Source organism: Marmota flaviventris, chromosome 2 (genome assembly GCF_047511675.1).
Source record: "Marmota flaviventris isolate mMarFla1 chromosome 2, mMarFla1.hap1, whole genome shotgun sequence".
NCBI lineage: Eukaryota > Metazoa > Chordata > Mammalia > Rodentia > Sciuridae > Marmota > Marmota flaviventris.
Window position 1 is genome coordinate 196,965,654 of NC_092499.1, and position 128,852 is coordinate 197,094,505.

The 128,852-nt window shown below is 47.4% G+C and overlaps 2 protein-coding genes, 1 long non-coding RNA gene, 3 other non-coding genes and 1 pseudogene across 7 annotated transcripts; 2 read left to right on the forward strand and 5 right to left on the reverse strand.

The window, feature by feature from the left end:
• Positions 1-50,125: 50,125 nt before the first annotated feature.
• LOC114101463 (uncharacterized) lies at positions 50,126-58,713 on the reverse strand. The gene is made up of 6 exons (XR_003584324.2): positions 58,313-58,713; positions 57,882-57,973; positions 56,912-56,974; positions 56,565-56,633; positions 53,752-54,745; positions 50,126-50,140 (listed from the first exon to the last, which is right to left on the reverse strand). It is a non-coding gene; the product is annotated as an uncharacterized lncRNA (long non-coding RNA).
• Positions 56,717-56,809, reverse strand: LOC114101475 (small nucleolar SNORD12/SNORD106). The gene has a single exon (XR_003584328.1). It is a non-coding gene; the product is annotated as a small nucleolar SNORD12/SNORD106 (small nucleolar RNA).
• On the reverse strand, positions 57,048-57,138 carry LOC114101480 (small nucleolar SNORD12/SNORD106). The gene has a single exon (XR_003584332.1). It is a non-coding gene; the product is annotated as a small nucleolar SNORD12/SNORD106 (small nucleolar RNA).
• On the reverse strand, positions 58,047-58,140 carry LOC114101476 (small nucleolar SNORD12/SNORD106). Its single transcript, XR_003584329.2, has one exon. It is a non-coding gene; the product is annotated as a small nucleolar SNORD12/SNORD106 (small nucleolar RNA).
• A 243-nt stretch (positions 58,714-58,956) lies between the features above and the next one.
• On the forward strand, positions 58,957-85,623 carry Znfx1 (zinc finger NFX1-type containing 1). Of its 2 annotated transcripts, none has more exons than XM_027946427.2 (14): positions 58,957-59,045; positions 61,272-61,384; positions 65,861-67,669; positions 69,655-69,786; positions 71,292-71,440; positions 72,600-72,749; positions 74,061-74,175; positions 76,063-76,310; positions 77,851-77,990; positions 79,051-79,205; positions 79,573-79,718; positions 80,760-80,870; positions 81,395-81,490; positions 82,132-85,623. In XM_027946427.2, the coding sequence occupies exons 2-14, from the start codon at positions 61,303-61,305 to the stop codon at positions 84,571-84,573; spliced, it is 5,775 nt and encodes a 1,924-aa protein (XP_027802228.2). In that variant the 5' UTR covers positions 58,957-59,045; positions 61,272-61,302; the 3' UTR covers positions 84,574-85,623. The 2 variants fall into 2 exon arrangements, with proteins under 2 accessions (XP_027802228.2, XP_071465104.1); XM_071609003.1 differs by lacking the exon at positions 58,957-59,045 and adding an exon at positions 59,960-60,049.
• Positions 85,624-86,572: 949 nt separating this feature from the next.
• On the reverse strand, positions 86,573-105,309 carry Ddx27 (DEAD-box helicase 27). Its single transcript, XM_027946429.3, has 21 exons — positions 105,167-105,309; positions 104,007-104,153; positions 103,329-103,388; positions 102,927-103,107; positions 102,400-102,443; positions 102,225-102,311; positions 101,326-101,431; positions 97,511-97,684; positions 96,224-96,374; positions 94,799-94,898; positions 94,509-94,650; positions 93,086-93,239; positions 92,282-92,363; positions 92,011-92,188; positions 90,702-90,808; positions 90,479-90,581; positions 88,917-89,011; positions 88,702-88,825; positions 88,242-88,329; positions 87,297-87,371; positions 86,573-87,160 (listed from the first exon to the last, which is right to left on the reverse strand). Exons 1-21 carry the CDS (start codon positions 105,257-105,259, stop codon positions 87,142-87,144), a joined length of 2,310 nt encoding a protein of 769 aa, XP_027802230.2. The 5' UTR covers positions 105,260-105,309; the 3' UTR covers positions 86,573-87,141.
• LOC114101402 (Y-box-binding protein 1 pseudogene) lies at positions 105,258-117,978 on the forward strand (annotated as a pseudogene).
• Positions 117,979-128,852: the final 10,874 nt, after the last annotated feature.

The window sequence follows — 128,852 nt, forward strand, 5'->3', positions numbered from 1 at the left end:
CCTGAAGAGGCTTTGCACTGTCCTGATAACTAGTTCCACGAGGCAGTTTTTACCGTGGGTGGGCAGAGGACAGCTCACTGAGCAGGACCTTCAGCAGAAGGTGATTCTCTGCCCACGGGCTCATGCAGGACCATGAAGAAGGCCCTCTGATCATTCAGGCTTTAGTGTCCCACCTGCCTTCCTGTCTCTGGGCTCTGCCCAGAATAGAGATCTGAGCCAAACCAAGACCCTCAGACAGCAGTGACCCAGCCCCTAGCATGGATCCCCAGAGGAAGCCAACACAAATAGGAATTTGTGCCTCTGGACTATGCTCCTATTTGGAATCCCCCCCGCCCCGCAGAATCCCTGGCAATCTGGAATAAATACAAATAAGATAAAATAAAACTGACAAGATTTTTTTAACTTTTGCATCAGAACAACAAAATTACCTCTCAGTCGTTTCCTGGGTTCGGTACCCAGATAGGCAAACCCCCTGGCCCTGGCCGTCTTCACTGGGAAAGAGGGTGCTGTCTGTGTTTCTGTCCACCATCCCCAATGTGCTCTGAGCTTGGAATTTCTCCTGAACTTTCCAAAATGGCATCTTGGAGAACTGAAATGGAAAAGGGCTCTGTTAATTGAGAGAACCCTCCTCTTCACCCGGGAGCCTAAGTCTCTTCTTGCCTGCCACGTTCCTGAAAAGATCCCCAAAGGCTGGCCGGGGGGTTGGAGGTGGGACATTGACCGGAAGAAGAGACCACCCAGCTGCCAGATGGCTGCATGCGGGACTCCGCGACGGGTTCTCTTGCATGAGAGGGACAGGGCAGTCAGTTCCAGCTCAAATTAAGGAAGCCCTTCTGCTAGGCCAGTTGTCTGCTCAGACCCCAAGGCCACCCCGGCCATGAGCCCCCTGCCCTGCAGGTGTTTATAGGGAGGCAAGATGGGACGTGAACTGGGTGACACACAGGGGCCCTGGCATTGCGTGGGAATCAGACTGAGCGATCAAGGCTATTTTGTTTCTCGGTGTGTGTGTGTGTGTGTGTGTGTGTGTGTGCGCACGCAGGTGACTTGGATATTCTGGGCACAGGCTTTCCGTGGAGGCGCAGGGCGTGGAACACAGGGAGGACGAACTCAGTTTCTAGAACTTGGAGCCATCATAGAGGGTGCCCAAGAAGGAAGGGGACTCTGTTCCCTGCCTGTTCCCGGTCTCTGGCAATTTTAATGACCATGTCAGTCACCCGTCCAGCCCATCCCCAGTGGCCTAACAGGAGCCACCCTGGGACGGGATTCACACGACCCTCTCTGATGCCAGCCGCAGAGCCGTCTGTGAAGTCCTCCTCTCAGGCTGGCTGTCTCATGGTGCTTCTGCCCTGTGCCCAGACCCTTGGCCCTCAAAGACACGCAGTGATCTCTCTCCCACCCACCAACCAGCCACCCACTGCCCAGGCAATAACAACGGCACCGTCCCTAAAGGGCTTTTATTTTCTGGCAAGTACAATAGGAGATCCCTCCCTTTCCAGACCTGGGAAATCTCTCCCCGTGAAGTAAACCCAGCAAGGCAAACGGAGACAGGCGACCCAGATCCCGTTTTAACAGCAAAAGGATGTCAGCTGCCGCCAAGCAGAGGGCCTCTCCCACATCCCTTCCCAAATGGGCCTTCCCCAAACAGAACATAGGAGGGCAGTCCAGAAAGACCCGCCCTCCGTTGTGTGGGGTGGGCTAGGGGAGGTGGGACTTCATCTGCAGGTAAGCCCGGCTCCAGGTGGCACTGGGGTTTTTATAAGGTGAGGCCGGCGCTGGGGGTCCAGCTCTGTGGGAGAGCACTTGCCTAGCACACAGGAGGCCCGGGTTCCCTCCCCTGCACTCGCATTTAAAGAAAAAGAAAAGAAAGAAAGAAAAGATAATAAGGAGAAGTGGCTGATGTGTGTGGCTGGGCCCACTGCAGCTGCCTTCTCCCAAACTAAATCAAACAAAAGCCAGCCTCCAGGATCTTACCCTGGAGGATAAGGTGAGAGCCTCTGCCCTGCAGAAGCCTCTGCCCTGCAGAAACTGCTCGAGGCTGCAGTACCTGACCAGTTCAGGAAATGCAGGAAACCCCCTGCTCTGTTCCTCTTGGACTCCCAGGGCTTGGCAGGGACCACCCCACACTGGCTGCCTCCTGGGCGAAGCTGGATTAGAGAGAAGCAGCACAGGAGAAGGGGTCCGGGTCCCCTACAGCGTGGCTCTTGGCCCCTAGGTTTAGGGCCTTCTGAGACCCTGAATGAGCTTGGTATCCAAGAGCAGGGTGAGCCTGGGTGCGTGTGCAGGTAGCTGGCCCCTTGGCTCTCCAGACCTTTCTTGACCTCAGTCCAAGGTCAAGGGCGGGGATCCCCATTTTCTGTTGCAGGATCTCAGGGTTGTGTGCCAGCATGTGCCCTTGGCATACAGTGGCCATCCAGCCTGTTTTTGGAGAGTGAATGTGTGAAGGATGGGCCTGGGTGGATGACTGGCAGGTGGGCGTGGGCAGGGGGAGGGTGTTACCTGGCTGGATGCTGCCAACCGAGGGAAGGAGACTCAGGAGCCCCCCTTGCTGAAGCCCGTAACACCCCACCAATGCCACCTGTTCTTCGCCTCCATCTGGGCTCACAATGACATCCAAATTTGACAGTTGTAGTCCCCAAGCCGATTAGGGCCACAGTCCTTTAGAGCCTCCCTCCCCCAAGGGCCCAGGAGGTGGCTCAACCTCCTTCCTGTCTTCCGGCCCTGCAGTTTCCAGCCTCTGGTTTAGTGGAGCTGTCGCTCGTCTCTGGGGAGACCATGGTTTTCCCGCTAAACCAAGGGTCCAGAGTGGGCTTTCCCTTGGTCCGGGGCTTGCGGGTAGGAACAGAGGGGCCACCACCTGGAACTGTATTGCACTGCTGAGCCGCGGAGGCTGCCTGTCCTCCAGCTTCAGAGCCCATGGTCTCCTCTTTCCTGAGCCTCAAAGCCCCCCATGACAGCATGTGCCCCCAATCCAACAGCTGAGACCCTGTGTCCCTCCAGAAACCCTGGTGTGAGGTTGGGGTTTTCCTTCCTGCAAAGCCATCTGATTGCCCCGCCCTTGATGGGGCCAAGCCAGTCACACAGCCATAAACAACCAACGTCCTCAGCCCCTCTCTCTGGGGTCGAGCCTGTGGGTCTGTTCATCTCTCATCAGTTTATGTCTAGTCCTTCCTGTCACGGGGACGGTGAGCACGGGCCCCCGTGCCTGTGTGCTCCCTCCCCCTCCTCCCTCCCTCTCTCTCTCTCTCTCTCTCTCTCTCTCTCTCTCTCTCACACACACACAGAAACCAAACAACGGAAATCCCAGTGTCTTTTTATGCATGTGGTGAGATGAAATTGTGATCCTTGTGTGACCTCCAGCTGCTGCCCTGTCTTGTAAAATATGTCCAGATGTTTAAGAATTTCCAAGCAAATGGTCCCTTAACCAAGTCTGCCGAGTTCAATAAAAGGTATGGAGAAAACAAACTCAGTGGTGCTGGTTTGTCTTTGTGGAGGGTGCGGGGTGGGGGGGGGCAGGGTGGGAAAGGCCATAAGAAGGCTGGGGACCTAAAGGGGCACATGGATGTTTTCTCTTTCCCCCGAAGAGGGAGGGTGTGAAAATGCAGAGCAGTGGCAACCCCCACCCTGGGGGACTGTGTCCAGGCCTTGAAGCCCCACTATGGTCACACGGCCCTCGGCAACTGTGGCTCTCAGAAAAATGTCTCACGACAGAAGGCAGAGGCTCAAATGCTGACAGGAGACGGGCAGGTGACATAGTGAGTAAAGTAGCCTCCTGTGAGACACTGGGGCGGCAGCGAGTGAGCAGCCTGGACAGGCGCACCCCGAGGGAGCAGGACCCCTCCCTCTGGCCGTGAGCGCGCAGGGCGGCGCTGGATCTTTTGAAGAGAAGCCAGAGATCTGGATTTTCATGGGAAATATCCCAACTTATAAATGTCACCTAGGAATCCCGGGCTTTTAGCCGTACACTGACCAGATGAGCACAAGGCTCGAGGACTTCAGTCTTCGTCTCTTGGTGCTGTGTAACAAGTCACCCCAACGCCCAGCAGGCAGAAGGGGTTGTCACCTCATTCGTGGTGTGTGTAGGACAGGGGCTCAGGATCACCTGCAGCGGGTGGTCCTGGTCGGGGTCTGCCCAGAGGTCTCAGTCCTCTGCTCATCTGGGCCCTGGCGCCTCTGCACTTGGGCCCAGGAGCCTCGCTGCTCTCTGGCTGAGGGCAGGAGGCCTGTGCTGCTCACCCCGCGGATCTCAGTGCAGGGCTCCTGCGTGTCCTGATGGCCCGGCAGCTGGCTTCCTTGAGAGAGTGGCCCAAGGAGACCTCAAGCAGGAAGCCACAGAGCCTTTTGTGACGGTCTCAGAAATCAGACACCCTCACTTCCTCCAAACTCTCCTCCTCAACAGGGAGATACTGAGTCCAGGTCACACTCAGGCGGGTAGAAACCCACCTCTGCAGGGAAAAGTGCCAAAGATTGGGGGGAGGGGCATTTTTAAAAAATTAATTAAGGACTTAATTGTGCAGTGTTGGAGATCTAACCCAGGGCCTCACGAAGCCAGGTGAGAGCTTGCCAGGCCTGGGGACATGTTTGTAAACTACTCATCCTGAAGCCCTGTTTAGCAGAGGGTAGTTTTCCAACCGCAGAATGTCACAGCCCAGGAAAATTTCCCATTGGGTTTGGGCAAGTGTTACTAGCATTTTATTTTTCTACGTAAAGATGGTAATAATAATAATAATAATAACCTGCTATCGTCACCTTGTGAAACAAAGAACATCTCAAATCCCCAAAGTGGATTATCTCAGAATAAGAGACAATCCTTTAACAGCAAAATTACATTATCAGGAGCTGTGATCCCAGTGACTCAGGAGGCTCAGGCAGGAGGATCACGAATTAGAGGCCAACCTCAGCAATTTAGTGAGGCTCTGAGCAATTCAGCAAGACTCTGTCTCAAAATAAAAACATGAAAGGGCTGAGATGTGGCTCAGTGGTGACCCTGAGAATGCCCAGTGCCCAAAAACAAAACAAAAAAATTTTTTTGTTGAAGTTTTTAATAGATCAGAGTTTCTCAGCTCAGCCCAATCAACGTTTATGGCAGCACATTCTCTGGGGGGTGTCCCATGCACTGTGCACTGCTCCACAGCATACGACGGGGACTCTACCGGAGGGAGATGGCACCTCCCTGAAGCTGCAACAATCAAAAATGTTTCTGGACATCGCCAGCTGTCCCTTGAGGGATAAAATCACCTCCAGTTGAAAAATACTGGAGGAGGTACACAGTGCAAGGTCTAAAAGGTTCAGTGAGGAGCAGAATATCCCTCAGACCTCTGGACCCCAGTCTCCCCTCCTGGAGGCAGTGACCAAGCCAGTTTCTCCTGTGCCCCCGAGATGGTTTATGCAAACACACATTCACACACACACATTCACACACTCTCTCACACTCTCTAACACACACTCACACACACACACAGTCACACACACACTCTCTCACTCTCTAACACACACTCACACACACACAGTCACACACACACTCTCTCACACACACACACACTCTGTCACACACACTCACACACACACACACACTCTCTCACACTCTCTCACACACACTCACACACACACTCACACACCTATGCAGGTTGTTTGGTTTGGGTCTGCTCCACACAAATAGTCACACATAGACAGTCCCCGCACCCTGCTGCTTTCCCTTATCTACCCTGGAAATCTTCCTATTGAAGGCCGAGCCTCCTCTTTCTTCCCTAAGCCACCCCAGCTGCTCTCCGGCACAAGGTCAGTGCTAATCTCCGGCTGCTGTTCAGGCCGCTTCTGAACTTTGCTCCAACCAACAGCGCAGAAGTGGGTGGCCAGCAGCAGTTCCGGGGCCCTGCTTCCAACACTCTGGATCCTGCACCTCTCACGACCCAGCCCACCCTCGGCCGCGCGGCCGCCCTGGTCTGTTGCCTGATTAATGCAGCAGCCTCCGGAAGAGGCTCCCGGTTTCTGCCCTGGATCCCTTCCAAGCTCTTCTCAACACAGTGGCCAGAGGGGTCCCTTCAAACTGTCATTCTGATCATGTCACTTCACCACCAAAACCTTCCCATCACGTGCTGAATGAGATCCAAAGTCCTTGGCGCAGGGCACAAGGTGACACACCCACTGGCCGGGGTGGCCTCTTCACCTCACCTCCCTGATCTCACCCGGAGGCTCTGCTTGGCCATCGCCCACCTCCTCAAACAGCCCAGCCTGGACCCACCAATGAGGCCGCCCCCTCAGCTCCTGCCTTACAATGCTCCTCCCCCTGGCCCGGCTGCCTGTCCATTTCCCATCACCGGGCAGGGCGCTCACTGCGCCCCAGGGCCTTTCCCTGCCTGGTCCTTCTACTTGGCCTGGAAGTGCTTCCCAGGCCACCCACACAACGCACAGCTGCACCGACCTCAGGGGCCCCCTGATTACAGCCTTTCACCTGGCAGTCCTACTTATCGTAGCAACCACACACTCAACACTCCGCTCCTGTCTTTGCTTTTTCTTTCTCCATGACACTTATCACCTCCTGACACACTGTATTTAATGATTTTGTTTATTATTTATCTCCCTCCAATGAGACGAAAATTCCACAAGATCAAGGATTTTTATTGGTTCTCTTCACTGTTATCTTTCTAGTTCCTGGAAGGACACCAGCATAGAGTAGATGCTCAATAAATAATTTGTTGAGTCTAAAACAGATGCCTGCCTAATAGAGTTATTTCATACTGTGTGTGTATTTCTTTTAAGAAAGATCCTTGGAAGTCAAATTGCTGGGTAAAGGGTTTATATGCCATCTGCAATCTTGAGAGCTATGGTACCAGGGCCACCCGCTGTAGAGGCAGCGCTGTGCATACCCCCAGCAGCTTGCAATGAGGCCTGTGGGCCAAGCTCATGGCTTCTCTGAAACCCTCCTCACCTTGTGCTTCATGTCTCTCATTCCTGCGTGGACTGGAGACGTCTTCACCAGGGGACCACAGCGTGCCTTCCGATGGTATTTCAGAGCTTCCAACCACAGGCCGGGTGCCCACAGCCACCTCCGACACACAGGCGGGTGCTCTTGGATGAGCACACTCGGGTCCAGACCCCTACCACTGGCCACAGGCTCCCCTGAGGTTGGCAGCTGAAGAGGAGCCAGGGCCACGTCCTGGGCCCCTCATCAAGCACCAGCTCCACCAGGAGCAGGAGGCTTTCCCAGGACTTCCAGGCCTGCACAGGAGGGCGCAGAAGAACCTCGTGGTCCCCAGCAACACCCTCCCTAGGCCTTAACACATCCTGTACCTTCTGTGCGTCACAGAGCTCAGGCGCGTGATTCTGACACGGCCGAGACACCTTCCCTCCCTCCCTCCTTCCTTTTCCTCCCCTTCTTCACCCCTCCCTGCCCCCCACCCCGCCCACAGACATTTACTGGGCACTTACTGGGTAAAAGGCCCTTTGCTGGGTGCAGGGAGACCGAGCTGAACTGGGAAAGCCCCTGCCCAGTTATTAGGTGATAATTAAGAAGGAGGTCACACTCATTGGCTCCAGATCCAGGCCAGGGGCTTCAGAGAACCCCTGACACACGCACAATCAGGGGCACCAGGGCACCCAGGATCTCCTGTGCCCCGGTGTCGCCAAGCCCCTCCTGTGTCCCCTCCTGCAGGCTTCACAAAACCTCCAGGAGGACGTGAGGACCACACCGCACAGCCGGGGAACTGAGGCGGAGGACAGGACTCGCATCCACAGTTCTCCAGCCGGGAAGCCATAGAACGAGGATCCTAACCCAAATCTGTATGATTTTACCCAAGGACAGCTCTGCCTCACCAGTGTGACACTCATGAGGCCGAAGGGTGGCAGTTCAAGGCACCTGGTCAGCCACTACGCTCCTGAAGCCACAGTCCTGACTCCCCCAGGTCTCTGCCTCTGAACCTCAGTGACCCGTCTGCAGAATGGGACAGGGGACTCTGGTCAGCTATGGGAGGGCCAGGAAGAGGGCGAGGAGCCGGTCAGGCGGGTGCCCAAGTCCAGGGCCAGCTCCTGGCTTTGTTTGGAAAAGTGTTCATCATGATTGCTGGCGTTAGTTTTCATTTTTAAATATTGCAGTCAGATCCTCTTCACTGTGATGACTGAGGTTTGGCCCCCTGAATCCTGCTTATTTCAATATCTGGGGGATGAGCACGGAGCAGAGCCAGCCCCCTCTTCCTCGAGAGGCCCACCTCCTCGCGGGGGACACTGCCAACAAACAGCCTCAAAGACGGGAGAGTTCTGAGCAGAAAAATAAAATCAGTAAAGAGACCAAGAGAGACATGGGCTAAAAATAGGGCCATCTCACAAGAGCTGGTGCAAAGATCTAAAGAGACACTGTGTGCCCAGGGTCCAGTGGGCGCTGGCACAGTAAGGGCTGCAGAAACACTCGACATGGCTGTGACTCCCAAGCCAGGCTAAAAGGGCACACACAGGCCGCAAGCTCCAGAGCTGTCCCCTTGAAGTTTTCAGCTTGGGGCCAAATTTCCAAAATTGTGTGGGGCTCATAGGGACAGAGGCGCTCCTTTTATTATTTTTTTTTTTTGTACCAGGGATTGAACCCAGGGGTGCTTGACCACTGAGTCACATCCCCAGTTTGTTTCATTTTTTTATTTTGAGACAGGGTCCCACTAGGTTGATGAGGCTGGTCTCCGATTTGTGATCCTCTTCCTCAGCTTCCCAAGCCACTGGGATTACAGCTATGTGCCACCACACCCGGCTGAGACAGGGGTTCTTAAACTTTGTGTGCAGTGGACCCCTTGGAAGTCTGGTGAGACATACACACAACCCCAGACCTTTTCTCAAGATAATATTTTTAGGTGCATAAAATACATAGGTTTACAGAGGAAACCTATTCTCTTGAAAGGCTGTTATTAGAGTATTTGTAAACGTGTAGATGAGTAATAATACACGTACCTCTTCATTAATAAACTCAGTAGTAAGACCTAGCAGGGGGTCTAGGGACTACCTCCACTGGGAGGCGTCAGGGAGCATCAGTGCTGTGTGCAGCTGTCCGCAGGACCACAGGGAAATGCAGACCAGCTGGATGTCTTTGTGCTGATGTTACTGCGACTGCTCTTGCCACTATGATTCACTCATAGCACTCATACCTGAAGGAAGTCCTGCATTTCAGCAAGAGGCCGGTGACAGTGAAGATCAGAGTTTTGTCCTATCCAAGTTCATAGAACCAGATTATGAACTTGTGCATTAGAGGGCTTTGAAATCAATTTCATGGGTTGCAACTCGCACTTTTTAAATGACTGAATGAAAAAATAGAGTGGAATGGAAGAGAAGAAAACCAGCATGCATTGCTCAATTAAAAAAAAGGTCAGCACAGATTCTTGATACTTTCATTACAATCGTGTGTGTGCGCACGCGCAAGCTGGTGTTACACCTTCCTGCCACTCATGGCCAAACTACTGGAGAAACGACAGCCCCACTCCCAGCTCCTTGGCCCCCGTCTGCCCTCCTGTGCATGCAGGCACATGAGACCCAAGTTCAAAAAAGGCCATGTCGTCAGCGGCTGCACAGCCGCCCTCCTCGTCAGGGAGAGGAGCAGGTGTGGCGATGCCCGTGGCCTGAGCTCATGGTCTGTTTGGGGACCAGCTCCTCTTGTCCACCACATGGCCCCACAGCAAATATTGGGAGAGCTGTTTGTGCAGAGCCAGCTGGCGGTGTGTCTGGAGGGCCAGCCTGCAAAGGTGGGGGCTGGTGACCGCCCCTGAGAGGGCATTGCAGGAACCGGCCAGCACACCATCTGGGCTTTTTCTTTTCTTTCTTTCTTTTTTATTTTCTTGTGTTTCTTTTTTTTTTTTTTTTTTTTTTTTTGGTTTGTTTTTTGTTGTTGTTTTGTTTTGTTTTTGGTCCTGGGGATTGAACTCAGGGGCACTCAGCCGCTGAGCCACACCCCCAGCCCTATTTTATATTTTATTTAGAAACAGGTTCTCACTGAGTTGCTTAGGGCCTTACTTTTGCTGAGGCTGGCTTTGAACTCTCGATCCTCCTGCCTCAGCCTCCTGAGTCACTGGGATCACAGGCATGCGCCACTGCGCCCGGCTGGGCTTTTTCTATAAACACATGCAATCGGCTTATTCCCATCCCTGGCCTTTGCAGCGGGGACCCAGGGGGAGGAGTCTGCAATGACAAAAACAAAACTCCTGAAGAACTCTGCTCCCCAGTCTCCCAAGTGGAAAAGGGCACCGCACTGCAGACAAGAGGAGAAGGCTCCAGTGATACCGTAGTCAGATGCGGGGGCTATGAGCCCCGAGCTGATCAGCAGGATGTTGCTAAAGAGGAAAGAGTCCTAAGGAAGGATTTCAAGTTGCTCTCAGCCCAGGGGTTCAGACAGAATCTTTGGGATCCCAAGCACCTGAGTTCAAATTCTGTCCACACCGTTTCCTTGCTGTGTGGCCTGGGGCAGTCATTTCCCTTCTCTGAATCTTGGTGAGCAATAAGGCAGCCGTTGTTTGTTTCCACGGCAGACCAGGGTGTCATTCTGTTCCTTCAGGAGGAACTGCTCCCAGGCTGAGTGCCTTGCAGGCCAGTGGTCACAGAGAACACAAAGCCACACTGGTGGACACTCATCGAGCACTCACTGTGCGCCGGGCACTGCTCCCAGCCCTTCACCTCATGGGCTAACTCTGCAGACACAACCTAGGCAAGCACCATCAGAAGTGTCACAATGAAATGACCATCCTCAGCCCTGTGAACTCACCATCACCCTTAGCTTACTGACAAGAACCTGTATAGTTTACCTGCCGCTGTGTATCACATTACTCTGACACTAAGCAGCTTGAAACAATAAACATTTATTATCTCACACAGTTTCTGTGACTCAGGAATTTGGGAGTGTCTTACCTGGACGGTTCTGGGACAGACTTCCATGAAGCTGCAGTCAAGGTGTTGGCCAGGGCTGAGGTTCCCTGAGGCTGACTGGCGAACTCAAGGTGGCCCCCTGGTATGCTTGGACGGTTGGTGTGGAGGGCGGGCTGGAGGCCTCCATTCACCACCTGACTCTCCACAGAGCTTCTTTTTATTTATTTATTAGTTGTAATTGGACATAATGCCTTTATTTATTTATTTTTGTGGTGCTGAGGCTCAAACCCAGGGCCTCTCACTCACCAGGTGAGCACTGAGGCACCACCCCAGCCCTCCACAGAGCTTCTTGAGTGTCCTTACAATATGGCTGCCGGCTTCCCCCAGAGTGAGTGATCCCAGAGGCTAACAGAAGCCACAATATCTTCCCCCTCCCAGTATTTTTTTGGGGGAGAGGGGGTAACCAAGAATTGAACTCAGGGACACTCAACCACTGAGCCACATCCCCAGCCCTATTTTGTATTTTGTATTTAGAGACAGGGTCTCACTGAGTTGTTTAGCACCTCACTGTTTCTGAGTCTGGCTCTGAACCCATGATCCTCCTGCCTCAGCCTCCCAAGCTGCTGGGATTACAGGCGTGTGCCATGATGCCCAGCCCAATATTTTTGTTATGGTCAAATACATATAAAATTTTCCATCAGAAACATTTTTGTTTGTTTTTTGTTTTGTTTTCGTTTGTGGGTTTTTTTCTTTTAATTTGTTCTAATTAGTTATACGTGACAGTAAAAAGCATTTGGACACATTGTTCAGAACATTTTTATCAGCCTCAACATAAACTCTGCACCATTAAACAGCAGCTCTTGGCTCCCTCTCCCCCTCCCCCTCCTCACTCCTCCCCCTCCCCCTCCCCCTTTCCCCCCTCCCTCCCCCACCCCCCAACCCTGGCAACCACCACTTGCTTTCTGTCCCCACCAGCTGGACTGTTCCAGGCGCCCTCCTGAGTGGGCCGTGGGCCTCTGTCCCTGTGTGACTGACCCACCTCACCAACAGCAGGTCCTCTGGAGTCCTCCCGGCTGTGCCATGTGTCCCAACAGTCTTCCTTCTAAAGGCTGAATAACAATCCATTGTCGCAATGTCTTTTTTATTAGTCAGCCTTGGGAGTCACACCAACTGTCCCTTCTAAAATAGCCCATGGGTCTCACAGGTCGGGGATCACATAGAGGGGTGAGGACTGGGGGACGAGCCTCACCGGGCTGTCTTTGGAGCCAGTAACCACAGGACTGAGCCCGAGAGGTTGAGTAACTCACCTAAGGTCCCACAGCAGGCAAAGGACACACCAGAACTTGAGCTGGTCCACATGGCACCGGCGCTATGCGCCATTCCTGGGCGTGGCTTCCACAGCGAAGGGAGAAGCCCCTGGTTGGGGGACCCTGTCCGCCTGGAGTCTGGGGTCTGACACTAAAGCACCACGTGACCTCGAGCAGGCACCACCCCCTCCAGCCTCAGCCCCCCGTGGGCAGACAAGGAGAGATAACTACCTACTTGAATAAAGACAAAAGAACATCACAGAAAGTTCAGTCCACAAACACAAAGAATTTGCCTTCTTCTAAGTGCTGAAAATGCTTATTTACAAGATGATAATTTCACATGGTGCCCAACCGAAGAGGACCTACGAGGCGCGTCCCCTCTCCACTGCCCTTGGCCACCAGTTCTGTCCGAGGCAGCCACTGTTTCTGAGGTCTGGTTGAGACATCTTCTTCCTTTATTTCCTTAAGACAACCTAACTCCCAAGAACCTGCTGTCACCGCGTCTGTTGGATTAAACGGCTCACGGAGAGCCCCTGTCCCAGCTGCCCGGCCTGCCCGTCCCCTGGCAGCCCGGCACAGCTGGTGTTGGGAGGCACGGTCCAGCTGTCTGGTTGTCCACCATCCAGCCACATTGGTGACCTGGGGAAAGGTCTTTGTCCCGGGCTGGGAGAAGGCTTGGAGCCGAGTCAGGGAAAGTGCTAGAACTTCAACCCAGGCCCAGAGCCTGAGCACTGCATTACTCCAGTGGGCTCTTGCAACACCAAGAGAGCCTCAAATGACAGTGACGCAACAGCCCAGCGATGACGGATAGCACTGTCTCTCGCGGGAATAATGCGTATTACTGAAAACTTTAACTCTGGGCGGGTGGAGATACTAAAAATTATTAAGCTATATGTAAAGTTAAAATAAATGACTTCTAAGCACATCCAAGGCACCATGTCCTCCAGGGGGCCTTTCTCATCCCTTCCCCCATATAATGCTGAATCCATGCTTCCTGCTGGCTCCTAAGCCTTCAGAGCCCACCCACCCCCCACCATATCACAGCCTTCCTGGCACCAGGCTCTAACTTCCTGTGGCTTCTGTGAGCCATTTAACCCAACAGACATGGGTGACAGATGGCCCAAGCTCAAATCCTGGCCCTTCTATTCTCTAGCTGTGGGACCCCAGGCAAGTTACTTCACCTCTCTGTGCTTCATGAACTGAAACAAGTAACAGTTGCAAGGTTTGCACTTAGGATTAAATGGGCTGTCTTCTATAAAACCCTGTCACATTTGGTAAGTGTTAGTAACTGCAGCTTGTCCCTCTGCACCAGTGTGAGCTCCACACAGACAACAATCTCGCTTGTCCTGACCTGTGTTCCAGGCGCCCAGCTCCAGCCTCAGGAGCCTCCCAGGGGCTGCACTCCAGAAGGCTTTGCCGAGTGGACCCAGGTGCTCACTCCACGAACACTTGTCGAGCACATTCTCTGGGCCAGATCCTAGGGTTTTATATTCTCAGCAGGAAGTTGGCCAACAGATAAACGGGCAAATAAGTAAAAGGAGAACAGGCTACCTCTCAGCACCAAGAAGAACATGAAACCAGTGGTGTGGCAGAGAATAACTCCAGAGGGACAATCAGGGAAGGCCTGCCTGAGAAGGCAACTGTGAGACAAGACCTGATTGACAGGAAGGAGCTTGCTATAGGAAAGTATGAAGAACAGCCTTTCAGACAGTGGGCATAGCAAGTGCAAAGGCCCGGTGGCAGGAGGCTCACGGGAGGCTGGCTTGGCTGAGGAGTGAGAAGAGAGGTGGGCAGGAGGTGGGCGAAGCCAGCAGGGGCCCTTACATAGCACCTCCTCAGGCAGGGTGAACACCCAGGGCAGCAGGCAGCCAGCAGAGGATTTGAGCCAGGGAGCCACACTGTCCTCACATCCAGAGTCCCAGCCTGGAGAGAGGGAATCTGCTCCTCCCGAAGCTCAGCCTGAGCGGCTCAGCCCAGGAGCCATCCGTCCCTGTCTCAGCCTCCTCTGCAGTCAGACTCCAGACCCCATTAATATAAATGAGGCTCTTCGCTGACTCGATTTCCAAATGAGCCCAGACGTTCAAGATCTCGATTCCAGGAAATGTGAAATTTATGTAACAAACGTTAAAACAGAAACTGGGCAGGCAGCTCCTTAAGTGCCAGCTTCCTGGGTGAGTGAGTCAGGCCCTGCTTGAGTCTGGCAGAAGACAGATGAAGTGCCACCAAGGTCCATGGGAGCCTGGTGGCAGCAGAGACCCAGGCCACCGTCCTTCTCCAAAGGAAGCGCAATGGTGGCAAGAGTGGGGAGAGCCGCCGGCCTGGCCCCTCCGAGAGCCTCACCTGCACACGTGACCCTCGGCGGGGCAGACACTGCCGTGTTCCTCGGGTTACAGGAGGGGACACTGACCAAGGCACACAGCAGAACAGGGGACACGATGGGCTCAGGAGGACTCTGCAGAGCTGCCTGCCCAGAGCCCGGCCACGTGGAGTGCAGGAAGTCCTCTCAGTCAGAGGGACCTGGTTTCACGTTCAAGCTCCAAGGACATCAAGGAAACCTCTGTGTGATCTTGGACAAATCCACAGCCCCCTCCTCACAGGATTCATCCCTGAAGGAAAGGAGGTGACGTGCGAAGAGGCCAAACACGGCGTCCCTGCCCGCTCAAGCTGGTTAAAACGTAATGATTATAAATATCATGGAACTGGAAAGTCTTAAAGATTTCAGGTACAGCTGGATCCAGGGGACACTAAAGATGGCAGAAGGGCTCAGTTTCCTTTTTCCCAGTTGCAATGGACCTTAACAAGGGCAACGTCATTCCTACAGCGAGAAATATTCTGGAGTAAATGTTATGGAAAGAGGGAAGCTTCCAACACGGAAGCCAAGTCCCAGGGTTCACTCTGATTGGACCAATGTGGGTCACGTGGTGCATCCCTTGCCTCTGCTGATTGGGCTAGCTGGGCCACGCCCCCGGGGGGCCTGGAGACCGCTGGGAAGGCCCAGGCTGAGCCCTCTGACTGCGGCGAGGGAGGCTCCCCGCAGGGAAATCGGTGCTGCCACCCGAACAGCAGGGCTGTGCCAGGCCGGCGTGAGCGCCAGACGGTGCTGCTGGCACACAGTAGGCCCTCCTCAGACATACGCGCATTTGAATGAGCAAACGTCTACGCAGAGAAGGTTGTTAGGAGGGAACGGAGTAATGTATGCCGAGTCCCTGGCACATAGTCAGCGCGGAATAAATCTGGTCTGAAAGGAGCGAAGTGTCCCCCGCTCGGGTTTGCCCGGTGGTCAGGGAAGGCCCCGGCTCAGCCAGGCCCCGCACCTGCGCTCCTCCCCTCCCTGGCAGGGCCAGGGCAAAGGGAGCCGGACACCCGCCTGGGACGCACGATCACCAAAGGCACCAAAAAGCTGAGAAATCAAGGTCGATCACATTTTAATGCAATATTTTGAGAAATCGATATTAATGCAAAATCCAAGGTGAACAACACATCCACATTTTAAATAAAGACGTGCGCACGGCCCCATCTGCAGACCGCTGACGTGCTCACGCCCAGGAGCGCGGTTCACAGACACGCTGATGTGGGTGGACTTACATGCAGGTCGCACACTCCACAGGGTCCCCTGCACCGCAAGCTCCTGAATGGCTCCCTCTAACTGGCACAGGTCCAGGCTCTGTGAAGGGAGCAGCCACGTGCGTGCACAAACACACACGCATCACCACCCGAGCACCACGAACAGTGCACACGCAGACACCCAGAGAGAACCGGGTGATCGAGTCACATACTTGCTCATGTTCCTGCCTCAGGGCCTTGGAACTTGCTGTTCCCCTCTGCCTGGAGGGACCTTTCACCTCAGCCATGTAGCTCAGAGGTCACTTTCTCAGTATGTCTTTCCCTGCACACTCGCATCCCCCATCGCCTTCTAAAACCGCAACACACTCCCCCCACACAGCCGTTACCCCTGCCCTGCCCTGTGTTTCTCCACATCTGATCTCAAGTGGTCCTTTTTATCGTATTTAATGTGTGCTTACCCCACTAGAAAATCAGCTCCACAGGGACAGGGAGGTCTGTCCACTTCATTTACTGCTGTATCCCCAGCCTCTAGAACAGTGCCCAGCACATAGTGGGTGCTCAATAAATATTCGTTGCATGGATGAAAGAAGCCAGGTGAGTAGAGATCCCTGAGAATGTAATTCACCAGACCCAGCAGGAAGGCACCGGGAGCCCAATGTAAGTCCATATCAAGACTCAAGGAACAATACAAGGGGCGTCCTCAGTGCTGCTGAGGTAGTGCCTCCTTCAGCCCCATGAGGTGCTATCACTGCTCTGCAACTGACATGGGAGGAAACTAAGGCACTGAGAGGTTAATTCACTTGCTCAAGATGTCACAGCACAGAAGTGGCAAAGCGGAGATTCAAACCCAGCCCTACTCACCCCCCCCACCCCACCCCCCACCCCACCCCCCCCCCACACACAGCCTGGACCACACACACACACACACACACACACACAAATAGCACCACCGGCCCTCCCAGTCCTGAGCAACCCTAAGAAATAACTCCCTTCCCCCAGTTGAGTGTGCGGGGTCCCCTCCCTTCTGCTACTGCCCCCCACAGTGTCCTTGCTGCATCCCAGCCAAAGTGCAACCTGCTTCCCTGGTGACGCAGGAATCTGTGGGCTGTCCAGTTGTCATGGTGACGGCCGCCAGCCCCAGCAAACAGTCTCACCTCCCGGCTGCCAGGCTGCCTGGCTCTCCACCCTCAGAAGCTGTTCCCGGCCTCACGGCACAATGGACCCCTCTGGGTGGCCGATGAGCTAATGTCCTCATGTCCACCCTGCTCCCTCCTGCAGGGGTGGGGCGAGGACAGCATGCTGGGAAGCAGAGAACCAGAGTCCCTGGGTCCCTCCTGTCCCTCCCTGCCATGTGCCCTTCCTTCTCCATGTCTCAGGTCTCTGGTCCCTCTCTGCAGGGTGGGGCTGAGCAGGTAGTGAGTTCAAGTTCCTCCTTCCTTTCTTCAGTCATTCAACAAATAATTCTGGAGCAGCTACCATGAGCCAGGCAACGGTGCAGGTGCTGGACATAGAGCAGTGACCAAGAGAGACGAGGCTCCTGGCAGACAGAGAAGCTCTGGGAAGAAAATAAAGTAGGCGAATGCCCACTGACAGGTGACAGGCTACTCTTCTTAGGGTGGCAGGGCAGGCTTCTCCGAGGAAGGAACATTTGAGCTGGACAGAGTGAAAAGACAGCTAAGCAAAGAGGAAGGAAAGAGGAGTTCTGAGAAGCAAGGGTGAGCCTAGCCCACACCTGTCATCCCAGCCATTTGGGAGGCTGAGGCAGGAGGATCGCAAGCTTAAGAACAACTTGGGAAACTCAGCAAGACCCTATCTCAAAAGAAAACGAAAATGGGACACCGTTGTAGCTCAATGGTAGAGCATTTGCCTAGCATGTGTGAGGCCCTGGGTTCCAACCCCAGCACAGAAAGAAGAAGAAAGAGGAGGAGGTAAAGAAGAAGTGTAGCCTTTGCAAAGGCCCTGAGGTGGGTTGACTTGGCCTATTTAAGGGGTAGAAGACCTTCTCCCTAAAAATGATGCTTTGCACTGTGCGCTGCAGGGGTAGGAAGAGAAAGTGAGCATTGCCAGGGGATGTTACACAAGGCGGCAGGAGGAGGAGGCTACAGTCAGCTACTACAGGTCCAGCCTCCAGCTCCTGGAGGGGCCAGCCTTGGACTTCACCCTCACCAGGAGACAGTGAAAGAATAGCAAAGACAACACAGTGTGTTCTAGATACCTGACGTGTATTCCTAGTTTAACCCTCAAAGCCCTCCGGCTGGTATCATCGCCACATTTGACAGGTAGAAAACCAGGGAGCCGCTGTCCAAGTCTAGTGCCTGCCGAGTGACAGAGCCCAACAGCTCCCCGGCTGCAAAGCCCACGGCCCAGCCACCGTGCTCTGTAGATGAACAGAGGGACTTGGTCCAAGTCTCTAGGGATGGTGGGAACAGCAGAAGATTCCCTGTGAAGGGCACCAGCCCTGACCCATTGCGGCAGCATTGGAGGACGCAGACTCTCCATGGCAAAATGAGCTCATTGTCACACACACACACACACACACACACACACACAGAGCTAGATGTTACATGCACTCCCCTGATTTGAAATGTTGGCTTGATGGTTATTTTCAATATCTGACAATCAAATAAGACGGGCTCTGAGCAGATGAAAACGTGGGGTCTCTTGTTCAGAAACCAAGAGTTTCAGGCTGTGGCAGCTGAACACGTCCAACGCAGGGCCCTTCTGGGCATGGGCCCTGCATAAGTGCTCAGGTTGCGTGTGCACGAAGCCAGCTCTGCCTCCAACGCGGGCGCGTCCTAAATGCTCGTCGAATCACATGGACGGGAGGGGAGAAGGGTGGAAAGTGACGGGGGGCCTGGCTGGGTATCGGCAGAGCTTTGTAAACTAGCTGACACTGGTAAAGCACGTTCCCCGGGCAGGCGCCCCGCGGATGGCCCGACGCACTTGAACTTCGTGCCAGCCCTGTAAGACATTGCCGTTAGGATGGTCGCTTCTGAGAAGCTGGATGGGCCCTCAGAGATCATCACTGTCACATGGGGAAACTGAGGCTCCATCTCCCTGGCTCATCCATGGAGCATGGAGCATGGTGGGTGGGGGCGTGGGCTTTGGAGCTGGGGGAGGTGAGGTCGTCAGGTCATGGCTGAGGGAAGTGGCCTGGGGTGGCAGGGCTGAGGCAGGGAGGGAGCGGGAGAGCCAGGAGAAGCTCCCGGGCCTGTTTCCCACGCGGGGCTGTGCTCAGGTGTCTGCCAAGACCATGTGGAATCTGGGGAGGCCCCCGCACCCCGGAGAGGGGCCTGTGGCATTTCTGAATCACAGTACCATCCGCCCCAGCTTGGCTGCTCTCCGGCGATCCAATTACTAAATGTAGCCGCATTCTTTAAAAATGTCTTTCCTCTTATGTAATGCAACAGTGACAAACGCCAAGCAGATGGTGCTTTGACAAGCTTGATACAAGTTGATTAGGAGCTCATCTTTCAAAATTAATGTATGGGCATTTAAACCGCTCAGTCGGCCGCAGACTCCACCCAGAATCCAGATGGGACAAACCGCTCCAGGGACTGGCCGGCTCCCCTCCCCCCCCCCCCCCCCCCCCGCCAGGCTTTGAAGTGAGCATTGGGGGACGTTGATAGGCAGGTCAGGGGAACCCTGAGCATAGTCCCCTGAGCAGGAGAAGAAGTACAGGGCCTCCCCAAGGCTGGACGGTGCAGCCTCCTGTCCGTTTACCAGGACCTTTTCCTCCCCCCTAACTTTTACCCTATCTTCAAGAGAGCGACGTCCCTCCCTGCCCTCGTCCCTCCCTGCCTTCTGTAGGGAAGCAAGTTAGTCACCAACCATGTCAGCTGCGCCAGAGAGCTGCTCCCCCCACCCCTCCCAGGGCTCTGATGAGATCATTGCATTTGGAGCCAACTCTAGACGAGGATCTCGGATGTGAAGGAAACCTCCCAGGCCCTTCCCTCCACCCCCACAGGCTGCACCCTCAGGATGGGCAGGAACAGGGGCCAGGCGGGGCCGGTCAGCTCCCGGGTTTGTGAAGACCACATGTGCCCGAGCCCAGCTGGGAGCGGTCATGCCCGGAGGCTGGGCTGCAGGCTGGAGGAAGTGTGTGGGCCTCCAAGGGTCAGGCCTGGAACAGCCCTCAGACATCGTCACTGCCCATGGGGGAAAGGGCTCAGGGCGGGAAGGTGGCCCACTCACGATCATACAGCAAGCTGGTGCAAAGCCGGGTGGGTGGACGGCAGCCCCTCCACCTGGCATGACGAGGAAGCCCAGGGTCTGGAAGTGCCCAGTCCCCGTCCTGCAGCTTCTGACGCCATCCTCCAGTTTTCCCCAGGGTGTCATCCCTCCTCACTCTTGGCGCTTGTGGTTCAAGGGGACCACCCTCCCCCACTTTCCTGAAAGCCCACCTGACCCCAGGGCCAGCCAATCAGAGCTCACTCACCCCACTCCTCACCCCACCACTGGTTCAGGAATATGAACCAGGGATATGGGAAGAGGTAAGCCAGGTCCATAAGCAGCAACCCCAGGACCTTAGCTAAGGCTGAGGCCATTGGAAGATGCCTTCTTCCCCTTAGTGGAGACAGACTGGGAGGAAGACGGCCTGGCAGCCACTCAATGCCACCACAAGGTACCTACCTAAGAACAAAGCTGATACAGGAGAGCATGACCAAAAGAAAGTGACTCCCAGCTTCAACTTTTAAATCCCTGGATCCAGCTGTACCTGACTGCAGCCTTACCCTGAATATTTCGACTGCATGAATCAATTAATCTTGCCCCACACACGGTTTTCTTGAGATGGGGTCTCGCTCTGTTGCCCAGGCTGGGCTCTAACTCTTGATCTCCACCCTTCAGCCTCCAGAGAAACTGGGATTATAGACTCTTGCCACCACCCCTGGCTATAAATTCCCCCTTTGCCTAAAATAAGTGAGTTCCATCACTCACCTCCCCCCAAGAGCCTCGACTAATGTAAAGACTTGAGATCCTTCGTGTGGGGCGAGCCTCCAAAACAGCCCCTCGAATGCTCCCAACTGCAGCCCCAACCTGCTGATCTTTTAGTTTAAGTACCAGGTGGATGAAGACACCGTCCTCTCCCCGACAGATTCCCTGCGCGAGCGCCAGCTGCACATCCCAGAGCCCTGCGCCCGAGAGCTGGCCCCCAGTGAGCTGCTGCCCATCACAGCGTCCGCCTTCCCGTTGGGCCCACAGCTCCCACCCAGCCCCCACGCTGCCTATCACGAGAGTCCATGTGTCTTTCTGGGCCTCCGTCTCCTTATCTGTAAATGGGACAGATCACTGCGCAAGGTCCTTGAGGGCATTAAAACAGGGACCACGATTTAGGGGCTGCAAAAGTGACAGCTACCAGATCCTCCAAACTGTCTGCACAGAGCCCGGCAGTCTCCCAGCCCTTCAGCCTGCCAGGGACAAAGGCCCAGGCCAGGGAAAGGGCTTGGGGGGTTGTCCTGAAGGCTGCTCCCACAGCCCCTTGCTGGCCCCCAGGTTTGCCCGCTCCTCCATCCCCTCCATCGCCCCAGCTCCCCAACTCGGAACAGGACACACGGGTGCTGCCAAAATGCCACTCGGTGACTCACCCCACAGCCAGACAGTGGGAACAGTGTGATTGTCCCAGGAGAGCCCTAGAGGCCTGATTTAGGAAAGAGGATCGAGTGGCAGCCTTTGGGCCAGTTTCTGCCCAGGCCCAAGGACAGCTGGTCATGCACCCCGCCCAGCCCCGGGCAGGGAAGTCTGGGTCAGTGTGCCCAGGGCCAAAGCGGGCACTGAACCTCTGCTCGTGGCAGGGTGCTCAGGAAGCAGGAGTCCTGAGGGAGGCTGGTCTGGGAGGCCCAGGGCCCAGCACAGACCCGCTCCAGGGCGGAGGCACCCCGCAAGCCTTCTCCACCTGAAAGACGCCCGTCCTGGAGAATCTCGAATCCTGTGGCCCCATTTATATAAAGTGCCCAGAAGCAGCAAATCCATACAAACAGAAAAAAAATTAGTCATCATTTAGGGCTGGAGGGGTCAGAGGAACAAAGAGTAACAGCTAATGGGGACAGGGGTTTTTTTGTTTTTTTTTTTTTTTGGAGAGGGACTAAAAATGCTCTAAAATTAGACTCTGGTGATGGTTGTACAAGCCTTCGGATATCCTAAAATGACTGACTGGTATACTTACAGTAGGTGAATGGGGTGGCAAGTGAATCCTAGCTCAAAAAAGCTGTCAAAAAAATACAGCTGTCCAGGCGCAGTGGCCCACACCTGTAATCCCAGCAGCTCGGGAGGCTGAGGCAGGAGGATCACAAGTTCAAAGCCAGCCTCAGCTACAGCAAGGCACTATCAGTGAGACCCTGTCTCTAAGTAAAATACAAAGTAGGGCTGGAGATGCGGCTCAGTGGCCAAGTGCCCCGAGTTCGGTACCAAAAAAAAAAAAAAAATACATTTGACACTCAAGGGGAGAAAATTAACTGCCTTTGACTCTTGTAACTCTTCTGGGTTGTCCGTAAGCACCCCTTCCCTTGGCCCCTCTCCAGCACTGGCGGTTTGTGTAAGTGGGAAGAGAACAGGCGTCATGCTGGGCAACACCAACTAACCCAGGTCTGCTGGGCTTCTCGTGTTCATCTTTCTGATTGTTCTCTTCTCATGGCAACCGATCGTTCACGTACTCATTTGACATATTCCTTGAGCATGCTTGTGTGCCAGGCACCGTCTTAGGCCCAGGGACGCACAAATCAACGAACACCTCTTGTCCCTGGGGATCTGACATGTTGGTACAGGGAACCCGAGCAGTTGGTGTAGCTCGTGGTTCAAATCCTGGCCCAGCCATTCACTAGCTGTTAACCCCAGGCAAGTGGCTCAACCTCTCAGGCCTCAGTTTCCTCAGAATTGCAGCCAACTCGGTAACCCATCAGGTGATACGTCAAGAGAAGTGCTTGCCACACCAACAGGCTTAATAAATGTTGACTGCTGTTGTTCATTGTCATTTATAACTGTCATCAAATATTTCCTTCTTAAACATGTGTATTCAAGTTTCCTTTTAAAATAGATTTATTTAAGAATAAAAAGGAGGTGGAAAGTCAATTCTAAAAACTAAGCCTACAGTAAGGAGCATAGAGCACAGATCACAAGAGCAGGCTGAGGAGGTGCCATCTGGAAGCCTGGGCTGAGGGAGACGTTCTCAGGGACGGGTCCACCAGCTCTGACTCTGGCCCAGCCGCCCTGCAGGATCCCAGGCCTGGGGTTCCCACCATCCCATCCAGAATGGGACACTGCGGGGCAGACACAGCCCTGGAGCTGCCCGGCCTCTCCCAGGTCCCTTGGCACCCAGGGTGGCCGGCCCCTTGCCACAGCACTGGCTGGTTCTGCAAAATATGGGCTGGCTCACAAGTCAAGATGGCGCCTGGCAGCTCAGTGTCACCAACTCCCTGGGCACCAGCGACCTTCACTCTCAGGGCCCTCCCCAGTGGTTATGGAGAGCGCAACCCAGGCTGGACTCGCTATTAGAGACGCATGATTGCATTAGCTCTTTCTTCTTGTTTGAAAAGAAATTAAAATTAAAACATCTTTGAGCGTCCTGCAGGTGTGGGCCCTGGGCTGCTGGAGAGGTTGGCCTTGGAATGGCCACAAGCTGCTCAGCCCTGAGGACACACAGGGTGATCCCAGGCAAGTTCCTCAGCCTCTCGGTGCCTCCTTTTCCTCCTCTGCTGGGGGACAACACAGCATAATGGCCAAGAGCACAGGCTCCGTGATCACGTAAGGACATGGCGCAGTTCCTAGGAGCTTCCATCTCCTCCATGGAAAATGAATCTAAAGCGGAGTCCAGAGCCAGGGCGCTCGCCTGTAATCCCAGCTGCTCGGGAGGCTGAGGCAGGAAGATGGTAAGTTCAAAGCCAGCCTCAGCAATGGCGATGCGGTGAGATCCTTTCTCTAAATAAAACACAAAAAAGGGTGGGGATGTGGCTCAGTGGCCGAGTAGCCCTGCGTTCAATCCCTGGTACCAAAAACAAAAAAGAATCTAAAGCGGCAAATGTGAATGCGGGGTGACCTGCAGACTCCACAGGGAGCTCAGCCGGGTCCCCAAGGGCGCATCCTGCAGGGTCTCATTTACAGGAATTTCAAAGTGAAATTCCACTCGGAGGCAAGTAAAGCTACCAGGGAAACAGGACCCTAAGAGCAAGACTGTGAGTCCCTCTGCAGAGGAGGAGGTTAAGGGGGACCTGGGGTACGGGGGCTCAGCTGCTGTCCCTGGCTGGTGGCGACCTGGCTGCATCTCCTCCCCAAGCATCCACTGACCTGTTCCTAGACACTTCAGCCAATTTTCTGTAGAAATAATTTAAATCTTTTTTTTTTTTTTAAAAAAAGGCAAAATAAGGCCAAGGCATAGCTCAGAGGTAGAGTGCTCAAAAAAATTCATAATAATGAGGCAAAATAATAACAATAATAAAAAAAAAAAACCTCCAACTGAGCACCTATCATGCGCCAGGCACTGTGGTCAGCTTCTAAGCACGGCATCCACACGGAAGAGGCGCTTCACAGAGGGTAGCATTTAGGTACTATTATTGCCATCATCATTACATACACTCAAGTTCATGACCCTTGTCCCAGAAGGGTGTGGGGGCCTTCATGAGAAGATTCTCAAAGAACCTGGCACACAGTAGGCGAGCAGCTCACAGGCCATGTTTCTTCTGCTTGGCCCCAAACTCAGAGACTCTTCTTGGGCTCCAAAACCCTTCTGCAATGCGCGGCTGGCGGGCTGAGCCCTCTGGGGACCGTGCCCTTGGTGCCCACTCTCACCAGCTGCCCGCTCAACCCATTCTGATCTGCCCCCTTGCCCGGCCTCCTGGTGAGCTCAGGCTCCTCAGAGCTCCCAGCGCCTGTTGCTGCACCTGGCCCAGCCCGGCTGGCTCTCCCTTCTGCTCCTTCCCATCCCTGGTGGAGACGGGTCCCTGTGACCGTCCTCGAAGCCTCACCAAGAACCCAGTCCCATGTCACAGAAGTGCATCCAAAAACAGAAATTTGGGATTAATCAGAGTCTTAGAGCTGAAAAGGCTTATCCAAAGATGGACGGACAAACTGAGGCTCTAAGAAGGGGCCACCCTCCCAAAGAATGAACTGGTAGTTGTAGAATCTCAGGCCTGCAACAGGTAGTGGGGGAGAGGCTGGAGGGAGGCTGGAGGGAGGCCGGCAGGAGGACTTCTGCGGTGTGACAATGCTCTCTGACAGTTATTCACTGAGCACCTACTATACGCCAGGTCCATCACACCTAGTACATCTCATTTCCACAAGTATCATTATCCCTTTTCTATGGATCAGACATAGAAGCTCCCACTACTGAGCACCTGCAAGGGGTCCTGCTGGGCACAGGGCTCAGGAGCCCGCCCACAATCCTATGTGAAGGACTTGCCTGAAGTCACACAGCTGGGTGACATGTGCAGCCAGACCCAATTTTCCCCTGTCCAGAAGCCTTTTAGGTAATTCGATTCACATCAAAAGGTTGCAAACAACAAAAAACTCCACTCTAGTTTTATGAACATTGTAGAGGGCTTAGCGCGGGTCAGACAGGCCCTGTTCTAAGCACTTTCTACAAAAGCCTACACAGCCCATGTCTCATTTCTCTCCTTATTAGATTGCCCACTCCACAAAGGCAGAGATTTTTGTTTTCTACTATGTTCAACTCCTAGAACTCCACCTGACTCAATAAAATTTGTTGAACAAATCATTTGATCCAATGGACCAGGGAAACCCTGGGAGGTAGGCACTGCCCCGGTTTACAGATAGGAAATCAACAAGGATCTGAGTAACAGATCATAGCTGATAAGGGCAGGGCCCACCATGGACACTCCTGAATTGAAAAGACCCCTTAAGACCCTTATTCACTCCACAGCATTTTACAAAAGGTCCTATTTTATAGGAAGATTTGCTGTGAGATTATTTAAAAGGAAAATTCCTAATTCCAAGGTATCTGAAATAAGACCCAGTCTGCCAAAATGTTCCTTCTCCCCAACTTTGTCTACAAGTTCAGCAGCAGTCCATAGCGCCCCCTGCCGGAGGACGACCGCTTGGCAAGGACGCGCGGCGGCTCTGTGTAGCGCTGCTGCCCCCTGGTGGCTGCAGCCTTGGGGAGGCCCGAGGAGCCGTGCAGGCAGCAGGAAACCTGTTCCTGTCCCGGGACGGGACCCTGTCGTCGGCCAGGAGCGTGTGGTCTTCCCGACACTTGCCCTTCAGGTGGCTTGTTGGGGGAAGTCGTGACCTGGCCCTGTGGGGACAATCACCGGGCGCCTGGTCCTGGCCCACACCTGTCACTAGAGCGGCCGATGGTGGGAGCTGACCAATCAGAGGCCCCGCATCTCCCCGGCCACGGCGATTGGCTCAGGGATGGGCCCGGATGCAAGCAGGACCAATCAGAGGCTCCTTCCTGACGACGGACCGAGAGGGCCTGCACCTCGTCCCCAAGATGACCACTGCAGGGACGGCGCCTGCGGGAGAAGGAAGGCAAGCCACCGAGTGAGAGAAAGAGGGAGGGCACGTCCCGGCGTCGTTACGGACGCCCTGGCTCCAGCCCCGCCTGAAGTCACTGTTTCAAATTCCCCTCCCAGTCACGACACCACGCGGCTCCTTTCCACCCGAGGCAGCCTGGGCTGACATTCTGTCCCGTGCAATCAAGAGAGACCTACTACGTTCTGCGGGCCCCTCCACCGCTGCCGCCTCGGGTCACCTTGTTCTCTCCATTGGGGTTTACTGAGTAGGACCGGGGCCAGGCAGCCTGGCCTCATCTCCACTACCCTGTCTGCCGCGTGCTGGTGACACCCTACAATCCCCCCTTCACCAGGTAACAGGGCCACCCACACCCTCACCTGGACCCCTGCAGCTGCCTCATCAGTGGCCTCCCTGACTTCCTCTCTGCAAACTGATCACCAAATAGCATCCAAAGGGATCCCTGAAAACCTCAGTCAGATCATGCTCCTCCTCTGTCCAAAACCCTGACGTGATCCATCTCATGAAAGTGCCCAAGGCCTTACCACAACCTACAGCGCCCCCCCCCCCCAACACCTTATCTTCCTGACCTAATTTCTCCCTGCTCTCCAGCAGTCCTGGTCCTTCTGCCGATCCATGAACACACCAGGCCTGCCCTGCCTTGGGACCTTTGCACTAACTGTTCCCTCTTCCTGACATGATCTTCCTCCAGGTCTTCATTCAAATGTCATCTTCTCAGTAAGGATGTCCCTGGCATCCCCACCCACTTCCCTGCTTTATTTTTCTCCATTGCACTTAGCAGTATCTGACCCATTATCATGAGACTGTCCACTCTGTGGTGGCAAGTATTGCTGTTTTTTTGTTGTTTCTTGCTGTGTCACAAAGGCCCAGCACAATGCCTGTCACACAGTACTCACTCTAGTGTTGACATTGACAGCACAATGCCTGTCACACAGTACTCACTCTAGTGTTGAAAGAAGGGGTGAATGAATGAAGTCAAAGAGGCCAATTATTGCAGAATTTGAAATCAATGTTAGTGAGGTGCAGATGTAACAGGGTAGTACATGGGGAGATGGTGGAGTGATGAAAGTGAGGGACATGTAGTGACAGAAATTTAGTTCAAGGAAAAATGTTTATGAATTCTAGTTTGAAACTCGGGATTTGCTGGCTCCACTTATCCAACTACTCCTGCTCCTGGGGAATACTTCACTTTTCCCACTCTTGCCGTAGCTGCCCGTGGTTATCAGAGCAAGGATTGCAGTAGAAAGCAGAGTTAGGTGATACAGTGCCCCAGGATGTGGCCACATAGGGACACCAGGGCTTCATATCCCTGGTATCTGAGTCACTTATGTGATCGGAGTCTCTGAGGAGTACACGAGATCTAAGAACTGGTTGGTGACCCCATGGGTACCCTTTGCACGGGGCTGGAAGCAGGAGCATACTTATCTCTGAGACTCCAGGCCTGGTGCATAGTGAGTCTCAAAAAAGTCTTTTGAATGAGTGATATGGTGAACGAACAGGTGAGTGATCAGGAAAGAGGAGATAAAAAGAGTCAAAGACTAGATGGATGGATGGATGGATGGGTGGGTGGATGGGTGGGTGGATGGATGGATGAGTAGATATGTGGATGGATGGGTGAATGGATGGGTGGATGGTGGATGGATGGATCGGTGGATGTATGGGTGGATGAGTGGATGGATGGGTAGATGTGTAGATGGGTTAGTGGATGGTAGATGGATGGATGGATGGATGGATGGATAGATGGATGGATGGATGGATGGATGGGTAGATGGGTGGATGGATGGATAGGTGGGTGGGTGGGTGGGTGGATGGGTGGATGGTTGGTTGAGTGGGTGGGAGAATGGGTGGGTGGATGATTGGATGGATGGGTGGATGGTTGGTTGAGTGAATGGGTGGGTGTATGGATGACTGAAACGATGGAAGATTTAAAAGAAGGAAGAACGGATGATGCTGAAGGGATACATGGAGGGTAGAGGGCAAAGAAAGGGGAGTTGGGAGGACAGAGATGAGTAGGAGACTGGATGGTGAAGAGATGATGAATGGCCAGGAGGAATGGAGAAGTGACAGGTGGATGACAGCTGACTGGATAAAAGAAGTGGATGGATGGATAGAAGAAGGAAAGGAGGGAAATGGCTAGACAGGTGGATGGATGAAAAGATGAGTGAGCAAATGGGAAGATGGAGAGAATAGGAGGCCCTGGGTTCAACCCCAGCACCCCCCCCACACACACACACACACACATAAAGTAATAGTATCCCCCCATAGGGTAGCCTGGGCCTCCAACTAGATATGACATATCAAGGATTTGCTCCCAGCATATAGCAGGTGCTCAGTTAACACTAGCTAAGGCTTATAGCAATGAAAATGACCCATAGCTACACTGCCCACAATATGGAGTTGCTCCTTTTCCCAGTAGGAAAAGGAGGCACACCACCAATGTGATGCAGTTTCTATACAGTTCAAAAACCTGCCAGGCGTGGTGATGCACACCTGAAATCTCAGCGACTCGGGAGGCTGAGGAAGGAGGATCACAAGTTTGAGGGCAGCCTCAGCAACTTAGCAAGGCCCTAAGCAACTTAGTGAGACCCTGTCTCAAAATAAAAAATTAAAAGGGCTGGGGTTTAAGCCCTTTCTGGGTCTAAACTCCAGTCCCCCCCCAAAAAACCTTGCAAAACAGAACTATAGAGTGGTATAGAAAATACATAAATATATACAGTCAACCCCACTGTTTGCAGATTCTCTATTTGCTAATTCACCTATTTGCTAAAAATTATTTGTAACCCAAATCAATACTTGAAGTAATTTTTCAGTTACTTACTGACAAACACAGAGCAGGCAAAACTTTCAAGTTGTCCAACAGGCACACCCCCAGCTGAAGTCAAACAAGGCCCTGCTCTGTCTCCTCCAGCCTCATTCAGAGATGACCACATGATGGAGACGGCAAGGGTGGAGCCTAGGGTCAGGGGGATGGACCTAGTGGGGCACCTCGGGCATCACTTAACATTTATCCCTCTGAAGGATTATAGACCTCCCAGCAAGCCTTAATATTGCAATCCAGGAAGGATATGTGTGCACCTGTTTCCTCTGGAAGTCGGTTCAGCATTCATTCAGGGTTTTTAGACTAGAGCACCATGAATCGCAAGAATGGCCTGCAAGTGTGTGTTGATATATTGATATGCACACAAATATGATAGGAAATACAAATGCCTAATTCAGTGTGTGTGACCTCTGAGGAGAGCAGCGAGGAAGGGGTGGGAGGAAAACCAGCTCCAGGGGCCTTTGTCAAGGTTTGTTTCCGCGCCTCCCTCGTAAAAATAAGGCAGGTGCTAGGGATCCGTGTCCTTGAGATCCTCCACACAGTGGGACATTCCTGATGATGGGGCCCCTGGCCCTTCTGGTCCACATTCCAAGTCCACAGTCCCCAGTCAGGACTGGAGACATCAGGGAAAGGCAGGCTGGCAGAACCACGGAACGACTCGGAACCAGAAACACGAGGTCCGCCTCCAGGAATCTCACACCAGCTGCCAGACACATCCTGGTCAGCAAGGTGGAATGTGGGGAGGGCTTGCATCCAGGACCTGGGGTCACTGCGCTGCAAAACCGGACAGCCTTGCTTCTGGCATCTGCAAGTTTTGTGTAAATTCCAAGAGGTTTAAAATTTGGGCGTGGAGCAAGCCGTCTTTCAACCTACCCATCCTGGCAGAGTTGAAGCACTCAGAGGAGGAAAGGAAGGAAGGGAAGGAAGGAAGGGAAGGAGGGAGGGAGGGAGGAAAAGGAGAGGACGGCTCCCAGGGCTCCCACTGGCCAAGCGCGTGTGTCCAAGCGGTGTCTGCCCCCACACACACGCCAGAATGCTGGTTGCAGGGTCCCTGTCGCCAAGCACAGTGTTGAGCAGTGGATCCCCGAGGGACAAAATCTTGCTTCACAGCGAAGGATGCCAACAGAGGCTGACATCGCCCAAAGGCACTGCCAGGTGGCGCTGTTCCCACATCAAGCCTGCCCAGTTTTTCTCTGACGAAATTCTAGTGCAACAGAAAAGGGGACAAGGGGCGGTGTGGCAGCTGCTCCTGAAACCCTGGAGACCCAGATGACATCGTGCCTGCTGAGCTGGCAGTGGCCAGATGGAGTTTCCCCATTCTCCTTAGATGCGCTCTGCCGCGCCCCACAGGCCCAGCTCACCAGGACGTGCCTTTATCAGCGGTCCAGGCTGATAAAGTCCTCTGAACCTCACTGCATGGCTCCCTGGAGGTCCACCCTCCTCACTGTCTACCCAAAGGACTTTTCTAGAATACAGTTCTGATCTGTCACCTGAATTCCCTTGGTGGTGCCTTTTTTGATTTTTGTGGATCACAGATTAAGAACTTCCAGCCCTAGTGGCTGAAACCCAGATGCTCCTGAGACTTGCTCAAGTGTCAGCAGCCCTCCTATTTAACAGTTTACCCTAGCTCGTTCTCTCATCCCCTCCAGCCTGCTTCCAGGGGAGGTGAAAAATGACTTTTCCTCAGGGTATAGTCACAAGATCCTGGCTTGGCCTCATCCAGATCAGCGGGGGCAGGTGCCAAAGGAGCAAAACAGGAAGATAAAGCTCTGAGGCTCCCAGGCCCATCAGTCCTGATTCCATAGAAAGGGGACTGAGGGAGAGGGAGAGCTGATAGCACCGTGTGGCTCTGCAGGCCTGATCCCCCTGCCTGGTCCTGGACCCCAGGTCCCAGGCTGTGGCAGCAGAGTCCCCGTGGGTGGGGCCAAACTGGGGCTTCAGCTCCTCAGCCCTGGTCTCCTCATGGAAGCAGACAAAAGTTGGGGGGTTTTGTTTTGTTTTTGGTGCCAGGGATTGAACCCAGGAGCACTCAACCACTGAGCCACATCTCCAGCCTTTTTTTTTTAGATAGACAGGGTCTCACTAAGTTGCTGAGGCTGACTTTGAACTCACCAACCTCCTACCTCAGCCTCCAGAGCCCTTGGATTACAGGTGTGTGCCACCACACCTGGCAGACCAAAAGTTTTTCCAAGACGTTTCTTGCCCAAATTCAATCAGAAGGAAGTCTCATTTGCTATGATTTGGGAAGAAAACACACTCAAAATCACTCTTTCCTGGTGCTGCAGCCTGGACTCCCACCACTCTGAGAAGGCACGCAGCAGACCCTGTCCCTCTGGATCGCTGAGGGGGCCCATGCCCTGCCTGCTCTCCTCTCCCCCCCCCAAAGGAACCTCCAGCTATCTGGGTCTCAGGGTAGAGGGGCCAATCACTGGCTCTCCTCCCTGACATAGAACTGGGTCATATCCACTTTACAAGGGGACAGAGTTCAGACATTTGTCTCTGTGGAATTTAAAAAGGACCCTCCCTACTAACGACTCAACTAGAAGATCCCCCTAATTTCAGATTCCAGTGGGTGGGTACTGAGGGACTTTTACAAGAAATGCCTGGACCCACCCGAGTCCCAGGGCCACAGGACGCCTCTACCTGCCCGTCTGCTTCACGCCTCCCTGATCTTGCCTCCGCTCTCCTCGCCCCTCCGCCCTCCCCAGACCCTCCCAAGCATCTGCCCTTTTCTGGCTCCTGATCACCTTCCCCGTTTGCCTCACGACCCTCAACCCCTCCTGCAAAGTAGCGCGTGCGTCCCCTCCTCCCTCTGACTCCGCGGTGCCCACCAGTCGGGGTCTGTGTTGCCCACGCTCGCCCCTGAGCTCCGGGGCTCAAGCGATCCTCCCACTTCAGCCTCCAAGTAGCTGGGACCTCAGGCTCGCGCCCCCGCGCCCCAGCCAATGATTTATAAGTATGTCCTATACGGTGTTCAGGTCATGCCTAGCCTTAAAGAAGCTATTAGCGAATTGTCTGGAATTCAAGTTCAACTGGCCGTCCTGTATGTTTTTATGCCCTAAATCTGGCAGCTTACCCCTCTCCAGGTTCTCCCATCCCCCAGTCTCTCAAGCTTCACAAGGTCCCCCTGGTGAAGCGGCCTGTGCCCTCTTCCCTGCGCTTACTGCTCTTGGCTCCGGCGCCCTCTGTGCCCCCCACTTCTGCTCCAGCCCCAGCGCCTTGCGCCCGTGCTGGACTCCGCCCCCTCCAAGTCCCGCGCGCAGTCCTCGCGCCCCAAACGCCCTCAATTCTCCACCTTCTCATTCCCGAGACCCGCTCGCCCAGATTCCTGCCCCGCGCCTCTTTCTCGGACGGCCACGCTTTCCTCCTAAGCGTCGGTAACCCCCTGGCCGGCGCGCTCTCCGACGGGTCCCCTCTGTCCCCGGCTGGCGCGCCGCTTCCACGCCCCGATCCCCGGCTGCGCAGCTCCCTCGCCGCCGCCCCTGCCCCTCCCCGCCTCAGCTCCCTCTGCGCCCCCGGGCACACCAGCGCGTCGTCTGCTCTGCAGTCCCGCGCGGAGCCGCACGCCTAGTCGCGGAAGTAACGCGGGGGCCCTTGGGCGACTAAGGTCGGGTCGCGGCCAGCGCAGCACGGTCCTTAATGGGCGAGAGAGCGGCCGGCGGCACCCTCTCCCAGGCCACCGCCGCCACTGCGGCCAGGACCAGCTCCAGAAGCAGGATCCGCGCCACGCGCCACGCGCTACGCGCCGCGGGACCATGGCCGAGCTCAGGCTGTGCATCCGGACCTCCAGGAGGACCGACCCTACGGGGCCCTCGCTGAGCCACCTCCTACCCGTCACGGGGCTGAGAGCCACCACGTTCGTCCTATCCAAACTTCGCACAACTCCTTGTGGTGACAAAATGCGAAGACAAAGATAATAGTCTCCATAACTTCGTAGAGCCCTCATTGCCCCCTAGTCCCGGAAGATAGAGGGACACAGGGGTCATCCCAAAACATTCTAGAAATATATTCATAAGGCAACGTATTTGTAGAAAACCACAGTGCGTTGTTGTAGCAGTAACAGTAACACCACTGTAGTATAATAGCCACTGTTCTCTAATGATAGCAATACTGCAAGAGTCACTGCTACTATTAATGAAATAGGAACAATAGCCACGACAATCGTCAGGTACAAACCAGGAGCCAGGCTGTGTACTAGACTCTAATGTCATTACTGTCGCCCAAACCTGAGTCACCTGCATTTTTGCCACATTCCTACCATCTTAACTATCTTTTCCTGGATATTTCTCTTTTAGTGGACTCACTTTTTAAACTTCAAATGATTTAGGATTGCTTTAACTATAAGAGAATGAGAAAACAAGCCACAGAAAATATCTGCCAAAAAAAAAGCACATCTGATGAAGGACTGCTATCCAAAATAGACCAAGACATGCAGAGCCCAACAAGAAAACAAACAGCCTGATTTATACATGGGCAAAGGAACTAAACAGACACCTCACCAAAGACGACGTACAGATGGCAACTAAGCATTTGAAAAGATGTTCAGCATCATATGTCATTAGGGAATTGCAAATTGAAACAACCAGCTACCACTTCCTAACTTATTAGAATGGTTAAAATCCAAAAAACGGTGGCAACACCAACTGTTGGCAAGATGTGTAGCAACAGGAACTCTTGTTCATTGCTGATGGGAATGTAAAATGGTGCAGCCACTATGGAAGACAGTTGGGCAGCTTCTTACAGAACTAAACGTCCTCTTGCCATACGAACCAGCCAGCCTGCTCCTTGGCATTTACGCAGAGGAGTCACAAGCTTGTGTGCCTTCAGACGTTCACACCCAAATGTTTATAGCAGCTTTATTCATGATCACCAAAACATGCAAGCAGAAAAGATGTCCCCAGTAGGCAAAACAAACGGTGGCACATCTACCCAATGGGAGAGGAGCGCTAAAAGAAATAAACCATCAAGCCATAAAAAGACATGGAGGAAACTTAAGTACTGATTACTGTAAGAAAACAATCTGGTGCTGGGGCTGTGGCTCAGCGGTAGAGCACTCTCCTGGCATGTGCAAGGCCCTGGGTTCGATCCTCAGCACCACATAAAAATAAATAAGATAAAAGTATTGTGTCCAACTAAAACTAAAAAATAATTTTAAAAAGAAAGAAAACAGTCTGAGTCGGGCACAACGGTGCACACCTGCAATCCCAGCTCTCAGAAAGCTGAGGCCAGAGGATCTCCAAGTTCAAGTCAGTCAGGGCAACTTAGCAAGACCCTGTGTCAAATGAAACATGAAAAGGGCTGGGGATGTTAGCTTAGCCTGAGAGCCTGGGTTTGATTCCCAGCACTGGAGTGCAGTGACACTATTCTATTTGATGCTATAATGATTGACACCTGTCATTACACTTTGTCAAAACCCATAGAATGTCAAGGGACAACACCAAGAGTGAACCTAGTGTCAAGTGTGGACTTTGGGTGCCAACAAAGTGTCCATGTAGCCTCATGGATATAACAAAGGTACCACTTTGGGGAGGGATGTCGATGGTGGGGAGGATGGGGGGCAGGGGCTATGAGGACTCTCTGTACTTTCTGCTCAATTTTACTATGAACTTAAAACTGCTATTAAAAAGATTTTCTATTTTCAGCCAGGTGCAGTGGTGCACACCTGTGATCCCAGAAGCTTCAGAAGCTGAGGCAGGGGGATCGCAAGTTCAAAACCAGCCTCAGCAATGGCAAGGCCCTAAGCAACTCAGTGAGACCCTGTCTCTAAATAAAATACAAACTAGAGCTGGGGATGTGGCTCAGTGGTTAGGTGTCCCTGAGTTCATTCCCCGATACCAAAAGAGAAGAGAAAAAAAAAAAAAAAAGGCTGTCTATTTTTAAAAAGAAAAGGAAGAAAGATAATTATCATCATAAACGGAAAGCCTGCAATATTTTTTATAAACCAAGGGAGACAGAAGGTTGGTAGAAGGCAAGAGGATGATGCTCAATGTGAGCAAAACCCTCATGTGTTGGGGCAAAAATCAATAGTTAATATCTAAATCTGTTAAATCAACAAATGGCCACATAGGCTCCAGGGAAATAACTAGAAGAAACAGCTACAAAGGGCCAGAGCGGTGGCCATGACAATTGTGCCTATGAAGAAGCTCAATTCCCTGGTAAGTTACTTTCGAGTGTAGAAGTGCAGACACATTGTTCCACCAGCCCAGTCCTGGAGACCTAAAAAGTTGATCTGTATTTGAAGGAGAACTGGGAAAGAAATGGAAAGGGGGGGGGGGGGGGGGCTTGAGCATGAAGCTGGCAAAAGAGGCAGTCTCTTTGGAGGATAGAGTGTCAACATCAAAATTACAAAAGCATGTACCTTTTGATTCAGGAATCCTTATGAACGGGAGGTTCATGTTCTAGAAAAGGTGAGTCCAAGGTTTCGTGCTGCTCTGCTGTGATATCAAAAAGTTTGGAGTCCATCTCGGGAGCTGGCCGAGGAGTGAGGGTCCATCTCTGCACTGGAATATTATGAGCCCCTGAACATAATAAAGAAGCTCTCTATGCAGTGATCAGGAAGACCTCTACAATGTATTACTAGGTGACAAAGCAAGGGGCATGATGCCATCTGTTTATCGTCTCAGGCTGTTTATATTAGGCACTGATTTCTGCGCAGCCTGTGTCTGGAAGGAGATGCGAGGTCGCCCTTCAAGGCGGGGACCAGGGTAGGATGCTAGAGATGGAGGGAGAGGATCCAGCTTTTCTCTCTTTAACTTTGGTGGCTTTTGACATTTTAATCACATGCTTTGTATTATCTCTTCAAATAAATGTGGGAAAAAATGGTAAGTCATTGCCTCTGGAAAACTGAACAGGGAGTGGGAAGAAAGGGGTGGCTGCTTTTAATAGAGAGAGAGCACATATTAAAACGCAGTTTACAAATAAAGATTTACAAATGTTTCCAGAGAGAGGTCCCAGCAACATGGAGGCCAAGTGAGGACACAGTTAGGACCTCCTAACTGTGGTGTGTGCCCGAGACACAGCCCTGCAGTCTCCTATGAAGTCCTCAGCCTCCTTCATCTGGTTCCTCTCTTTCCTGCCAGATTTAAAACATCCAAGTGACTGGTGACCCGGTTCCCAAAAAACCTCCCTTACTGTCCTTTGCAAGGGCCCTGGGGGCTGCGAGCACTTGGCAGATGCAACATCTCCAGACACAAGGAGAAACTTATCCTCCTGCCCACTGGACGGGGATGATGGACACACCCAGCACCCTGTCTCCGTGGACCTGGGCTGAGTGGGCTGTGCTCCGGGTGGGGGCAGGGTCCCTTCAGTCTCCTTCACTGTTCATTTCTGTGTCCTCATCTCCTGCTGTGTAGGAGCCGCCCCAGACCTCAGAGGCTTAAAACAAGAGCTTCTTGTCATCTCAGTGTGCTGAGGGTTGACAGGGCTCTACTGGGGGGTCCTCACTTCAGGGTCCCCCACGCAGTTGCTGTGGTAAAGTGGCTGCCACTGAGGTCCTCCCAAGGCTGGACTGAGTGTCCAAATGCTTTCCATTTTCACACACATGGCACTTCTGCCAAGATGGCTGGGACAGCCAGGGGCGGGTGGGGCATCCTTTCCCGTCAGCAGGGAAGGAGCCCGTGCAATGGGGCGCCCCAAACAGCAGTGAGACTTCAGCTTCTCCTCTATACAAAGGAGCATCTCGGGGCTGCCAGGGGTATCCAAATGTTCTAGAAGCTACCAGGAGATAGGAGATGGAGCAAAGGGTCATTATGGGTAAGGAACCTCTTCTATCTTCAGCGCCTTCCGTGTCTTGTCTTGAGCCGACCCTGCTGGGAGCGTGCGTGGGGGAGCACCTGCCTGGGAGCCAGCCACTGGAAGCAGCTCAGAAAGAGGCCATCTTTTCTCAGTTTAAACGAGGATGCAGTGCTTGAGGCTTGAATGGGATCATAGCAAAAGACTAATTCACACGGCACTTTGAGTTCCTTTCTTCATAACCACTACGGCCACATGAGGGCATGGAAGGCAGCATTGAGCACATCTGTAAGAACTCTTACTACTCTGCAAGGATTCTGGCTCTGGATATGTACAGGGCAGCGCTCCTCTGGGGAGCAAATCCTGGAGGGTAACAGGTGCCCTGTTATCCACATTTGGAGTATTCTATAGTTTCTCCCTGGAACTAGCAAAATGACTAATACATGCTCAGTGCCTAGCTGCTATGGTAATGTCCTCTCAAGGAGGCTCTCTCTACTAGAGTCTTGTCAGCCTCGACCTTAATCTCAGACCCTCAGCCTCTGGGAATAGAGGCGCTCTCTTAGACAACACCAGTGTGTCTTTGGGCCTAAGCCTGCCCACATAACAGTCACTTTATACAATGAGCAGTATGTACTAATGACGTCGATGACCTAATGTGATATAAATAAAGCTGGCAGCTCAGATGAGCCGCTTTTACTTTGCCCCTGCACCTTGCTTGCTTCTGTCTCTCTTTGTTTTTCTTTACATTATTCAATAATAAGAAAGCAAATAACTCAATAAGGGAAAGAAAACAGAAGTTGAATGGATGCTTCACAAAAGAATATATTAAAAAATTGGGCTGGGGTTATAGCTCCGTGGTGGAGCATTTGCCCGGCATGCACAGTGCCTGGGTTTGATCCCTAACAAGGAAAAGACGAAGAAAAAAGAAGGAGGAGAAGGAGAAGGTGAAGGAGATGTGAATGGTCGATAAGCTCAGAAGAGACATCCACCAGCTAGTCATAGGGAAAATGCAAGTGAAAATCACAATGAGACAGCACGTCACACCCATTAGGACACTTTTAATTAGACTGATCATAGCAGCGCCAGAGAGGATGTGCAGCCCATGGAACTCACTCACAGCTGATGCCATGAAGAATGTGTCAAACCACTTTGGAAACCAGCCTGGCAGTTTCTTGAAGAGTTAAAAATGTATGTTTCATGTGATATGACCCAACCACTATACCAGACCCAACCACTGTACCCAGGGGTGTCTGCCCAAGAGAAACTACAACATTTTTCCATGCAAAGGTTTGTATACAAATGTTCAAAGCAGCTTTATCTGTAATCCCCACCCTACCCCACTTCACTCCCAGAAAAAAAAAAAAAAGAGCTGGTGATATAGCTCAGTTGGTAGAGTGCTTGTCTTGCACACACAAGGTCCTGGGTTCAATCGCCAGCAACACACACACACACATACACACACACTCAAAAAAAAAAAAAAAACCTAGAAGCAAACTAAAAAGTTCATCAACAGATAAAATAACAGACAAATTACAGCATATCCATACCATGGAGTACTACTCAGCAATGGAAAGGAACAAACTGTTGATATCGACAACATGCATGGCTCTCAAAATCATGATGTGAGTGAAAGAGGCAAGGTTAAGATATGCACATGCATGTGTTGCCTGATTCTATTTATATAAAATCTACAAGGTGCAAACTAATTGGTAGTGACAGAAGTAGTTACATAGAGGAGGGGCTGTGGGAGGGAGGAAGGGATGTAAAGGGATACAAGGAAACTGGGGGTGCTACTGCAGGGGTTTTCTATTCTGATTGTGATGATGATTTCCTGAATGGATCTACACAAAAATAATCAAATTACACTCTTCAAATATGTACTATCGGCTGGGGCTGGGGCTCAGTGGTAGCGCACTTACCTGGCATGTGTGAGGCACTGGATTTGAACCTTAGCACCACATATAAATAAATAAAGATCAAAAAAAATTTTTAAATGTGCTATGTCGTGTGCTTCACTGACACTTTAATGAAGTTGGGAGGAAACTGAATCAAAATTAAAAAACAGCCAGGCACGGTGGCACACACCACCCAGCAGCTCCGGAGGCTGAGGCAGAAGGATGGAGACTTCAAAGCCAGCCTCAGCAACTTAGCAAGGCCCAAAGCAATTCAGTGAGACCCCATCTCTAAATAAAACACACATTAGAGTTGGGGATGCGGCTCAGTGGTTGAGTGCCCCTGAGTTCAATCACCAGTACCAAAAAAAAAAAAAAAAAAGGAAAGGGTCCAGTTTTTGCCCCCAAGCCTCAGCCCATTGCTCAGGAGGACTGCCGCATGCCTCCAAACTGACCAGATCATTCTTCCAAACACAGACACCTCCTGGCTTTGAGCCCAGGGTCTCGGGAACAAATTCCCATCTGGAAACAATGAAAAATGCGAAGGCTCAGACAAGGACTTTATTTACACATTCTGTCTACATTCCGAGAGGGCCACAGACACAAGACTGCCCAGGAAGATAATGGAGTCATTAATCTCTGTCCAAGCAGGGCGCCCCCTGCCAGCTTCCCATTTGGACAGTTAAACCAGCCGCAGCCCAGTGTCAGTCTCCACGGTGTCTGCCCGCAGAGGAGGAGGGCACTTCTGGACGCTGCACATGGCTGCTCCAGAGAGGCAAACCCCTGGCGACTTTGGGACAAGCAGGCTGAGCCGTGCATGAGTCCTCCTCAGTCCTGACTGCTTAGTAAGGAGACCCGAGGCTCAGGCGAACATGGCCCTCCTGGGCAAGTCCTGGCTGGAGCAGATGCCTGACTTCCGACTGGTGAGAGGGCCCATTTGGGGACACTTGTTTCTCTAACTTGACCCTAAATCTTAGCTCTTTGAATGCTACCGGGTTACCTGGCTCACAGCTAGTCCCTGTTCCCCCACTTCCTTTTTCCTCACAACAAGAACTGAGAAGTCTCAGGAGATTGCACTGTCTCCCACCCTAGACGGTACACCTGGCCTAGGCTTCCCACGCAGAGCCCAGTCCAGCAGCCACAGCAGCCCTGGGAGTGTGTGGGCAGAAGCTCAGGGACCCCAGCCTAGACCTGCTGCATCTTCACCCTCACAAGACCCCTGAAGATCTGCATGTTCTTTCACAAACCTGATTGAGCAGGGAAAATGCCTGCAGAGTTTTTACGGTACCAACATCTGGAATCCTCCACCAGAGCTGTTGCTTGATGGATCCAGAATATATCTAGACCTCAGTGTTTTTGAAGGTGGAGTGCATACAGTGTGTGAACTTTCAGAAGACCCCTTGATATTTTTTTACACATATATGTTCATTAACCACCACCCAGGCAAAGGCATAGAATGTTACTAAGACCCCAGAAGTTCTCTCTTGCCCCATCAAGGTAGGATGACAAACGACCCGGTTTGCCCAGGACTGGTGGGGGTGGGGGTTGGTGGGAGAAGGTTCTGGGACAGAGGACCTTCAGTATCAAGAAAGGTCCCCGGCAAACCAAAACAAGTCGGTCACAGTACTTCAAGGTCTGGACCCTGTTGGGGGTGTCAGAGTCACCTGGAGACCTTGCTAAACCAGATGGCTTCGCCTCAGCCTTAGAATGTCTAATTCAGTAGGTCTGAGGTGCAGCCCGGGAATCTGCACTTCTAGCAAGTCTCCCAGGGGATGCTGTGCTGCTGGCCCCACCGACTACTGACTTTTTCAGAGATGAGAGGAGGCCGAGAGGAGTAAATTCACTTGCCTGAGGTCACCCAGCCCAAAAGTACAGGCAAGTACCAAAAAATGTTTCCCCCAAGCACTAGGGATTGAACCCACTGAGCTGTATCTTCAACCTTTTTTAATTTTATTGTTATTTTGAGACAAGGTCTCACTAAAGTTGCTGAGGCTGGCCTCAAAATTGTGACCCTCCTGCCTCAGCCTCCCAAGTAGCTGGAGTTGCAGGCTTTCCTCCTCATGCCCAGCCCATTGTAAATGTTTGTAAATGAGGGTGTTGAGTCAGTTAATGCCTGACTTGGGCCTTGGATCAAGATCCCAAAATGTTCAATGTGGAACAGCCACTTTTTCTGGCTGCCTTCCCGGTGCTTAAGAGACAGATGCCTGATACAACTAGTTTTCCAGCTGCCTTTGGATAAAGCCCAGCCCCTGGTGCATATGGCACCCTTGGACCTACAGGCAAATATTATTTCCACATTTTCTACCAAATGCCGAGCTGGCTGCACTGGTAAATGATGAAGTTTAGGTTGGAGCTGGGTGCAGCCCTTTCAATGGATGCTTAGCTTTCCAGCTCAATTTTCCTTCTTGACAGAGAAAGTCTGGGAAATTGGAGCCCCATGATTTAGAGATCAGCAAAATTCTTCCTGAGCAAAGGAAACCTGTTGAGCCAGGTGTGATGGCACACGCCTGTAATCCCAGGGACTTAGGAGGCTGAGGCAGAAGGAGCAGGAGTTCAAAGCCAGCCTCAGCAACTTAGTGAGGCCCTAGGCAACTCCCTGAGACCCTGTCTCTAAATACAATACAAAAAAAGGCTGGGGAAGTGGCTCAGTGGTTAAGCACCCCTGGGCTCAAGCTCCAATTCAAAAAAAGGAAACTTCTTGAATGTTTATGGAGAAATGTTTGGGGTTTAAAGTTTTGGTTCCACCTTAACAAATCCAGGTCCAGATAAGCGCGTGTTTGATGTTGGTTATGTGCATCAAGTTCATCATGGACAAGTTCCTCAACAGCTGAAGTAGAATGCAGGACAGAGTTCTGTGCGACTTCACCAAGTTCACTTCCATCTCAAAGCCTTTGTCCGCCCTTCCTTCCTTCCTTCCTTCCTTCCTTCCTCCCTTCTTTATTTTTGGTACTGGGGATTGAACTCAGGGGCACTCAACCACTGAGCCTCATCCCCAGCCCTATTTTGTATTTTATTTAGAGACAGGGTCTCACTGAGTTGCTTAGCGCCTTGCTTTTGCTGAGGCTGGCTTTGAACTCGTGATCCTCCTGCCTCAGCCTCCCCAGCCACTGGGATTACATTACAGGTGAATGCCACCATGCCCGGCGGCTTTGCACTTTCTGTTCCCACTCCCAATGCTCTTTCCTTTCGGATTTTCACATGCCCAACTCTCCCATCATTCACGTCTTGTCTTACATGTCACATCCTTGGAGGCCTGCCCTGAGTATTTATAAGCAAAATGGTTCCTGGTCATTTTCCTTCCCATCTCCCCATTTTATTTCCTTGATATCATTTACTATTGTCTGAAGTATCACCTCTCTGTATTTGCTTCCTAGTCGACTGCCTGGCTTCCCAACTAGAATGAAAGCCTGAGGTCAGGAGCCTCGTATTTCCCGACTCTGTCTGTTGAAAGGCCTAGGAGCAGCAACACCCCTGGGACCACGAGCTCACCTTGCATGGAGATCTTGGTTTCTCCAGAAAAAGGAACCAGGGCTCCTTGGAGAGATGACTGACTCCAAACCTGGAATAAGGAAAGTGCAGGGATCCCGTTAACACCAGCCCTGCCGGGACTTGGAGATCAAGTGCCTCCTGACATCCTGGGCTGGGAAGGGCCCAACAGCACTTCCGTGCATCCAGGCCCCAAAGTGCAAAACCTGAATTCATTCATAGGGAAACAGCAGGCCACATGAAACCTAAACAGAGGGACATTCTACAAAAATCCTAGCCAACACTAAGTGTCCCGATCATGAAAGGCAAATAAAGACCAAAGACAACTAACCATGACAAGTGCTCCTTGACTGCCTCTTGGTTCATAAAAGGATATTAATCGAAAAATCAGCAAAATTTGAACAAAGGCTATGGAATAGATCAGTGCTTGTTAAAATATAGCCTCTAGCCAGGTGTGGTGGCACACGCCTGTAATCCCAGAGGCTCAGGACGCTGAGGCAGGAAGACTGGAAGTTCAAAACCAGCCTCAACTCTGGTGAGGAGCTAAGCAACTCAGTGAGACGCTGTCTCTAAATAAAATACAAAATAGGGCTGGGGATGTGGCTCAGTGACAGAGTGCCCCTGGGTTCAATCGGCGGTACCAAAATAAATGAGTAAATAAATAACGTCTACAAGGTCAAAAGAATTTTCATAAAGACAATAAGATGTCATCGACCTTTCTCACTGTGTTGACATTGGCACCAGTGGTACAAAAGCAGTGTGTGTGGGCTGGGGATGTGGCTCAAGCCGTAGCGCGCTCGCCTAGCATGCGTGCGGCCTGGGTTCGATCCTCAGCACCACATACAAACAGGGATGTTGTGTCTGCCGAAAACTAAAAAATAAATATTAAAAAATTCTCTCTCTCTCTTTAAAAAAAAAAAAAAAGCAGTGTGTGTGGCGATGGGGGGTGGGATGGGTCAGGGTGGCCGCACCAAACCGTACTAGTGATCACTGCAGATAGGTATCTGAGCACGACGCACCAATCATTATGGCAACCCTATGAGATAGATGCCAGCAGCATTTAGACCATTTTGTATAAGAGAATATATGCAGATAAAGCAGTTTTCCCAAATCCACCCAGCTAGTAAATGGCAGAGCCAGAACCACTAATGTGCACACGAGACTTGAGAATTAGTCACTTTCTTTTATTGCCACAACAACACTGTGATTTAAGGATCACCATGCCCAGGAACCGTGTGCCACCTTGATCACCACACAGTGCTATTTAAAGGTTCAGGATAAAAATATCATTTAAATAACCCGGCGCCCCTGGAGGGGTGCTTTCTTTAGCATTTTTTTTAGGTTAGGGGCCATTCACCCTGGAGCTGTTTTCTTATGTATCAAGAGCACTTTTAAGACCTTAGAACTGTGGAGAATTTTACATCAGATAAAATGTGTTGCATGGAAAAATAAATAAGCGGGTGAGCACTTTTCAAAAACCTCATTTGAATCCGCCACCTGGCTGGCTTCTCAGTAATAATCAGCACACTAGGAGATGTTCACCAGGGGCAAATTCTCAGCCAATGACTGTTTGCATAATCAAGAACTTGGCATGTTAAAGAGCATGATCTAAAAGCAGGAGGGAGGGAGAAGAAAAACCACAATTATTCTCAGTGCATCTAAAGAAGAAAAAGGGAGAGAACTCGATTTTTCTACTTTTTCCAGATTAAACAATAATAACAATGCCCTGGGGGTAGGCAGCAGCCCATGGAAAAATGGAATCAGCACCCATCAAGCCGCCAACTCCGGTGTCTCCTGTTATTCTAGCAGCTGATGACAGCGATGGCTGTAAATTGCCAAATGGGGGTGGGGCTCAGCGGTAGAGCACTCACCTAGCACAAGCAAGGCCCTGGGTTTGATCCTCTGCACCCATAAAAATAAATAAATAAAAACAAAGGTATTGTGTACTACTAAAAGAAATAAATATTTTTAAAAAAGAATTATCTTTTTTTTACAGATGATATGAAAAGTGTATTTGTGTAAAGAACTACTGAGACTTTACAGGTGATGCAAATTAAAGCAGGTGATACAAATTCTTTTTTCCCCCTTAAAAGCCATCAGCTAATAGAGCTAAACATACAGAGCTGACCTGCTCTCAGGTGAACTCATTAAGGAAACTCCGATCCAATGTTTGTCATGGAAAGTTGCCTTTTCTGTCAGCGCTGTGGTGGCTACTGGTCCTTCTATCTTACCAGTTTATGGTTGCCCTTGCATTTTTAAATTTGTTATAAAATGTACATAACCCTTACCCACAATAAAAAATTTAAAAAAAAAATAAAATGCAAAAAAATAAATAAAACATTAACCAGTCTTTTTACAAAAAAATAAAAAAATGTACATAACCCATAGTTTAGCCATTTTTAACAGTACATCTTGGGCTGGGGCTGGGGTTGTGGATCAGTGGTGGAGCAATTGCCTCGCACGTGTAAGGCACTGGGTTAGATCCTCAGCATCACATAAAGAAATAAAACAAAGATATTATGTCCATCTACAACTAAAAATTTTTTTTTCTAAAAGAAAGAAAAGAGTACATCTCAATAAAGTTTAGTATGTTCACCTTCCTATGCAATCAGTCTCTAAACAAGCACCCTACTCCCACTGAGCCACACCCGGCCTTCTCCAGAACTTCATCTGCAAAACTAAAACTGTACATCCAGGAAACACCTCTCTAAGTCTCCTTTCGCCTGTCCCTGGCAACTACCCTTCTGCTTTCTGGGTCTAGAAGTCTAACCACACTAGAGACCCCATAAGAGCAGAACCACGCGGTATTGTTCCTTTGCGACTTGCTACGCCAGAAAACAAGGACACTCTCAAAAACTAATGGTATTGCCTAAAAGGAAACAGGAGCCAGCCTGAAAGGGTCTCTACAGGCCAAAGTTGTGGCCATTTGAGCACCAAAAAAGGACAATGATAAATTAAGGTATGGGTTTAGAAGTCAGGACCTGGGAGGAGGAAGGTTGGCTGTGTGTGCCCTGGGAGGTGGGTGGGTAGGGGCAGGTTCTAAATTCCAATGTGCACAGTTGTCACATGGCATGTTCTCTGTGGGAATTCACTGAGCTGAATGACCTGTCCTTTTCTATGTGGCTGTTATGCTCCAACCCAAAGATTAATTTAGAGCAGGGGATGGAGCTCCGCAGTAGGGTACATGCTTAGCACATACGAAGCCCTGGATTCAACCCCCATCACCAAAATGAAGATTAATTTTTAAAGAGGAATAATTCTAATGGATCAAAGCACATTTAATTAACAAAAGTCCATGAGTAGATAATACTCAAAACTGAGAAAGCCTGGGGGTGGGGGGACCAAGGGCTGGGGTGCAGCTCGGTGGTAGAGCGCTTGCCCAGCATGCAGGAAGCCCTGGGCTCTATTTCCATTGCAGAAAATAAGTTAAATTTTAGAACGAACTTCATGTGTCCCCATTGAGGCTGATCACAAAGTGCCTTACTTTGGAAAGTGGCACCAAAGGGGAGAGAGAGGTTCAGTATCCCTCCTGCCTTTGCCGCAGGAACCGTGTCTCGCAGTCACCCAGCAGCGTGCATAAAGAGAGGCCTCGATTACAGAGAATATCAGCTGAAGACGGAGCTGGTCACGTTACAGCCCTCATGGTGCCTCAGTTTCCCGCCCGGGGACTAGCAGGTGGGGTATGTGGAGTTGCTGCGACACTGCTGAGTAGCCAGTCCCCCTGCAATCAGATGGAATAACACCTAAAAAGCCCCTTTCTCCCAGATCAGTATTCTCAAAATCAAAAATAAAAAGGGCTGGGATGTGGCTCAGAGGTTACGCACTGCCGGGTTTAATCCCCAGGACCAATAAATAGATAGATAAATGCACCAGGATGCCATAGGACATGCGGTGTTGTCCACCACACTTTCTTGCCAAAATATTTAACTGGACTCCACCAAGACTTTAGAGCAAACACCCAACCTCCAGGAGCTGCAGGACGAGGAGGAAGCAGGAAAGACCCGGGGCCGGGGGTGGGGGGACAATCAGATGGACCAGAAAATGAAAGCATGCCCCGGACAAGCCCATGTTGTGAGGGAAGGGATTGAAGGTGCTAGAATAGCGGGCACCAGGGACACAGTGAGAGCATGGGGTGCAAGTCCTTGTCAACTGCACAGAACTCTGGGGGACAATGGGAAATTTTATTAACATGGGAAAATGAAGACGGTAATGGAGAGCAGGTTACAACAGCGTTACAGTGTAATGCCACTTTGGAAAAAAGACATATGGGATACAGAAACGCTAGAGAAATATCTAGAAAGATATGCAATAACATTTAACAGTGGCATCTCTGAGTAGCTATATATTTTTTTTTTCTTTCTGTATTTCTGACTTTCTACCATGCACATATTCTGATTGGGCAATGATGAAAGTATTTTTAACTTTTTGTTTTGGAGTAATTATAGATTTACAGGGAGTTGCAAAAAGAATACAGAGAATATTGCGTACCCTTAACCCAGCTGCCCCCAAGAGTGGCATCTTATATAACTGTAGTACGGTATGAAACTAAAGGGAATAGTAATTAGACGTGATGCTGTTTAATGAGATTCAGACTTTATTCCGTTGCCACCATTTTTGTACACACACATAATTCTATGCAACTCAATGCATATATAATTCACATGATTTTATCCCACAAAGAGATTTATATTTTCCTGTAACCACCAGCTCAGTCAAGATAGATCCCATCACTACAAAAGAATCTTTGTGCTATCCTTTAGGCCTGAGCTCCTCTCTCCCATTCCCGTCATGATCTCTTCTCCATCTCTGTCAATTTTTTTCCCCCCCAAGAATGTTCTATCAATGATCATTTAGTTGCAAACTTTGAAACTGGCTTTTGTTATTAAACATATGTCCTAAGGTCCAAGTCTTTATTATCAATAATTCATTCCTCATAATAGTTCTTTTTATTAAGAATATATTTGAGTATATATCCCACCTGAATTTTAACATGATTTTAATAATTATGTCCCTATTTTCAAACACCACAGGTAGATGAGCGACTTGGTCTATTCTCCCTTGAAATTGTGTCCTGAACCAGTCAGGTGGTTGGTGACTTGGCTGTGAACTGCTGTAGGGGCCAGATGGGGAATGACTATCTGCCCTGTCACTACTCTGGCTCAGCGCAGTGCTTTCCCCCCAGGGAATGTTCTAGAAAGGCTTCTTAAAATGGTCCTAACTAAGCCTTTGGGGAGGGGCGGGAATACACGTTGACTAGGAGTTCCTTCTCAGAATAAGTCTTGTCAAACTCAACACATTTTGTGGTATTTTTAACTGGGCCAATTGCCTGGCGGGCACAGAGCATGTGTTTGGCAACATTTTCTTCAATTGTTGTGGAAAAGTGATAAAAATTAGAGCAGATCATGGTCCAAGCCAGAAGGGAGATGCTCAGCCTGGCAGGAGCATCCAGCAAGCAGCTCTGGGAGAGGTTCTGTTGGAGTCAGGGGTTCAAACCCCAGCTCTGCCTCTGTACCAGCCATGGCCCACTGGCTCAAATGAAGCATAATTCCAGAAGGACTCAAGGGCTAGTGCAGAGCCCTGAAGCTGGAAACAGGAAGCACCCCCTAAATTGAAGGGGCCATAAAGGAACAGTCACTGGAGTCCTGAAGGAGAGTCAGTTGGAGGAGCCCTGGAGAGGTGGCCTTTGATGGAGGTGGCCTTCGATGGAGAAGCAGCCAGCCTGAGTTGTCCCGCAGGGCACAAGCCAGGGGATTGGGACCTGCGCCTCACCTGCCAGCCTCCTCCCACCTCCTGCCGAAGCTCCCGCGGGGGGACCCATTGGGAACCACAGGGCACAGACCTGTCGAGCCAGATGCCCTGGGCAGAAGGTGGAGAGGTGAAGGAAGACTTGGGCAAAGCCATTTACTACCTGGGGCTGAGGCAAGTCCCTTCCCCTCTCCTGACCTCAGCTTCCTTATCTGTAAAGTAATAATGTGGCCTCCCTGCTCGAGTCAAGGGGAGGAAAACGTGTTTAAAGTAAGTACAGTACCCAGCACTGAGCCTGGTGGGAAAGAGTCTACTGTCACTATGACTCCAGTGGGGACAAATTGTTTGATAGAAAGATGGGACCAGGGGAGCAGTTTGAGACAGCCTGCCTGGTACCACCTGGGATAAACACCACCATGCTCACCAGGTAGTCCCTCTACCTGTAGGAACATCAGGTACCCGGGCAAAGGGACATCCAAGTCCCAGACTGCACGCCCTGCCGTTTTAACATGGGGGCAAAACAATGTTGGCATCCACTTGTGTCCTCCTCCCCCACCCACCACAGGCTCCCACCAGCCAACAGTGGTCTATTTTAGCAAAAGACCATTTGTTTAAGGAGCCTGCCAAATGCGAGGGTCCAGATTTCTCCTTTTCTTTTTTTTAAAAGAGTCACAGATAAAAATAAACTCAAGATGGTCTGTTTCTGCCGAAGCTGGTTTATCCCCCTCCCCCAAAACTCATGTTGAAAATTTAATTGCCCTTGTGGGGTGTTGAGAGTTGGGGCCTTTAAGAATGATTAGGTCATTAAGAGAAATGAATGCCTCTCTCACACAACTGGGTTATTCTCATGTGACTGGAGTAGTTATCATAAGAGCAGGTTCCTTTGTGTAGGGGGTGTAGTGGGGATTGAACTCAGGGTCACTGAGTTGAACTCAGTGGAACACTGAGCCACATCCGCAGCCCTATTTTGTATTTTATTTAGAGACAGGTCTCACTGAGTTGCTTAGGGCTTTGCCATTGCTGAGGCTGGCTTTGAACTTGCCATCCTCCCGCCTCAGCCTCTGAAGCTGCTGAGATTACAGGCATGCAACACTGTGCTTTGCTGAGAGTAGGTTCTTATAACGTGAAGTTGCCCCTCATGTTCCGCCTCCTGTACACAGGTCCACTTACTTTTCTGTTTTCTGCCTTTAGTTGAAATAGCGTAAGGCCCTCTCCAGCTCTACACGCTTAGACTTTCCAGCCTCCAGAAAAGAGAGTCAAAATAAACTCTTTCCCTTTAAATTATCCAGTCTAAGGGATTTTGTGATTGCAACATAAATTGGACTAAGACATCTTCTAAACAGACTTGTCGTTAACTAACATCAGGACCATGGGAGGAGGGAGGAGAGGACCTGTCAGACTGGCCACTCAGCCTGCCAATTCCACCAGCCCAGGCTTTGAAGCCAGTTTAGAGACTAGCTATTGGGAGACTCCACAGCCCAATGCCCCCCAGATAACTTTGGAGGAAAAATTCAAGTTGACAAATTATATGAAATTTACTCAGAAGATACCAGGTCCATGGAGCTGCATCTTAAAGAACAGATGCCACTCTCCCAAGCCAGGTGCCCCAAGACAGGGGTTGCCAGATTTTGCAAATAAAAGTACATAATAGCTCATTACATTAGAATATCATATACACAACAAATATTCTTTTACTATGTCCCAAATATTGCATGGGACATACTTAAACACTAAAAAATTATTAGTTGTTTATCTGACATTCACATCTAACTGGGCATCCCATTCAGGAATGACAAGGGCAAAGGACACATTTACAGAGGTCTCAAACTGGTGGCCTCAGGGCCATGAGGCCCAATCATGTGTGTTGCCCAGTTGTTAGTTTATAAAATTGAATTCAGCTGCCAACATTTTAGCGAGTAGTAGCTGGTAGTAGCCGCCCTGCTATGAAAACATAATGGAACAGAAGGAAACCCGGAACCGTGGAAATTGATTACTGATTTGTTCGCCGGTTGCAAGATGAGCCTGGAAGTTGTGCGGTCTCAGGCCTGGGGAACTGGCTCCAACGCTGCAGTCCACCCTTCAAGTGCTGGCTGCAGGTTCTGACAAGCTTTCCCATCAGCAAGGCCCTGGCCAGGGCTACTTTCCCCTTTCCTGGCTGGGGATGGAAGCTTCTGGTCACATGTTGGAGAAATGTGTGCCCGCAGTGCCCCCTGCAGACCGAGGCTGCAGTTGCAGGTTCTGGAGAAGATCTGGCTCCATCCCAAGATCTGGCTTGGGACAGTGGCATCTGTTCCCTGGTAATTGTATAGCCACAATTAGGAGTGAAGCAAGCAAAATCCAGGAGAAATTAAAAGTAGAAATAAACTGCAAATAGCAAGCACTTGAGAAGTCCCTTTCCAGGCAGAGCTATGAGAGCTCTGTTCCCCAGAGGTGGTATCCTTGTCCTACCCGCAAAGAATTGAAAACAAGGACTGAAATAGATACTTGTATGACAATGATCACTTTAATAGCCCAAAGGTGGACACAACTGCCCATTCATCCATAGATGAATAGGTAACTAACTCTGGCACAGACATGGGCACGGCGTTATTCAGCCACTCAAAACTCTGATATGTGCTACCCCGGGAGGAACCCTGAAAACAGAATTCAATGAATAAGCCAGTGAACCAATTTCCAGATGAAGAAATGAGGCCCAGAGAGATGTGAATGGCTTCTCAAGGTCACATGGCTACAAAGTGGTAGACTTATGACCCAAATACAACAAAGCTACTTCCAAGGTGTGACTTCAAGTCAGTCACTCGACTTCCCTTGAGCTTCAGTTTTCCAGTCTATAAAATTCAATAATGAGCAGGGTTGGGCGGAGACTGTTTGAGATAATACATGCAGCATGGGCCCATGGCAAGCACTTACGGGACACACTTATTGTTCTTTTTCTACCTCTCCACTATCAAACACCTCCCATCTAACTTTGGCAAAAAGATGTGTTTATTTACAAGATATGAATTGTGTCCCTACCACAAGCCGGGCCTGAGGCTAAGCATTTTACAGACATGATTTTCTTTAATCATTTTTTAATATTTATTTTTTAGTTGTAGGTGGACACAATACCTTTATTTTATTTTTATGAGGTGCTGAGGATCGAATCCAGTGCCTCACACACGATAGACGAGTGCTCTACCTCTGAGCCACAACCCCAGTCCCTACAGATGTGATTTTTATTGTGCCTGAAACCTTTCTGAAGGAGGCATTAAGAACCCCACTTCACAGATGAGGAAACTGAGGCTTATACAGGTGCAAGAATTTGCCCCAGTTACCTCAGTTAAGAGGACAAAGAGGAGGATTATCCTAGAAGCATCAGGTTTTGGAAGAGACTGAAGCTGAAAGACAAGTTGCCTAGGATGAGCCCTGGAGGACTGCCCCTGCCCCCAGGCTTGGGGAAGCGATGACAGCAAAGCCAAGAGACTAGGGTGGTGAGCCAGGGGAGCTCTCTAGGGAGCTTTCCTGCCCCTGGCACTTCTGACCTCTGTAGTGTCTCCTTCACAGGGAACTCAAAAGCATATGAACCTTGAAGGATCAGAAATGGGCTCCTTTCCTGTGTCTGCTGGACTGCAATGAAGCCAAAGACTACCAACAGAGCCAGACAGAGGGCTGGCTCTGCCACTTATCAGCTGGGTGATCTCAGACAAGTCATGGCATTATTATTATATTTATTTTATTTTACTTTTTTGTGGTGCTAGGGATTGTGCATGGGAGGCAAGCACTCTACCAATTGAACTATATCCCCAGTCCCCTTAGTGTGAAGAAAAACAGAGACAGAAGCAAGCAAGGTGCAGGGGCAAAGTAAAAAGGACTCATCTGAGCTGCCAGCTTTATTCATATCCATAGGTCACATTAGGTCATTGATGTCAAGTACATACTGCTCATTGTATAAAGTGACATTACCATAGCAGCTAGGCATTGAGCATTTATTAGTCATCTTACTAGTCCAGGGAGAAACTAGAATACTCCAAATGTGGATAACAGGGCGCCTGTTACCCTCCAGAAGTTTGGTCCCCAGAGGAATGCTGCCCTGTACATATCCAGAGCCAGAATCCTTGCACCTTACAGTGCATTTTTTTTTTTTTTTTGAGGGAGAGAGAATTTTTTAAATATTTATTTTTTAGTTTTCGGCGGGCACAACATCTTTGTTCGTATGTGGTGCTTAGGATCGAACCCGGGCCGCATGCATGCCAGGCGAGCGCGCTACCGCTTAAGCCACATCCCCAGCCCCAGTGCATTATTTTCTATTCGGCTTCTCCCTCTACTGGAGAAGTCACCTCCGACACAGGCAAGCTTTTTTTCTGGTTGTTTTCCACTATTGTATCTCCAGTAACTAGAATAAACCCTGGCATGTGGTAGGTACTTGAGAAATATTAATGGACTGATTGTGGGAATGCAGTTGGACCTTTATCCAGAGTTCCACACCTGTGGACTCAACCACAGCTCAAAAATATTCTTTTCAAAAACGCATTTGTAGCTGTGCCTTATGGTGCACGCCTGTAATCCCAGTGGCTCAGGAGGCTGCAACAGGAGGATTTTGAGTTCAAAGCCAGTCTCAGCACCAGTGAGGTGCTAAGCAATCCTGACTTTAAATAAAATACAATAGGGCTGCAGATGCGGCTCAGTGGTCAAGTGTCCCTGAGTTCAATCCCCAGTATCCAAAAAAAAAGCATTTGTACTAAACATGTACAGACTATTTCCCCCCTGCAGTGTAGGGTATCAAACCAAAGCTAACCCAGCACACCCACTGAGCTACAGTCCCATTCACTTTTTCTTGTCATTATGTCCCAACAATACTGTACTTCTATAGCATTGAATTTATCAGGTATTATCTAGAAATGATTTAAAAAGACTATTGGAGGACTTGCATAGATTCTAAGCAAATTCATCGTTTTATATGAGTATCCCCAGTTTTTTGGTATTTACAGGAATCTCTAAATTAATCCCCTAAGGACACTGTGGAACAATTATATATTCTTTAATAAAACATTCTGTGGAGCTGAGGCTGTAAGCTCAGTGGTAAAGTCTTGCCTCGCATGTGTGAGGCACTGAGTTCAATCCTCAGCACAACATAAAAATAAAGATACTGTGTGTTCATTTACAACTAAATATTCTGAGGCCAAACACAGTGGTGCAAGCCTATTATCCCAGCTAAGGCAAGAGGATGGCAAATTCAAAGCTGGTCTCAGTAATCCCCTCTCAGAATTAAAAAGGGCTGGGATATAACTCAGTAATAAAGCACACCTGGGTTCAATGCCCAGTACAAAAAGGAAAAAAACAAAATTCTGGGACTATGGATGTAGCTCAGAGGTAGAGCATTTGCCTAGCATGTGAGGCCGAGGTTCTAGGTACTAAACCTAGAATTACCAAAAAAAAAAAAAAAAAAACCTAGCATTACAAATATGTATATATAATACATTTCTATGTGGTACTGAGGATTGAACCCAGTGCCTCACATGTGCCAGGTAAGCTCTCTGCCACCGAGCCAGAAACCCAGCCCCGTTTTTGTTGTCTGCTTACTTAACACCCACTATTATGAAAGAGTAGCTCAAAAACCTTTGGGGGCAAATAGGAAGCAATCATTCCTTATTTCTCAGATGGAACTGGGAACAGCTAACTCCTCACCTGTGCCTCTGGAACCTGCAGGTACTCTGCTTGCAGGATTGATACCATCTCATGAGCTTGGGAGCCCTGCTGTAGCCAAACTGATTCACTTTTTTTGTATTGTAGATGGACACAATACCTTTATTTATATGGTGCTGAGGATCAAACCCATCGTTTCACGTTTAGTGAAGTGCTTTACCACTGAACCACAACCCAGCCCATTCATATGTATCAATATACCAATATTTACTGAGTGTCTTACCATCTGCCAGGCTCTATGGGGTATTGCCATATAACTATTCCAAGGCTTTGTAGCTTGAAATAAATGCTAGATCAGGAATCCAGGCAAGACTCGAGGTAGGTCTACTTCAGGGAGTGGAAGACAGGGTCTCGCTATAAAAAATCCAATCAGGGCTGGGGATGTGGCTCAAGCGGTAGCACGCTCGCTTGGCTTGTGTGTGGCCCGGGCTCGACCCTCAGCACCACATACAAAGATGTTGTGTCCGCTGAAAACTAAAAAATAATATAAAATTCTTTCTTAAAAAAAAATCCAATCACTGTCAGTTGCCTTAGATGTACATGCACATTCCTCAGAAGCTAATGAAAGCCAGGTCTCTTCTGCAGCACAGATCCCTCTGAAGTCCCACATGGCAAAGGGGAAGATGTAGGAGTGCCTGGCAGCTCAAGCAAGCTGTCTCCTCAGTTTGCAGAGGGTCTTGATTTAAATGAGCATTATCATGGCAACCTATCAGCCGACCATAGTTCCTATGCTACAGATTTAGTAACAACTAAGTTGTGATCAGCTGGTGTCTTCACTAGAGAAGCACCTGTTGGCATGAATACCCCGTACTAATGGCTTCAAAATACCAAGTCCCCTGCCCCTTTCAACATGGCAGGCTGCTCCACAAAGTAATGAGACCTAGCAAGCAAGTCAGAGCTGCCTGCTAGGCCACTGGATTCTCACATAAACCAAAGGAAATTTACAGATACCTGTTTGCTACTTGTTATCGCTACTGAATGTTTACCTCCCATGACAAAATACAAGTTTTAATTTCTTTTATTCTTTCTACAGGTAGAAATGCTACAAAGTCAGAAATTTAATTCTTGAATTTTTCAAGAAAGGGGGGAGTACAGCCTTCAACTGGGGCTAGCCCTCCAGCTAAGTACACAAACACCTTGTGGGACTGGTTCAGCTGGAAACACAGGACTCCTTTTTCTTTCAGTATTTGTACTCCAACTCCATGGCTGAGCAACTTCTAAAAGGAAAATAAAAAGTACATTATAATCTGTTCCATTTTGGTCAGAAAAGTGCTATCTGGGAATATGGAAGCATGTGGTTCTCCACACGCTGGTCCACCCTCAAAGTCAAGGAGCTGGCTAACTCCCACTAAGATAACCCGTCTCTTCTACACTGCCAATATTGTGCCCATGTATTATTCCCACACTGGTTACAATTGAAATACTTAACCTAAATCCAGAAATAAGCCCTTCTGGGTAAAGGTAACAGTCAAACTACAAACATGGGCTGGGGAGTAGCTCTGTGGTCGAGCCTAGTGTACCAAAGCCCAGGGTTCAACCCCTACTACTGTCCCCAAAACAACTTTGTTGATTCTCAAGTGACACAACCTAAATATAAATGCACCGTACAATTAATACATATATGTGCCAATGTGTAGTGGATAACAGACTATGTAACTGAGAATATTCTCAGTTGTTAAAGGATCATTGAGTTTTTCTGCATTGGAGATTGAACCCAAGGGTGCCTTTACCAATGGGTTACATTCACAGCCCTTTTTTTAATATTTATTTTTTAGTTTTAGGTGGAAACAATATATTTTATTTTACATGGTGCTGAGAATTGAACCCAGTGCCTCATACATGCTAGGCAAGCAGGCTACCACTGGAGCCACATACCTCCTTGAGAGGGTTTAAGTAGCTCAGACTGGCCTTGTCTGTCTCCCAAGTAGCTTTAATTATAGGTGATCACATACTACCATGCCTGGCAGAGGATCCTCTTTAAATGTCAAATCTTCACATGAAAGCCTGAAGCTATACCAGAACACTTTGAATCTAGGGTAATGAGTGACAACAATCTAAATTTCTACAGCTTTTCAGTCAGTGGGGGGGAGGCTGGGGATGTGGCTCAGTGGTAGGGCACTTGCCTTGCATGTGCAAGGCCCTGTGTTCGATCCTCAGCACCACATAAAAATAAATAAAGGTATTGTGTCCAACTACAACTAAAAAATAAAGTTGCGGAATGAATTACTAGGAGACATCTGTAATCTATAGGAGGAACACCATACTCAAGGAGGGGAGCTGTCACTGTTGTTTACTCTTTTCACTAGTTAAAGGTTCTAGGCAAGTAAAGGAATACTCATTTGGCAAAAGTGGATTTTCTGTGTTAGGCACAATTTACTAAGGGATCACTCAGGTCAGCACAAGGAATGCAACTAAGGTCTGACTCAGACCAGTCTCAACCAACCAGATAAGCAAACTGCCAGAAAAAAGGGATGGTGCTGTTGCCTTCTGTATAAAGTAGTGGTGGGAGGAACAAACACAAATAGCCACCTGTGTCTATCTGCTTTGGTTGCTCACTTTGATGAAGCAAGTCAAGATGCTAAAGAGACCCACGTAGCAAGAAATTGAGGACAGCCTCCATTCACCCAACACACAAATAAGGCTTACAATTGAATGCCACAAAAATAATCATGATCAAACGAATTCCAACTCATGTGAGACAAGTTCCTTGATTTTTTTAATTTAGTAGTTGTACACAATACCTTTATTTATTTATTTTTTATGTGGTGCCGAGGATCAAACCCAGGACCTTGCACGTGCTAGGTGAGCTCTCTACCACTGAACCACAATCCCAGACAAGTTCCTTATTTTAAAAGATGCAGTATTTGCCAGGCTAAGGAAACTACAATGTCCAGCAACTTTAAGACTTTCTAGTACCAACAGCCCAACATCACCCCCCGTAAGAACAACTTCAAATTCATTCCCCCCTCCCACTTTATACACAACTCAGTACTGGGTCAAAAGTGGGGTGTGACAGCTGGAAAGCAGAAACCTCACCTGTTGCAGGACGGACTGAAGCAAAGACATCAGATTAGACTAATGTCAACATAGTAGCACCCAGGACTCCTGTAGGAAATGAACAAATAATCTGAATGCTGGAATAACACCAACCAACAGAGCAAGCAACAAATAAAAACAAGTTATTTTGTGTCGATGCATCAGATAAAACTGGCTTACAGGTTTAGTTAGATCAACAGGGTCGATCTGATGGGGAAAAAAGTTGTGTCATCAGCTGCATCGGCTCAATGAGTAAAATTTGAGTCAAAAAGACAGTTCCACACTAGGAAAAAGCAGTTACTTTCCCACGTCTGTTCAGATGAGGAAGAAATGCCGGCATCACTTACCAATCCTTTCACACTCCTGGAATTCATCCTTGTTCATTCAAACCCTGGTTTCTGGTAGCAAACCTAAGATAAAACACAGAAAGATTAAATCCCATCAGTTAGATGGGCAAGGGATTAGGAGGTGGTTGGTGCTCAAGCAGGCATATCAGACAGAAACTGGCTTAGAAAAGTTAGATCAACATGGTCGATCTGTCGGGGAAAAAAGTTCAGTCATCATATATGCCAGCAAGCAGCTCTTTGAGAGTTTTTGGTGGGGGGGAGAACCAGAGATTGGGCCCAAGGGCACTCAGTCATATCCCCAGCCCTTTTTTATCTTAAAACAGGGTCTCACTAAGTTGCTAAGGCTTGCAAACCTCCTGCCTCAGCCTCCTGAGCCACTGGGATTATAGGCCTGTGGCGTGTTTTGCAGCTGCTCTTTGAGCTCTTAACAAGAGGAATATGGAATAAGATAAGTTGCTGCCACATCTCCTCTCATTCAGTGAGCAGAAATCACACCTGAAATCCCAGCCACTTGAGAGGACAAGGCATTGATTGGAAGGACTGCTTGAGGCCATTAGTTTTGAGTTATTAGCCTAAGCAATATATAGCCAGACCCTGTGGGCAATGTTCAGTAAGGTCTCAGTTTTATGTGCCTCATTTCTGCATTCAAGTGAAGGGGGTGGGGATAAGCTCTGCAGTTAGTATCTAGGTTAACAGAAATTCTTTTGGTTTTTCACAAATGGAAAAGCTCAAGAAAGCTCTTTGGACATCTAGAACTGTTTCTTCCTAGGAACCCATCCAATATATAAATTGTTATAAGCACCTAAGAGTTTCAATAGAACTCTGGGAAAAGTAGCTCTGTGGCAGAGCACATGTTAAGCATGCTCAAGGCCCTGAATTCCAACCAGCACCAACACAAAAAAACTAACTTCAATTAAATTTAATCATAACCTCCAAAGTTTGTCTTAGATCCTAAGACATACGTGCTTACCCCAGAGCTCTGAAGACAGAAAGTGGGGTTCCCGTGGAAGCCCAGAGGTGAGCCCGTCTTGCAACATCCATTCTGAATCCAATTGCGTTAACCTAAAATACAAAAGGGCGTCAGTCGCCATTTTCCATGGCCAGGAAAGAGCAAGGAGAGGAAGGGCCTCTTGAAGCTGGTGTGTCAGAATTAACTGGCAAGTGTTAAGAAAAAAGATCAGCATTGTCGATCTGATGGGGAAAAAAGTGAAGTCATCATTTACACCAGTCAAGGGCTCCTTAGAGTCAAGCAGAAGGCGCGAGTTTTCCTAGCTAACTCATTTCCCCACGCCCTAACGCCTCTGCGCTGGAGAAGACTAGGCCAAGCAGGGGAGGCGATGGCACTAAGAGGACAAAAGAGGACCAAACTCGTGACGGGAAAACAGTGGGGTCCCCACTCACCATTAAACAAACGTGGTGGGCAGCGAAGGAAGACATGCCGAGGATCGCGAACAAAACTACCACACACCACAAGCACCTCCGAAGCAAAAGAACGAACGCGGCCGGAGCCTCCCTTATATAACCAGCCGGACTGGCGCGCGTGAGCACTGGCAGGGGGCCCGCCCCTTCCGGCCCGCCGCGACGGCCCCTGGGAAACATAGTCCCCGAGCCGCGCAGCCCCAAGCGCTCTAATGGTTGTCAAGGCCGCGCCTAGCCCCGCCCCCCGCCTCGTACACACTGGGCAGCCGGGCTCCTCTGCCTCGCCGCCATGTCGCGCTTCGCACGCACCGAGCGGCTCGCCTGGTCCCCGCTCCCTCGGGACCGGCTGAGGCCTGCGTCGGCCCCGGACGCAGTTAGCCCGGCCCCCGCAGTCCCCTCCCCGAGGCCGCGCCCGCCCGCGCCCGCCGGCCCCGCCGCCTGGGGGAGCTGAGGCGACGCCCGCCTTCCGCCCGCCCCGAGGGCGGGGGCGCTCGGCCCGGCCCCTCTCCTGCGCCCGCGGCCCCACCGCCTCCTCCGCCTCCTCCTCCTCCTCCCTCTCGTCCACCTCCTCCTCCTCCGGGCCGCCCGCCCGGCTCCTCGCCCCGCCCCGGGTCTGCGGGAAAGGAAACCGAAAGTGCGCGGCGCCGGGCGGGGCCGCTGACCTGCTGGGCCCGAGCCCCACGCCCGCCGGCACTGCCGCCGGAGCCCGCAGCCGGTGAGTGCCCGCCGCGCCCGCACCTGCCGCCCCGCGCCGCCCCGCGCCGCCCGCCGGAGCCCGCGGCCCCTCCTCAGCGCCCGTCACCCCCCGGAGTCCTTTCCCCTCCTGGGTCCCTTCACTCCCCGGAGTCCTGTCCCCTTCTCGGTCCTGTCACCCCCAGGAGTCCCGTCCCCTCCCGGTCCCGTCACCCCCCCCCCCGAGAGTCCCGTCCTCTCTGCTCACCCCCCTGTCACCCCCAAGCCTTGTCATTCCCCAGACCCTGTCCCCTTCTCGGTCCCTGTCACTCCCCAGAGTTTCCGTCCCCTCCAGCCCCCGTCTCCTCAGCCCTGCTTCCCCCAGTCCCGTCCCCTCTTCAGTCCCGTCCCCCTCGGTCCTTTCTCCTCTGCTCATCCCTGTTTCCCCCAGTCCTGTCCCCCCCCAGCTCACCCCTGCCCCCCAGCTCTTCCCCCCCACCCTCTGCCTCCCCCAGTCTTGTCCCACCTGCTCAGCCCCTGTCCCCTCCAGTCCTGTCCCCGCTGCTCAGCCCGTCCCGCTCAGCGCCCTTCCGCAGACCTTAGCAGCTCCACGCCCCCAGCTCCCCGGTGGTCTCCCCAGCGCCCTCAACACCTCCCTCACCTTCGCCCTCCCTCAGTGCCGGCTCCCACCACTGCCCCTGCCTCACCATGTCCATCCCCATCCCTCACCCCTGTCACCTCTTTCACCCCTGTCTGTTACCAAGCGCCCTCAACACCCCGCACTCCCCATCCCTCCTGGGGTCCCCCAGCACTTCAGCAGGTGGCCCCGCACCCTGCCCTGCCGCCTCCTGAAGCCCGCCCCCCGCACCTCTGCAGCTCCCCCCGCTGAGCCTGGGAATGCGCCTTCCTGCCCAGGGCTGCCCCGTGACCCCACAGCGTCTCCCTCCGAACTGGGCTCCGGTGCACTAGAGACTTATCCCCGGACTCTGGACACTTCCCTGCAGACCAGCCTTCACCTCCTTCTTCAGCCTCTTTCATTCCACCCTGGTAATCACCGTGCTCTCATTCTCATCCTTGTACCCGCTTGACCATCACCGATTTTCTTCTTCCTGCCCTCTTTGCCTTCATTTCCCCCCCTCCAAAAAAAAAAAAAAAACATTTTGTCTGTTTATTCATGGCATTTCCTCTTCCTATGTGTGCCTCCCTTTCTTGCTTATGTTTCTTTTTTTTCTTTATTTCCCCTTACTACTTTTATTTCCCCTAAATTTCTGGGTTTCTGTTTTAATATTTTTCAAGAAAAGAAGAAATTTTCCCCTTAAACAACAAACTATTGAACCTCCGCCATGAGAGCAGGGTTTGATAAGATTAGGGAAGAGACTGGCCAAAAGTATTGTAGAGCCGTGGTGCAGGGGAGATTCCTTTTTCTGATGAGAATAACAGTGCCCCTCATATAATGCTAGATCTATTCACAGTTTCCAACTATGAATATTTTAAAACTTTGGCAGTCTCAAAAATTTTTTTGCTGAGGACTCTGAGTCACCTGCTTTTTCCCTAACCCTAGCCCACATGATATGCATGAGTTAAACTGAGATGTTCCCTTAGAGAAGCTTCCTCTTACAGAACCAGTGTCAAAAATCATTTAGATAAAGGAAAGAGGAAAGAAAGAATTGCGGATTTCTAGTGGTTCTGAGAAAACAGGACTCATAGGTGCTAAGTTAATCAATAGCTTTCTAGTTATTGAAAGGTAATTTCTTTCTCTTGATTTAGTACAGCAGAGAGTTTAATCACTTAGCTGTGTTCCAAAGAATAGGATAAAGGATAATTGCTCACTATTTTCAAACTCTAGAGGATTGAGAGGTATAGAGTACTGTATAATAATGCCAGATAGGGTGATAGTACATGGTTTTGGATTAACAAAAATGTACTCTTTTCTCCTGGCAACAATATTTGCTTTACAGGAGAGGAAAATGAAACCTAGCAACTGTTTAAGCAACTTAGCTAGAGGTATAAACTGAACAATAGTTTTGAATGTGAATTGATACTCCCTCATCCCCAAGGAAATGCAAGGAAGAATTTGATCCCTTGAAATCACCTAAATTATGAATTTAATGTTTTATTTTATAATTGGTTACTCACAAAGTTGAGCACTTTGTGCTCATGATTAAAATCTGCATTTAACTCTTAGTTAATCATTGAAAAGTAAAGGCAGAACTGGCTTGATTGTTATTAGATGCTGTTTCAGGGCACTGATAATTCTCAACCTGTGCAGTTCCAGATAACTGAAAGTAACGTGAGCGTGAATGAATTCAAGTGACTTAAACATGGAAGACAGAAGACCTCATCTGGAGGCCAGGCCCAGGAATCCCCATACCAACCACAGAGGTAAACAAAGTTTCCTACCTAGTGAGAAGGAAATACTGAGCAATCAGAAGGAACCTGGGTTGTCTATCAATGAGCCACCTGAGATTGCCTGCATCTTTCAAGTAAAGAATGACTTATTCCTTAACTATAGCATGAATGACTATGAAAAACAGATAGGTTTCTCCTTTCCTTAAGAGATATGATGGATGGGTGTAGTTCAATTTACAAATACAGTGATGGGATGTCAGAAATGGAAATAACTCTTGGTTTGGCACAATGCTATTAATAGAAACATAATACAAACCCAAAACATAATTTTTTAATTTTCTAGTAGCATAATTGAAAAAAGCAAAAGGAAGCAGATTAAATTTTACTTTTAAAATTCAATACTAATTTCTTTCATATGTGAAGTGTTATGAATAAGCATAAAACATTTCAAGTGATTATAATCTCCTTTCCCTGTAAAATTGTGTTTCAGAATTGAGCATATTCATTAGAACAAAGTAAGGTGATAAACATACATCTTAGATCTACATTTATTTTATTTATTTTTAAAAATTTTGTTTAGATATTGATGGATCTTTATTTTATTTGTTTATTTATATGCAGTGCTGAGAATCAAACCCAGTGCCTCACACATGCTAGGCAAGCACTCTAACACTGAGGTACAACCCCAGCCCCTAAATTTATTTTAATTTGGAGATTCCTTTGGAACATTCAACTAATGAATTCCAATTTTAAAATGTGTTTCTGTTAGTAGCCAGTGTAAAAGTTAATAAATAAAAACTTTTTAAAAGCATTTCTTGAAAATTTTAAAAATTAACTTCACATTCAAATTCTAATACCCATATCAGAAAAGTACAATAGTTGCTTTATATCAAATAGCACATTGAGTTAGACTATATGAAAATTCCAGCAGGTTTTAATATTCTACAATTATCTCTTTGAGGAGGAATTTTTTTTAGCTGTTCATGGGCACAATATCTTTATTTTGTTTATTTTTATGTGGTGCTGAGGATAGAACCCAGTGCCTCACACATGCAAGGCAAGCGCTCTGTCACTGAGCCAATACCCCATCCCAAGAAATTTTAAAACAGGGATTAGAAATCAAATCTAATTGGCAACAAAATCAAGAAGACCTTTGTTAAGATAACAAATACTTCAGTGAATTTCTAGCATATACTATTTGCTTGCCTGTCTGCATCCATATAAAATACTTTACTCAATTTTTTTCTTACAAAAAATATTTTTTTAATATTTTGGGTTTTGGGGGGTTTTTTTACTTGTAATTGGACACAATACCTTTATTTTATTTTTATGTGGTGCTGAGGCTCAAACCCAGCACACTACACATGCCAGGCAAGCACCGTACTATTGAGCCACAACCCCAGCCCCTTCCTCACAAAATGTAAGAGTAGAAATTTTTTTATTTTATTTAAAAGTTGTGAGTAATTAATAAGAAATTCTTCGTATGTGGTTTATTTCCAGAGCAGATATGCTTTATTCAAAAAACTTTAATGCTATTTAATAAAAATTTAATGATCTTTCTTACTTATTGTATCCAAATACTGTCATTAAAAAAAATTTTTTTTTTTTTAGTTGTAGTCGGACACAATACCTTTTTATTTTATTTATTTTTATGTGGTGCTGAGGATCAAACCCAGAGCCTCACATATGCTAGGCAAGCGCTCTACTGCTGAGCCACAACCCCAGCCCCAAATATTGTCATTTTAAAATTGAATGTACTTCATTATCATAATACTTTAAAAACTTTAATAATATTTTAATCTCCTCAAATACTTAAATATTAGCCACATTTTACTTTTTTTTTTTTTTTTAATACCAGGGATTGAATTCAGAGGTACTCGACCACTGAGCCACATCCCTAGTACTATTTTGTATTTTATTTAGAAACAAGGTCTCACTGAGTTGCTTAGCGCCTCATCATTGCTGAGGCTGGCTTTGAACCCTCAATTCTGCTATCTCAGCTTTCCAAGCTTCTGGGATTATAGGTGTGCACCACTACGCCTGGCGCATTTCACTTTCTTAATAGCCATGTGGGGCTAGTGGCTAGTATAGGTTTAGAGTCCTAGTCCTCAAACCAAAGTTAATTCTAAGAGCATCACTGTACTGAAGAAATTATTGTTTGCTTAGAACTTTCTAACAAACAACTAATAGATTATTGCTTTTTTTTTTTTTTTAAGTTTGTAAGATGTCATTCAAATTTTTGTTGTGAATCAAATGAGGAATTACTGTGGAATTTTATTTTATGGACTGTGTGTTAAAAGAATGAGAAATGATACATTTTTTCCTTCTTTCAGATAACAGTCTTCTAATCAGACCTAAATACTAAAAGCAGGAATTTCTTAGATTGTGGGAGTTGGAAAAGTAAATATGAAAATAACTATAAAAATTTAGAGTTCAGATGTATAGCATTCATATTTGCCAAGTACTCTTTTATGTTGTCACATGAAAATTTTCTCTACAAAGTTCAAAATAAAAGGAAAAAAAAAAGAAGTATATAAGTGTATTTAGTATCTGGTCTCATGAAATAATATGATTATCTTAAATATTTTGTGTACTTTCAGTTTTCATAACATTTTTTAAAATATTATTTTTAATTATAGATGGACACAATCCATTTATTTATTTGTTTTTAGTTTTTTGTGTTGCTGGGGATTGAACCCAGTGCCTCACGCATGCTAGGCAAGTGCTCCACCACTGAGCCACAACCCTAGCCCCTTATAACATTTTTTTTATCCAATCATTGTATACAATCTTATTCTTAATTAATTAGTAAATTTTTTTTTTCCAGGGATTGAACCCAGAGTTGTTTTACCACTGAGCCACATCCTCAGCCCTTTTTATTTTTTATTTTTAGATAGGATCTTGCTAAATTGCTAAGTTGCTGAGGCTGGCTTTGAACTTGTGATTCTCCTACCTCTGCTTCCTAAGTCACTGAAATTACAGGGATGCACCACCATGCCCAATTTATAGTCTTATTTGTTTTTAAAATCACAGTGTCATTCTGATAAGTTGAGTTTAGCTCCATTATCAGTTTTAGAGGAACAGAAAGTGAAAAAAACTGGACTTTGGGTATGTTGGGTAAGGTCACTTATGAAATGTCTGGTAGATGAAGGAAAACAAGTTTGGTGTCATCCACAAAGTAGCGTTCATGTTCCTGTGTGTACTGAGTGTGACCTCATTATCCCTCCTCTAGCTCAGCTTTCTGTGTGAGTGTTGGTGGTAATCAATAAGAACTGTGTTTATGAACTACTTCTCAGAAAGGAGGAAAAATTCAGTTTCAGTTTCCTGGAACAAAACTTGATATCCATGTTTCAGTTTCCTTCACAATCTATTAGCTGAAAAAACATCTTGGTAAAGGAAGTCCTCCCTTCCTCTTTCCTGTTCAAACTGCTTTGGCTGATGCTGGGCAAAGTTCAGATAGTGTTTTCCTTCATAGTTTTATTCCATTTGATGTCTGTTGTTTATGATAATTGGTTAGCAGAACCAATAACCACAGAAATCAAGAGTATTCCCAGGGAAAAATAGTTATTACTGACTAGTAATAACTAATATTTACTAAGAGCTTCTCATGTGTCAGGTAATATTCTAAGTATTTTATAAACTTTAAAAAAAATTTTGTAGTAGTATATGGACAGCAAACTTTCATTTTATTTATATTTATGCAATGCTAAGGATTGAACCCAGTGCCTCACACATGCTAGGCAAGTGCTGTACCACTGAGCTACAGCCCCAGCCCTATAAGCTTTTTTTGGGGATGGGGATATCAGGGATTGAACTTGGGGGCTCTCAACCACTGAGCCACATCCCCAGTCCTATTTTGTACTTATTTAGAGACAGGGTCTCATTGAGTTGCTTAGGGCCTTGATAAGTTACTGAGGCTGGCTTTGAACTTGCAATCCTCCTGCCTCAGCCTCCCAAGCTGCTGGGATTACAGGCATGTGCCACTGCTCCCGGCTTGCCCTATAAACTTTTAATCTACGACAATCTAGACATTGAGACCTAGAGAAATTGTACAACTTGGTCATGGGTACACAGTGAAGGACATGGCCAAGCCAAGATCTATTCAGCCCTGAAATTTATGTTCTGTTACTTGATAGTAGCAAAAGACTAGAACCAATGTATTAGGCATTTAACAAATGTTTATTATTTTCCCTTTTGCGTCCTTTGGAAAAATAATATTTTTATAATGTGTATGGCACTCATAATAAACTTTCTTTTCTTTTTTTTTTTTTTTTTTTCTTTTGGTGTTGTGGATTAAACCCAGGGCATTGTAAATTAGACAAGCACTCCACCACTAAGCGGCACTCCCAGCCCTATCTTTCATTTATTATACAACTTGGTAGGAAATTTTTGTCTCTACAAAACCTGATCTCCTTGGTTATTTGGAAAATGAAAGCATATTTATTGTTGTCTCATTCAGTTTCTTTGCCCCTTGATTCTGTGCTTACCCAATATTCCCATTGTGTTTAGGGCCTATGGATGGAGAATTACCACCAAGAGCTAGAAATCAGGCCAATAACCCATCAGCCAATGCTCTCAGAGGAGGAACCAACCATCCCGGAAGGCATCCTAGGGCCAACAATCATCCTGTTCCTTACCGGCAAAGGGAGGAGAGATTTAGGGCCATGGGGAGGAATCCACATCAGGGAAGGAGGAACCAGGAAGGGCATACCAGTGATGAAGCTAGAGGCCAAAGACATGGTCCAGAGAATGATACCAGGCAGAGAAATGACAACCAAGAGGGTAGGAATCGCAGACCACCATGGTCCAATGAAAATTTCCAGCAGTGGCGGACCCCCCACCAGAAGCCTACGGAACAGCCACAGCAGGTTAAGAAACTGGGCTATAAGTTCCTAGAAAGTCTTCTGCAAAAAGACCCCTCTGAGGTGGTCATCACACTTGCCACAAGTTTAGGGCTGAAGGAGCTCCTATCTCATTCTTCCATGAAATCCAACTTCCTTGAGCTCATCTGCCAGGTTCTTCGGAAGGCTTGCAGCTCCAAAATGGACCGCCAGAGTATTCTTCATGTACTAGGCATGTTGAAGAACTCCAAATTCCTCAAAGTTTGCCTGCCTGCTTATGTGGTAGGGATGAGTACCGAACCCAATCCTGACATTCGAAACCAGTATCCGGAACACATAAGCAATATCATCTCCCTCCTCCAGGATCTTGTAAGCGTCTTCCCTGCCAGCTCTGTGCAGGAAACTTCCATGCTCATTTCTCTCCTGCCAGCTTCTCTTAATGCTTTGAGAGCTTCTGGTGTTGACATAGAAGAGGAGACAGAAAAAAACCTGGAAAAGGTGCAGACCATCATTGAACATCTGCAGGAAAAGAGGCGAGAGGGCACTTTGAGAATGGATACCTATACTCTAGTGCAGCCTGAGGCAGAAGGCCATGTGGAGAGCTACCGGACCATGCCCATCTACCCGACCTACAATGAAGTGCACTTAGATGAGAGGCCCTTCCTTCGTCCCAACATCATTTCTGGAAAATATGAGAGCACTGCTGTCTATCTGGATACCCACTTCCGACTCCTGAGAGAAGATTTTGTCAGACCCCTGAGGGAAGGCATTTTGGAACTTCTCCAAAGCTTTGAAGATCAGTGTTTGAGGAAGAGAAAGTTTGATGACATCCGGATCTACTTTGATACGAGGATCATCACTCCTGTGTGTTCATCATCAGGCATTGTCTATAAGGTTCAGTTTGATACAAAACCACTGAAGTTTGTTCGCTGGCAGAACTCTAAGCGATTGCTGTATGGGTCTTTGGTATGCATGTCCAAGGACAACTTTGAGACATTTCTTTTTGCCACTGTTTCTAACCGGGAGCATGAAGATCTCTGCAGAGGAATTGTCCAACTCTGTTTCAATGAGCAGAGCCAACAGCTGCTAGCAGAGGTTCAGCCCTCTGACTCTTTCCTCATGGTGGAGACAACCGCATACTTTGAGGCTTATAGGCATGTCCTGGAAGGACTCCAGGAGGTCCAGGAAGAAGATGTCCCCTTCCAGAGGAATATTGTGGAATGTGACTCTCATGTGAAGGAGCCCAGGTACTTGATAATGGGGGGCAGATATGATTTCACCCCCTTAATAGAGAATCCTTCAGCCACTGGAGAATCTCTGAGGACTGTTGAGGGTTTGAGACGTCCTAGAGTTAATGTCTTAGACCCTAGCCAGTGGCCCTCAAAAGAAGCCCTGAAGCTGGATGACTCTCAGATGGAAGCCTTGCAGTTTGCTCTCACAAAGGAGTTGGCAATTATTCAAGGACCTCCTGGAACAGGTAAGACAAATTTTTTCAGAGCATTTGACATATACCCTATAACATAGGCAAGGGAGGCTTTGCTCTGGGTTTCTAGAATGTCTCGCTTAGAAACACTGCCCTGAAATGGCATACATTTTGTTTATAAAGTAGCCACTCAGTGATTTTCCAGTGGGGACCATGGGCATGCATAGTAACAAACTCAAATCACAAGGTTAGAAAAGACTGCCAGAGGTCAAATTCAGGGAGATACGTTACTGTGCTTCATTGAAAAACTATTAATTTGTTTTAATTTTACATTATTTATTTTTGTGGTGCTAGGGGTTGAACCTAGGACCTCAGGTGTACAAGGCAAGTGCTCTATCACTGAGCTACATCACCGGCCCTTTTATGTTATTTTAAATTAAATAGTACCAAATATATAATAATCACAGTATATGCCAAACTGTTTTACATGCCTTACATATGCTAACTCACTTCATCCTCATAATGGTCCTATGAGTTAGAAACCATTACTAAAACCATTTTACAGATGAAGAAATTAAGGCAAAGAATGGTTAAATTACCCCTTATTTAAGAAATGTTACCACACAGGTAACTTGAACTCAGATAGTCTGGCTGAAGAGTCCTGGCTCATATCTACCCCACTGTGCTTCTCATAGAAGTATTCCTCTCTACCGCCACCTTCCCACCTGCAAGTCTCTTATCTAAAAGTCTGTAAGATCTAGGAGGATACCAACCATGTTTATTTTGCTCACTATTGTATCTGTTGTATCAACCCAGTGTCTGACACTTGATTGACACTAAATAAACATTATTTAAAGAAAAAAAAGGGAGAAATTATTAATTATTATACTGTATTGAAATCTTTGATTTTCCAATATTGCTCCCTCACTCAACTCTGAGTTATTGAGGACAGTGACAAACTTAGCTTGAAACAATGCAAAAATTTAGCAGTTTGTAAATTTAATTAATGAGTCCATAGCTCTAACTCTTATGTTGATTTTCATAAGTTTTCTCTCTCGTCACAAAGGCAAATTTACCATACTGTATGAAAACCACTTCTAAAGAATTTGCTCTATGAGATCTGAACAATGTACGTGTCCATCAGTAGAGAACTAATTAGCTAAAAATTATCTTAGTCATGGAGAGAGAGAGGATTCTTTGTGTATTGATAGAGAACTACTTCTAAGATATATAAAGTGAAAAAAAACAAGATGTGGAACAGTAAAAATAATCTTTTATCTTTTTTTAATATTTATTCTTAAGTTTTAGGTGGACAGAATATCTTTATTTTACATTTATGTGGTGCTGAGGATCGAACCCAGTGCCTCGTGCATGCTAGGCGAGCACTCTACCACTGAGCCACAACCCCAGCCCTACTTTTCTTTTTTTAAAAAAAAGGCATAGGGTGAGGGGATGCAAAAGGCTAAGGGAAAAAAAATACATATGCGGGGCTGGGGATGTGGCTCAAGTGGTAGCGCGCTCGCCTGGCATGCGTGCGGCCTGGGTTCAATCCTCAGCACCACATACAAACAAAGATATTGTGTCCGCCGAAAACCAAAAAATAAATATTAAAAAAATTCTAAAAAAAAAAAATATATATATATATATATTATATACATATATACACACACACACATATACGTGTGTGTGTATTTGTGTATACAAAGAAAGACTATCTCTGAAAAGTTACACAAGAAATTGGTAACATTGGTTGCTTCTAGTGAGATAAACTCTGGCATAAGAGACTTTTCACAATATACTTACTATGCTGTTTAGATTTTTAATCATCTCAATGTATTACCTCAAAATTTGAGAAGAAAGATAAAAGCCAGGCATGGTGGTATACAGTTGTAGTCTCAGCTACTGGGAAGGGTGAGGTAGGAGTTGAAGGCCAGCCTGGCAACATAGAGACCCTGTCTAAAAAATAAAAACAAATTGCTCTAAGTAATTAATTGTTCCTTTTCCTAGAATTTTTAGCTTCTTTTTTTTTTATTTTCTAGGCAAAACCTATGTGGGTCTAAAAATTGTTCAAGCCCTTCTGACCAATGAGTCCGTTTGGCAAATTAGTCGCCAGAAGTTCCCCATCTTGGTTGTATGTTATACTAATCATGCTTTGGACCAGTTTCTGGAAGGTAATGTCTATGGGCAAAATTGTTCTTTATCAAAACATTTATGGTGAATAACTACAATAACTTTATATTGCACTTTGAATACAAAGGCCACAGTCTTGACCATGACCTGCAAGGCCACATGTCCTAGCCTGACTCTGAACCTGATCTTTGTTCTCTTCCTTCATTCTTCCTAACTCCATTAGCACTGATTGTCTTCAATTCCTTGAACTTTATTTATTTATTCATTTACTATTTTATTTATTGTTGTGCTGGGGATTGAACTCAGGCCCTAGCACACACTAGGCAAGCACTGTACCACTGAGCTACTTCCCCAGCCCTCCCGGAGTTCTTGTAGTTTCTCAATTGGCTCATGCTGTTCTTCTTTCCCTCTCTCTCTCTCCAACTTGAACTCTGTTGGCCTGTCTGGCTCTAATTTATTCTTCAGGTCTTACCTTAAATCTCTCAGGTGGACTTTCTCCATTGCCCCCAAACAAAGTTAAAGTCTCCTTTTGTATTTTTTCTTTTAATCTCTTTCATGTTTCTCCACACTAGATCATAAATACTGAGGACTGGTCAGGTTAATTACTGTATTCACTGATCCTGGCATATATTAGACACTCAAAAAATACTGATTGTTGCGTGGAGGTGTAGCTCAGTGGTGGCTAACATATGCAAGACCCTGGGTTCAGTTTCCAGCACTGCAGACAACAACAACAAAAAATTAACGGCATTAATGAATAAGTATTTTTATTTTTGCTTATTTTCTAAATAAGTGTTTTTATTTTTGCTTATTTTCTATTCCTCTGTAACCTCCTTTCACCTACGTCTTCTTTATTCTTAAAGTTTCAGTTTAAATAGTAGATCCTCAAGAATAGATCTCTACCTGGCCCAGATCAGGTGAGGTCCTCTACTATCCACTATAAGTACATGTACTTATAGGACTCATACTTACGGCTATTAAGATAGATTGTTATTAAAATAGATTGTTTACTGCGTATCTTCTTTGCTAGAACTTGAAACAGAAGAACAAGTAAAAACTGAGTTTGTGTTTTGACTGCTGTATCTTCAAAACCTGGCACTTGCCTGGGACATGTACACAGTAATCAAATCTGCAAAATAGATAACATTTACTGAGTGCTTGCTTTGTGCCAGGCCCTAGCTAAATGCCATAAAGTTGTTATTTTTTTAATCCAGATTATAGCTCTATAAAAAAGTTGTTACTATCTCCAAATCACAATGAAACTTAGACACAAATTACATAATTTACTCAGGTTACATAACAATAAATGTTAGAGACAAGATTTGTGTCCCCAATTGTTTGATTCCAGAGCCTGTGGTCTTAAGCACTACACTTTATAAGCTTATATCCTCTCAAGACCCTCTGGCTCATTAATTGGGTAAATTTCCTGTAAGCACAGTTTGTTCTCTAAGGGACCAGATGAGACAAGATCCCAAATGCACATAACTCTCATCTGAGTTAGTCCAGCGTAGGCCTTCTCAACCCTGCAATGTTCTTTGCTCCTCAGGCATCTACAAGTGTCAAAAGACCAGCATTGTGCGGGTGGGTGGAAGGAGCAACAGTGAAATCCTGAAGCAGTTCACCCTGAGGGAACTGAGGAACAAGCGGGAATTCCGCCGTAACCTCCCCATGCACCTCCGAAGAGCCTACATGAGTGTGAGTTCCAGCTGTGGCTATCTGAGGTAGCTCAAGGAACCTACACAAGACAGCAGTAGCATTCTGAGCAGGCTCCCCAGGGTAGATATGGAGGCTCCTCAGAGCTCTGGAGGACCCAGGTTCTTTCCAACATTTCATTCTGCGAATCCCTTGATGTGATCCCTGCCCTCAATCCAAAGTAGAGTAAGGATGAAGGGCACACTGCCCCTCCTTGCCCCTACCAGGACCTTCAGGCTACTTTCCCAAAGCCACCATAGCACTTCTGCATGTAGCCACTGGGCAGGGAAATGTCATCTTTAAGCTGGGCAGCATTGTGCCTGATCAAAAATCTGAGCTTGGCTTAGTGGTGTGCATCTATGTTTGTACTTACTCAGGAGGCTGAGGCAGGAGAATTTATTGAACCCAGGATTTGGGGACCAGGCTGGGCAACCTAGTGAGACTCCCTCTTAAAATTTAAAAAAAGAAAAATGAGTTTTTTTGTTTTGTTTGTTTTGGGGTACTGGGGATTGAACTCAGAGGTGCTGTACCACGGCACTAACTCACCAACCCTTTTTACTCTTTATTTTAAGACAGGGTCTCACTAAGTTGCTTAGGGCCTTGCTAACTTGCTGAGACTGGCTTAAACTTGGAATTGCCTACCTCAGCCTCCCAAGTCACTGGGGTTATAGGTGTATGCCTTTGTGCCCTGCTCTGAGTTCTTATTTATTTTTTAATATTTATTTTTTAGTTATAGGTGAATACAATATCTTTATTTAATTTTTATGTGGTGCTGAGGATCGAACCCAGTGCCTCACGCATGGTAGACGAGCGCTCTACCTCTGATCTACAACCCCAGCCCCATGAGTTCTTATTTTTAAGGAAAAGAGAGAACAAATACTGCAAGACTTGTAGTCTATGCCACAATATTCTTGGCCTGTTTTTATTTCATATGTTTCCTCTTCTTACTAACTGGTAGGCATCTTTTAGATCTTTTGGTTACTAATCCTTTGGTTTCAAGACCACAGTAATGTACCTTGAGAAACTGGTTTGTTGATTATTGATTGATCATTTATTCTTTTTTCTTACTTTTCTTTTTTAGCTTTGTTTTCTCTTAGGATAGGGACTGAATTTGAGGGAGAGTAATATGTCTTCATCACATCTTTCCCTGTCTTCTTGGCAGATCATGACAGAGATGAAGGAATCAGAGCAAGAGCTCCATGAAGGTGCCCAGACCCTAGAGTGTACAATGCGTGGTGTCCTCCGGGAACAGTACCTGGAGAAGTACATCTCCCCCCGGCACTGGGAAAGCCTAATGAGTGGACCGATGCAGGTAGGGCTCATCCCAGAGTCACACAAATGGCTGCCTCAGCACTCAGAGGTGGCCTCCAGTAGAAGTAGCAGTACAAAGCTTTAGCTATAGCATGATCTGATGCTGCCATAAGGCAAAAAGTTCTCTTTCATGATGAGAAGCAGTTGGACATGCTCGTCAGGAAGAAGACTCAGGAACCAACCTCTATGTTTGAATCTTGGCTTTGCTTTGGGCAGATTACTTTTTCTGTGTTTGTTTATCCTGTTAGAAAACTGGGAGGACAGTAGCATTAAAGTGAACCATATGAAATTGCTAGTACTTGTAACTTCGTCTTATAAAATGGCAATTTCTTATAGGTCAACCTAATTCTTAGAGGATTATCATTTGGATCATTAAGTTAATATTTGTAAACTCTGAACTTAATAAAAGGTCTGGCATGGTGGTGTATGCCCATAATCCCAGTGAGTTGGGAGTCTGGAGCAGGAAGGTCACAAATTTGAGGCCAGCCTCAGCAACTTAGTGAGACCCTGTCTCAAAATAAAAAAAATAATCAGAAAAAAATGTCTGGAGACACAGATCAAAAGTAAAGTTCCCCTGGGTTAAAACCCTGAAATGGAAATTAAACCATAAGCAGAAGTAACCTAGCACATCCAGAGCTTTGGCTCATACAGACTAACTATGTGACTTGGGCCAGTATGATCCTCACCAGTCAAACAGGGAAATAATAGTGCCGCCTTCAAAAGATATCATAAGATGTAACTGAGACCAAATTTATAGAGTGACTAGCCAGGAACCCAGTGAAATGAGACCTCTGTTATCACTGGGTTGATGATTTCCAGTGCTTGACAAACTCCCTAAAAAAGGGAATCAATCAGATCCAGTAAATAAGTCAAATAGTTTAGTATGAAAAGTTAGGAAGGAGCGAGCTGTGGCAAACAGGGGAGAGAGTGGCACCAACCAGCTCCAGCCATTTGTTGCCATTTAATAATAAAGGTTTATTGTTGGTGTAGATCCTGATTTTGTCAAAAGATAGAAATTTTGATTTTTTAAGTTCTGTATAAGTCATATTAAATGTTCCAGTTGTCCAAGGAATGCCAGTTTGCAACTTTTGAATTTTAAGGGAATTTTGTTTGTTTGTTTACTTGTTTTTTGTTTGTTTGTTTGTTTTTGAGAACTTGGGATGGAACTAGGACCTTGTACATGTTAGGCAAGTGTTCTACAACTGAATTACATCCCCAGCCCCTAAGGGAGTTATTTTTGATCATTTGAGGAAACCCTGCCTTCATACTGTTGTCATGGAGTTCTCATCATTGATAATTCTTCCTTTCTTAGGACAGCGAGTGGATCTGCTTCCAGCAGTGGAAGCACTCCATGATGCTTGAATGGCTGGGTCTAGGTGTTGGTTCTTTCACTCAAAATGTTGCCTCAGCAGGACCTGAAAATGCAGGTAAGAAGTACATGTCAACCTAGAACCACTTCTTCACTTGGAATATGGTAAAGACTAGACAGCAAGATTTAAAATTAGTGCTCAGAATAAATGAAAAGCTGTGAATCAATCAGTGAAAGTCAAATAGGAAAATAGATAAAAGACCTTGAATAGGCATACCACAAAATAAGAAATCCTATTAATCAATTGACATATGAAAAGTGCTCATCAAAACTAGAGGAGTTGGGCGTGGTGGCAAGCCTGTAATCCCAGCAGCTTGTAAACTGAGGCAGGAGGATCACAAGTTCAAAGCCAGCCTCAGCAATTTAGCAAGGCCCTGAGCAACTCAGTGAAACCCCGTCTCTAAATAAAATAGAAAAAGGGCTGGTGATGTGGCTTAGTGGTTAAGTGCCCCTGTGTTCAATTCCCAGTACTGGAAAAAAGAAAAAAAAAAAAAAAACACCAGCCTCAGCAACTTAACAAGGCCCTGAACAACTTAGTGAGACTCTATCTCAAAATAAAAAATATAAAGAGCTGGGGATGTGGCTTAGTGGTTAAGCGCCCCAGAGTTCAATCCCTAATACCAAAAAAAAAAAAAAATTGGAGTGTTAAAACAGCGATAAAATACTATCACACACCCACCAGGTTTTATATAACCCTTCAGTGAGAATGTGCAGCATTGGAACTCTGGTACACTGCCAGTTGGTCTATAAATTGGCACAACCACTTGTGACAAGTAGGAAAACAGAAAGAATTGAAATGTCCATCCACATTTGTACAACGGGTGGATCTATTACTGTCTGTTAAGATAAATACTGTGCAACAGTGAAAAGGAATGAGTCACATCATGTCTAGCAATATAGATGAATCTCAGAAACATACTGAAGGGGCTCAGCGGTAGAGCACTCACCTAGCACATGTAAGGCACTGGGTTTGATCCTCAATACCACATAAAAATAAATAAATAAAATAAAGGTATTGTGTACAACTGTAACTAAAGCAAAAAATACTAAAAAAAAAAAAAAACTTAATAGAAAAGGCAAGCTAAAAAATTACAGATATCAGATATTGTGGTATTTAAACGACATATATATGTATAATTATATATGTACACGCTATTTGCATACGTAAATATATATTCACATGTATATGTATATATATGTGTGTATGTGTTTATACACACACATATATGGTAAAGTTTTTTGGGTTTTCTTTTAAATAAGAGAATGAGTTATTCGAAATTCAGGTTAGGACGACTTACAAGAGGGATCTTCAAAAAAATTGGTAGTTTCCACCCAGTTTGGGAGGATGGTACCTGGATGTTCATTTTTATATTTATTTATTTATTTATTTATTGGTACCAGGAATTGAACCCACAGACACTTAACCACTGAGCCACATCCCCAGCCTGTTTTATTTTGATACAGGGCTCAGCCTCCTGAGTCTCTGGGATTACAGGTGTGTGCCACTGCACCTGGCTTCATTATCCTTTAAGTTGTATCTTTATATTGTATTTACCCTCCTTTGTGTATTTTTAAATCTTTTTTTAGTTGGACACAATACCTTTATTTTTATTTATTTATTTATATGTGGTGCTGAGGATTGAACCCAGTGTCTTGCACTAGCTAGGCGAGCACTCTACTGTTGAGCCACAACCTCAGACCTGTGTATTTGCCTTCTTAAAAAGGCATTCAGTCGTATGATTTTTTAAACGTAAAATATGTGACAAAACATATAAGGAAAGTGAAGTCTTCCTCCCCTAGAGTCAGTCCTCCCAGTTTCCCTTTCCCCAGGTTACCATTTAAATCCCTTCAGAATGTCTTCGTACACCTCAGCTCTTGGAGGTGCCCTCTTCCTTCCTTGACTTCAAGAATCTCCATCCGTGTTCTACCTGCTTTCCTTTTTTAGCCCAGGCAGAAGGAGAAGAAGAGGAGGAAGGGGAGGAGGAGGGTTCGCTGATTGAGATTGCAGAGGAGGCTGACCTGATTCAAGCAGACCGGGTGATTGAGGAGGAAGAGGTGGTGAGGCCCCGGCGACGGAAGAAGGAAGAGAATGGGGCAGACCAGGAGTTGGCTAAAATGCTTTTGGCCATGAGGCTAGACCACTATGGCTCCGGAACTACAGCTGGACAGGAGCAAGCTACAGGAGAGTGGAAGGTAAACTCACTTCGTTCCATGAAAGTTTCAATGAGAAACATGTTCAGTTATTACTGCCAGATGGGCATGGTTAAGATTCTGCTGGAACAGGCCTGAGAGTATTCTGACCACTCCTGTCTTCCCCAGCTTCTATTACTTTACTTGGTCCTCACAGTTAGCTAATGTACCCATTTTGCTACCTAACCCTGGCCTAAATCCCAAGGGTATAAAAATTATGGTTCAGAGGGGTGCTGGCAAGAAGTACCTACGTAGAAAGACAAGAAGGAGGTAACCAAGTGCTTCTCTGGAACTTACAGAAGAATGTAGTATATATGAGTCAAATCAAACACAGTCTTAGTGCCTCGTGCCTATCTTCTCAATCACAAAATCTAAGGACATTCATTACATTTCTAGAGGCTTAAAGTAAATCCTCCAGGCTACATGGAATACTTATTCTTCTTTCAGCTTGGAATTTGACATTTCTCTTAAAGCCAGAGTGGTATAAGTGCCCATACATTTCCATGTAGACCTTCTGTCTACTCCTATTGGTGGAACCCAGTGGTCCTCTTATTGCAGCAGAGGACTGAGTATTCACAATGCCAATTTGTGATCCCCAACCACAATTTAAGGGACTTTTTTAAAAGAGCAACTCTGGATGCAGTTTTTCACCTGAATGCTGGCTTTGCACCTGATGTCCTAGTTCAGTTCAGGTGGTGGGTGGCATCATGATCTCAATCCTTGGAAGCATGTATTGAGTATATTTCTGCCATACAGCATCTGGAGATGGGGATTTTTAATGTGATAACATTCATCTCACATGCCAATCCTTCTAAAGGCTCATGGCAGAGCTAGAGGAGAGCACTTTCTCGAACAGTGCCTTTCACCCACTTGTTAAAGGTATTGTGATGGCATTAGAACCACGTTAGCAGGCCCTATGCCAAGCCCTACATTAAACAGCAGAGGCTAGATACTGATAGCATCCAATGAGGAAGCCCTGCCCCCACTACTTTCATGACAAACACATTTTAGGAATGAGAAATAGACTAGAATCAAAAGATATTTGATGGGCTGGAGTTGTGGCTCAGTGGTAGAGAGTTTACCTAGCATCCATGAGGCACTGGGTTCAATCCCCAGGACCACATAAAAAGTGAACAAATAAAATAAAGGTATTGTGTCCACCTACAACTAAAAAAAAAAAAAAAAAAAATTTAAAGATATTTGGTGATAACAGTGCTGGTACTATTGTAAGTTTTTTCCATGTAAGGACCTCCAGAGATGTGCTATTAGTCTTCCCATTTTATTAAGGGAGATTCTGAGACACATAGGAGTTAAGTAATTGCCCTGGGGCCCACAATCTAATAATAGGTAGAGCCCAGGCATTCTGGCCCTAGAGTTCTTGTTTAGCCACTCTGTGGTAAGAAAGCTGTTGTGAGAATGTGAGACACTTGAAGTCTATCAGAGGTGGCAGCCCATTTTCTTACATGCTGGGGCCCCCATGTTGGGTTTAGAACTGGGTTTGCCTCTGCTCAGATGGTACCCTGCCTGGTATTGATGTCTACAGACCCAGCGTAACCAGAAAAAGAAAATGAAGAAGAAAGTGAAGGTTGAACTTCGCAAACTGAACACCATGACTGAGGCCGAGGCCAATGCGATCCAGGATGTCTGGCAGCTGGACCTGAATTCTCGCTGGCAGCTTTATAGGTACTGTGCCCCATGCGCAGCTGGCCCATGTCATTTCCCCAGGGAATTCCTTTTCTGTTCCCAGAATACTCTCAAAGACCTTCAACAATGTTAACTAATGACTGAGTACCACCACTGAACTGAGGGCTAGGGATGTAGTCATGGGATAGGAGATACTTGCTCTGTCATCATATTCAGAGTTTATATGCTCTCTGGAAAGACAAAAGTCATCACATAATTTCACAAGTAAAGAACTATACATGGCATAAATACTAGGAAAGATGAGTAGAGAGTACTGAGAATATTATATAGGATCTTAGCTGGTTTGAGATATCCAGGAAATTGACATTGGAGGCAAAATCTGAAAGATGAACAGACATGATCAGGGCAAAGGGGAGCAGGTGAGGTTGAGGGGACCACGTAGGGAAAGGCCCTGAGCTAGGAGGGAGAATGGCTATTTGAGAAATGGAATAGCTTTTGCACAGAGAAAGAGATGTCAAGTGGGTCTGAGTTGTGGACAGGGGTCAAACTTGTCAGGACAAAGTATTCTATGCAAAATTAAGGGAGGGCAGGAATGTGATAGGGAGAACCTATGAGAAATTCTTCCTGAAACTTTTGAAGCCCTTTACTTTCTTTCCAATAGTTAGCCCTTTTTCTTTCTTTGTGGTATTGGGGATTAAACCAGGGCCTCACATATGAGACAAGCGCCCTACCACTGAGCAACATCCCTAGCCTTTTAAAAAATGTTATTGTGAGAATGGGTCTAAGTTGCCAGGCTAGCCTCGCAATCCTCCTGCTTTAGCCTCTCAAGTAGCTAGGATTACAGATGTGTGCCACTGTGCCCAGCTAACATTTGTTCTTTATCACACTCCCTTTCTTAGCTCTTGACCACCCTACCCATCTTTTGGGGGGCATTTTGGACTCTTCTCTATATCTGGTTGTCTGTCTCTCTTTTTCTCTCACACTCACTTATTTACCTAGAAGCTCCTCAAAGGTCTTGGGTTCACTTCATACATTGGCACATGAAGGGGGTTCCTGTACATTCTCATGGCCTCCTTTCCCTGATTGATCCATTCTCCAGGCTGTGGCTACAGATGTATCAGGCTGACACTCGCCGGAAGATTCTCAGCTATGAACGCCAGTACCGCACATCAGCAGAGAGAATGGCTGAGCTGAGACTCCAGGAAGACCTGCATGTCCTTAAAGATGCCCAGGTTGTTGGCATGACAACCACAGGTGAGAAAACGTAGGGACATTTAAGCTGTTCCAGCCAAGCTCCATTCTGGTACCCAGATCCTATCAGAGTATCCGAGGCAGGTAAAGAGAGCTTCTTTAATAGGTTAGAGGAAATACCATGAAAAGCTATTGAAAACAACCCATATTTTGGGACTGCTTAGTGAAATTCTCTCTTGATGAGTTTGCAACTCCCAACAATGACAACATGGGTACGAGGCTCTGGACCACCCAGTGCTCATTCTCTCATTCAGTGGTCGTCTCAGCCCTAGAGGACATAGAAGGACACAAGGAGATTCCGAGAGACCCAGTGGCCCTGTGGATCCTGTACCTCAGCTCAGAGGAACCTCTTAGCTTATCCTTATTCCAGGTGCTGCAAAATACCGCCAGATCCTACAGAAGGTGGAGCCTCGCATTGTCATTGTAGAAGAGGCTGCTGAAGTCCTTGAGGCCCATACCATTGCTACATTGAGCAAAGCTTGCCAGCACCTCATCCTGATTGGGGACCACCAGCAGGTAAGGCAAGAACTCCCTAGAAGATGGACTGCCTCTCTGTGGGGAGGAATCAAACAGGAAGACTCCCACCTCTCTGTTTAAAGAATTCACAAAGTGGGGCTGGGGTTGTGGCTCAGTGGTAGAGCACTCGCCTAGCACGTGTAGTCACTGGGTTCAATCCTCAGCACCACATAAAAATAAAAGGTATTGTGTCCAACTACAACTGAAACAAAATATTTATTTAAAAAAGAGTCCACAAAGCTAGTTAATGGCTTTTTGTGATTCCTTTTTTTCTTCCCGTATTCAATTTAAGAACAGGTGCTGTTATATTTGGCATATAGCTTAGCATTAGTATAGTGGCTTCATCCATTCTCTGTACTTTCCTACCCTCCCTTTTAAGTAGACTGTTAGGACAGCAAGTTCCCCAGTCTTCCTGCTTCCATTTTTACTATCAGACATCTTTTATAAAGGAGCCAAAACAAATATTAAAATTTTAAATCATTGTCATTCTCCAGCTTAAAACCCTCCAGTGTTTCCCACTGCACTTCATATTAAAAATCAAGCTTCTTGAAATGGTCTGCAGAGGCCAAGAAAATCAGCCTGCTTTCCTGACTTCTCATTTGCTCACTGTATTCCCTCCCATGGCTTGCTTTTCAAATGACTGAATAACTGACAACTTCCTCCATGCTGGAGACAGCTCAGATGTCACTGTTCAGAGACGCTTAGTTAAAGAATCCTCACCCTTGGACACTGTTGTCATGTTATCCTTGGTTCTTGTCTTCAGAGCCCTTGTCACCGTTAACCCTTGTCACCTAAGAGTGCCTGGCATATAGGAGGTACTTGAAAAACATTTGCTGGATGAATGAATAGTTGGTGAAAATGTTTGCAGTAAAGAATTCTCAGCGGGGCTGGGGTTGTGGCTCAGTGGTAGAGCACTCGCCTGGCACGTGCAAGGCCCTGGGTTCGATCCTCAGCACCACATAAAAATAAACAAAATAAAGATATTGTGTCCAACTACACAATGTAAAAAAAAAGAATTCTCAGCTATGTTTCTCTTTTCAGCTGCGCCCCAGTGCCAACGTGTATGATCTGGCCAAGAACTTCAATCTTGAGGTGTCCCTTTTTGAACGGCTAGTGAAAGTAAACATTCCTTTTGTCCGTCTGAATTACCAGGTGAGAAACTGGTCATCTGTTATTACCAAATACCCAGGAGAATGCCCATGGGAACCTGCCAATTGTCTGAAAGAGAGATCTTATAAAAATGAAACTGGTTTAAGCCGGTATGGTGGTGCACACCTGTAATCCCAGCACTTTGGGAGACTGAGACAGGAGGATCACAAGTTCAAAGCCAGCCTCAGCAAGGTGCTAAGCAACTCAGTGAGACTCTGTCTCTAAATAAAAAAATACAAAATAGGGCTGGGAATGTGGCTCAGTGGTTGAGTGCCCCTGAGTCCAATCCCCAGTACCCACCCACCCACCCCCCCAAAAAAGAAAATGGTTTAGTAATGAAATAACTGTCAAACTTATTTTATTTTCTGTTATAAAACACCACAAAGTCACTCTGGCGAGTTTTTGTTGAAGGAGCTGTTTATATTGTGCTTTTTCTCGATATTTTTTTTCAAACATTACTTAAAAATTCTCTACCAACCAGAGAAATTGTCCTCTGCCTGTTTCTAATGACATACATGTTATTTCAGCACCGCATGCGCCCTGAAATTGCCCGCCTCCTGACCCCCCACATCTACCAGGATCTGGAGAATCATCCCTCTGTTCTCAAGTATGAGAAGATTAAGGTGAGTCTGTCTTTCCTGATCTGTCTTTGATGGTGTCAGCAATCTATCAGGCTATCTTTTCTTTAGCATAGAAGGTTTCCAAAAGGGAACAGCCAGTTTTAAGAATTAAGCTGGTCTTGAGGAGGAATAGTACAGTAGTGTAGTAATCAAGCATTCACACCTGGGGTTTTGAGTCTCAACTCTGCCACTGAGTAGGTGTAACCTTCAGCAGATTATCTAAGAATTTTGAGTGTCAGGGCTCTTGCTTCATCCCAGTACTGTAAGATGAGGAGGTAAGTACAGAAAGCCCTCAGTAAAGTGCCCAGGTTAGCTGCTCTGTCATCTTCACCATCGTCACTATAGCTGCTGCTTTTGCCCTTGGCCATAATGGTTGGAGTTTGGATGGTTTTTTAAAGTATTAATATCAAACAAGTAGTTTGAAAAGTAAAGTAGACATAAATTCCTTGTCCAGCTCAAAATTTGCCCTGGCCCAAAGATAGCACATGGTGACCAACTTTAGAATTAAAGACTGTGGTATGGGAGGTACAGAAATTTTCCAAGGTCTCTTCCTGGAGCTGGGACAGTGGCCAATGCATGTGAAGATGAGCCGGGGGAGCCAAGGGCCATGAGGGAACCTTTTAACCTATTTTTTCCTTTTTCAGGGGGTCTCTTCCAACCTTTTCTTTGTAGAACACAACTTTCCTGAACAGGAAATCCAAGAAGGCAAAAGCCATCAGAACCAGCATGAGGCTCACTTTGTGGTAGAGTTGTGCAAGTACTTTCTGTGCCAGGAGTACCTGCCCTCCCAGATCACCATCCTCACCACCTACACTGGGCAGCTTTTCTGCCTGCGAAAACTCATGCCTGCCAAGACATTTGCTGGTGTCAAGGTCCATGTTGTGGACAAATACCAAGGGGAAGAAAATGACATCATCCTCCTCTCACTAGTGCGAAGCAACCAGGAGGGCAAGGTGGGTTTTCTCCAGATATCCAACCGTATCTGTGTGGCCTTGTCCAGAGCCAAGAAGGGGATGTACTGCATTGGAAACATGCAGATGCTAGCCAAGGTGCCCTTGTGGAGCAAGATCATCCATACCCTTCGAGAGAACAATCAGATAGGCCAAACACTCCGACTGTGCTGCCAGAACCACCCTGATACCCACACCTTAGTCTCCAAAGCTTCCGACTTCCAAAAAGTGCCCGAAGGAGGCTGCAGCCTGCCCTGTGAGTTCCGGCTGGGCTGTGGGCATGTCTGCACCCGTGCCTGCCACCCCTATGATTCCCTGCATAAGGAGTTCCAGTGCATGAAGCCATGCCAGAAGGTCATCTGCCAGGACGGACACCGGTGCCCCCTTGTTTGCTTTCAGGAGTGTCAGCCTTGTCAGGTGAAGGTTCCTAAAACCATTCCTCAGTGTGGCCATGAACAGATGGTTCCTTGTTCAATGCCTGAGTCAGATTTCTGCTGCCAGGAGCCCTGCCCCAAGGTCCTGAGATGTGGCCACAGATGTAGCCACCCATGTGGTGAGCTTTGTGTGCAGTTGTGTTCAGTAATGGTCACTGTGGAACTCAAGTGTGGACACAGCCAACAGGTGAAGTGTGGTAATGTGGAAGACCTCAAGTACGATATGCCAGTTAAGTGTACCACCAAGTGTGACACCATCTTGGACTGCGGGCATCCTTGCCCTGGCTCTTGCCATAGCTGTTTCGAAGGGCGCTTCCATGAGCGTTGTCAGCAGCCCTGCAAGCGCCTGCTCATCTGCTCACACAAGTGCCAGGAGCCCTGCATTGGTGAGTGCCCGCCCTGTCAGCGGACCTGTCAGAACCGGTGTGTCCATAGCCAGTGTAAGAAGAAGTGTGGGGAGTTGTGCAGCCCCTGTGTGGAACCCTGTGTCTGGCACTGCCAGCACTACCAGTGCACCAAACTCTGCTCTGAGCCCTGCAACCGACCCCCATGCTATGTGCCTTGTACTAAGCTACTGGCTTGTGGCCACCCTTGCATTGGTCTGTGTGGGGAGCCATGCCCCAAGAAGTGCCGTGTCTGCCACCTGGATGAGGTCACACAAATCTTCTTTGGCTATGAGGATGAGCCTGATGCCCGCTTCGTGCAGCTAGAAGACTGCAGCCACATCTTCGAGGTACAAGCCCTGGACCGCTACATGAATGAGCAGAAGGATGACGAAGTTGCCATCAAGTTGAAGGTCTGCCCTATCTGCCAGGTGCCTATACGCAAAAACCTGAGGTATGGAACCAGCATCAAACAGCGACTAGAAGAGATCGAAATCGTCAAGGAAAAGATTCAGGGTTCAGCAGGGGAAATTGCAACCAGTCAGGAGCGACTTACGGCCCTGCTAGAGAGCAAGAGCCTCCTCCACCAGCTGCTCCCTGAAGACTTCCTGATGCTAATGGAGAAGTTAGCCCAGAAAAACCTATCAGTTAGAGACCTGGGGCTTGTTGAGAATTACATCAGCTTCTATGACCACTTGGCCAGCCTCTGGGATTCTCTGAAAAAGGTACATGTCTTAGAACAAAGTAAAGTGAGGACTCGACTCAACCAGGTCCATGAGTGGCTGGCCAGGAAGCGCTTGAGCTTCACCAGCCAGGAACTGAGTGACCTTCAGAGTGAAATCCAGAGGCTTACATACCTGGTGAACCTCCTGAACCGCTGCAAGATGGCAGAAGGGAAGGTGAAAGGTAGCATAGCAGAAGAGGTCTACAGTATCCGGAACATCCTCGAGAAAACATGTAAGTTCACCCAGGAGGATGAACAGCTTGTACAGAAAAAAATGGATGCTCTGAAAGCCACCCTTCCCTGCTCTGGCCTGGGCATCTCAGAGGAAGAACGAGTGCAGATTGTTAGCGCCATGGGTTTCCCTCGTGGCCACTGGTTCAAGTGCCCCAATGGCCACATTTATGTGATTACTGAGTGTGGAGGAGCCATGGAGAGGGCCACTTGTCCTGAGTGTCAGGAGGTAATTGGTGGTGAAAATCATACTCTGGAAAGGAGCAACCAACTTGCTTCTGAGATGGATGGAGCCCAGCACCCCGCCTGGTCGAACACAGCCAACAACCTGCTGAACTTTGAGGATATCAGGAGGATGATCTAGGAAGATAGCGCACTGCTGCCTTTTGTCCCAGCCACCATTTGTCTGGGACCGGCTCCCTTACGGAGGAACTGAAGTTTTTTTTTTATTACTGTCCTTTAGTCTTAGCACCTACTTAAGGATCCACTTTTAGGGCTTGCCCACATTTGATTCTAGATTTACCCCTGCGCTAGAGTAAGCACTTTACCTCCAGAACTGAGAGCAGAGTTAATAGAGCTCACCTCTTTCTTTCCTGCAAGTATGGGACAGACTCTCCGGAGCACGCGTGGGGCTTCCACATAGGGCTACCTAGTGGTAACTCTGGGTCTTGACTGGATGTTTCTTCTGCAGTGTTCCCAGGGCACAAGTATGAGCTCAGTGAAGCTGACTGATGCTAATTATCAGATCCTAACCTATAGACTAAATTTCATTGTAATAAGTGGCCCAGAGGAGTCTGGACTGCTTTTCCCTCCAAGGAGCACAAGAAACCCCACTTCCCACCTCCTCGGGCACCCCTCTTTAGAAGATGGAGGCATGTGATGGACAAAGATTCTTCAGCTCACCCTGACCCACTGACATATTCACTGAGTGGGGAAAGTGCACTACCCCATTTAGGAGGCTGTGTGTAGCAGGCCCAGACTAGCTGGGATGACTTCTGTGCCCTTTCCTGTAACTTACACCTGGATAGTGGTTACATTTCCTGCCATCCAAGAGGTTCCATAACAGTGCTGGTTTCCCTGGCCCGAATGGAGTCATGCTCACATTCAGTACCAGCATCACCTCTCCCAAGTATAAGCCTTTGTCCCAGCACTCTCTCGCAGCTTTTACCTGGGCAGGGTTAGCATGCCAGCAGCTTCTGCAGGCCCCAGCCCCAGGCCAGAAGCCAGCCTCAGGCCAGCGGCCTGTGTCCGCATTCCCTCTGTCCAGTGTTCCTTAGAACAGACACTTAGATATCTCAGGTCCTTTCTAATGTTGGCAAGAAAAAAACTCCCTTTCCTATGTATGCATTTTCTTTTCTGTCTTTACTATGCACTTTAGCCTATAAAGCCAATTAATAAAAACAATGACGGAGAATCAGTGATCCATTGTCTCCTTTTAGAAACAGCTTGGGAGGCCTAAGACAGACAATCAGGACAAGACAGAGCTGTCGCAACGAACGTGTACATGGAAGCCATTCTTTTGTTTTTGTCGTGTGGGGTTTTTATTTAGCTGATTAGTCATTTTTACCTAGGGTGAGAAATTATTTTTCAACCTGTACAAAAGGGTACACAGTGTTTCCTTCCCCAGTGGCCACCCTCCTCACTTCATGAGTCCTCCTAGAGGTGATCAGCTGAAGCAATGCATATCCCTTTTCAGAAAATTTGCACTCGGCTTTTCAAGCCTACTCAGGACCTACTCGGGACCCACTCTTTGTATACGGAGCCTATAGTTGTGAGTTTGAACTGCATTCTATCATATAGGTGTCCATCATTTTCTAACTCGGATCCTATGTTGGTGACTATTAGGTGCAGCCTGACTGAATACTTTTGAACCTACTATAGTGTCTGGCACACGTGCTACTGGAAAACTATTACTTTTAACCCACGATTGGGGTGGGGTGGGGGAGGCACGTGTACACTTAAATTACACAGGACGTGGATTACAGTTTCCCAAAGGGTATCCCATAGCTTTCATCCAATTCTGAAAGGGATTTTGTGATCCAGAAAAGGATGAGAACCATTCTGCAGAGTGAAAGCTGGTTTTTACAACAAGGAGCTAATTCATGGGGTCAGGGTCCCTCCTGCCCCGTTTTGGCTTCCATCTCTACAGCACACAGCAGTAATAAGTTAGGTTATGGGTGATTTCAAAAACCTGAATTCCCAGCTGTGTAACTGTAGAAAGTTACTCTTCCAAGTCTCTATTAGCAAAATGAGAACAACAGTACCTGCCTCATAGGCAGCAAACTGAATCACAACTCAGCGCACCAAGTGTCTGACACACGGTTAGTTAGTTCTAGAGCATTAATAAAAGAACATTTCTCCGAGCAATTACTTCCTGGCTGGGGACATGGTTCAGTGGTAGAATGCTTGCCTTGCATACAAAAGGCCCTGGGTTTGGTCTCAAGTACCACAAACAAATGAATAAACAAATTCCTCACTCCACACCCAGCCCCTGTGAGCAAAAAGATACTCTAAGTGTTCGCGATGGTGCCCAGCTATCAGACGGCCACACAGGTGAAATACTGGAGTTCTGCCAAACCAGACTAATGTTTGGTTGTACTTGTTATATGAAAGCTACTCAGAAGGGAGCCAGCCTGGGCGGGTACTTAGGGAACACGTACTACTCTACCACCGGCAACTTTTTTTTTTTTGGGGGGGGGGGGGGGCAGGGGGTGCTGGGGATTGAACCTAGGGCCTCATGCATGCTAGGCAAACATTTTACCACCTAGCCACGTGCCCAGTCCAACTTTTTTTTTTTTAACACACAAATGACAGGCTTTTTTAGAATTTTTCTTTTTTTTTAAACAAATGGAGAAAACCAACAAACCAGTATGACTTCCCACAGGGAAGGGAGAGATTAAGACGCCCTGCAAACTTCGTCAGGTTGCCATGGCTATTTCTTCCTCTTGTATCTATTAAAGAAAATCAGCAGGTTAAGACCAGAAAAAGGAAGAAGCAGCTTGTTTTCCACAAAAGGTTTGTTTTTCAACCCCAAACAATCACAGTCTCCAGCCTTCCAACACCCATGTGCCACCATGCCCAGCTTACCTGGACTTGGATTTGAAGTTTCCTCCTCTTCTCTGATGGGGCAAACCCAACTGTTTCCTTTCTTCAAAGGAAGGGCTGCAAGTGAGAGAAGGGAAAGCTGAACCTGCAGGCTGTCGGACACAAAGGTGATGTCTCGTGCCCACCCCTCCACGCCACAGGAAGAGCAGCACTGCCAGGACCGCGTTTCCAGGGCCTGGGTTCCAAGCCCTTCTCCTTCTACCTGACAACATGCGTTTCCGGAAGTCAGGCCCAGCTTTAAGACCAGCTTGGCAGAGGCCCTTCTTCACCTGTGACTAGACTACTAAGACTCCCTGGGAAGCAGTCCAGCTGCCTGCAGCCCAGGGAAGAGTGGCAGACAAACCATTCCCATGGGCAAACCCATGGATTCTTTTCGGGGGGGGGGGGGGGGGGGGGTCTTTTTTTTTTTTTTTTTTTTTAAAGAGAGTGTGAGAGACACACACACAGAGAGAGAGAGAGAGAAGGAGTGAGAGAGAATTTTTTAATATTCATTTTTTAGTTTTCGGCGGGCACAACATCTTTGTTTGTATGTGGTGCTGAGGATTGAACCCGGGCCGCACGCATGCCAGGTGAGCGCACTACCGCTTGAGCCACATCCCCAGCCACTAGGGGGGGTTCTAATAGGACTGATCCTACAAAGTAAGATTTGTTAGTCTCCTGAGATAACTCTTTCTGAACTCAAAAACGAGTCATCTCACCTCCAAAGCAGGGGGGCCACAGCACTATGGAGCAGTGGTACCTTAACCCTGCTCCTGCTCTCACCCTGGGATCAACAGGTGGGCTTTAGGTGGGTGGGGGACAGAGAGGCATCTCTAAGTTCATATATTATAATTCTATGGTTATGTGAGATTTGGGAATGGAGAAACAATCAAAAGATTCATAGTTTCCCTAAAATACCAAGGACTCCATGATAACTTACAACCTTACCCAGCTCGATACTGCTTCAGGGCCTTCTTGCTGGTGTTGGTGAGTTCTTCATCAAATACAGATTTCTTCTTTGGCTTTTGCTTCTTGGCTGTGCGCCAAAAGAATGAACGAGACATGGTCCTCTTTGGCCCAAGCTCCTAAACCCCCTTTAGCTCCGGGTAATGAATTCAAGTTCAGTGGATCTCTTGTATTTAAGGACCCTGTGCATTTCCTTCTACCCTCACCAACTCCTCCAAGTAGCATCCAGGGAAGAGTCGGAAGACTCTGAAAGGCCAGAGTCCAAATCCTAGCTCTCCCCACCAACCAAGGGTCACTCCACCCTGTGAAGCCAATACAGGAAAGTTATATATCCTGGTACATACCAGTTATTCAAAAAATGTGGCTTACTATCATCCTTCAAATTTTCTCCTTGACCATCATGAGAACAGGCGACAGTCAGGGAAGGATCCTCCCCACCTACCAGGGCCTCTCGCCAGTTCCTCCTCAGGCATCGCCCTGGCCCGCTTGGCTCTGCGGTTCCTCTTGGCCAGTCGCTCAGCAAACATCTGCGCCTTGAGGATTTCAAACTGGGACCTTTCCTCTGCCTGGGAGAAAAGGGAGGGGTGAATGCAGAACAGACAGGGCACTCCGACCCCCAGAGGTGGTGGGACCAGACTCTGCAGGGAGGTCACTCACTGTCATCTCCCCCTTTTTCTTGGCATCCTTCATAAACTTCTTCCTCCTCTTTTTTCCCCTTAAGGCCAAGTCAAACTCCTGCAGAGCCTTGGCAACTGAAATGGGAAGAGAAATGAGGTTTCAGGGAACATTTTGTATTTTTAAAATTACAAGCAGAACACACCTATTTTATTTATTTAAAGTACTTTTTAGTCGTTGATGGACTTTTATTTATATGCTTGCTGAGTGGCTTACAGAGCTGCTGCTTGGCATCATGAGAATCGACCCTATGCCTCACACATGCCAGGCAAGTGCTCTACCACTGAGCCAAACCTCAGCCCCAGCACACCTATTTTAAATTAGTATATGACAATTTTTAAAATGACAAGGAAAAATGCATGATGATTTCCTCCACCTCACTAAAAAACATTCTTGTTTACTATTTCTTTATTAATCCATTTAAGGCATTCCTTATCTACTATCCTGTTAGGAAAGACGAAGGTTTGGTTCCATAAACTACCCACACCTTCCCACTGATATAACTCTATCTTTAACATGAAAATTTAACGTATATACACCTTTTTTTTTTTTTTGGTCCCATCAAATAAAGGCAATATTTCTGAAATTGCTGGTACAACGAGAAATAAAGGGTAATTCTGCAATTTCTACCAGAATTAGAAATAACCATACACTCTGACCTATAATTCCACCTTTAAAAATTTCTCCAAGTCAAGTACACTTGCTTAATTATGAAAGGCCAACGTACGAGGTTATTCACATCACTTGTTCATAATGGCAGAAAGTGGCAAACAATCTCAATGTCTTCCCATAAGAAACTACTTAACTATATTATAATCTACTCACGATAAAAGCCCACGCAGCCACTAAAAAGAAAAAAACAAAGCAGCTATGCATATGCCTACATGAGAAGAGCCCCAAGCTATGAAATATGTGAAAGAAGCAAAGAATGTAGAGTAGGGTTGGTTGGCTGGTTTTTAAATTATACACCAAGTATCTACTTTTTTGGAAAAATTTTGTTTGTTTTTTTGTAAAATATGTATCACATAAGATTTGCCACTTCATCCATCCTGAAGTATGTAACTTAGTGGCATTAATTACAATCACAATGCTGTACAACCACCTGATCACAAAACTCCAGATCACTACCACGATGCCAAGCAGCAGCTCTGTAAGCCACTCAGCAAGCTGCTCCCTTCCCACCCTCCTGGCCCCAGGATCTCTGCGACTTCTATGCCTTTGACGTTTGTCTATCCAGGTGCCTCATTTAAGTGGAATCATGTATTCGTCCTTTGTGTCTAGATTATTTCACTCAGCATGTTTGCAAGGTTCATCTACGGGACACATTTTCACGCATCCTACGGCTGAATGATCCTCCAGCGCGAGTGGGAGGTGCACATCGCTTTGTTCATCCATTCATCTTTTGATGGATACCTCCATTCCCACCTTTTGGCTGTTCAGAATATCACTTCAAAAAATGCCGGCATAGGCGTCTGCTGGAGCCCTGTTTTCAGGTCCTCTTTCTACACCCTCGGAGTGGAGCTGCAGGGGCCTCCCTCACTTACTTTTCTCCTTCTTCCTCTCTTCTTTGGTCTGGAACCAGCTCCTCTCAGGCTCTTTGTCCACTGCCTCCTTCCCCTTCTCCAAGAGCCGCTTTGCTGTGTTGATCTGTGGAGACAGTGAGGGAGCAGCTGCCCTGGGGCTGTGCCTGCGAATCCACAGCACGGCAGCTCCAAGCAACCTCTCCCAGACTCGGGGCAGATGACAAGCATCTGAGAAAGCGGGCACCTGGGCTTCCGACTGCTGCATCTCTCTCTCCTCTGCCTCCAGCTGCAGCACTGCATACACGTCTTTCTCCATTTTCTCAATCTTGTCCCGGAATTTGAGGATGACATCTCCAGGGGAGAGAACAGAAAAGACATTAAAATATGGGTGAATATTAATATACTATGTAGCTAATGAAAACCGATGGTCTATTTACTGACAGAAAAGTGTGATTTTTTTTAATGTATGATCTCTCTACTTAACATCCCCACTGAGAGCAGGGAGCTGTGACACAAAACCTGTATGGAAGTCCCAGATACTTGGGATCTGAGGTGAGAGGATGGCTTGAGCTCAGGAGTTTGGGGCCAGCCTGGGAAATATAGCAGGACCCCCATCTGAAAAAACAAAACACCCCATTCTTATCCAGGACCCGGCAGAATGCCAGCCTTTCCTGAGCAGCCTGCTAGAGCAGGGGCCGCTCCCGCCTCTCCACAGCATCAACCACTGGCTTATCTTTGACTTCTCCACCAGAACATCAGCTGTTTGGTCCCCTGCTCTGACCCCAGCGCCTGGAACAGAAGTGGAGCAGGGCACACAGCACCACTCAACAGCGATCCAGGCTGACTGCACGGAAGGAAAATGAGCAAGAGGACACCGTGACCGGGAGTGTGGAGGGGCGGGCACTGGCACACAAGGTGGGACCAGGGACTGATCCCAGGGATGCTGCTGCTACTAAGCTATGTCCCCAGCCCCTTTTTTTACTTTGAGACAGGGTCTCAAACTTGCAATCCTCCTGCCTCAGCCTCCAGTGTTGCTGGCATTTACAGGCATGCGCCCGTGTGCCCAGCTAGCTCTTTTTTTTTTTAATTTTAATATTTATTTTTTAGTTTTCGGCAGACACAACATCTTTGTTTGTATGTGGTGCTGAGGATCGAACCCGGGCCGCACGCATGCCAGGCGAGCACGCTACCACTTGAGCCACATCCCCAACCCCCCAGCTAGCTCTTTGACATACACATTTGTATTTATTTACTCATTCCAGATGATGAATACATACTACTTCTGTGACATTAATAAAAGTAACTTTTGAAGAAGATGGGTGGGCTTTACAGGACCCCACAGATCAGGAAAACCCCTATGAACGGGCTCTATGTTTTCATTCCTACTATCATGTCCTGTTATACACAGAAGCCTACAGCCCAGGGAAGTGAGGTAGACCTGCCCAGGGACTCAGCAAGGAGGTGGCAGAGCAGGGACTCAAGCTGGCCTGACTGCAGAGCACCACTCTCTGAAGCCACTCTCTGCCCGCCCTGCTCCAGCTGTGCCTCCTCACCCTGGGGAAGAATACGGGCCTTCACAGGGGCCTTGGCGGCCTTCACAATCTCCTTCAGCATCTTCCGCTCCTCCTCTCCCACCAGAGAGACGGAGCGCCCAGCCCTGCCAGCTCGTGCGGTCCGCCCCACCCGGTGTACGTAGTGCTTGATAGTGTTGGGCATCGTGAAGTTGATCACCTGCAGGGTCAGAATCGGCAGTCAGACCCTGCAGCATGGGAGTGGGGGTGGGGCTGCCGTGGGGCAAGAAGAAAAACGATAGGACCTTCTCACCGTTTTGACTCCCTCAATGTCAAGTCCACGGGCTGCCACATCTGTGGCCACAAGGATATCAATCTGTTCATCCTTAAAGCGCCTAGAAATATCCACAGAGATGCTTATTCAGATACCTATCCCAGAAATGCTCCCCAGGAGCCCGAGAAGCAGAGAGAATAGAGGGACGGGAAAGTCACCACAGAGCCTCCTGGAGTCAAGCAGCAGGGGATACATTCTAAAGGTCGCCGGTGGACACTTACACTCACCCTTAACAGCTGCCTACATGGGGACATGCAGATTTGTGTTCTGTCTCAAGCACTAATTCCTGTCCAGATTCAAGTTTGAGAACCAACAAGCTAGACTACAGGAAACCGTGAGGCAGACGTCTCTGTTCAGATCAGATTTGCTGTAACAACCCCTCCCAGCACCCTGTGAAGAACAGTGGCGGGTGGGGAGCTCTCCAGGGCTCCCCACCTAGAGGTCGACTCTGTTCTGTGAGAATCAGTGCAGCTAACACATGACCTGACAGTGCTCCAAGTCTTTGCTTTACTTTGCTTTTTTAAGGCTACGTGGTCCAGGCTGCTCTCAAAATTCCTGGGCTCGGGTGATGCTCCTGCCTCAGCTCCTGAGTAGCTGGGACAACAGGTAGCACCAGCAAGCTCAGTTTAGATTAAAAATTGTTAAGCAGGGCATTGTGCCATCTGTATCCCTGCTGCTGCTCTAACATAACCTTCTGGATCCTGTTTCCAGGTTCTCTGTCAGATGCAGAGAACCCTCTCTGATCAGCCCAAGGAGGAAAGGGAGCTGACATGGGAACCATACCGGAGGGCCTCCAGCCGCTGGGTCTGGGACAGGTTGCCGTGGAGTTCGCCCACCTGCAGCCCCAGAAGCCCCAGGAGGATGTGCATGCGGTGGGCCTGCTTCTTGGTCTGGGTGAAGAGCATCACATGGTCGGTGAAGGTTCTCGTCAACAGAGCTGGAGGGAGAAGAGTGAGCCGGCACCGTGTAGGGGCTGCTGCGCAACGCGCCTCCCTCACCTGAGAATGAGCCTGGTGTGCGGCACAGGGGCATAGGCACGGTCCCTGCCGGGTGAACTCACAGGCCAAGGCAGACAGGAACTAATTCCCCAGGATGATAAATGTCACGAGAGAAAGAGTAAAGGGAGGGTGGCAGAGCAGCGTTAGAGCTGACCTCCTGGAGGGGTGACTGAGGCTGAAGGACAAGGCAGACTATCCCATGAGGACAGGGATGCCAGGCTGAAGAAAGAGCAACGTCACGTCCTGGAGGTCAGAACGAGCATGGGGGATGAGAGGGCCCAAGCCGGCAGATGTGGCCCTCGAGGGTCCGGAGGGGTTCACTAGGGAGTCTGGATTTCCATAAGAGCAACGGGAGCTGCCACACCCAGGGTGTTTGTTCAGTAAGGAGGTAACGGGAGCAGGTATTCTTTTGTAAAGAACTGTTCAGCAGGGGCTGGGCTGGGGCTCAGTGGCAGAGCGCTTGCCTCACACATGTGAGGCACTGGGTTTGAGCCTCAGCACCACATGAAAATAAATAAACAAATAAAGGGGCTGGGGATGTGGCTTAAGCGGTAGCGCGCTCGCCTGGCATGCGTGCGGCCCAGGTTCGATCCTCAGCACCACATACAAACAAAGATGTTGTGTCCGCCGAAAACTAAAAAATAAACATTAAAAATTCTCTCCCTCTCTCTTTAAAAAAAAATAAAATAAAATAAAAATAAATAAACAAATAAAGATATTGTGTCCATGTATAATTTTTTTTAAAAAATTAATAAATTAAAAAAACAAACTGTTCTGCAGAGGGAAGAATGAATTACGAAGAGCCAACAGGAAGCAGGAAGAGGAAATTAAGCGGCTGCAGCAACAATCCAGGCAACACACAGTGGTGTCTGCATTAAGAAGCCAGAGTGGCAACTGAGGCTGGGGACACAACTCAGCTGGTAAAGTGCTTGCCTCGCATGACAAGGTTCAATCCCCAGCACCACTCACACACACAAAAAGAGCAGCAATTGGTGGCAAGTGGTCAGGAGCTCAGGAGGACACAAAGATGGACGGAGGGAGGAGCTGGGTGAGGCCAGCATGGTGATAAAGATGGATGGACAGCGGAGTGGCTCTGATTGAGGGGAAAACAGACGGAGGAGCAAGAAGGCAAAACCCAAATGCTTCGGGTGGACGCCCAGGAGGCCCGGGGAGCTGAGCACCCAGCCTGCCCAGCCCTGGGCCTTCACCTGCCACGATGGCTTCCCGGTCCCCTTCCCGATTAGGCCGGATGCGAATAAACTCCTGCCGTAGGAAGGGAGCCACATCCGTGTTGCTGTTCACAAACACCCGGACAGGGTTCTTCAAGGAGACAGAAGCCAGATCCTTCACCTGCCGAGCACAGAGCCAAGGGCGCTCAGCTTCCCGCGAGGAGGTGGGAAGGCAGCAACAACGCACACCCACGCAGCCCCTCAAGCCCAGCAGGGTCCTCTGCATGGCCCCCTGTGCAGACCCGCAACAGAGAAGCCCCTTGGCCCACCTCATCTGTCATAGTGGCTGAGAAGAGCATGGTCTGGCGGTGGTGGGAGCACATTCGGATGATCTCCTTCATCTGCTCCTCAAAGTACTCATCCAGCATCCTTGGGGCAGAGAGAGAGAGGATATGACATGACACTGGGGAACACGGTTCTGTCACAGCGAGTCACAGACTACCACGCAGGCTGAGGTTTGGCTGCCCCTGGTTGTGTTTAGAATTAATTTATTGTTATTTTACCCTTTAACCAAGATTCACTAAGAATTATCATCATGCAACATCTGCCTCATGTCTCTTTTTTTGTTACTAAACTATATACCAGTAAGTCTCTCATGACCCCAAACATTCCAACACACAGTAAGGACAATGACCTTGTCCCACATAACCCGTCACAATCAAGACATGGCAGTGTTTGAGTGTCATCTGAAGTACAGGCCACTTTCAGATGTCCTCAACTGAAATGCAGAGACGGGCTGTGCATCAGGAGGCTTCGAGAGGCCGTCTCTCCACTGTGCTGGGGACACCTGACCCTCTCCCCTCCCTCCATCCCACCTCCTCTTGCCCTCGGTGAGTTTACAGTCGCCTGTATTTGAGTCTGAGAGCCAGAGTTTCCGTATTGCAGCTGGCTGTCGTGTCTTTTGAGGCTTCCTTCACCCGGGACGTCCCCTCAGCCTCGTTCACCCTCTGGGTTTGTCTAGCTATCTCCAGGTGACTGACTGGATTCAGAGAAACCCCCACTGGTTTGGGGGCTAGGTGAGGTCATGCCCTTCTCTCTCACAGAACCAGAAACCTGAAGGAGGCGGAGGAGACGGTTCCACCCTGACGGACAGCACTGAGAGCCCCACAGCGGGGAGCTGACGAGTTTACTTGGTGTCGCTGGTGTGAAAATGAGAGGAGCCAAGGACCAAGCAAGCACATGCAGGGTCAGATGCTCCCAGGCCTGCTAGTTCTGAGACACTTCAACGTGAGAGGACACCTCAGCATGCCCCTTGCCCGCTGTGCCATCAGCCCAGCTCACCTGGCTCAGGCATGAAGGAAAGAGGTGAGCAGATAGGACACTTGTGAGAGAAAGAGGAGGGACGGAGGGACAAGAAGGGGTCCCACCACAGCCAGGGAGATGCCTACTGAAGCCACCACGCACAGCCCATCCCTGCATTACCCCTGCACCACTCACCATGATGGGGACACTACTCCTGAACCCGTGTGCAACATCCCCAGATCTCAGTTAGGAGCAGCAGAGCCCACATGTGACTGACGTCACCTCCTAACCATTACCATTACAGAAAGAAAGGAGAAAGCAGAAAAATCTGGACCACGCACCAACAGAGGCCCACGTGGGTGGTTGAAGGGGTGTCTCCACTTAGCTGAAGGCCCTATAGAATAATGCAGGGTGGCAGCTCAGAGTACCCGGGCGGCACCCTCAGGGCTCACCTGTCAGCCTCATCCAGGATGAGCACCTCAATGCTGCTCAGGTGGAAGGAAGGGCAGTTGTGGAGGTGATCGATCAGCCGACCCGGGGTGGCAATGAGGATGTCAGGTGCTGCCCGAAGAGCTGCTTCCTGAGATTTTACATCCAAGCCACCTGCAAGCAGAGAGACACACCAGATAGCCAGGTCAGCCAGCCAGTCACCTGTGTTCTAAGAACACCAGCCACCTGCCTTTGTCTCATGTCAGATGAACAGGAAAGAGCTACAGCAAGACTAACGGGGGCCTTGCCCACATGGATGCAACACACTGGGACAGACATATTATTTAATTACATTAGACGGAGTGAAAAATCCGAACAGGTGACAACACAACAGCATTTCCAGATAGAATGACTGGAACATCCCAGGACTGAAAGAGGCCCGGTAAAAACCGATGACGTCTTCACATGTGAGGACAGAGATCACCTCTGACTTCCAATTGCATAAGGAGGGTACACTGCAGGCTGCATGACACTCTCATGTAACTTTTGTATGTGGCTGTCGATGGACAGCATGCCTTTGTTTATTTTTATGCAAAGCTAAAGATGGAACCCAGTGCTCACAAGTGCTAGGCAAGCACTCTGTCCCTGAGCTGCAGCCCCAGCTCTCAAGTAACTTTATCAGGGAAACCCTGCCCCAAATAATATTTGACTCAACATTCATGCTAAGCAGAAATTATTCCCTAAAGTTGTTTAATACCAAAAAAAAAAAAAAAAAAAAAAATTCATAATTTTGAAGTTTCTTTTTTTTTTTTTTATTTTAGTTTTTTTCGGCAGACACAACATCTTTGTTTGTATGTGGTGCTGAGGATCGAACCTGGGCCGCACGCATGCCAGGCGGGCGTGCTACCGCTTGAGCCACATCCCCAGCCCCGAAGTTTCATTCTTTAAGAATAGTTAAGTCTCAATGAACTCTCTCCCCTCCCCAGTACCAGTACTACAAAAACACATCAGCCAATTTTTTTTTTTAAGAAACAGAGAGAGAGAAAGAGAGAGAATTTTTTTTTAATATTTAGTTTTCAGCGGACACAACACCTTTGTTTGTATGTGGTGCTGAGGATCAAACCCAGGCCGCATGCATGCCAGGCGAGCGCACTACCTCTTGAGCCACATCCCCAGCCCCACATCAGCCAATTTTTAAGTGGACTCAAGGGAACATAAAGGCCTTTCCTAGCCCCTGCTCCCACAGAGTGAGCCACATCCACCTTCCACCACATCACAGGTCCCAGGAACTGGCACCCACCCCGACTCACCCACAGCCAGACAGGTGGTGATGTTACAGAACTGGGCCAGCTGCTTGGTGACGGAGTGCACCTGGATGCCCAGCTCCCGGGTGGGAACCAGCACCAATACACGGGTCACAGGGCCCTGGCGGGGCTTGTAGATCAGACGCTCCAAGACAGGCAGAGCAAAAGCTGCTGTTTTACCTAGAGGGAGACAGCGGGGAAACAAGAACAGGTTTGGTTCCCCCCATGTTTAGGTTTTTTGCCAAGTACAGAAAATCTGTAAGTCCGGGCAAAGGAACATAAAATAACTTAAAAAAGTTTTTTTTTTTGGCTTTCAAACTATATGGTCTTATAAAACTACATAGGAAATGTCAAAAAAGCATGAAAATAAAGAATAAAATAAATAAAATTGAAAATTACTCAGAATTCAGGTAAACTATTTTCTTTTTTTTTAATATATTTTTTTTTTAGTTTCAGGTGGACACAATATTTTATTTTTATGTGGTGCTAAGAATCGAACCCAGTGCCTCACACATGCTAGGCGAGCACGCTACCACCTGAGCCACAGCCACAGCCCCAGGTAAACTATTTTCTTGAGTTGTTTTTGGTTTTTTGTTTGGTTGGTTTTTTGCATATTGGAGCCTCATACATTCTAGGCAAGCGTTCTACCTCTGAGCCACATCCCCAACCCTCCCTTTTAAAAAATATTCTTTATTTTTTTTTAAATGGTTGCATAGCATCCTAGCATATGAGTATCTCTACTATAAATTAACTGATCCTTATAGTTGGATGTTTTGGTTGCTTTTCACTAATACACAATGCAGTGATGAACATTCCTTTTATATAAATTCTCTGATCCCATGAAGGGCTTATCAGGGCAGGGCCAGGAGGTACTAGGTAGGATTAAAGAAAGACAACCTCCACCTGACCCCTTGACACCTGTGACCCAGAACTAGCCTAGACCTCCTCTACTGCCTCAGACAAACTAAACAAGCTCTACCTAACACAACTGTATCAACACCGATTTCCTGGTTATGATATTGACCTACAGTAACTTAGAATGTTACTCCTGGGTGAAGGATTCAAGGGACTCACTTCTTTATTTTTGCTACTTCCTGCTGATCTACAGTAACAAAGTTATAATTTTTTAATCCACTTCTAGAGATATTAACTCAGTGGTAGATAAAGTATTTAACATATGCAAGACCTCAGATTCAATACTTAGTACCAAAAAAAAAAATAAATTCTTAATTTTTTTTTAATATTTATTTTTTTTAAGTTGTAGATGGACACAATACCTTTTACTTTATTTATTTTTATGTGGTGCTGAGGATCGAACACAGGGCCTTGCACATGCTAGGCAAGCGCTCTACCACTGAGCCACAACCCCAGCCCCTTTTTTTTTTTTAATTCTTTACCCTCTGAATTGTGTTGGTATCTCTTAATATCAGTTAAAAATATTAATTTGTCATTATGAAAGAAATAATTTTTTAAAAAATTGATTTGTGCTTGGTGGGGTGGCACATTCCTGTAATCCCAGCAACTCAGGAGGCTGAGGCATAAGGACTGCAAGTTCAAGGACAGCCTCAGCAACTCAACAAGGCCCTTTGAGATTACATACCCCTGGGTTTAACTGTAGTACCACAAATGATGATGATAATGAGGATGACTTGCTACGTGTAAACATTTAAAATATACAAGTAGGGCTGGGGTTGTAGCTCAGAGGTAGAGCGCTCACCTAGCATACGTGAGGCACTGGGTTCAATCCTTAGCATCACATAAAAATAAAGATATTGTATCCACCTATAACTAAAAAATATTTTTAAAAAATAAAATATGGGGCTGGGATTGTCGCTCAGCAGTAGAGCGCTCGCCTAGCACGGGTGGGACCCGGGTTCGATCCTCAGCACCACATAAAAATAAAGACATTGTGTTGTGTCCATCTACACCTAAAAAATAAATATTTAAAAATAAAATAAAATATAGGGCTGGGGCTGGGGCTCAGTGGTAGAGCACTTACCAAGCATGTATGAGGCACTGGGTTCGATTCTCAGCACCAATTAAAAATAAATAAAAAAATAAAGATATTGCGTCCATCTACAACTAAAAAAATAAATAAATAAAATAAAACATACAAGTAGATCACCAATGTATAGGCATATATAAAAATTCACCAAGCTGCCAGGTGCAGTGGTGCACACCTATAATCCCAGCACTCAGGCAGGAGGATTGCAAGTTCAAAGCCAGCCTCAGCCCTTAGTAAGGCTCTCAGCAATTCAGCAAGACCCTGTTTCTAAATAAAATACAAAAAAGGGCCATGAATGTAGTCCCCGGTGGTTAAGTGGCTCTGGGTTCAATCCCTGGTGCCAAAAAAAAAAAAAAAAATCATCAAGCTATATACTTTGGATGCAATATGTGAGTTTTACAATATATAAGTTATACTCAATTGAAAAAGCAGTAAATGAAAATTAGCAAACATAAAAGCTGCCACAAGACACAATCAAAGGAACACCCTGTGGATGCACATGGACTGGCAGGAAAAACATCCAAGATTACCCATGTAGTGAGAAAGGCCACAGGCAGCCACATGTAGTCTGCTACCTTGGGCCGTGGCACATGCTGGTGCAGCTCTGTGAACTGCACTTAAGTTAAATGTATTCAACTGCATCTGCATTTGCCAAGAAAAATGCAAACACTCTGGAGTATCTGGTGGCAAAACACATTAGTGGGGGAGATGCAAATGGGGCAGATGGGGGAGCTTTTTACTGTCCCCCTTCCCAGTATATTTGCATTTGAATCATTACAAAAAGAGAAATGTTGTAGAAATTAAAGAAGCTAATTATTACAAACCATCGTCCCTAAAACCATGATTTTGTCCCATGTTCAAAATACTGAAGTGAGCCAGTCTTCTCGACCTCTGCTTACACATCTTTAATTTTTAGTGTAAATTAGTATAGATAACTAAAAACTCTTTTAACACTTTGAAGAGTGAATCCATATATTGCCAAACCGCCTCCAAAAAGAGCATGTGAATAAACTATGACAATTCTCAATTTGTCACAGAAAAAAAAATGAGAAAGAGTCAGAAGTCTAACAAAACTTCAGAGCACCTGTTGGTTCCCCATCGCTGGCTATGTGGTTTGAGAGAAGGGACCAAACACTGCAAAGAGTGCCCCGGAAGGTGCTGAGCATACTCTGCCCCGTCATGTCACTTGTGCCCTGAAGAGAGCACTGAGGCTCTCTGGCCTACCCCCTGGGGGTCAGAGGAAGGCGGGCTCCCAGGCACAGGCTGACTTGCCAGCTGTCCTAGTCCTGAGACTACTGATTTGTAGTAGATGATTTTGTCTTCTTCGCGGCATCTTAAGGACTGGACTATTCAACCTGCTTTTCCCTCTGCTCCTTGCTGTGACTGTAGGGAGCTGGGACACAGAGGTGACCTTCTAGGAGGTCCAAGGCAGAGATACCTGGTCTCCCACATGCACATGCCTCTGGGACTGGCAGTGCAGGCTGTGTGGCACTCTCTTGTGTCTCACCCCACCACAGAGAACCCTTCCTGTTTCCTCAGGTTCCCTCCAGCTACTGTCCCCTTGAGGGGGAGGTGCCAGAAACAAACTCAACATTCTATAAAATGCAGCTATGAAGACAAAATGGAAACTCGTCAACTCAAAATTCCTCCACACCTGCAAAAGCCATTAACATTACCCACTGAACATGAATTTCTGTAGACTTTGTATATAGTTAAGAAATCCAAGCACATTTAACAAGCCAGCTTGTGAAGTCAACTAAAGCCCTATTTGGGGTGTAACATGCTCTTCCACCACCCCAAGTCCCCATCCTTTCACCTGTCCCAGTGGCTGCACAGGCACAGATGTCCTTCCCCAAGAGACCCACAGGAATGCACGCCTTCTGGATCGGGGTGGGCTGCTTGAAGCCCATGGCTGTAATGGCCTGAAGAGAAGGAAACAGAGTCAGACCAGGCAGGGGAGCAAAGAGGAGTCTCAGCAGGAAACAAACAGGTTTGCAAACAAGACCCTCCAGGACACTCATTCCACACAGGACTGAGGGCCTGCAGGCGGTGCTACGCTAGCCAGGGAGGACGCATCCATAAACAATAGAAAACACAAAGCTGGCCCAGGAGCCAGGTGCAACTCAGGAGGCTGAAGCAGGGAGAACATAAGCTCGAGGCCAGCTTCCGCAACTTAACAAGACTGGAAAGAACTCTTGAGAGTCTCTCTCAAAACAACAAATAAAAAGGGCTTGGGATGTACTCAGTGGTAGAGCAGCCCTGAGTTCAATCCCTGGTACCAAACCAAACAAATGAAACAAAACCACCCCTCCCTGAGGAAACTCACAACCTGGGAAAAAGGAACAGACAAAAAGACAAACACAGTCCTAGGAAGACACAGAGAGGTGGGTGCACAGGGGTCTCGGCCAACGCTGAGGGGGTGAGGGAGAACCGCAACAGACCTCTGGGAGAAGAGTCTTGCAAGGAGGGGAACAGCAAGTGCAAAGGCCCCGAGGAAGAGGCTCTCTGGCCGAGCGAGGGCAGTGAGGCCGGAGAATGATGAGTGCCAAGAGACGCCACAGAGGGGACAGGGAGGGTGGAGCCTTACAGGACAATATAAGGAATTTGGCTTTTCCCCCAAGTTAAAGTGGGTGCCACTGAGGGACAGAGAGGGGCAGCAAGGAGCCCACCTGGGCTGCTGTAAGGATCCACCCAGCTGCCCAAAGAAGCCACTACCTTCAGAAGCGGCCGGGACAGGTTCATGTCCTGGAAGGAGAGGTTTTCATCATACTGCGATGCATCCTCAAAGAAGCCTCCTGCTTCCTACACGGAAGACGACGACAGTTCAGCAAACGGGACCCATGAAAACCCAACGACCTCACGGCTGCCCGGGCCCCAAGCCCACGCTCACCTGTCCCTTCTTCTTCTTCCTTCTCTCCTTCACTTTGAGTGTATCTACAGAGAGGACGCCTGCTGAGCACAGCGGGAGCCAGCACCTGCATCCGCCCGCGATGTCCTCAGCCCGCAATGTCCTCAGCAAGCCGTGACCGCCTCACCGGCCTCACCCAACCCGACACAGGGGGCTTCTGCCACCAGCCCCACTTCAAACATGAGGACCCCAGGTGGCAGTGTGATGAAGTGACTCGCTACGGTCAGGCAGGAAGGGAACCTGGCAGGTGTGGCCCAGGCTGCCCACACCGTGTCCTCTCCACACATGGTGACACCTCCGCACAAAGTTCTGCCCAAGATACTCCTGGGCTATCTGGGTGAACCCCATGACGTGGTCACCTTAAATTAAGTCTGAGTCACAGAGGCAGCTGGCAGCTGTGTAGGACTGCAGATGGGGAAAGAGGAAGCCGCAGCAAAATCCCAAAGAGACCCTGAAACCTAAGGAGGAAGTGCCCCAGGGCGCAGGGACCAACCTGCCACCACGCACACCTGCTTTGGTAAGGATATCCTCCTCGGCTGCCGAGTACTCGCTCTCAGACTCCTCCTCTGCCGAGCCTGCCTCCTCCTCTGTCCCCGCCAGGTCCCCCTGCTCCGGGTCCCCCGGTTCCTCGGGCTCCAGGCCCACCTTAGCTTCCTTCTCCTCCAATTTCCCGGCCTTGGCTTCTTTGTCCTGGGGGATAAAGAGAAGAAAGCAAGAGTGATTACAAGTTTCAGGAAATTCAGACTCTAAAGGGGCAATACTGAGTCTGGAGTCTGGGCAGACACTGCGGGGCTCCTCTGTGCACAGCCCTAAGAGCCCTGCACGCTGCACCCCAACCCAGGCTTAAAGAGACAGGCAAAGCCAGGCTCACAGGACGGCTGGGGAAAGGTGACAAGTGGCTCCTGTCTCACCTCCGTTTTCCTTTTCTTTCGCACTTTCTCAATCTTCTCATCTAAGGTAGTGGCTGCCCTCTGCAGATAAAAATAAAGAGAAAAAAAGAAATATGCATGTAGGAGAGATATCAAGCAAGGTTTCCGAAGGTCAGGTCTTAAACATAGCTCTGTAAATTTTTTAAGTCAAACAAGATTTGTAATGTTGGGTGCTCCTAAACCACTGGGCTGCTGTTACCAGATTTTCTGTAAAAAATGGGACCTATGTTGCCCAGGTTGGCTTTGAACTCTGAGGCTCAAGGATCCTCCCACCTCAGCCTCCTGAGCAAATGGGAGTACAGATGAGCACTACAAAATCAAGAGGGTATGTCTTAATACGTCTGAGTTCATTACCCCCCATTCCAGAAAAAGCTGTCATGTAAATTTTATAAGAAAAGAAATATTTTTGATACTTCTAAACGTTAACTATAGATTTATGTTCGTAACTAGCCTGCAATCAATCCATTTTGCAATATCTTATACTTTAGTATTAATCAAGACTATAGGTCCCCTGTGATTTCCGTTCCCCATCCCATCAAAACTATACCATACATTTCACAGGATTCTGGTACCTGCTGAATGTCAACAGGGCAAGAGGCTGTGATGTCGGGCTAGTCCCAAGACCCACTGTCTGGAGCTGCCTGTGACTGTCCATCTCACCTTCTTCTTGAGCTGGCTCATGACATCAGCCAGGGCCCAGCTGCCATCATACATCCCCTCCTTCTCAGTGAAAACAAAGTCAGGGTTGAAATCGGCACTGCGGTTCTTCTGCAAGGCCTTCTGCTTTCGGCCCAGCACAATGGGCCCCTGGGAAGAGGACAGGGTGATTGTGAGGTGAGATGAAAGAATAGTAGGAAAGGAAGAAGGAAGGTAGGATGTCCAATAAGAAAGTAGAAACATACAAGGCTAAAATAGAGTTAGAAACCAACCAAGCTACAGTTTTCAAGACACCTCTCACAGTAACTGACAGCTCAAGACGACCAAAAAACGAGTAGGTTTGAAGAAAATCTGATCGACACAATTAACAAGCTTCATCCCAAGGTACCTGTGCAAAAACCACACCTACCATATGAGAATGCACATGGAAACCAGAAACCTCGAACTCACAGAAACAGAGAATGGAAGGTGGATGCCAGGGGCTGGGGTGTGGGAGAAATGGGGAGAGAAGGAAGAAGCTGTCAAGAATGACTCCAAGCCTTCTGGCAGGATAGGAAGCTGAGGTAAACCAGAAACTGGGCCTTGTAGGAGATGAATCTGTAAAAGTCGTGGGACGTACAAAAGGCGGTGTCAAGTAGGCAGGTGAGTCTCTGCAGAGGGAAACACCTGGGTGAGTCTCTGAACCGTAAGCACCTTCTTTGTGCTCACGGTCTGTAAATCATCCCACCTCAACGCAGGCGTCAGCGCCCATCTCGGTTCACTGCGGTCCCCAAAGTTAAACACCACGTCTAGCACATGTACGTAGTCAATTAGTGGCTTGATGAACAGATGAATGGATGGATAACATTGCTCCCTGCGCAGGAACCAAGACTGATTTCACCTCTGGATCTCTATTACCCAGGGCCTGAATTAAATACCAGGTCATTGAACGGATATTAAGTTCAGCAAAGCGACACATAATGGCACGGCCAACAGCAGAGGTGGGGAAAAGCTAATAGCGAGCAAACTGAGGAAGATCCCGGGGTCCGAGTGAGACCCTCCCCCAGGGGATGCTGAGGATTCAGGGACAGTGACCTAGGAATCACAGGGAAGGGAAGATATCAAGGACTCCCGAGGGTCTGCACCCTGACCCAGCCGCGCCCCCACCCCCCGCCGGCTCTTACCTCCTCCTCCTCGTCTCCGGAGTCAGACTCGGGCTCCACCGGCACCTCGTCATCTTCGCCTATGGTCCCGATCAAACCGAGCTCCGCCAGCATGCTGAAGCAGCAGCCACTTCCGGTGAGGAGCGGAGCAGGCCCTTACTCTTCCGCAGTCTTCTCATCGACACCGCGCATGTGCCATACGTCACTTCCGTTCGAGGAAGGCCCGCCCACGTGGCTTCATTTCCCGAGCTCAGCGCGCACGCGGCTGTGGGGGCGTGGCTTGTATGACGAAATCAAGGGGCGGGCCTTGGTGTAAATAAAATTCCATTGTCTGTGTTCTCAGAAAATATGGGATTCTTTGAGGAGGGTGCGAGGCTTGAAGGAAAACTTCCAAAGAAGTGTTTGATAAGCTGTATATGTCTGTATTTTTGGACAAAAAATTGTGGCAGAAAGTACAGCAAACGATTAGCCGTTATTATCCCTGGGTAATAGAATTCTAAGTGATTTTTTTCCTTAGATTTTTCACCCACAGTAAACATTTACTTTCATAAAAAAAAAAAAGTAAACATAAGAATAGCTAATGCGGAGATAGGAAAGATAGTGGAATGAAACAGACACCATTACTGTATGTATACATGTGACTACATGACCAATATGATTCTGCAACATGTACACTCAGAAAAATGAGACAATATATCCCATCTATGTATGATATATCAAAGTACATAAATGCATTCTACTGTCATGTATAACCAATTAAAACAAATTTTAAAATTAAAAAAAAAGAATAGCTAACGCTTACATAGCATTTATTATGCACTAGTACTGATCTTAGTACTTTTGCACATATTCACTAACTTCATCCTTACAACCCCAGTCTGGAGGAACCATTCCTGTTGGCATTTTACAGATGAAGAGACTGAGGCTCAGAGAGGTCCCAGAGTCACAGAGACAGTTAATAACAAAGCCAAGAGTATAATCCAGGCAGTAGCTTCAGTTCTTAGAAAAGAAGGACTCAGAGCATAGCAGAAACTTTCCCCTCATCTGCTTATGAAGATCTTACTTGTTAAGTCAGCTAAGAATACCTGATCCAGGCAATTCCCCCTGAGCACCATCTCCTAGATGAAGTCACGGGTACTACCTAGCCTCCTTTCCAAATCAACATTTTCTTCTTGAAACAGACCACAAAAGTTGGATCCATTGTTATTTTTTCCTTTGTTGCAGTTTTGCCCATTTTTAAGTGTACAATTAGATGTCATTAGTTACACTCACAATATTGTGCAATTGCTTTCCAAAGCTGTTTCATCACCCCAAACAGAAATTCTGTAACCATTAAGCAATAGCTCTCTCATTCCACTCTCCTGCAGACCAGGCTAAACTCCCATCTACTTTCCATGCCATGAATTGACCTATCCTAGATTTCATATAAGTGGGATTATACAGTATCTGTGCTTTTGTGTCTGGCTTGCTTCAAAAGCATGATATTTTCAAGTTCATCCGTGTGCTAGCATGTACCAGAATTTCATTGTGGCTGAATCGTGCTGCACTGTGTTTTACACACAGTGTAAAACACACAGACCACATTTTGCTTATTCACTCATCTGTTAATGGGCGCTTGGGCTGTTTCCACCCTTTGGCTACTGTGTATAATGCTGTGATGAACATTGTCACACAAACATCTATTTGAGACCCAGTGTCAAATCTTTGGAGTATATTCCTAGTAGTGAAATTTCTGGGTCATATTATTTCGTCCAGCTTTCTGAGGAACCACCAAACTGATTTCCACGAGGTCTGCACCATTTTACATTTCAACCTACATGATGTATGAGGCTTTCCATTTCTCCACATCCTCACCAACACTTTTTTTTTTTTTAATGATAGTCTCAAATGACTGTGTGTGTGTGTGTGTGTGTGTGTGTGTGTGGTGCTGGGGATTGAACCCAGGGCCTTGTGCATGCAAGGCAAGCACTCTACCAACTGAGCTATATTCCCAGCCCGCAACGTTTTTTTTTGTTTGTTTGTTTTGGTACTGGGGATTGAACCCAGCGGTGTTTTACCACTGAGCCACATCCCCAACCTTTTTTTATGTTTTATTTAGATACAGGACCTCATGAGTTGCTCAGGGCCTTGCTAAGTTGATGAGGCTGGCTTTGAACTTGTGATCCTCCTGCCTCAGCCTCCTGAGCCACTGGGACTACAGGCATGTGCCACTGGGCCCAGCATTCAGGTGACTTTAAATGGTGATGGTGGCGGCGATGGCAGTGATCTTCGAAGCTTGCGAATGAAGAGTAGCTAACACTTGGTTCAGTGATAGCTCCTGGGGCAAAGCTTCTTCACCTACAGATCCTAAGGGAAGGTCTCTCTCATAAATGAAAGACTCCCTTGGGAGCACATAAGTACAGAATCTGCACCAGCTTCCCAAAGTCCATCCCTTCAGTCCATGTGAAAACTCTTGTTCCAGACAGTGGACAGCAGAGGCTCCATGTGACTCACCTTCCACCCAGCTCCGCCCTCCCCCAGCCAAGCTCCTGTCTCTACTCACGTCTCTGTGCTCACTTGGATGTCTCCAGCAGCCTCCCTGGTCTCCCTGGTCTTGTTCTTGTCCAGAGCCTTTTGCATGGGCTGTTCTCACGGCCTGGAAGGCTGTTCCCTTGCTTCATGCCTGCCTCTTTCCCATCCTCAGGATTCTGTTGGAATGGGACTCCTTGGAGACGCCTCACCACCCAGAAACTGAAAGCGTTCACCTTGCAGATCCTCCATCTCATCGTCTTTTATTTCCCTCAGGGCATTTAACATACTTTGAAATCACCGTATTTATTAATTTGGGGAACTCGCTTGTGGTCTGTCTTTGTAGATGGGAGCTCTGGGAGGCCAGGTCCTACTCTACCTCATCCACTGCGACGGCCCTACTGCTTCCTACAGTGCTTGCAGGGTGGGTGTTTAGTACATAGTAGGTGGATAAAGGAGGATGTGGCCCTGGGTTTTCAGCCACACGTCAATGTTTGCTCACCCCAAGTAGACGACACAGCGCTCTGGATCCCCCACCCCTACCGAGATCCAGAGAGCAGGAGTCATCTCTGCACAGAGGAGCCAGGCTTCCAAAACGCCCCTGGTGAAGGACCAGCATTTCGCATCTCCAATCCAGGGAAGACTGGGACTCTTCTAAAATACAAGAAAAACGTGACCATGTCAGTTTACCAGCAAATCTTCTGGATGCTTGTTCTCAACTTCTATATTTATAGTATCACAAGCAGGTGATAAGCAGTTGACAGAAGTCCCCTGTCACAGACCACTGCCTTAGAGCTCAGCACCACACGTAGTCGGTGTCAGTGTTGAGAGCACCAGCTTGGAACACTTCGGAATCCAGGACAGTCACATCACACAGGACTGAAGGCAAGGACGGAGCAGGATGCGGTGGCCACGCCTGTAATCCCAGCAGCTCAGGAGGCTGAGGCAGGAGGATTGCAAGTTCAAGGCCAGACTCAGCAACTTAGCAAGACCCTGTCTCAAACTAAAAACTAAAAAGGGCTGGGGATGCAGCTCAGTGTAAAGTGCTCCTGGGTTCAATCCCCAGTACCAGAGGCAGGGGAAAAGGCAAGGAGGGGGATGAATAGACTCCATGAATAAAGGATGAAGAGCAACACCGTCCATCTGTGTGCCCCACTTGGTAGCCACTAGCCACATGCAGCTATTGACCACTTGTAACATAGCTATAGGAGAAACTGAAGGTTTCATTCTAATTTTTTTCTTTTGTAGAGCAGATTGACCCCAGGGCCTTGTGTGTGCTAGACAGCTGCTCCACCACTGAGCTACATGCCAGTCCTAATTTTAATCTTAATTAATTTACACAACCACATGTGGACAGAGAAAACTGCTTTTGAAGGTGCAGTTGCATCAAGTTATGCCACTGAACACTCAATGCCACTCTCTCCTTTATATCTCCTGATAGTGAATCCATTTCCAGGAACTATCCCTCCTACCTCCTCAATACTGGTCCGGTCCGGTCTGACTGCTTTCTCTCTCCTGCAGCTCAAGGGAAGACAACACCCTTCCAGGGGCATGCATCCTTGATTTCTCTTCTGCCTCTGTGCTCCCTCCCCTCTGTCCCTTGTCATCACCATACCCTGCCAATGTCGTCTCTTGCAACTTCTGGCAACTCAATTTCTCTCCTCGACCTCTCATAGTAATGAACTTCATACAGGGCGCGGCTCCCTGCATCCAATCAGGTGCTTCCCCTGCCCCATGCACTGTTAAAAATCCTCATGTGGCTTCCCAAGTTTTATTAGGATAAGTTAAACCCCTTCCTACAAGGCCTAGAAGCCTCTCCTTGGTTCAACTCCTTCTCACCTCCAACCGCTGAGTCAAACCCTCCCCTTCTCCCTTCTTTTCCTTTCTCACCCTGACTCTATCTCCTTTTAATAAAAGGCTTTTATGGTCATGATTGATGCGATTCTCCTTTGGAGCAGCAGCTGCAGTTGCAATTCTGCTTCCATTTGTAGCGAGCTGACTGAGGGGCTCCCCCGCCAGATTGTCCGCAACATGAGAACCAGTGCTTGGTCTGCTTTGGCTCCAAATATGATTTTGCTGCCTGGCACAATGATGGTGTTTATTGGTGATTTGATATCAAGGCAGTTTAGCAGGGAGGTTGATGGCACGGCTTCCTGGGTTCAAATCCTGGCTCCACCTCTTATTAGCTGTGACATTGGGCAAATTAGTTTTGGGCCTTCGTTTTCCCTCCTGTACAATGGCAACAGAATAAACTGGGACTGGTGGCACACGGTTGTAATCCCAGTGACCGTGGAGGCCAAGGCAGAAGGATTGCAAGTTCAAGGCCAGCTAGCACAATTTAGCAAGATGTAAAATAGAGCTGGGAATGTAACTCCGTGGTAGAGGCTCCTGGGTTCAAGTCTAGAAACACACACACACAGAAGGCGATAGAATGAAACTCGGGTCTTGAGTTGTTAGAGGACTACAAGTTTGGAAAGAGCACTTGGCACATAGAAACACCTGATAATGTCAACTATTACCGTTCAGTGAACATGCATTATTATGAAATACGAGGATGCTCCCCCCCCCCCCGACTGAGATCCTTCTCCCCTGCATGTGGCAGTAATCATGACACCATGGTCCTCTCAGTCTCTGCCTTCTACTTCCTTCTCCTCTACGCAGGAGCAGATTTTTAAAAATGCAAATCAGATCCAACCACTTTTTTGTTTAATACCTCATTTAAGGGCCACAAAATCAAGGCCTGATGCTAATTCGGAGATACCAAGACATTTTTTCCCTTCATGTCAAAAAAGTTCTCAGTCTTGGCACTACGATGACATTTGGGTCTAGTGGGGACCGTCCTGTGTGGTTGATTAGGGTGTTCAGCAGCATCCCCCAGCCTCCACCCACCAGACATCAGTGGCATCCCTCACCCGCTGTGACAACCAAAAATGTCTCCAAATCCCCCTGGTCAACACCCTGCTGCTGACATCGGAGCCTGCAGGCTGCAGCCAGCCTGGGCTCCACTGGGGATTGTCCACCGAGGCTGCCCGCCGGCCCTGGAAATGGTTCAGTTTGTGTGTTAGTTTGCGGGGCTGCCATAGCAAAACACTATGAAGGAGTGACCTCAGCAAAAGTTCTGGAGGGTGGAAGTCCAAGGTGCAGACAGGGCTGCTTCCCTCTGAGACCTTCCTTCTCCTGTCACTGTAAGTGGCGTCTTCTCTCTGCGTCTTCTGCCGACTCCTGTGTGTGCCTGAGTCCCACAGTCCTCTTCTCACACCCCAGCTGTATGGAATTAGGGTTCACACTGACAGCCTCCATCCAGCTGAATGACCTCTCCAAGTACCTCCCCTGGGGTATTTAAATACAGCGCCCTGAGGTCTAGGGAGTGAAGACTTCAGCACAGGAATGGGGGAGACACATGATTCACCCCTTCCTGCTCCCTACCAAAGCATCACCCACATCGTGAACGATCAAAAAGCTTTACTTTAAAGACACATTCAAGGGCTGGGGATGTGGCTCAAGCGGTAGCGCGCTAACCTGGCATGCCTGCGGCCCGGGTTCGATCCTCAGCACCCCATACAAACAAAGATGTTGTGTCTGCCGATAACTAAAAAATAAAAAATACTTAAAAAAAAAATAAAATAAAGACACATTCAAAACAGCCTCATGGGGATGTGATGCACACTTTGTGCAGTCCACACACTTGTGTGCACAGAGTCATGCCACCGTGATCACAGCCTAGTTCTCGGACATTCTCATCACCACTTAAAGAGACCCTGTGCCAGTGACTCCTTTTCTCCCCGCTCCTGCTGATCCTTGGCAGCCACTCACCCACTTCCTGCCTCTAGGGGTTCACCTGCGCTGCCCGCTTCATATGAATGGACTCATGCAACGCGTGGCCTTTTGTGATGGATGGGCTTCTCTCACCTACAGTGATGCTTTCAGGTTCATCCCTCCTGGGTTGTGCATCAGAACTTTCTTTCCTTTTATTGCCAAATAATATTTCTTCATATGCATATACCATGTTCTATTTATCCACCATCAGTTCATGAACTAAAACTTATGTTTTCTTTTTTTTGAGATAGGCTCTCTATGTTGCCCAGCTGGTGTCTAACTTGTGGGCTCAAGTGATCCTCCTGTCTCGGTAACTGGGATTACAGGCAACTTTGAAGCCCATCTGGGCAATTTAACCAGACCCTATCTTAAAATAAAATTTTTAAAAGGGCAGCACATTGGGGCTGGGGATGTGGCTCAAGCGGTAGCACGCTCGCCTGGCATGCGTGCGGCCCAGGTTCGATCCTCAGCACCACATACAAACAAAGATGTTGTGTCCGCCAAAAACTAAAAAAATAAATATTAAAAAATTCTCTTAAAAAAAAAAAAAAAGGGCAGCACATGTAGATCAGTGGTAGAGTGCTTGCCTGGCATGCATGAGGCCCTGGGTTCAATCCCCAGCCATACACACACACACACAGAAAGAGAGAGAGAGAGAGCGAGCGAGAGCATTAATGTACTTTTTGAGACATTGATATTAATATGCAATGTTGGTGAAGGTGTGGAGGAAATGGGCAATCTCTTATAATTGTGGTGGGAATATAAATCTATAGAATATTTTCTTTAGAGGCAATTTAGCAAAATATAATAAGAACACTAACATGGGCATACTCTTTGACCCAGAAATTTTACTTTTTTTTAAGAGAGAGAGAGAGAGAGAGACAGAGAGAAATTTTTAATTTAATATTTATTTTTTAGTTTTTGGTGGACACAACATCTTTATTTTTTAATTGTATGTGGTGCTGAGGATGGAATCCAGCACCCTGCGCATGCCAGGCAAGAGCGCTACTGCTTGAGCCACATCCCCAGCCCCCAGAAATTTTACTTTTAAGAATTTATGCTTTAAAAACATCTGGTGCAGCTAAAATATTTCATTTCTATAGAAATCCTCACACTGGGTCTCTGGGAACACATTTTACATTGAAAAGATGAAAACTCACAAAGCACTTAGAATAATTTCTGGGATATTTAAGAGCTATAAAAAAAAACTTTGTGAAGTAGATGAACCTGAATGTCTACATTAGAAGAACAGATAATAAAATGTGTTAAGTCCTAATGGGAAATTTTGTTGTTTGTAGTCCTGGGGGTTGAACCCAGGGGCGCTCTACCATTGAGCGACATCCTTTATCCCTCTCCCTCCTCCTTCCTTTCCTTCTCTCTCTCTTTCTCTTGTTATTGGGGATTGAACCATGGGTGCTTAACCACTGAGCCACATCCTCATGTGCCCCCCCTTTGTTTACTTTTTATTTAGAGACAAGTTGTGCAGGGCCTTGCTAAGTTCCTCAGATTGGCCTTGTACTTGCAATCCTCCTGCCTCAGCTCTGAGTGGCGGGGATTATAGGTGTGCACCACTACACTGGTTTTGTTATTTTGAAACAGAGACTATTTAAGTTGTCCAGGGTAATTGGAAAATTTCTATCTTCCTGCCTCAGCCTCCCATGTGATGTGTGCATCACATCCCCATGAGGCTGTTTTGAATGTGTCTTTAAAGTAAAGCTTTTTGATTGTTCACGATGTGGGTGATGCTTTGGTAGGGAGCAGGAAGGGGTGAATCACGTGTCTCCCCCATTCCTGTGCTGAAGTCTTCACTCCCTGGCCCTAAGAGTATGTCCTATGAGTATGGACAGATGTAAAAGCATGATTGTAAATAAGAAAGAATTTACAGGAAGCTATGTACATACAACACCAACTATAATTCATGTATGTAAGCATGATCCATAATGGTTAAAAGAATGGGCTTTGGAGCGGGGACAGCCTTGGATTAAACCCTGCTTCTATCCCTTGCTGTGTGTCTGTTAGTAACTCCCAGCTTCTCTGTGCCAATTTTCTCATTTATAAAATAAGGACACTTCGGGAAAGATGTTCAACAGGTTATTAGTGAGAGTCATAGCCTCTGGCTGGGTGTGGTGGTGTGTGCCTATAATCCCAGAGACTCAGGAGGCTGAGGCAGGAGATTGAAAGTTTGAGGTCAGCCTCAGCAGCTTTGCAAAACTGTATCTAAAAATAAAAAAGAACAAGTGTGGAATGTAGCTAAGAGGGTAGAGCACCCCTGGGTTCAATTCCCAGTACCACATACTCACACTCACAAAACAATGATTGCCCCTGGGTAGGGAAACTACAAAACAGTATTGGGGATCATATTTTGTTCTTTGATTTTGTGTAGCTTCATCTAATTTTTTCAAATTAATAAAGTATGTTAGGGGATGAGGTGTAGCTCAATGGTAGAGCGTCTGTCTAGCATGCAAGAGGCCCTGCTTTTGATTCTCAGCACTGCAAAACTAAAATTTAAAAATAAAGTTATTAAGCTCCTCTCAACTTCAAACCAGCTGTCCTCTACCTTGCTTCTTAGGGCTGGGACAGGGCCTGGGCTGGGGCTGGGGCAGGGGCGGGGCAGGCCTCCGCAAACCACCTTTGCACTTTGCCTACTGCCGGCTTGCTAGGACCTGCCTGCAGGGGGCGCTAGCAAGAGGCTGGCGACTTGGAGGCAGCAGGCACTTGTTCCTTTGACTGACATGCTCTGAGCATCACTTCCGCAGCATTTCTCCCTTGAAGTGGCAATTTATTCCAACTTGCAGGGACTTTTGTTTCTTTGTAGAACTCTCACAGAAGAGGTTCTCTGAACCCTCTCGAGGACGAGCAAGGGTGAAGTAGAGCATCCTCCGCAGCTGTTTGGGTCCCCGCTCACAGGAGCTTCCCGGACTCAGACGTAAGCACCAGATGGCTGGTACCTCTTTGTAAATCTGAGCTTCTGCTGCATGGGGCCTTTTCTGCAAAAAAAAAAAAAAAAAAAAAAAAAAAAAAAAAAATATATATATATATATATATATATATATATATATATATATATATATATATAATGTGTTTGTGTGTGTGTCACGGTTTGAACCAGGGTCTCCTGTATGCTAAGCCACCCCGCTATATTATGCCCCCAGCTCCCTTCTCTGTAAACTTCTGAGTTTTAATAATTACAGCCTCCTTCCTCCATAATACTAATTGCAATTGTAATGCAATTGCTACCTCTGTAATACTTAATGTTGTTTTTTGCCTTTTACATTTCCAACATCTAGTATAGTGGTTTCAAGATATGTCTTCAGATTCTTTGATTTCCTCCCTCCAAGAGGGAGAACTTAATTCCCATTGCTACTGGAGACTGTACTTAGTGACTTATTTCTAAAGAATATGATGAGGTTTGAGCCAGGCACAGTGGCACACACCTGTAATCCCAGTGACTAGGGAGGCTGAAGCAGGAGGATCACAAGGTCAAGGCTAGCCTGGGCAATTTAGGAGACTCTGTCTCAAAATAAAAAATAAAAAAGGTCAGGAGTGTAACTCACCCCTGTGTTCAATCCTCAGTACTATATGTGTGTGTGTGTGTGTGTGTGTGTGTGTATATATATATATATATATATATATATATATATATATATATATAAATTTATTTATATAATATATTTATGTTTATATTTGTTTTTATTTATATATTTATTTATATGTTATTTGTTTATAAAATAAATATTTTATATATATATATATAAAGACTGGCTGTCACCTTGCTTGCTTTCTTGAATTACACTCTGGAAGAAGTTAGTTCCACATTCTGAGGATCTGAGGGGCCTCATGAGGAATGGAGGCCCTTTGACAATAACCAGTAAGAAGGCCTCTGCCAAAGCCCCCTGAGGCACCATCTTGAAAGTACCCCCACAGCCCTCGTGGGCCTTCAGATCACGCAGCCCCTCCTAACAGGTCGGCTGTGACCTCCTGGGTCCCGAGTAGGTCCTGCAGCTCCACGGTCCTGGATTCCTCACCCACAGTCACTGTAAGCTTAGGTGATTTGTTGTGCAGAAATAAGTGGCTGATTCCTCTGGCTAACGACTCTTCACACCACAGGAGCACAGTCACTCCAGTTGGAGTGGGAAGCTCAAATGAATAAAAGACACTGGTAAAAAGACGAACCAAGAACTAAGGCAAATTTTTTGTTTGTTTGTTTCTAAAGAAACACATCGGCCCTCAAAAGTTTTGGGTAGCGTTCCTGAGAAAATAAAACTCCCAGAACTGCCACTCCTTCAGCAATGCTGGGGCCACTCATCCACCTACAGATGAGAGATCTCCTCCTCCCCAGAATGACCCCCCTCCTACTTGTCAGAGCACCAGATGGTCCCAGGAGCACCGGGCATTTCCCTGCGTCATACTGGGGCCCTGTGAGCTGCAGCTTTGTTACATACTTAATAGATGGGCCAGATCCAGGCTGCCTTCCTGCCTTCATTCCTAAGTGATTGACAAGGGATGAGATCCAGTTCGGTGTGAAAATCATGAAAGTCTTGCCCAAGAATGAGCAAGTCCCCTGAGATCCTGGAAGGACAACAGTGTTGGAGGCTTCAGAGATCTGCTTCACCTACCCATAAATCCATCCCAACTTTCACCCACAGCCTGCTCCCTTACCATGCTCATTTGATCTTTGATTCTTTTTTTTTTTTTTTTTTTTTTGGTGGGGTATGGCTACTAGGGATTGAACTCAGGGGCACTTTACTACTGATCTATATCCCTAACTTTTTAAATTTTTCATTTTGACCTAAGTTGCTCAGGTCCTCACTAAGTTGCTGAGGCTGGCCTCAAACTTGTGATCCTCCTGCCTCAACCTCCTGGGCTGCTGGGATTACAAGCATGTGCTACTGTGCCCAGCCTGGATGTATGTTTTCAATTATCTGGGGTTCTAGGATAGAATTTTGGGTCACCTGTTAATGCTAAGTTTTTTTTAGGAACTCCCAAACTCATCAAAACACCATTTTTAAAAAGCCACCAAGATTCTCGCTAGTTCGATCGGTAGCGGGAGCGGAGAGCGGACCCCAGAGAGCCCTGAGCAGCCCCACCGCCGCCGCCGGCCTAGTTACCATCACACCCCGGGAGGAGCCGCAGCTGCCGCAGCCGGCCCCAGTCACCATCACCGCAACCAGGAGCAGCGAGGCCGAGACCCAGCAGCCGCCCGCCGCCCCCGCCCTCAGCGCTGCCGACACCCAGCCCGGCACCACGGGCAGCGACGCAGGGAGCGGCGCCTGCCGGCGGGGACAAGAAGGTCATCGCAGCGAAGGTTTTGGGAACAGTAAAATGGTTCAATGTAAGAAACGGATATGGTTTCATCAACAGGAATGACACCAAGGAAGGTATATTTGTACACCAGACTGCCATAAAGAAGAATAACCCCAGGAAGTACCTTCGGAGTGTAGCAGATGGAGAGACTGTGGAGTTTGATGTTGTTGAAGGAGAAAAGGGTGCGGAGGCAGCAAATGTTACAGGCCCTGGTGGAGTTCCAGTTCAAGGCAGTAAATATGCTGCAGACCGAACCCATTATAGACGCTATCCACGTGGTAGGGGTCCTCCACGCAATTACCAGCAGAATTATCAGAACAGTGAGAGTGGGGGAAAGAATGAGGGATCGGAGAGTGCTCCCGAAGGCCAGGCCCAACAACGCTGGCCCTACCGCAGGCCAAGGTTCCCACCTTACTACATGCGGAGACCCTATGGGCATCCACCACAGTATTCCAACCCTCCTGTGCAGGGAGAAGTGATGGAGGGTGCTGACAACCAGGGTGCAGGAGAACAAGGTAGACCAGTGAGACAGAATATGTATCGGGGTTATAGACCACGATTCCGCAGGGGCCCTCCTCGCCAAAGACAGCCTAGAGAGGATGGCAATGAAGAGGATAAGGAAAATCAAGGAGATGAGACCCAAGGTCAGCAGCCACCTCAACGTCGGTACCGCCGCAACTTCAATTACCATCGCAGACGCCCAGAAAACCCTAAAGCACAAGATGGCAAAGAGACAAAAGCAGCCGATCCACCAGCTGAGAATTTGTCCGCTCCCGAGGCTGAGCAGGGCGGGGCTGAGTAAATGCCGGCTTACCATCTCTACCATCATCCGGTTTAGACATCCAACAAGAAGAAATGAATATGAAATTCCAGCAATAAGAAATGAACAAAAGATTGGAGCTGAAGACCTTAAGTACTTACTTTTTTCCCATTGACCAGATAACTAGAACTATCTGCATTATCTATGCAGCATGGGGTTTTTATTATTTTTACCTAAAGACGTCTCTTTTTGGTAATGACAAACGTGTTTTTTAAAAAAGCCTGGTTTTTCTCAATACGCCTTTAAAGGTTTTTAAATTGTTTCATATCTGGTCAAGTTGAGATTTTTAAGAACTTCATTTTTAATTTGTAATAAAAGTTTACAACTTGATTTTTTTCAAAAAAAGTCAACAAACTGCAAGCACCTATTAATAAAGGTCTTAAATTTTTTTTAAAAAAAGCCACCAAGCCTCACTTTCCTTTACAGTGAATTTTATTCTTAGCTCAAGTTCCATGTCCATTGTGCAGTGCTGTCACTCGTGGGCCCTGGCACAGGGAGACGCATCCTCAGGGGATTGGATCATTACTGAAGCAGCGGAAGGGGAAATCTGGCAGCAGGCTAACCGCCTTCTAGAGCTTTTGCCTAGAAACACTACAGGTCAATTCTCTTCATATTGTTGGCTAAAGCGAGTCACATGACTATACCCAACATCCACAGGACAGACAGGTACAGTCTCTGAAATGCTGAAGGAGGAAAGAACCAGAAGCACTCGAAGAATGTCACAATGGCTACTGCGAGGATGTTGCATAAAGACTTAGGGAGGGCCTCTGAGCTGACATGCACTCTGAGCCTTGGGATATCTGCAGCAGCCTGTGTTAAGATGACCAGGAGAGAGTCTAGGCAAAGAGAACAGCAGGGGCAAAGGCCCTGGGGGTGGAACCAACTTGTTTTGTTTAAGGAACAACATTTACAGGGCAGAGTGAGTCAAGGAGACAGGAACAGGAGGGAGGTTCCTTCTGCACTCATGAGCAGGAAGAAAATACCATCATATCTTAGGGAGCCGTTGGGATTTTGTTAACTTATAATAAAAGACAAAGTCCAAAGTCTTGAAGGTTAAGACACTTAGGGATGCCTAATCAATGTGTTAAAAATCAAGATGGAGTCCACTATGAAGTAACACTGGGAAAACAAGCTGGCTTTATCTCTTGAGCATAGTCCATTGGTGTGATTCCCTAGAAAGATGTGTAAAAAGGAAGAAAGAAGGAAAGAGCGAGGGGAGAAAGGCTGAGCATGGTGGTACACCTGTCCTCCCAGCTACCTGAGAGGCTGAAGCAGGAGATCATTTGAGCCCAGGAGTTTGAGACCAGCCGGTGCAAAGTATGGGATCCTGGCTAAAAAAAAAGTATAAGTATTTGAGAGAAAGTTCCAGAATTCAGTGAGAAAGAATACGCTGTGAGAAAGGAAGGGGTGGGGCAGGAGCATGAAGAGAGGACGGTGAAGGGGACCGGGTGTAGCCGGAGAGGGCGAGTCACTTCTAAAGTTCGTAGCACAGTAGAGTAACTATGGTACTGGAGATTGAACCCAGGGGCCCTCAACCACTAAACCACATCCCCAGCCCTTTTTATTTTCAGTTTTGAGACAAGTTCTCGCTACCTTGCCCAAGTGAGTCTTGAACTTGAGACCCTCCTGAGTTGCTAGGATTACAGGTGTGAGCCACCACATCTGGATAATGATATATTTCAAAATGTAGCAGGGATGGGAGGTGAGCTGGCCACGGCACCTGTCAGCCCATGGATCGCCAGCTGATTCGGCTGCTCTGGCTGCTGGGTGTGTGCCCCTTGCCCCCTCACGCTCCACGTGTGTCCCTCCTGAAGCTGCACTCAGTGAAGAGGACCAACGTCCCCATACGGGAAGACCAGAGGACTTCTTCAGCTGAGAGTACAGGAGTAGCTGCGCTCCTGACCAAAACTCCACCTGCGTCCTTAGGGCCAAACAGCTAGTAGAGAGGATTTTGCATGTTCCCTACACAGAGAAATGATAAAGGTTTGGGGGATGGCCGTGGCAATCACCCTGATATGGTCATTACACATTGCATACATGTGCTGAAATGTCTCGCGGTATCATCCTTGAAGAAAAGAAGGACGGTAAAAACCATGTACCTGAAATGCTCCTCTCCATCCCCAGGAACTTGGCCAAGTCAAGGGAACAATGAGAGTGGATCTGAGCCAGAATGTTAGGTAAATATTCTCCCCAAGGACACCGGTTTTCTCTCACATATGCTGGGAATGGGGCAAGGTAGTGTCATGGGTAGAAAGCGGCTCTCTTGCCTACCTGCCAGGCTCCTTGGGTTGCTGGTCATGCAATGGGACAGAGCAAGCTAAGCTAGTGATGTCACTGCTTCTGTAGCCCAACTTACAAAAACCTCTGTCCCCACGGTAACTGGTGCGGAATGGAGGGCACTGTGAGGACAAGTGCCACTCTTCCAGCCATTGACCCCTGGACAAGGCACTGTGAGGGGGGAGCCTCTCCGTCCAGCCTGCTGCCCCCGGGCCTTCCCTGTAGGTGTTTTTCAATAAACCTCTTGTCTCACATGCCGTGGTGTGTACTCTCTTTGGTCTCTCAGCGATCTATACCAGTGCCCTAGCTGTGGACAGTACACATGCTGTACCCTATAAATATCTGCAATTATTATGTCACTTTAAAACAAGAACCAGGCACAGGGGCACATTCCTGTGATACCAGTTATTCAGGCGGCTGAGGGAGGAAGAATCAGGTTCAAGGACAGCCTAAGCATCTTGGTGAGAGTCTGTCCCAAACTTTGTTATAGAGGGTGGACTTGAAATGTAGCTCAGAGATGGGATATTCCTGGATTCAATACCCTGAAGAAAATGAAGAAGGAGAAGGAGAGGGAGTGAAGAGGAGGAGGAGGAAGAAGAGGAGGAAGAGGTAAAGGAGGAGGAAGAGGAGCAGGAGGACTGGGAAGTCTAAGGCAGGAGGATTACAAGTTTGAGGCCATCCTGGCCAATTTGGTGAGTCCCTCTGCAACTTAATGAAACCTTATCTCAAACTAAAAAAAAAAAAAAAAGGGCTGGAGATGTCGCTCAGTGGTTAAGCACCCTGGGTTCAATTCCTGGTACCAAAAAAAAAAAAAAGAAAGAAAGAAAGAAAACAATTCCATTTACAATAACACCAAACAAACAAAATACTTAGGAAGAAAAGTAAGCAAAGAGGCAAAGACCGGTACACTTAAAACCTTAAACCTATAACACGTACTGAAATGAAATTTTAGAAACACAAACATAGTTGGGTGTGGTTACACATGCCTGTTATCCAGCAACTCTGGAGGCTGAAGCAGGAAAATCTCAAATTTGAGACCAGCGTGTGCAATTCAGAGAGACCCAGTTCTACAATAAAAAATAAAAAGAGCTGAGGATGTAGCTCAGTGGTACAGCATCCCTGGGTTCAATCTCCAATACCAATAAGCAAAACAAAACAAACAACCTCCAAATAAATGAAAAAAATCCCATACTTATAGATTGGAACAGTTAATATTGTTAAAATGTCCATACTACTCAAAGGGATCTACAGATTTAATACATTTTCTATCAAAGTCCTAGTGACATTCTTTGCAGAAAAAGCTATTTTAAATTTTACTCTAAAATAGGTGCACGCCTATAATCCCAGCGACTCAGGAGGCTGAGGCAGGAGGATCTCGAGTTCAAAGCCAGCCTCAGCAATTTAGCAAGGCCCTAAGCAACTCAGCAAAACTGTATTTCTAAATAAAACATAAAAAAGGATCTGAGGATGTGGCTTTGTGGTTAAGCATCCCTGGTTTCAATACCCGGAATCAAAAAAATAAAAAAAAAAGTAAAATAAAAATAAATAAAATTCAGGGGAGCCCCAAATAGCCAAAATTAATCTTGAAAAAGAACAAAATTGGAATTCTCACATTTTCTAGTTTCAAAACTTATTACAAAGCTGCAATGATCAAAAAAGTGTAGTACCAGCTGGGTGTGGTGTCCCACACCTGCAATCCGCCGCTCAGGAGGCTGAGGCAGGAGGACCATGAGTTCAAAGCCAGCCTGAGCAAAAGTGAGGTGCCAAGCAACTCAGTGAGACCCTGTCTCTAAATAAAATACAAAATAGGGCTGGGGATGTGGCTCAGTGGTCGAGTGCCCATGAGTTCAATCCCTGATACCACAAAAAAAGTGTAGTACCAATAAAAAGACATATAGACTAAATGGAATGGAATAGAGAATACGGAAATAAATCCTTGAATATAAGTTCAAACTTTTAATTCCAATGTTTTTACTTTTATGGTGATGGGGATCAAACCCATGGCCTCTTGCATGCTAGGTAAGCTTCTATCCCTGAGCTATATCCCCAGTCAACTGTATTTTTTTTTAATTTGCAAACTATGCTTTTTAAAATTTTTTATTTTGTAGTTGAAAATGGGCAGAAAGCCTTTATTTTATTTGTCTGTTTTTATGCGGTGCTGAGGGTTGAACCCAGGGCCTCACGCTTGCTAGGCAAGTACTCTGCCACTGAGCCCCAGCCACACCCCACAAACTATACTTTAAAAAAATATTTATTTTTTAGTTGTAGTTGGACACAATACCTTTATTTCACTTATTTATTTTTTTTAAGTGGTGCTGAGGATCGAACCCAGGGTCTTATATGTGCGAGGCTAGCGCTGTACCACTGAGCCATAACCCCAGCTCCAAACTATGCTTTTTTTTTTTTTAAGATTTTTTTTAAGAGAGAAAGAGAGAGGGAGGGAGAGAGAGAGAGAGAGAGAGAGAGAGAGAGAGAATTTTTAAATATTTATTTATTTATTTTTAGTTCTCGGCATACACAACATCTTTGTTTGTATGTGGTGCTGAGGATCGAACCCAGGCCGCAAGCATGCCAGGCGAGCGCGCTACCGCTTGAGCCACATCCCCAGCCCCCCAAACTATGCTTTTAATACATTCATAAATAAAATGTTTTCCAAATTTTAAATTAATTAATTAATTTTAATTAGGTATGCATGACAACAGAATGCATTTTGGTTCATTGTACACAATTGCAGCACAACTTTTCATTTCTACGGTTGTACCTGATGGAGTGTCGCACCCTTGTGCAGTCATACCTGTACCCAGACTCATGTCCATCTCATTCCACCATCTTTTTTAAAAGATATTTTTAGTTGTATATGGACACAATACCTTTATTTATTTTTATTTTTACGTGGTGCTGAGGATGGAACCCAGTGCCTCCTGCGTGCTAGGCAAGCTCTGTACCACTGAGCCACACCCCGGCCCCTCATTCCACCGTCTTTCCCGCCCCCAAGCCCCCTCCCCATCAACTGGTTTTTAACAGGTGTGATAAGAGCATTCAACAGGGACAGGGCAATTTTTTCAGCAAATGGTGTTGGGAAAAGTGGATAGTCTGGCTGCAAAGAAAAAAGAAACAGGAAGAAAAGAAGTCCTATTCTTACCCTATGCCACATCTAAAAATCAATATAAAATGGATCAAAGACCTAAACGAAAGAGCTAGAACTATAAAACTCTTGGAAGAAAACACAGGGACATGTCATAGTGTCACCACATTGGATTTAGAAGTGATTTTTTGGACATTTCAAAAAAGAAAGAGGTTTAGAGGCTGCCAGTAGCTTGGGAGAAGGAGAAACAGAACAGAAAGTGGCTGCTAAGGAGTCCTTCGTTTATTTTGGGGGTGATGCAAACATTCTGAAATTAGACAGTGGTGGCCATCCACAACTTTCTGAATATGCTAAAAACTACTGAATCGTACACTTCAAAGGGGTGCCTTTCCTTTTATGGCATGTTAAATTACATTTCAATTAAAATAGATAAGTAATTCCATTAATTAACAATAACATGTTATAAAACATTGAATAAAAAAGAAAAATAAATGAAGTTGAAAGTCTAATAAAGAATAGAATATTTGCATAGTTTCAAAATATCTCTGCACAAAGCTGGGTACAGTGGAGCATGCCTGTAATCCCAGGAGCTTGGAAGGCTGAGACAGGAGGATTGCAAGTTCAAAGCCAGCCTCAGCAATTTAGTGAGACCCTGTCTCAAAATAAAAATATAAAAATGGAGCTGGGGATGTGGCTCAGTTGTTAAGCACTCCTGGGTTCAATTCTTGGTACCAAAATAAAATAAAATAAAACCTCTGTACAAAAGGAGAAAGAACAATTGAGCAATTATACAGATAATTATACAGATGTGAAGCCCTGCAGATGTCATCTCTTTCAAGTGATCAAAGTGAACACCATTAGCAGAAGGACAAATCTCAGTCTTGTGGCATCTGATTGAATACAATGAGGACACAGCAGTATCTCTGTGATTTTGCAGCTAAAGATGTATAATCTGAATTGAATCATGAGGGCCCCTCAGTTAATGGAAGATCATGCTCCAAATAATTGCCCCCCAATCTTTGTAAGTGTCAAGGCATAGGGCACAGTGGCACATGCCTCTAATCCCAGCAACTAGGGAGGCTGAGGCAAGAGGATCACAAGTTCAAAGCCAGCCTCAGCAACTTAGAGAGGCCCTAAGTAATTTAGTGAGACTGCTTCAAAATAAAAATAGAAAGGTCTTGGAATATAGTGCAAGGGTATAACACCCTTGGGTTCAGTTCTCAGTGCCACACACAAAAGAAGGACCTAAGCAGCCAGGTATGGAGGTGCATACTTGTAATCCCAGCGGCTCAGGAGGTTGAAACAGGAAGATCGTGGGTTCATAGCCAGCCTCAGCAAGGACAAGGCACTAAGGAACTCAGTGAGACCCTGTCTCTGAATACAATATGAAATAGGGCTGGGGAGGTGGCTCAGTGGTCCAGTGCCCCTGAGTTCAATCCCTGGAACCAAAAAAAGATAGAAAGAAAGAAACTAAGACAAAACAACAGAACATAGAGAGTGTGCTTCTGAATGCAAAGTTTATAAGAATAACACTGAAGAAGTTTGCTGCAAAAAAACATTATTGAACGAACTGGTAATACCTGAAAGGAATTTGAGGACTAAATGATACTACTCTATCATATTAACATTTTTATTCTATTTGTTGATTTGTTTATCTATGGATTTATTTATACTGGGAATTTAACCCAGGGGTGCTTAGTCACTGAGTCACATCCCCAGCCCTTTTTAAATGATTTTATTTAGAGACAGGGTTTTGTTAAGGTGATTAGGGCCTCTCTAAGTTGCTGAGGCTGACCTTGAACTTTTGATCCTCCTACCTCAGCCTCTGAAGCTGATGGGATTACAGGTGTGTGCCACTGCTCCTGGCTTAGCTTAACATTTTTACTTTGATGGCTGAATCATACAGAAGAATGTACTCACCTGGCAAACATCCACTGGAGTGTTTGTAGGCATGAGATGTTAGGCCAATATTTACTCTCAAATAGTTCAGACAACAACAACAAAAATATTTGAACCATATTAACTTTTCTGTAAGTTTGAGATTGTTTAAAAATAACACTAGGACTGGGGTATAGCTCAATGTTAGCATATATGCTCAGCATGTGCGAAGCCCGGGGTTCAATTCCTAGCACCAAAACAAAACAAAATAAAAAATTCTTTTTTTAAAAAAATTTATTTTTTAGCTTCAGGTGGACACAATCTTTATTTTTATGTGGTGCTGAGAATCAAACCCAGTGCCTCATGCATGCTAGGCGAGCACGCCTCCACTTGAGCCACATCCCCAGTCCCAAAAACTTCTTACATTCATTTCTAGTAAGGTTTCATACTTTCTCAATCAAATTACTTTAACATTAACCTTTTCCTTAATTCATAATCTTCTTCTTCTTCTTTTTTTTTAGTTGTACTTGGACACAATGCCTTTATTTATTTTTATGTGGTGCTGAGGATGGAACCCAGGGTCTCACACGTGCGAGGTGAGCACTCTACTGCTGAGCCACAACCCCAGCCCCATAATCTTCTTTATATATGGTTGCATATAGCGATATTTACTATTTCTTTGGCACTAAAGTTTTTATACACAGTGACAGCATGCAAACGGAGTCCTGTAAGCTATTAAACCAGTTCGGGCTAACTCAACCAGGAAAAGGGATTCACTGGAAGGCCAGGAGATAGGTGGTAGCCCCTGTGGGCAACAGCGCTGCCCCCTAAAGAACGTGTGATGATCTCGGGCACTTGATTTACCTACTCGGTGCCTCAGTTTCTGCATCCATAAAATGGAGAAAATCACAGTATGCACTTCAAATGTATGTGGTCAGGGTTAAATTAATTAACACATGTAAAGCAGGTAAAACAGGGCCTGACACAGTTAATGTGACATAAATGTTGCTTATTGTCATTTGAAATTGTCCAAACAAGCTAATCAGTGACCCGTGCAGGCTCTGGACCCAAGTCCATCTGGAAGGCAAGCCTGAGCCCCTTACCACAACAACCCTTGACCGCATGAGCTGAGCTGCGGTTCTCCCTCTTTTCCTGAGCTGATGTAAACCAAAGGATGTCCCTTGTGCCACCCCACCAACCATTACTTCCTCTTACATTCTCCCAGCATATAAACAAAACCTGTCCAGCCAGTCAGTCCCTTTGAGGAGCCCAGTTCGTGCCTACAGCCTCCGAAAGCTTTTGCTTCAACGATGTACTTTGTTGGCCCTGGGTAAAGCTGTTCTTTTGAGCTGAGGACATGTAACCTAAGGAATTGCCTCCCTGGTCTTTGATCTAAGCCTGTAACAGCTGCAGCTGTGATGTCGCCTTGCTTCATGCAATGTTTGCCTGTCTGTCTCTGAGACTAGTCTTCCTACTGGCATTTGATGGAAAATATCAGGTCGAGGGCTGGGGTGTAGCTCAGTGCTAGAGCAGAAGAAGCCACACCATGGGTTCAATGGGTTCAATTCCCCACACCACGAGAGAAAAAAGAAAGAAAAAAAAAAAAAGGAGGAAAGAAAAGAAATATCAAGTCAATATCTGAAAGAGTAATGTGCTTAAATTTATTATTATTATTATTCTGTATTTTTGGTATCAGGGATTGAACCCAGGAGCACTGGGGACGTGAGCCACATCCCCTGCCCTTTTTATTTTTTTGTTTAGAGACATGGTCGTACTGTGTTGCTTAACGTCTTGATTTTACTGAGGCTGGCTTTGAATTCGAGATTCTCCTGCCTCAGCCTCCCAAACTGCTGGGATTACAGGTGTGCACCACCAAGCCTGGCGGTTCTTAAATTTTCTGAATCTTATGCTTTGACATCTAGAAAAGCAAGCTGGCCCAGGAGATGCCACCCTCTCCAGGGTGAGCCCATTCGGAGAAATGGAGAAGGGGTCAGCAGGGAGCAAGTGACCCCGAGTATACAGCCCCAACCACTCCTTATTTAACTTTCACATACCAAGCCCACTTTTCCCCTGCCCTAAATCACCCCAGGGCCGGGAACCAGGCAGTAGAGACCACCCGATGCCCCTGATGACCCAGTGCCTTCTTGAACTATTCCACCTGGCCCATCCTCCTCGACTTGCCCTGCCCTGCCTTTTCTATGACGACCCAAGTAAATACTGCTCTGGCTTTGCCCTCCCTCCTGCCTTCTGACTGATGGTATCCCACAGTCACACCCTGGAGCAGACATAAGGGACTGAGTATTTTTTTAAGAGAAAGTTTTATTTATATTCCTTGCTAAAACACTAAGAATATTAAAGAAATTGGTTACTATGGATCTCTGGGTGAGGGTTGAGGTCACAGGACAGTGGGTGGAGGGGCTATACGAGCCAGATGCCAAATGCAGTGGGAGAAGGCAGGAGAGGGACCAGAACATGGCTTAATGACCTGTCCCTGCACTCAAGTCTCATTGCCAGATTTCTAAGCAAGAGTGGCCACTTAGATGGAGTTCTTCAGTGTGACAATGTGGCTAGCCTCAGAAGCAGCAGAGGGACTAGAAAATGTCACTTTTTAAAAAAGCGAACATATAATTACTCCCTCAAATAAAGTAGCACTTCTATTACAATTTTTTAAAAATGGAGTAATAGATATTATTAGAAAACAAATGGTCCCTTCCACATCCTAGAATACTTTATCAGAAGATATTACAACAGGAATTCTAGTAGCTTCAAAAATTAAGGAGCCATCTAGAAAATATTTTAACTTATAATTTAACAATTAAAAGGCAAACAACCCAACTTAAAAACTGAGGAAAGGATTTGAATAAACATTTCTAAAAACATTGTAACTGTGGTGATGGAAATATCAATCAATTTGATTGTGGCAATCAGTTCACAGTGCATCAGGACAGCAAATTGTTGATACACCTGGAATATACAAAATTTCTATTTTTCAATTTTACATTAATAAAACTGGAAAAACAAAAAGAAGTTCTCCAAAGATCACATACAAATGGTCAAAAAGTACGGGAAAGGTTGCTCACCATCATTAGGCATTAGTGAAATGCAAATCAAAACCACAAGGAGATACAAGTTCACAGCACCCATGACGACTGCTGCCAAAATATGGAAAATATAAATTGTTGACAAAGAATGTGGAAAATTTTGAATTCTTTGTAGGTTGCTGGTGGAAATATAAGATGGGATGGTTGCTGTGGAAAATAGTTTGTTAGTTCTTCAAAAAAGAAAACATAGAGTTAGCGTATGAACCAGCAATTCTATTCCTAGGTACACACCCAGAAGAATTGAAAAACAAGTACTCAAACAAATCCCTGTATGTGAATGATCATAGAAGCACTGTTCACAATTGCTAAGTGGTGGAAAAAACTCAAAGTGTCCATAACAGATGAATGAATGGATAAACAAATTGCAGTATATCCAAATAATGGAACATTATTAAGCTGTGAAAAGAAATGTACTGACACATGCTACAGTGAGGATGAGCCATAAAAGTTCATTGTTAAGTGGAAGGAGTCAGACACCGAGGGTTACACGTTGTGTGATTCCATTTAAGTGAAATAGTTAAACCCAGTGAAAGCAGATTGATGGTTTCCAGAAGGCAGTAACTGTTTAATGGGTACCAGATTTCTTTAAGAAGGAAAAAAGCCAGCACGGTGGCACATGCCTGTAGTCCCAGTGACTCAGGAGGCTGAGGCAGCAGGATTGAAAGTTCAAGGCCAGCTTCAGCAACTCAGCTAGGCCCTAAGCAACTTAGCTAGACCCTGTTTCAAAATAAAAAATAAAAAGGGCTGGGGGTGTGGCTTAGTGGTATAGTGCCCCTGGATTAAATCCCCAGTACCCCTCCCTCCAAAAAAAAGATAAGGGGGAGAATTAGGGATGATATGAAAGTCATTTTAAGCTGGGTACAGTGGCACACACCTGTAGACCCAGACATGTGGGAGGCTGAGGTGGGAGGGTCACTT

Excerpts from the sequence above, each read along its gene's own strand:
- Znfx1 (XM_027946427.2), top strand. The coding sequence starts at position 61,303 with ATGAATTCAAGTGACTTAAACATGGAAGACAGAAGACCTCATCTGGAG. Across the intron at positions 74,176-76,062 it reads AGCAGGACCTGAAAATGCAG|CCCAGGCAGAAGGAGAAGAA; the intron begins GTAAGAAGTACA and ends TTCCTTTTTTAG. Across the intron at positions 79,206-79,572 it reads TGTTGGCATGACAACCACAG|GTGCTGCAAAATACCGCCAG; the intron begins GTGAGAAAACGT and ends TCCTTATTCCAG.
- Ddx27 (XM_027946429.3), bottom strand. The coding sequence starts at position 105,259 with ATGCTGGCGGAGCTCGGTTTGATCGGGACCATAGGCGAAGATGACGAG. Across the intron at positions 92,364-93,085 it reads CAGCGGCTGGAGGCCCTCCG|GCGCTTTAAGGATGAACAGA; the intron begins GTATGGTTCCCA and ends GGATATTTCTAG. Across the intron at positions 88,826-88,916 it reads AGAAAAAGGGGGAGATGACA|GCAGAGGAAAGGTCCCAGTT; the intron begins GTGAGTGACCTC and ends CTTTTCTCCCAG.